We start from the raw sequence: 132,620 nt of genomic DNA on the forward strand, positions 1-132,620 counted from the left end.
TAATTCTAGTAATTACATTAGTTGGGAAAATCCTCTTAATCAAAGATATATGGTATGAGAAATAAGATAAAGTGGAATAAAAAGAACTCCAAAATCAGATTAAAAATACTTGATTACTAATTTATTGGTTCAATTGTAAATAATATTATACTTGTCACTCATATTTTATATAAATATAATGTGAAGCAATACCAATATCCCCTATAAAGAGGTCTAAAAATTAAAAGATGATATGTAATATCAAATTTTCACCAACCCCAGTTACCCTCTAAAATAAACCAAATCTTCACATATTTTGGATGCTCTATATTTATTGGGTTTAATTTATTACTTGATCATACATATACTTTATGAAAACAAAGAGTTGGAAGACTCTAAGAATAAGTATAATTACTAATTGGTCATCCTTTCATTCCTTTGGTAGATTCGAAATTTCTTTGTTATTCTTTTACATTTTAGATATCAAAATGAAAGTTTTTCTGTTAATCTTTTTTCATAAATAAAAGCCTTTTTTGTTTCAAACTTTAAATGAAACCCTTTCTTTGCCACAAAATATGCAACTGGACTACAACAATAGCATTCAATTAAGTAGGCTCAGGTCATTACAGTATTTAACATAATGGGCTGGACTAGCCCATTGAACACTGGCCCAATCATATGCCAAAAACTTTAAACAAGAAGACCAAATATCTTGACCAAAAAAAAAAGAAGACCAAATGTGACCGAGAAAAAAACCATAAGCGTGGCATTTTTTCAAACAGTTGGAATGCATAAGAAAATGCTCCTAATTAACAATTTAAATAAAAAAGAAAAAGCAACCGACGAGTGACTTCTTGGTGGCGAGGTTTTAGAAAATGATTCGGTTCTGTTCAACGTTGACGAGGCCTTCTTCACATTATGATCATTGTGTTAGGCTTCGCTCTTTGATTGAATCATGCAAATCAATGCAGCAAATTAAGCAGACTCATGCACAGTTACTAACCACTGGCCTAATCTCACACTTTGTTTCAGCTAATAAGTTTCTAAAGCTTCTTGCTTTTGCTTCCCTTTCATATGCCCACAAACTGTTTGATCAAATTCCTCAACCAGACTTGTTCATCTACAACACTATGATCAAGGCCCATTCTTTGTCCTCCGATTCCTGTCGTGATTCCCTCGTGGTTTTCCGGTATTTGATTCGGGATTCGGGTCTTTTTCCTAATAGATATAGCTTTGTGTTTGCTTTTGGTGCTTGTGGGAATGGGTTGGGTGTGCAGGAGGGGGAGCAGGTTCAAGTTCATGCTGTGAAAACTGGCCTGGAGAATAATGTGTTTGTTGCAAATGCTTTGATTAGTATGTATGGGAAGTGGAAACTTGTGGAGGAGAGCCGAAAGGTCTTCGAATGGGCCGCGGAGTATAGAGATTTGTATTCATGGAACAACATGATTGTTGCTTATGTTGGAGCAGGTAACATGAACAAAGCTAAGGAATTGTTTGATGGAATGCAAGAGCGTAATGTCGTGTCATGGAGTACGATAATTGCCGGCTATGTGCAGGTATTGCTCGTTTGGAACATCAACAAATTAATCGTACTAATTACTAACATTCTACATTAATGGACATCTTGTTTATTTATAGACATTGCAGAAGTTTGTATTGGAAACTATATCATTTTTTTTTCCAATACATATCTTGATTGATGTGCTATGTCTAAGTTACTTACTTCATACTTTACTATAGGTTGGCTGTTTTATGGAAGCTTTGGATTTCTTCCACATGATGCTACAAGTAGGTACAAAGCCAAATGAATATACACTTGTAAGTGTTCTTACAGCATGTTCAAATCTAGTAGCATTGGATCAAGGAAAGTGGATCCATGTTTACAGTGGCAGAAGTGAAATCAAGATGAATGAGAAGCTTCTTGCTAGCATCATTGACATGTATGCAAAGTGTGGTGACATTGAATCTGCATCAAGAGTTTTCAATGAACACAATTTGAAGCGAAAGGTTTGGCCTTGGAATGCCATGATTGGTGGGTTTGCAATGCATGGAAAACCCAACGAGGCTATAGGTGTTTTCGAACAAATGAAGGTTGAAAATGTTTCTCCCAATAAAGTCACGTTCATTGCGTTACTAAATGCTTGTAGCCATGGCCACATGGTCAAGGAGGGGAAGTCCTACTTCAGATTGATGGTTAGTGACTATGGAATTAACCCGGAAATAGAGCATTATGGATGCATGGTAGATCTACTCAGTCGTGCCGGTCTCCTAAAGGAGGCCGAAGAAATGATATCAGGTATGCCTATGGCTCCAGATGTAGCAATTTGGGGAGCACTACTAAATGCTTGTAGAATCTATAAAGATATGCAGAGGGGTTATAGAATAGGGAAAATTATTAAAGAAATGGATCCTGACCATATAGGGTGTCATGTTCTATTGGGTAATATATATTCCACGTCCAGAAGATGGAATGAAGCAAGGATGCTAAGAGAGAAGAATGAAAACAGTGACAGAAAAAAGGTTCCCGGTTGTAGTTCAATTGAATTGAATGGAACATTCCATCAATTCCTTGTTGGGGATCGATCCCATCCTCAAAGTAAAGAGCTTTACTCATTTTTGGATGAGATGACAACCAAGTTAAAGATTGCTGGGTATGTTCCAGAATTTGGGGAGCTTCTGCTCGATATTGATGACGAGGAAGACAAAGAGACTGCCCTGTCAATACACAGTGAGAAATTGGCTATTGCTTTTGGGTTGATGAACACAGCACCTGGAACCCCGATTCGCATTGTGAAGAATTTGAGAGTTTGTGTGGACTGTCATAAAGCAACAAAATTCATCTCCAAGGTTTATGAGCGAGTAATTATAGTTAGAGACAGGACGAGATATCACCATTTTAAAAATGGAGTTTGCTCTTGCAAAGAATATTGGTAAAGATTAAAGAATGTGCTAAACTTGTCAAATAAGTCTCAAGATGCAAGTATCCCTCTATCACAAAGATGACAAAGTCTTTGACATGTTGAGTTGGCAAGACAAAGGTATGCATTTGATGACATGTTGGTAGCTTGGGTAGGGTGAAAGATGATGTTGTGCATATCATTACGCACAAATGAGAATAAAAAGATCAAGCATGGAGAAGTTGAACTGTTCACTTTTCATTATATACATCATTCAGCAGTTCTGCACTGGAGCACGCAGGCGGAGTGATGGCATTAAAATATTGGAACATCTCAAAGAGACAGAGACTGAAGAGAATGTGGAAACTCAATTAGATCATGGAAGCTGAAAAATGAACAATCGAGTTTCTCAGACAATGTTATGATTCTTTCATTCTACCGTAACATGAAGCGGCACGTATTATCCATTTGTGCCTTTATTCGTTTCATACTTTACCAATAAGCAAGAAATGACCAACAAATTATGTAACGCAATTCTATTTGATTATCTGGCAAATGGGTTTAGGACTTTTGGGTACCTGAAATCTCCCTCCAACTTCAGAACAAAAATAACTAACGCGTTCAAGAGGTACCAATATTTGTCATATATTTACTCCTTAAGTTGGTCCACATGCTATACGTACATAAACGGTATAAGAGGAAACAAAAATGACTTAACTAAAGCTCCTATAAAGCAGGTTACATAATATTTTTTGAATTGTTTCAACAATTGGAATGAAATGCAGAAGCATATTACAAAACCATATGCATGTGTATATGAATATGTATATATGTATGGGTATAAAGGTAACAAGCAAAATCAGTCGAGATTTACTTGAGCACTGGAAGCTTCCATGAGTCCATTGCGTATCTGATCACCAATATCCCTAACATGGCCAGGGCCATGGGGTATGAAAACTGTGGTGTTCTTAGAGGAGTTGCCAAGGTCTTTGATGGTGTCAAAGTACTGAGTGATCATAATAAGATCCATGACCTCCTTGGGAGAGGCACCTTCCACCTTGTGGGAGAAATTCAAAATGTTCTCTCTCAAGCCATCTGTGATAGCTTGCCTCTGCCTGGCCACACCAACACCTCCCAAGTACTTGGATTCGGCCTCTGCCTCGGCTTTCTTAACCTGAAGCACCTTCTCAGCTTCTCCCTTGTACACACTAGCTAGTTGCATCCTTTGAGCTGCAAACAAGCAATATAAACACTCATTATACAATAAACAAGCGACAGTAGCAGCACTAACCTATTTGAATCTTAAATGAGCAGCTAACCGCATAGACAGCATAGTTTACCTGCATTGATCTCATTCATGGCCTTACGCACAGAAGGATCAGGTATAATATCAACCATGAGTATGTGCTCTATGCTATATCCATAGTCTCCCATCACCTGACAGACATGATACATGATAAGGCGCAATGCAGGGTCATAAGGTGAGTGAAACATTTTTGCTATTTATAATTATCTAACTCATAGTTACATGGATATTGAACACAATATGTTTCAGTAAGGGAACTAATACGCAGTATGCGGTACGTCATATATAAAGTATTTTGGATTAAAGATCCTCTAAAGTGAAACAGTTGATAAATTGATAAAGTGAGGAGTTAATCACTCTTAAATTAAAATAGTAGGACACACATTTCATAAAAGTTACAAAATCAATGGTGATTAATCCTTTACTTTACCATTTTACTAACTTTCTCACTTGAGAGATCGAAATTCAAGTATTTAATGTGGAAAATACACACTATGGTGAATTCATGTAACTATGATCTAACTACCTAAGTCCTAACTAACTGAATGAAATGAATACCAGAAGATGACCTTAGCAAGCTCTTCGAGAACAGCTTTGGCAACATGATCCTTCTGCTCAAAGAGTTCATCCAAGTTCATTCGGGGAACAATAGCGCGAGTGACATCAAAGACATAAGCCTGGATCTGTTCTTGAGGGTTCTGAAGCTCGTAAAAAGCATCATCAGCGTTCTCCTTCACAACACGGTACTGAATCGAGCACAGCAGCTGCACAAACACGTTGTCCTGCAGAACCGACACAAAATTGAAACCCTAAGAATGGATATATATATATATATATTGAAAGCGGTTAGAGAGAAAGAGTTGACCTTGGTCTTGGTCTCGACGCGGACGTCAAGGGAGCAGATCCTGGTGGAGAGGAGGCCGGCGAGGCACTCACCGGCGAGAGGGTTGAAGAAGTGGAAGCCAGGTTGGGCGAGGCGGCTGAAGCGGCCCCACTTCTCGACCACGCCGACGTTGGACTGCTGGATGCATCCGCAGAAGAAGCAGAAGGTGTTCCCCATTTTGCTATTCTTCTCTATTCTCTAATCTCTATCCCTCTCTCTTAGTGTTATACTGTTATCTCACTTCCCTCTCTTGTTGCTTTTGCGCTTTTTTTTTTTTTTTTTTAAGGTCGGTTTTGCTCTCAAATTTTAAAGGTAAACGTAATTTTCTCCAAAGTACACATTCAAATAAGGAATTCAGCCTTTGCGTGTTGCGGCTACGGAGTGGGAACGCGGCGGGTAAAAACGGGTTTTTGTTCTATCCGATTCCGTTCTGTCGTATTGCATTAAATTCGTCTTGTTTTTATCCGCAAAAAATAAAACGTTGAATCTTAATCCGTTTATGTGAGTATCTGTCTTATATTTATAATTATTAAAATCTAATAAATAAAATTAAATTTCAGAATTTATATAGCTGTCATCACATACATAACATAAATTAAAGTAAAAATTTAAATATAATACAATATTATTAATCATTTATTAATTATTTTACATATATATATATATATATATATATATATATATATATATTAGGGCGAGTAGAGAGCGGGTATTACTTAAACCCTACTCTGCCCCGCCCCTCCCAAGAATTCGTCCCACTAAAAATTTGTCCAAGTGCGAGACGGGTAATTATCCGCCCCAAGCGGATAGGAATGGATTGGGTACTCGCGGATTCGGGTGGTATTATCATCCCTAGTTGCGGTCGTCAGTAAAATTCTCTTTCTCTAATTGAAAAGAAAAACATAGAAAACACAGTAAAATATGTAAAAAGAATTGTGATGAATAAGATTTTTTCTTTACATAGAAACATAAAATAATTATTTAGTCAATTTTTTCTAAACTCATCGTTATCTTATATTCCATAATTGTTATACATCTAAGTTTTTTTTATTTAAATTTATCTAAATAGCTCTAACACCAACAAAAATCACTCTCGTGAAAAGAGCCTCATTACACGTGCTTTTTCTTCTTCTCCTTCCTCGCACTTCTTCTTCTTCTCTCATGCACTTCTTCTTCTTCTTTTTCTTTCAAATATACGCATACATCCTCTTTTTCCTCTTTCAAATTCACGCATACCTCCTCCCCCTTCTCCTCATTTTTTGTGCACACAGATTCTTCTTCTTCTTCTCCTCCTCCTCCTCCTTTTTCGTTATCATCATCACCAACAACACCAACATTTTGCTAATGACTTATTTTTTCAATCGAATTGAATGGAATACAATTGCTAAATTGAATTGAATTGAATGGACGCAGGTATTCTAAATCGAATTGAATTGATAATCTCTAAATTGTAGGCACAATACTATACAATTGTTTCACCTTAATAACGTATTCGGTTCATTATGCAGAAACTTGTTTTGAATTTGATTTTATTTTATATAATGGATAATGTTCCGTTCATTTAGTACTATACAATTGTTCACCTTAATAACATGTTCGGTTCCTAATGAATTAAATTGAATTGAATTGAATGGACGCATGTATTTTGAATTGAATTGAATTGATAATCTCTAAATTGTAGACACAGATGTTTTGAATTTGATTTTATATAATGGATAATGTTCCGTTCATTTAGTACTATACAATTGTTTCACCTTAATAACGTGTTCGAAAGTTGTTTTGAATTTGATTTTAATAATGGATAATGTTCCGTTCATTTAGTACTATACAATTATTTCACCTTAATAATATGTTCGATTTCTTAAGAATTGAATTGAATTGTTTTGAATTGAATTGAATTAATAATTTCTAAAAAAAAGAAAAAGAAAAAAAGAAAAAAAACTTGCGTGTATAAATTTAGAAGGAGGAGGAGCGCATGATTTAAAAAGTTATTACAATAACTTGGATAAACTTAAATAAAGATTTTGCTTAGATATAAAATTTTATTCATTATATTAGTGCACGACCATATTAACCTGGCGCATTCGGTTGACAATTTGTATATATTTTTTAACTATTTTTATTTTATAAAAATATTATGTAATCAATTAAACACAACTTAATATTTAATAATTATTTATATTAAAATTTATTAATGATTATAATATTTTATTTTATATTATTTTAGCAATTATTATTATGATTTTTTTATATTTCAGTGAATCAATCATTAATAATCAATAATTTTAATTTGATACCTAATTATATTTTAATATCAAACATTATTATATTATATATTATTTTATAATTGATTACATATTGTGACGTATTTTAATGTTAATTTATATAGCTTTCTCTGTGTAAAGTGCTGATAATTCTCCTTCTTAATGCTATCGGCTTCCTCTGAACTCGGAACTTAGCGATTGGCAGCTACTTTTTATTCTATTGAAGAATGTAGAACTAGGAAAAAAATAAGAACAGGGATGGATCCACGTCGAGCCATCCTTCTCAGTCTCGCAGTATCAATTGAATTGGCAGACACAAAGACGAAGACAGAGACGCTCGGTACTGTGTCAATTGGGTCTGAGGATTTTTCTATCCATTTGGTCTTCTTTGTACCGTACCTAGAATATTTTTTTAATATTTTTTTAAAAAATATTATATAATTAATTATACATAAATTAATATTTAATAACTATTTATGCTAAAATTTATCAATAATTTTAATATTTTATTTTATATATTTTTAATAATTATTATTATAATTTTTTATCATGTTTCAATGAGTGAATCATCAATATTAATATTATTATTATTATTATTATTATTATTATTATTATTAATGAGTGAAACTATTTTTTTGTGTGGTCGATAAATTAATGAGTTGATATGGTGAAAATTTAAAATCATGTGACACTAAATTTATTGGTATCGAAAAAAAAAGTAATGAAAAGAATGTAACAGTTTTTTTTTTTTTTTTTTTTGGTTTCCCACGGTATCCCCTGACCCGGCAGGTCAAGGACTAATCCGTCGCGGTACTGAGCTCCATTTAAGGGTTTGCCGCTGGCCAATGGGTTGCTGCATGCACAAGGCGGGATTCGAACCCCCGACACTTGCTTAAGCGGACTAGTGAGCTAACCACTAGACCAACCCAACTTGGTTAGAATGTAACAGTTGAATCAATGTGTGTGCTTGTTTAACATTACGACCGCCCAATAATTAAACATTTTCGGAATTACTTTACGCTAATTTGAGTTCGAACCCAAACATTGAGGCCTAATATTTTCACATGGACCTACTCCACGTCATCTTTTAGCCATGACCCTTGCGGCGCTTTTTCAAGAACTACACTATTTTTTTAGTTAGTCAATTATGACATACAAAAAAAATAAATAGCTCTTTAATTTTTTGTTTTACAGACATTTTTGTTTCTAACCATTAAAAAATATTTTTAAGTCTCTCACTTTTTTAAAAGTTGAACGGATTAGTTTTTCTGTGCAAATATCTCCGTCAAACTCAACGGAAAAATCTGACGTGACTCCGTTCTACTTACCTGGCATTATATTAGATTGCCCATGTGGTACATTAGTGAAAGGTCGATTTTGGAAAATGGACAAAAAAGTCTCTCTGTTTTAAAATAGCATATATTAATTAAGCAAGCTCTTGAGAATACTCCTCCTTCCACCATTTTCTCACATGCCTTCTTTTCTGCTTCTTCAAAACATCACCGTCCTCATCCATAGATTCCCACCATTCCAGTTTCCTCCTCCTCCTACTACTGCTATTACTCTTGTGCTTCTTCTTGTTGTTGTTCTCATCCTTTGCATTGGTAGAAGAAGTAGAAACAGAAGCAGTCAACTCAACTTTGGGTCTATGCATTCTAACGTCATTCCCAATCCAATCCATCACATAATCCTTCAACACAGCACCCGATGAACCTCTGTTCTCTTCATTTACCAAATTGCCCCCCACACCCTTCCTATTTTTCTTCACAACTGCATCAGGCGATGGAATTGGTCCTTCCGGAGATTGCTCCTCAAAAACAGAGACACAGTCACTCTCGTAGCTTAAAGTCTCAGCTTCCAACCTGTTCTCCGTCTTGAACCTCGCAAGTCCAAAGTCTCCTATCTTGGCCGCAAAGGACCGGTCCAAGAGAACATTACTGGGCTTGATATCGCTGTGAATCACCGGTGGGTCACAGGAGTGAAGAAACTGTAACCCTCTCGCGACGTCCAGTGCGACGGAGAATCTCGTCTGCCATCGCATGAGCTCAGGAGATTTTCGGCAGAGGAGTGCGTTGTGGAGGTTGTCGTTGTGCATTCTTGTAACCTGATTTTCCAATCAATGGCGCATACAACTTTTCAAAGTCCATCCATTTGCTGAAAAATCTGTCAATCCACAAGTACCATCCACCTCTCAAAACTCTATCCACATCAAATAGCAAGAACTCCATCATCGTCACCGAAATCCACTAGTTCACGGCACACCCGCACCGCACAAGGTTCACCACTCCGTCGAACACCGGTAGGTTGTGAACTTGGACGAATCGGAGGAAGGGTTGAAGCCTAGGTTAGGGTTTTGGCGGTGGAAGCAATCGAAGGATTTACAAGGATAATGGTCCCAAATGACAGAGAAATCGGGGAGTGAAGAAGGGAAAGGGCTTGAGGGAGAGGGGATGAGGGTTTGTGCGGCGCGGTTTGAGAGAAGCAACGGCGGCGGGAGAGGGGATGATTTTGGCGATTGGAGAGTTGAAGAGAGGTGATAGAGTGAGAGGATGTTGGTGGCCACCATTTCCATCAGAAGAACAAGGTTCAGTGTCATTGAAGAAGGTCTCAAATGAATTTTAGGATTAAGGTAGCACACAAAACGACGCCGTTTTGAGCGACAGAAACTTATGTGTCCATTTTTCAGAAGTTCTATCCCACTAATGTGCCACGTGGGAAGCTGTGATGCCAGATAAGCAGAGGAGGGAGCCACGTCAGCCTTTTCCGTTGGGTCTGATGATGGCTTATGGAGGAGGGACTCATCCATCCAAAATTTGTGAAGGTCGGAGATTTAAAAGTATTTTTAAATGCTCAGGGACGAAAATGTCTGCGGAGCAAAAGGCTAAGGACCTATTTGTCATTTTCTCTTATGACATTATACTTTAAAATTTTGGAGTTTTTATAGTTATTCACTTTTTTACTTAGGTTGTATTTAGTTGGTGTCTTTTAGACAGAAAAACATAAACATAAATATACAAATAGATATAAACACAAATATACACCCATTTTGTTATGAAATTTAGTGATGATACACAAGATACAATTATCTAAATTAAATATCTATTTTACCCTAAATATAGTTATCATTGGGTATGTCTAAAATCAGCCCAACTATTTTGTGCGCATTAGATGCGCTACTTTTTATAAACCGTTAGATTTTATTAAATGAAAATAAAAGTATATTATAAAAGAGGAGTACTGATAAATTTTATAAATATAGAATATATTAATATATACATACATAAATACATTTTAATACATAATATTTTAAAAATAATAAATATAATCTTTTACTTTAAAATAAATATAAAACATATAAATACATACAAAAATATTTTTTATTTATTAAAATTAATCATTATGCAATACTATTTTTAACTACATAATATAAAAAATTAAATTATTTATATTACCTAATAAATAATCAAATTATTATATAATATAATTTTAATATAAATTCAAAAAGAAATAGTTTTTTTAATGTAATATAAATTGAAATAGTTTAACATAGTTTTTTAACGTAACAGAAATATAAATATATTATTATATAATATAATTTTTTTTCAAAATATTTATAAAAATAAAATTTATTAAAAATATTATATATTATACATAAGAATATTAACTTTTTTTAAAATTTTTATTGTGATATATAATACATGAAAATATTATATGTTTAAAATTTTTAAAGTTAATTTTTTTAATTTTTTTAAATTATATATAATACATATAAATATTACACAATTTTTTAAATATTATATAATAATTAATTTTATTAAAATAATATTATATATACTATTTTAAATAAAATGTATGCTTATAAATATTTGATTAAAAAATTATTTCATATAATAATATATTTTTAATAAAATTAATTATTAATAAATATTTTTTAATGAATAATATAATTATTTTTAAATAATATAAAATAATTTAATTATTTTCAAGTAATATAAATAATTTAATTTTTTATATTATCTAATGAAAAATAGTACTGTATAATAATTAATCTTAATAAATAAATTTTTTTTTGTATATATTTATATATTTTATATTTATTTTAAAGTAAAAGATATACTTGTCATTTTTAACATATTTTGTATTAAAATGTGTTTATGTATGTATATACTAATATATTTTATATTTATAAAGTCTATCGGTACTCCTTTTTTTTAACATTTTTTTATTTTTATTTAATAAAATTTAATGGTTTATAAAAGATAACGCATCTAATACACACAAAATCGTTGGGCTGATTTTAGATATATTCACTATGGTAGTTTAATAAGTGATAATGATAGTTAAATTTTCATTATCGTTATCACTTATTTTAAATTGAAATAGTTATTTAAGGTAATTTTTTAACTTAATATAAATTAAAATAGTTAAATTTTCATTATCGTTATCACTTATTTCTAACATCAATGCTAATTTTTCAACTTCAATCCAAATCAATATCATCAAAAAAATTTAATTAATAGTTTAACAATTCAAATTAAAAATTGAAATAGAATGAAAAATTTCAATAATTAGATTTTAAAAATAAAAAATTGATCGACAATTAAAAGATAAACAAAAATAAAAATGAGAAAGATGTGATGAAGGTTGAGAAAAGTGACCGAAGCAAAGAAGAAGGTGATGAAAAACTGCAAATCTAGCAAAAAAAAAAGAAAAGAAAACAGAAAGAACTGGAATAGATCTGAAAAATGGTGGTGGTGAAATAATGAGACCCGTGGCAACGACGATCTGCAATGACGAGAATAAGGCAACGCGGTGACATCCATGGCTGCCAAAGAAAAGGCAAAAGTAGAAGCAGCAGCAAAAGAAGAAAGTAGCTGCACTGTTGATGAAGAAAAAAATGACTACAGTGAAAGATGAAAGTGTGTGAAAAAAAAGAAGAAGGAGGCTGAACCAGTGTGAAAGAAGAAGAGATAAAAAAGGTTAAATAAATGAGAATAAAATTAGAATTTTGAAAAAAATATTAAGGTTAAATTTGTCTAAAAATAAATTTTAAATTATGTCTCACCGTGTCTCATCATTTTAGAGAGATACAAAATATGTATATTTTGTGTATCTATGTGTGTAATCGTGTCTCTCTATTTTTATGTCTTATACAACAAATATTGGATGTGTGTAATCGTGTCCATGTCTTTGATAGACATAGACACTAAGACAACGTTTGGTTTGAAAGATATAGACACTGAGACATAGATATAATGGTACATGTTCATTATTTATTTGTTGAGACACAGATTTTTAGTAGATATGGATGGACATGCAAGTACAAAAATACACAAAATTTATGTACTGGACCAAGGGGTGAAACACAAATGTTTGGACATAGACACAATTTATTTTCATTCTTTTTTCAATTATGTCCCTTACATATCTTCTTTCTCCTTCTTCCATTTTTCACGCTTTACCTCTCTCTGTATCAGATCTTCTTTCTTTTCTCTCTCACGCCCAAACCGCCATCTTCACCTTTCTCCTCTATTTCTCCAACCAAACAACCGTTGCCTCTCTTTTTTTCCTCCTTCCTCTTTCTCTTTTTTTCTTTGTTCTTCGCTTCTATTTCATTACTGCCGCCGTCGTCTTTTGCCATGGTTGTCTCTAGATCTGTTTTTCACGTGATCTCCAAATTAACTGTTCTCTTTCTCTCTCTTTGCATCCGCCACTTCTGCTTCTCTCTTGCCATATTTCTCCTGCTCTTTCTTTTTGCCCACTCTTTTTTAGATTTATTTTAATTTTTTTTCTTAAAAAAATTGTTGAATTGATTATTAAATAGAGCTCTTGCTGTTATTGATGGTTGAATTTATTGTTGAAATTATTGAAATTTTTTGTTATTTATTTTTTTGGATTGATGAAAAGTCTGGTAATGATAGTGGTAGAGATAGATAATGAGAATATAAGATACTATAGACTTTTTAATAATTTATGTGTTTTATGTGTTTATGTTCCAAACATAAAATATGTATACATATATTTTTGTTTATGTCTTTTTTATTTATGTTTCAGTATCTATATCTTTTGGTATACACTAACCAAAAGTAGCCTAATAAACGAGTCCTAACAGACAACTAGTATCCAAACTAAATGTTTGTACTTAAATAATAATGTTACAATTCTAAGTTTTATTTATTAATCAAATCTAATTAAATTAGTCTAATATAATAAAATTAATTATGATTAATATTATTTTAAATTTTATTATTTAACTTGATTGGATGATCCAAAAAAAACTTTAATCAAATTTAATTTATAAAAAGATTTAAATATATAACCTTACTCGTACTTCACGCAGCATGTTTCACTCTTAAGTCTTAATCATAGACCGATTCTTTTTTTTTTTTTGTTGGTGTAATTATAGACCGAATTTAAGAATAAGAAGTATTATTCAACACGATTTAGTAAAGGCCCAAGTGTCAGTATAATTTGAATTCTTTTATTTTGTTGGTCTTTTACCTGTATTTTTTATATAATTTTGCACTTGGGCAACCCTAATTTTGAGCTGGGCTAATGTGTTACGAAAAAACAAAGACAATGAGTTAAGCCCCATATCTCTAATAGGCCACTGGGTGTTTGGGTTTGAAAGGCTCATGGCCCACTTTCATTCATTAAATTCTGAAATTATTGTACAAATAAGAAAAAAAAAAAACAAGAAAGAGGACTCGAGATTCTCTCTCATGTGACTTCTCTGTTAGCACTTAGCAGTGCCAACATCACATAAAACAAACTAAATTATCCAGATAAAAAAAAACTAAATTATCACATTTTGTTTTCAAATTTTAAGTACTTTGTAAAATTTCTTCGTTGTTTGATATCCTTAAAAGGAAAATAAAATCATTCTTATTTTTTTAGGTTTGCAATAGAATATCTATTTAGTCAAAAGTCAAATGACTAATTCTTCACATATTCACACAAAAGTAAGTGACTCTTCCAATTAAGTGAGTAAGCTCTATTTTCATTCTTCTAGAAGAATCGAATTTGAGGAGAAATTGTGAAGAAACTAAGAGCTTCAATAGGGATATATATATATATATATATATATATATATATATATATATATATATATATATATATGGTGTTTGCTATGGTGCCTAAAAAGTATTGTCTAATTACTAAAATAGGTAAAATAATTAATTTTAAATTTAAAAGTATAAAAGTTAAAAAATTTTAAATATTTTAAAGTTACTATAAAACGTAACTTAGGCAAAAGTTAGGCACCAAACAAAAGGCACCATAGAATTGGCCTATATATATATATATATATATATATATATATATATATATATATATATATATATATATATATATATATATATATATATATATATATAACCGGACCGGTCAATAAACCGATAAAGCGACTAATTCACTGGTTCAATGGTTCAATCAAAATTTAACCGGAATTCAATCGATTTAATTAAATATTAAATAAAATTATTACAAATTTAATATATAATTTTACATATTTAAATTCATTAATTTTTAAGTAAAAAAATTTTAATATGAAAATAATTTTAAAGTTATACAACATGAGACTGAGGTAGGCTAAAAGAGATCAGTAAACCAATGCTTCTCCCTCTCCAAACTCAAGCCATGATCCAGTTTCAGACAACAACCCTAAGGTAGGCTATTATTCCTATCGTCCTGTTTCAGGCTTTGCTCAAGAATAAATATTGGATAGATTTGGAGGAAACCTTAACTTCACTTTGTGAAGATTAGGACTTTACTAGCTATTGCTGCATCAAAGAAGTGATCTTGCAGGCAACATTGTCAAGTCAAGGCTAATTATTCTCTTATACAATTCAATTATCCCTTTTTGGGTTGCCAATATACAATTCCATTGAATAACACATTGATGAAATCTCTTATTGTGCAACAAGCCTCTTATAACTAACCAAACTCTAACTTGGTTCAACAAATTCAATGCTTTTCAACAAAAACTCAGAATACAGACAACTCAATCTCCAAATCCAAAAACAGAAAAACCAAGTGAAACCATCCAAATTAAATTCAGAATCACATTAAGCAACAACCCAACTCAAAACACAATCCCTATTCAGAATCTAGTACAAAAAATCAAACTCAGAAGCCAGAATCTTAGAAATCGAAACTAAAGAAGCAGCGGCTTATTGGAGACACGGCGAGGGAGGAACGACGGTGACAGTGAACTTAGAAGAAGATCCGTTTGCGACGGCGAGGAACCGAGCAGAGATTCTACGGCAAGGCTTCGGGGCAGAGATTCACGGAGGAGAGGACGCGCTTGAAGATGATTGAGCAACCGTTCTCGTGACGTAGAGGAGAAGAGGATCGAGGAGGATGACGACGACAACACCCTCTGTCACTATGCATGACGACGATCACAGAAGCGAGCTTCACGACCAGGACAGAGACGGTGAGGAGGAGAACAATGGCGGCGGCTGGGGGTGACGGTGGCTGGTGGGGCTTCGCGACGAGCACAGAGACGATGAGGAAGAGAAGAGTGACGGCGGTTGGGGGCTGACGGTAGCGGCGGCTGGGGGTTCTGATAGGGTTAGTTGGTTAAATTAGGGATTATGGTGAATGTGAGAGTGAGAGAGAAGAGAGAGGGGTAGGGACGTGGGGTGTGTGGTTTTATTTTATTTTTTCCTTTCTTTTTTTTTTAAAGATACAAAACGACGTCGTTTAGGGTTATATTTTTAAACCAAAAATCCGTCAAAAAACCAGACAGTTTTACCGGTTTATCAGTTAACTGCCGGTTCGATCGATTTTTTCACTGATCTTACTCGGACCGGCTAGGTGACCGGTTCTCGGTTAATCCGATTAAACTGACCGGTCCGATTCGGTTTTCATAACCATATATATATATATATATATATATATATATATATATATATATATATATATATATATATATATATATATATATAGTTGATAGAGAAAAATATATTAGGGTACAAATTATTTTTACTGCACGCAGATGGGAGTGCAACAAATCTATATAGAATAAGGTAGAGTGAGATGTGGGTAAGTAGTATGAAAATTGGACTTTCTCCGTTCTATTATTATCTTTAATTCTTGTCCAACGGTTCTAATTTGCATAATTTAAAACTTATTTATTATTGATGAGTAATGTAAATTTGAAATTATTTTGATGAGTTTGCTTCCTTTTAATAGAATAATTCTAAAAATTCATATTTGGAGATGCGCTTTAATTTTAGAGTTTAGTCATATGCTCTCTTAGAATTTGATGAAAAATTCTAATTTATATGATACATTCATCGAGTCCGATTCGACTCCAATAGCAGCAAATGCTGCACTTCCTGATCATGTGAACCTTAATGAAGAGGAGGAAGAGGAAAGAATAGTTCAATTTGAGGATGAGGATATACGGAAAGGAATGAAAAAGTGCACAAAAAATTAGTGGGAAGACTATTCTGAAATTGGCATTTTAGCTCTGGGTCACTAGAAGCCGCTCTATATGCAATATGGAGATAGCCGGAAAGATTCAAGGTTTTAGATCGAGGAGAAAACCTATTCCAATTATTTTTTGGCAATGAGATTGACCTAATTAGAATTGAGAAAGGGGGCCTTGGCTTTTCAAGAATTATATCTTGTGTAACACCCTACCACACAGAGCCTTTCGCTTAAGTCGTAAAGCAGAGGTGGCAAGGTATTACGACCTCTAAAAGAAAAGGATATGTACATAAATATAGTTGGATGAAATCATATCTACGAGCCTTGAAGAATAAGCTAAATAAAAACGATAAACAGAAAATCGTGTCACACTTGCATGGATATTCGTAAAACGGACAAGTAAAATCAAAAGAAAACTGAAAACACACACACACACACACACACACACACACACACACACACACACACACACACACACACACACACACACACACACACACACACACACACACACACACACACACACACACACACACACACACACACACACACACACACATATATATATCAGAGTTTTAAAACTTAGATAGCAAGCTCCAGACTCGACTTGCGAAGCTAAAGCCGACCAGAGTATATAATTATATATATATATATATATATATATATATATACAACCCAAAATAAAACTCAAACCACAAAATAAATACCTGTATCTCCAAGTTAACCTCTAGAAGGGACAAAACACAAATATATACATGCGGAGATTCTATAAACATATATACGTAGCATAAAACAAAATATGACAGTCCAAAAGATATTTCTTCGCTTGTAAGGAGGGTCTCCATACGCTCAACGAGGTGCCTCTCGACCTGCATCTGAAAACAACAACATAGTATGGGGTGAGAACCAGAGGTTCTCAGCATGGTAAATGTGTCCGCATAGTTAATATAAAAGGTCTCGAAGAGAGCCAGAGGCATTCCTAGAACTTCGACACTCAGATTTCAATTTAAGAATTCAATAAAACCAGAAATTAGGTAAGTTGTCTAAGGTATTCTAGTTCTGAATCTAACTTTAACCTAATAATTCACGTTCTGTCTCCTCTAATCCTCCGAATCACTGGTGGAACAACCCCCTCCACACCTCTGCCAAGAGGAGTTTCTCAGAAAATATACACATACAATTCAAGCAAGAAAAACACATATAGAGAAGCATTTACAGCAGGTAGAACAAGTAGCAGCTAAGTAGAATTAAACAGCTAAGCAAACTAAAACAAAGCAAACAAATGCATATGATGTATGCCTGTCCTATGGCTGATGAGTATCATCTGTCGGTTATACAGCCAACCCGACATGTCCTGGTAGTTAACCATTGGACAGTCCTTCTGTGCGCGCATCCCCAAGCTCAATAATATTCCATGGAGCACACTTCAAGCTCAATAATATAGTATTCCATGGAGTTAAACTCCAAACTCAAATATAATATTCAATATTCATATATATATACATGCCCATGGGAAAATCCGGAGAGTTAAAGTGCCCGATCACATCTTGCGACAGAGGGTCAACAAATAGTCTCAAATACGCAAGCCACATAATAATCTCTTTCCTTTTTTAAAATAACACTTCAAATCAAAACTCCGATTCTTATAGAAATTTTGGTAGTATCTCCTCTAAACTTCGAATTTCTGCCACTCTTCAAGGGTCCTAATTATCAAACCAAATACCTCTCAGTCATTCAAATCATTTTCAGTAACAAATTATTCCAAAATCAAACAAATACCAATATTAAATCTTTTTCCAAACCAACCAACTTCAACATCAAATTATTAACAGCAGCTAAACCCCACATTTTATTCCATATACACAATCCATCAATTATACGTTCAGTTCATTCCTAACTTAAGGTCTTCTAACCTAAGTTTTCACGTGACATTAAACATTAACTACGAGAAACCAAAACCATACCTTCGTACGGAATCAAAATATTCGAAGCTCTGGAGAAGCTTTCTGACTGAGCTATCGAAGAAAAAAATGTACAGAATCATTTATACCTCCAAAAACCCTAGTTGACCAAACTTAAGGGGTAGAGGAGTTACGTCACCGTCAATTTTCACCGATCAAAAATAGTGCCAACGTGTAGAGGAAGAAGATACGAATGCTTTTACTGAATTAGATTTTTTTATTAGAGTTACGGATTGTAAAAAATTGAAGCCGAAAATTTAGTAGGAGTTTACGTTCTCTCTCGATCACGCTCTTCTCTCTCACCGTTTTCTTTTCCTTTTTTCCTCTCGCATACACTAATTTTATATATATATATAATAATAATAATAATAACAATAATAATAATAATAATAATAATAATAATAATAATAAACGTAATAATAGTAATAATAATAGTAATGTAGTGAATATAATAATAAAAATGAATATATAATACTAGAAAGTAAAATTATATAAACTTATAATACATATAATACTCACGATAATTATACCCAATATTTATAATAATAATAATAATAATAATAATAATAATAATAATAATAATAATAATAATATATAAAGTTAATAATATATGAGTTACTACTTACTAATCTAAATGACATTAGTAACTTAAAGGTGAAAAATATCTGGTGAAGTATTAGTAAAGCTAAGCTCAGCAAAAAGTACTGATATTTATTCATATCGGCAGATATCAAACACGATAATAATATTATTAACTAAATTCTATTTTTAAATTAAAATATCAATTACTTAAATTAAAATATACATATAAGTTTCATTACTTATAAATTACTAGAATTATAATTTTAATTATGTAAAATATTTCATTATAATATATATATATATATATATATATATATATATATATATATATATATATATATATATATAAGAATATGAATTTGATTGAATTCAAATAGTTATAAAATTAGTTCAATTACTGATAATAAAATAATTTCTAAACATAGAAAATTTTAATTTATGAAATAAATTATAACTTATTTATATTTATATTTTTAAAAAACTGAGGGTCGCTATATCTTGAACCTGAAATGATAGAGTGAGGATATTCAAATAGTAGATGCAGAATTTACCCACGTCCAGTATGGATTCAACTCTAGGGATTACCAGAGCAATGCAAAACCAAGAGACTATGTAGGAGAGTCAAAGAGGCAATGAGAAGGGTCCAAGAGGCTGATTTGTTTAACGTCAAAGTGAAGGAAGAGAGGCTACTAAAAGTTAAAGTACTGTTGGACATAACAAAACCCCTACGCAGAACTCTAAAAATTGTAGGAAGAAATCAAAAGGTTATTGAGATTCAGTCAAAGTACGAAAGGATTGGTAATTTCTGCCATTACTGTGGCTTTTACGGACATGAAAAACAACGTATGCAAACAGTACCTAAAGGACTCTACGACTGGAAAGGCAACAGAGGAGAAATGGGGGTAGTGGTTACGGGTATAGTGGGTTTGGAGAAAAATCGAAGAGCAGAAGGAGAATATACACCCCAACAGATTTTCAGCAAAAGAGGAAAGGAAGACAGCAAGTAAGAATCCAACCCCAGTCAACTTAATCCGGGTCTTTGCAAGTTTATCGGTGAATGAGAGCAATACATAAAAGTCAAAATAAGAGAAAAAAATTCAAAGCAATTAGAAAGAAACTTTGGTAGAAGAGGAGGTGGAGGAAGAAGTAGCTGAAAGTAAGAGAGTCTTGGAGGCAAGGAGAAAGGAAAAAAACTTCCAGCAGATCTCAGATAATACAAATAATTTGGGAAGCCTCCCTAATTCTGATTTTATGAAGAGGCTAAAAGGAAGAGATGTGAGGAAGAAGATAAAACTAAAAAAACTAGCAAAGAAGGGAGGAGAACTTAGTGTTATCATTGGAGTTAAGAGAGGGCTTGAAGAGATAGAAGAAGCAGATAGGAGAAAGAGACAGTGTCAGAAAGAAACTACATCAACTGAGATGGGCAAGGGTGCCAACCCTACAATGGGCATCCCAGGAGAGATGAAGATGCTGACGTAGAACTGTCGGAGTTTGGAAAAACTCCTGACAATTCACAATATCAAAGGGATTGTTAAATTTCATTCTCCCGAGGCATTGTTTCTATGCGAAACAAAAAATAATGCCTCAAAAGTAGAAGGTGTTCTAAGGAGGATTTGGTTTCAATCATGGTTCTTGGTGGACCCAACTTGGGTAGCAGGAAGTTTGGCATTGGTATGAAAAGAAAGAGTTACCATCCAATTAGTGGACCATAGGAGTTTTTTTTGTACACTTTGAGGTGGAGGACCAACAAACGAATCACTCATGGAAGATAATAGGAGTTTATCTGTCCACAGATGATGCTGGGAGAAACGGGCAGTTTATGGAAATACTTTATAGAGTAGAAGGTGTTAGGATGAAGATGATATTGACAAGAGACTTTAATGCAATCCAAACTCATAATAAAAAGGAAGGTGGAAGAAACAAATAAGAATCATCCTTGAGGGATTTCAACTACTTCATTAATAAGGGGGGACTTATTGATTTGGGATTTGAAGGCGAGTTATTTACTTAGAAAAATAAACAATTTGGAAAAAATCTGATTAAAGAGAGGCTAGATAGGGTCCTTGCCACTATGAAATGAAAAGATGCTTGGCCGAATGCATATGTGGCTCATTTAGAAGATTAGGGATATGATTATAAACTATACTGCTAAACCTTGAGAGAAACAATAGGATATATAAAAGGAGGTTCCGATTTTAAGAGAGATAGTTTGACAAAGAAGAAGTGGTGTCTTTGATCAAAGAATCATAGAATGAGGAGATAGAAGGTTCACCTATGTTCAAACTTGCTGAAAAATTAAAAAAGTGCAGACATAACTTGGTGGAATGGCAAAAAAATACTCCAAAAAACTCTCAGATCGAATCCTGAGTTTTCAAGAAAGCTTCAAGGCCAAAACAGAAAAAGGAGATCATGCTGACCTGATTGCATTGAGAATTATGAATGCTGAAGTGGAAGAAGCTTTAGAATCAGAATAAAGATATTGAAGGGAGAAGTTAAGGGTGTAATGGCTGCACTTGTGAGATAGGAATAAAAAAATTTTTCATTCCAAGTTCAAAACAAGGAATAGAAAAAAATAAGATCTAGTTTTTACAGGATGATGAGGGTCATATAGTAGATAAAGTAGAAGGGATTGCAACTATTGCGCAATAATATTTCGAGAATCTATTTTCCTCAAACAATTTAAGAGACCCTGAAGAGGAGCTACAAGGGATCCCCAGAAAATCAATATAGCAACTAATAGAAATTTGACTCAACCAGTTATAGAAAAGGATATGAAAACGGCTGTCTTTTCAATAAACTCATTCTCAGTCCCAGAGGACGATGGTTTCACAGCAAATTTTTCCAATTCATTTGGGAGACAGTTAAAGGAGATATGATACAGGCAGTCAGAAGCTTCTTTCAGGGAGGTAAACTGTTAAAGGCTTTTAATCATATGAGTTCATGCACTCTCTGAAAAATAAGAGATTTGGAGAGTGTAATTTAGCTCTGAAGCTTGACATGAGTAAAGTATACGACAGAGTGGAATAGTCTTTCATTTGGAATGTCATGAAAAAGATGGGTTTTTGTAAAAAATGGTTAGATTGGATTCAGGAATGTGTGATGATGGTTTTTTATTCTGTTACTGTGAATAGTCAACCTCATGACTATTTTAAGCCATGTAGAGGGTTGTGACAAGGCGACCCTCTCGGAGACAAGAAAGCTCTCTTCCAGTGTTGTAGCTTTTGATTTACCTTGTCTTTTATGTAATTAAATGTTGCTCTTTTAGATCTCTGAACAACCGAAGGCAAGCCAAGGTATTTGTTCTTATTATCGACATGAGAAACTTGCAATATCTCTGCTAACGGATCCATTGTAATATCTATAACACAGCAGTTTCATTGTACACTTTGAATTGTTTCAAGCTACCAGACACTCTAATCAAAGATATACAATGATCCATGCTCAATTTTTGGTGGAGTCATAAAAGGGAAGAAAGAATAATACAGTAGATTGGGTGGAAAATTACTTGCAGACCGCGGGCTCAAGAAGGACTAAATTTCAAAGATTTAAAGGCCTTCAACCTTGCAATATTAGCAAAGCAAGGGGTGAAGGCTTTTAAAGCGGCCAAAATACCTGATATCAAAGGTGTATAAAAGTAAGTATTATAAATACACTGGTTTTCTAAGAGCAGAAGCAGGGAACAACCCATCATGGGCCTAGAAAAGTGTATTAGACGGAAGGAAATTGTAACACCCTCACTATCAGAAGTCACGCTTCCGGCTGCGCTAATCTAATAGCAAGAAGTATTTCGACTACTTTACATACTAAATACTAAAATAGGAGCTTGTCACTCAACACTGTATCGCTGATTTCTTTGAAAACTGGAAATAAACACTTTATCTTAAGAAAAATACAAACAACCATAGAATCATGTACGAGACTCCTTACATAATAACTCATAATATAATATACATATAAACCATACAATTCCTATCCCTCTTACAAACTTGTGATAACAAAGATGAGGGAAGAAAATAATCTAGTTAATACAAACAACTTATAAACCAATCGCAGTATAACTCTTCTTAATGCTTCTTCATCCGGTTCCTGAAAAGGTAAAGCTATAGGGGGTGAGAACCTAACCACACGGTCTCACCACGGAGTTTCAAAGTTGTCATAAGAAGATATTTAATAAGAAAACTGTTTTCAAGCTCAGTGATTATCATTGCCTTATGAATCTTTTAAAAACCAATAGGTAATCATTCAAAACCTTTTCAAAGAAATAATATTTAATCTTTTAAAAATTCGAAACCTTTCTTTTCATATAAGAAAGTCTCAATCAGAAACCAAGCATGCAATCAAACAACACAATCATTAATTCAACACCAAAATTTATTCTCAAATGTAGCATGCCAGGACAAACACAAACAAGACAGACAAGGAAAGCACAAGTAGGTAACAGTTATAGCAAATAGTTCAAATAGCAGTTAAGAACAGTTTAGCAATTAGGCAAACCAAAACAAGTTCAAACCTAAGCAAAGCATACAGATGCATATGATGTATGCCTGTCCTATGGCTGATGAGGCTCATCTGTCAGTTATCCAGCCAACCCGACAAGTTTGAATTGTACTTAGACTGTCCCTCGACGTGCATCCCCAAGAGTATATGCATAGCCTTTTTCTCAAATAATCAATATTACTCAATGGGGGTAACATTCCCGGGAATTTATATAGTGCTCGGTCACACACTTACATCGTAGGGTCAACAGAGTATCGAGTTTTTAACCTGGTACACGTGGTGGCAAGCAACGGCCCTTAATCCAGGAAACCTCGTATCTCAGATACTTCAAATTCATAAACCATGTGAATAATTCAAAGTTCACATCTCAACATTCTCAACATCAGAATCATTCATCAATCTAAATCTCATTTCCAAGTTCATTTCAAAGCCATATTTCAAATAAAATCCTCATCATCCTCTTTTTCATTCTATTCGTTAACAATCTCAATTCCAAAACAAAATTCTTTCTTTGATAGACAAATCAATCTTAAAACGTATAATGCTTAAAAACAAATCTTTTTAATTAATTACTTCAAATAAAACTTCTAATTTTATAAAATTTCGCCAGCATCTCCTCTAAAACTCGGACACTGCCACCCTTTTCGGGTCCCATCCAAACATTTCTCAAACCTTTTCTCAACCATTTCCAAATCTCAAATATTTTCCAGAACTGAACCAGTTCCAATGTCAAATTATTTTAAAATCAACCAATTCTAACAATAAAACTCTTTTTAAAATCGAATCAGCTCAAATATTAAATCATTCATAAAATTAAACCAACTCACAATCAAACCGCTCCCAGAATCAATTTAGTTTCATATCTCAAATTATTTCCAAAATCGTTTCATTTATATTACTAAGTAAACTGTAAAACCAAGAAAATCCACCTTTCTTAATAATCAAGTAAATGACATTGCAAACCGGTTTTTATCCACAACCACACACCACTCACGCAATCAAGTACTCAATGATTTAGTCCAACAAACCATCACATCTATAAGACAAATATAATTACAGAAGTAAATCTCTTTGCATCAATATCTATTTATCACAACTCTGTAATGTAAAATAGATTTTAAGAAAAACCCTACCTCGAATAGTCGTAACCCAAACCTAACGTGCCTGTTAAACTCCTTTCTCCCAGCCCAAAAACAACGGCATCAACTTAAACTAGATTTCGCAGCGGCAACAGCCACACAGGCACCAGCCAACAACAGTAACACCTCCCTAAAATATCATCATCGTGTAAAATTCAATAATCTATAATAGAACAACAACTGAAAGAGTTCGGAGCAAGGATGTGAAGGAACATTTTTACAAGGTAGGACAGAGTTAATTAATGAAACATTATAGCGACACAAGGTACAACTAAATTAGCCTTACCAGAGGAATAAAAGAATGGAACCATAGCAGCTCCGGTGACAACTCCCAACAATCCGCACAGTGGCAAAGAGCTCCGATGGCGACGCAGCAGCTAGGTGTTGCATGCGACAACCATAAAACTCAAGATGTAAGACCCGGAACTCGACCCTAAGTAACCTACATATCAAAATTTCATCAAATTCTTAATATAACATATATACACTAGATGTGAAGGTTTCGAAATAGAGGTGCTTACTGTAATTAAGGGAAATCGTGGGAAATAGAGGGACAGTAACATCCATAGCGGTTCTGATGATGACGGAAAAACCTCAATGACAACACCGGTGTTCCTCGACAACCATAGCTAGAACAGAACCAAAACCACCATAACCGGGGGAGGAGATTGCAGCGGTGACGGCGAGGTCAGCTTCTGCAATAACGGCGCACGGTGAGATAGCGTCCTCCTCATCCTCTGGTTCGTGCGACGGCAGCGGTGGGGTTTCGGGCGGCAGAGGCAGCGTAGAGCTCCGCGACCTGGACCTCGCGAGGGTGACGGCAGAACAAAGCGTGTCGATGACGATACAGCTGGCGGCGGTGGGGACCCAACGAAACTGGCGGCGACGGGTTTCTTCCACACCTGCGAGCACAACAGCGGCGATGAAGAGGATGGCCTGGACAGCAGTGACGGCGCGATTCCCCTCACGGCGCCTTCCTCCCTCGCGCTTCTCTGCTCCGGTGATATGCTAAACGGCGACGATAACGGGACGGTGGCGGCGCAGAAAGCTTCCCCTTCCACCGGCGCCCCTTTCCCTCTCAGATCTCCCTTTTTTTCTTTCTTTCTTTTCCTTTTTTATTTATTTCTTCTTTTCTCCCTCTGATTCTCTGAAGCAATGGGTTTAGGTTAGGTTTGGGGAAGGGAAGGCAATGGGGTAGAGGGTAAAGATTAGGGTAGTTTAGGTAATATCAATAAAAATTAGGGGTATAGAGTATTAATTAAAAATTTAATTTAATTCTTTAAATTTTTTTGAAAATGTTATTGGATTCTTAATTTATTAATTAACTTTTAATAAAATATTTTCATTTAAAATTAAGTTTAATATAATTAATTTTCTTTGTTTATAAAAGATTAAAGTATTAAATTCTAGAATCTCTATTATTTAATTAAATTGTATAAAATTCTTATTCTTTTACAAATGTTAAGCTGCCTAATTTAAATATAGAAAATTATTCAATAATTATAATATTAAGTAAAATTTTTAATCTAATTGTCAAAACAAGATTTAATTACTTTTAATAAAAGAATTTCTAAAAATAAAGTCTTTAATGAATAAATAAATTGAAATTAACTCATGATAATATTTTTTGAAAATTATGGGTCTTACATCCTATCCACCTTATAAAAATTTTCGTCCTCGAAAATTGATACAAAATAAAAGAGATTTCATATTACTTCACTCTTGAACTCATTTAAAGAAGAAATAAAAAGTCCTCATTATATATAGTTTCAAATACCAAAATTTTTATATAGCATAAAAATATAAAGGGTATAAGTATGATGTGAAACAAGGTTACAAGATAGGCTTGATGCACAAAATAATATGTTTCAAACATGCGATGGTAAAGCAAGGCGGCAAATGGTTATAAAACAAGCCGAAGTTAAAACGATGTGCTTAACGCCCGCATACTGATCTCATACCAACTTCAGAGATTCAACTATTCAAACTTCAATATAATTTATCTCCACCATTTCCAACCGTACTTTATTAGGCAACCCATCTGAAGATTCTCAACTTCGTTTAACACTTTACAAACCTTACTACTGGTCATAAGTCCCACATCAACAGAACTCTTTCACGTAAAATAAGATTTCACAACTCTCTGTGACATCGTACACTTACGAGTTTTACCTTTTACATTCTCCAAACATGTCTTAAAGAATTAATGTGTCATTTACTAAGTCCAACAGTCACACAAGATACCAAAACTAATCTCGAGTATACTCAAAAGGATAACAGACCTTAGAAAAGAAAGAAAGGCGACAAGGACCGTATTTGCGAGAATTTGACAGAATTGTTGAAATCACAAGTAGACAAGGATAAACAAGTAATGAAGAATGTTGGAAAGAGAATCAACTGATAACTTTAAGGGTAACTCTTGAGTCAAAGAAATTCGATAGGACTAATAAGATGAAAAATAACACAGTATTTTGAAACGAATTCAAGCTAAATCAAGAAATATGAGGTTTACAGAAGAAGAATATCCAAACCAAAGACAATTTATAGAACTCAAGAGTATAGTTTAAAAATATTCTCGAATGCATTGTTCGTAAAGAATGGAAAACGTAAGGAGAAATCATTTCATGTTCTGAAAGAGAAAATAGGTAACAAACATCCTTCAAAAGATTAATAAAAGCGTAAATATGGCATTATTTCAATATAAATTAAAGTGGAAATAGATTACACAAACTTTGTAAATGGAAAGATTAATTTAGCTAAGAGCAAAATTGTATTTTCTCTTCTTTTTCAAGCATGTATGAAAACTACAATCTTGTTGGAAGAAAACCTGAGATAAAGTTTTACTCATAAAAGGAAAAGATGATACACTATAATCGAACGATTTAAATCACATACAGAAGTTTTCAGAGTATAAAGTAAAGGAGTGTAGACTGAATTGAAAGCGATTTTATTAAAACTTCAATAGACGGTTATATCGTCGCAAAACAAGTTCAAATCACATCAAAGAGAGGTACTGCTCAAGTAAAGCAATTCAAAGTCAGGGACAACTTTGCATAAGAATAAATCAAAACTTGTTTAAAAAGGTTTAAAACAAAACTCCAATAATATACTTGAAATCACAACTTTATAAAGATGTTGAATAATATTAAGATGCGAAAAAAAAACTAACTCATTTTAAGAAAAGAACTTAAATCAAAGGATTTCGATTAGGATTCATAAAGCATGTCACTCATAGAAATGAAAAACTTAAGAAGGAACTCAACAACTTAAAAAGTTGATTCAAAACTTAAAATCTTTAAAAGAACTCAAAACTTCGTCAAAATGGTCAAGAACAAAATTTTGAGAGTATACTTGGAATAACCACCTCGCAAAATCATTTAAGAAAATTATGGTGCGCTTAAAAAGAAATCAGTCCATGGAAGAAAGAATCTTTAAATCAAGGGAATTCGACAAGAACTCACTAGGCATGGATTATTAAATGAGTTTTTAATTGGTCTAAAGGAAAACAAAACGCGTCAGGAAAGGTAACTTAATCAATAGAAAATTCTCAAGAAAGAATCTTTGACTAAAGAAAGACAAATAAAAGGACAAATGGTGCATTAGATGGAAACGAATTCAAGTTGACTCGGATGAGCATGAGATTCACAAGAAATGGAAAACTAAGACTAATGATGATGTTCAAAAAAAAGTAAGAGAGTAATTAAAAATAGAATCAAATATGACATTCTCAGAAATGAAAAACTTAAGAAAGAAATTGGTCTATTCACAAGAAGAAAGACATGAGTCCAACATTTTTTTTCTAAAAGAACAACAATTGTATAAACAATATAATATGCTAAATCAAATTCAAATTAAAAATAAATTAGGTGAAGTTTACCAAACAAAAACCAACAGAAAGAGATAAAAACCTTTTTTTTTTTAAATATCTAAATATATAATCAAATAAAGATATTCGTAAAAACTGTAACTTGTTAGAAAATCAAATTGTATTTAAAGTATATATACATTTCCATAAATCAGTAAAAAAAACAGGCGAGGTATTGGAAATAATTAATTTTAAACTGTATAAAAAACTTTCAATGTTTATATAAAGAAGTATATGTCAAATTAAAAGAGGTTGTATATTTCAAATCAAAAGCGGTTTTGTTAAAATTTAAAGAATGGCTGTAATTATCGTCAAATAAGAGGAAAAGTAAATTTACAGTTTGTTTACAAAGGACTCGAAATATAAACTTAAAAAGGTACACTGCATCAAAACAGATTCAAATGTATATCAAAGAGTACATGATTCAAGAAGAAGTGCCTAAATAAAAAAAAGGTAAATACACCAAGGGTTTTAAGCAGGCATATACAGTTAGGATCAAACAAGAGCGTACGTGAACAAGAGAGTAGGATTGAAAGATAATTTGATCACTTTCCAAGAAAAGTATCGCAGACAGGAACCTTAGAGCATTCCAAGCAGGAATGTGACACGTGATATTCGCAGAGTTCAAGACACTTAACCGCGTAACTTCGAGAAATAATTTCTAACGTTCCCAAAACCCGCGACTCACGTTATCAATGACTCGCATATCGTCTATGATAACCCATTGGTGCTTCCATATACATAATTCACTAGTGTTAAGCCGGCCAAACTTAATACTAGGAATTATGCAATGCAAGACTAATGGCATTAATCAATAGACCGTCATGTACTTAAAGCTCTATTCTCGTTATTCAAACAAGATCTACTACATGACAGACTCTTAGAATATGCAATTGAAGCATAACCGGTCCATTCCTCAGGCTCTACAGGAAAGACCGCTCTGATACCATAATGTAACACCCTCACTATCAGAAGTCACGCTTCCGGCTGCGCTACTCTAATAGCAAGAAGTATTACGACTACTTTACATACTAAATACTAAAATAGGAGCCTGTAACTCGACACTGTATCGCTGATTTCTTTGAAAACTGGAAATAAACACTTTATCTTAAGAAAAATACAAACAATCATAGAATCATGTACGAGACTCCTTACATAATAACTCATAATATAATATACATATAAACCATACAATTCCTATCCCTCTTACAAACTTGTAATAACAAAGATGAGGGAAGAAAATAATCTAGTTAATACAAACAACTTATAAACCAATCGCAGAATAACTCTTCTTAATGCTTCTTCATCCGGTTCCTGAAAAGGTAAAGCTGTAGGGGGTGAGAACCTAACTACACGGTCTCACCACGGAGTTTCAAAGTTGTCATAAGAAGATATTTAATAAGAAAACCGTTTTCAAGCTCAGTGATTATCATTGCCTTATGAATCTTTTAAAAACCAATAGGTAATCGTTCAAAACCGTTTCAAAGAAATAATATTTAATCTTTTAAAAATCCGAAACCTTTCTTTTCATATAAGAAAGTCTCAATCAGAAACCAAGCACGCAATCAAACAACACAATCATTAATTCAACACTAAAATTCATTCAAATGTAGCATGCCAGGACAAACACAGACAAGAAAGATAAGGAAACCACAAGTAGGTAGCAGTTACAGCAAATAGTTCAAATAGCAGTTAAGAACAGTTTAGCAATTAGGCAAACCAAAACAAGTTCAAACCTAAGCAAAGCATACAGATGCATATGATGCATGCCTGTCCTATGGCTGATGAGGCTTATCTGTCGGTTATCCAGCCAACCTGACAAGTCTGAATTGTACTTAGACTGTCCCCTGACGTGCATCCTCAAAAGTCTATGCATAGCTTTTTCTCAAATAATCAATATTATTCAATGGGGGTAACATTCCTGAGAATTTATATAGTGCCCGGTCACACACTTACGTCGTAGGGTTAACAGAGTATCGAGTTTTCAACCTGGTACACGTGGTGGCAAGCCACGACACTTAATCCAGGGAACCTCGTATCTCAGATACTTCAAATTTATAAACCATGTGAATAATTCAAAGTTCACATCTCAACATTCTCAACATCACAATCATTCATCAATCCAAATCTCATTTCCAAGTTCATTTCAAAACCATATTTCAAATAAAATTCCCATCATCCTCTTTTTCATTCTGTTCGTTAACAATCTCAATTCCAAAACAAAATTCTTTCTTTGATAGACAAATCAATCTTAAAACATATAATGCTTAAAAACAAATCTTTTTAATTAATTACTTCAAATAAAACTTCCAATTTTATAAAATTTCGGCAGCATCTCCTCTAAAACTCAGACACTGCCACCCTTTTCGGGTCCCATCTAAATATTTCTCAAACCTTTTCTCAACCATTTCTAAATCTCAAATATTTTCCAGAACTGAACCAGTTCCAATGTCAAATTATTTTGAAATCAACCAATTCTAACAATAAAACTCTTTTTAAAATCGAATCAGCTCAAATATTAAATCATTCATAAAATCAAACCAACTCACAATCAAACCACTCCCAGAATCAATTTATTTTCATATCTCAAATTATTTCCAAAATCGTTTCATTTATATTACTAAGTAAACTGTAAAACCAAGAAAATCTACCTTTCTTAATAATCAAGTAAATGACATTCCAAACCGGTTTTTATCCACAACCACACATCACTCACGCAATCAAGCACTCAATGATTCAGTCCAACAAACCATCACATCTAGGGGTGTTCGCGGTGCGGTTTGGTTCGGTTAATTAGGAAAAATTCATCCGATCCGATCGTTTATTAAGATAGCGGTTTGGTTTGGTTCGATTTTTTTATCGAGATCATCCGAACCAAACCAAACCAATTAAAATCGGTTTGGTTCGGTTTGGTTTGTTCGGTTTTTTAATTATTTAAAAAAGATTTAAATAAAACAAAAAATAAAAAAATAATTTACATTTAACAGAGACCAAACCCTAAATTGTCCCAATTTCACAAACCCTAACCTCAATTTCAGAGCAAGAATATAACTCAATCCAAATTTATCAATTACAGAATTCAAACCCTAAACCGAATCCTAATTTCACATTAACAGAATTCAAAGCATAGCAATTTCATCAATAAAAAATCAAAACATATATTAAAATCTGTGACAACTGCGGAACAGAGGCAGGCAAGAGGCAGAGACAGTGGCGATTGGTGAAGCTGTGAACAAACTGCATAAACAAATACCACAAATATATCACGTCCGTTCTTGATGATTCCTTGACGATCGAATACATGTTTATCATGGCGAAAAATAAGTATAGTGCCAAACATTGAAGGGAGTAATAACAAGGTAGTGTGATCTTAGTATAAAAAGAAAACCAAAATTTCATGTTATGATGAAGATACAAATGTTTTCTTCATTGCTTATAATAATAGAAGATCCCTGTTTATCAAAGAGAAAATTAGTAAAGTAATTGAACCAATACTAACAAAAACAAAAACTACTAAACACCACTCTCAAGAACTGGTTGAGTTCTTGTGACAGCTGCAGAAGGCATTTTACTGTTGCCAACCCTTTACTTTCAAGAACCAAATCTTCATTGGCTTGTCTTTCCATGTCCTGAATTCTTTTAGCCTTCACAAGTCTAAAACAAAGAACCCCTACATAAACCACTGCAATCAACCCGAAAAACCCAACCACAAAGCCAATCAGCCACAGAATTAATAAAGACATTTATTCAATTCAGGATTACCTCATCAATAATCAATAATAGCAGCAGTGAACCCTAAACTCAAAATAAAAAAACAAATTAAAATGAAGAACAAATTAAAAATTTAATAATGGCAGTGAACCAAAAACAACAATCAATAATCAAGAACAAATTTATAACAAGAAAGCCATGAATTTGAATCGAATGGAAAGCTACAAGAAATGGTATTGAAAAGTCCAAGTAAAAGCAGATGCTCAACAAAATCAGACAGCAGAATAGAAATAAAAGTGAAACATATTCAAGGAAGGAAGAAGAAAATCAACAATCAGAAGCAATTTCAGTAAATCAACAACAAATAAATTAAACCATGAACAAAAACCAGCAACAAATATATACTGAAACGGAAATTGAACAACAATATACAAAAATCAACAACAAATTAAACCAAGAACAAAAATCAGCAACAAATATACACTGAAACAGAAATTGAACAACAATGAATCAATGATTATTGAACAGAAATTGAATACCTGAATTGGAGGCTCTATATCTGACTTGACTCGGTGGCTGGGTGGCGGGTGCTGTCCGCGTCTCCGCGAGGCCAGAAACGATGCTGTGGGTGGCTGGGTGGTGCTGTCTCCGCGAGGCCAGAAATGATGCTGTGGGTGGCGGGGGTGGTGCTGGCTCCGCGACGATGGTGTTGGCTGGTGCTATCCGCGAGGAGGTGCTGGGACGAAGGGTTCGGCGGCGCTGTGCGAAAGCTGGAAGGGTTCGGCGGCGCTGGGAGGTGGGAAGAGGAAGGGGTTCGTCGGCGCAGGGAGATGGTGGGAGGAAGGGGTTCACGCAGGTTGGGAGTGGGAGGTGTTGGCTGTTGCGAGAGTGGGAGTCGGTTTTGAGAGTGGAGAGTGCAGAGTGAATGTGAGGGTTGGCGGCTAGGTTAGGTTAGGTTGTGGGGGGTGGGTGTGGCCGTGTGGGGGGAGGGTTGGTTTTGTTTTAGTTTTTTTTAACCGGTTCGGTTCGGTTCGGTTCGGTTAGGGTTTTCATTGTTAGAACCGAAAACCGAACCGAACCGCAATAAAAACAGCAAAAAACAATTTTTTCGGTTTTTTCGGTTTTCGGTTTTTTCGGTTTTCGATTTTTTTGGTTCGGTCGATCGGTTTTATTCGGCCCGGATCGGTTTTGAACACCCCTAATCACATCCATAAGACAAATATAATTACAGAAGTAAATCTCTTTGTATCAATATCTATTTATCACAACTCTGTAATGTAAAATAGATTTTAAGAAAAATCCCTACTTCGAATAGTCGTAACCCAAACCTAACGTGCCAGTTAAACTCCTTTCTCTCAGCCCAAAAACAACAGCGTCAACTCAAACTAGATTTTGCAGCGGCAATAGCCACACAGGCACCAGCCAACAACAGTAAGACCTCCCTAAAATATCATCATCGCGTAAAATTTAATAATCTATAATAGAACAGCAACTGAAAGAGTTCGGAGCAAGGATGTGAAGGAACATTTTTACAAGGTAGGACAGAGTTAATTAATGAAACATTATAGCGGCACAAGGTACAACTAAATTAGACTTACCAGAGGAATAAAAGAAGAGAAAAGCTTAGTATACAAGCGATTAGGGCTTGTAACTATTACAAGTTCATTAACGCCTAATCCACTAAAACGCGCTGCAACTTCTACGTCACTTACACGCGCTATACAAAGATCCCGCGTTTGTATAACTACCAAATTTAAAAGATTTGTTTCCTTCTTTGTTTTCTTTCTTTTCAAATTTCATCGTTCTTCTTCTCGCGCGTCTTCCCCTGGTTTTTCGATCGTTCTTTTCCTCTCCTTTCTCATTGGTTTGTTCTTCGTCATTGACGTTAGTTTTTCTCTCTATAACTCCAGCTTCGTTTTGACATGGTGTATTTATAGTTTTTGACATGGTGTATTCTGCAACCTCTCTGTTGTTGATGACCAGTTTGTTCCGAAGGTTGGAATGACATTTACCACCCTTGAAGATGCTGGAAAATTTTACAGGAACTATACCAAGGTTGCAGATTTTTCTACGAGAGTTCGGAGCACAAATAGAAAGGAAAATGAGATTAAGAATCAATTGATTACATGTAGCAGAGAGGGAAACTGAAACTCTCATAGCAAAGACTCATTTGATAGGAATTGGAATGATTTTCTGCTAAACTTTGGTCTTGTGGACAACAAGTGGCTTTCATGTAGTGTTGGGTTAAAATCTGCAGCAGAGGTGTAAATTTAATTTTTTATCAGGTGTATTTATAGTCTGTGTTTGGGTGTATTATGCAGATCTCTATGCAGACCGTCATATATGGGTTTCAATCTATCTGATCACCATTTCATATTATAGTACCTGTAAATCAGAAATTTTGAATACACCAGAGAGAGTTTAATTAATTTTGGTCTTGTGGACAACAAGTGGCTTTCAGGTAGTGTTGGGTTAAAATCTGCAGCAGGGGTGTAAATTTAATTTTTTATCGGGTGTATTTATAGTTTGTGTTTGGGTGTATTATGCAGATCTCTATGCAGACCGTCATATATGGGTTCCAATCTATCTGGATCACCACTTCATATTATAGTACCTGTAAATCAGACATTTTGAATACACTAGAGAGAGTTTAATTAATTTTGGTCTTGTGGACAACAAGTGGCTTTCAGGTAGTGTTGGGTTAAAATCTGCAGCAGAGGTGTAAATTTAATTTTTTATCGGGTGTATTTATAGTCTGTGTTTGGGTGTGTTATGCATATCTCTATGCAGACCGTCATATATGGGTTCCAATCTATCTGGATCACCACTTCATATTATAGTACCTGTAAATCAGACATTTTGAATACACCAGAGAGAGTTTAATTAATTTTGGTCTTGTGGACAACAAGTGGCTTTCAGGTAGTGTTGGGTTAAAATCTGCAGCAGAGGTGTAAATTTAATTTTTTATCGGGTGTATTTATAGTCTGTGTTTGGGTGTATTATGCAGATCTCTATGCAGACCGTCATATATGGGTTCCAATCTATCTGGATCACCACTTCATATTATAGTACCTGTAAATCAGACATTTTGAATACACCAGAGAGAGTTTAATTAATTTTGGTCTTGTGGACAACAAGTGGCTTTCAGGTAGTGTTGGGTTAAATTCTGCAGCAGAGGTGTAAATTTAATTTTTTATCGGGTGTATTTATAGTCTGTGTTTGGGTGTATTATGCAGATCTCTATGCAGACCGTCATATATGGGTTCCAATCTATCTGGATCACCACTTCATATTATAGTACCTATAAATCAGACATTTTGAATACACCAGAGAGAGTTTAATTAATTTTGGTCTTGTGGACAACAAGTGGCTTTCAGGTAGTGTTGGGTTAAAATCTGCAGCAGAGGTGTAAATTTAATTTTTTATCGGGTGTATTTATAGTCTGTGTTTGGGTGTATTATGCAGATCTCTATGCAGACCGTCATATATGGGTTCCAATCTATCTGGATCACCACTTCATATTATAGTACCTGTAAATCAGACATTTTGAATACACCAGAGAGAGTTTAATTAATTTTGGTCTTGTGGACAACAAGTGGCTTTCAGGTAGTGTTGGGTTAAAATCTGCAGCAGAGGTGTAAATTTAATTTTTTATCGGGTGTATTTATAGTCTGTGTTTGGGTGTATTATGCAGATCTCTATGCAGACCGTCATATATGGGTTCCAATCTATCTGGATCACCACTTCATATTATAGTACCTGTAAATCAGACATTTTGAATACACCAGAGAGAGTTTAATTAATTTTGGTCTTGTGGACAACAAGTGGCTTTCAGGTAGTGTTGGGTTAAAATCTGCAGCAGAGGTGTAAATTTAATTTTTTATCGGGTGTATTTATAGTCTGTGTTTGGGTGTATTATGCAGATCTCTATGCAGACCGTCATATATGGGTTTCAATCTATCTGGATCACCACTTCATATTATAGTACCTGTAAATCAGACATTTTGAATACACCAGAGAGAGTTTAATTAATTTTGGTCTTGTGGACAACAAGTGGCTTTCAGGTAGTGTTGGGTTAAAATCTGCAGCAGAGGTGTAAATTTAATTTTTTATCGGGTGTATTTATAGTCTGTGTTTGGGTGTATTATGCAGATCTCTATGCAGACCGTCATATATGGGTTCCAATCTATCTGGATCATCACTTCATATTATAGTACCTGTAAATCAGAAATTTTGAATACACCAGAGAGAGTTTAATTATGGAAAAAAATTACTTATAATTGGATCAAATATATTTACACCATGTGTTCAATTTCTTGGAACTAGAAGATCAATAAAACCTAGAAGAACATAGAAAAACAGTAAAACATAATTCTTCGATTTCGAAATCAGAAACAGAAATGTGGAAAATGTACAAGATGAGTAAAACAATAACGTACCTTGAGTAATATTTTGTTGATGGTTTCTGCTATTATTCGCGACGAGTTCAAATGTCTCTTCAGTTTGGAATGTTGCTCGAAACTTGAGGATTTGTGTTATCTTTGAAGGAGAAGAGGAAGAGTGAGCCATAACGAGCGGTTTTTTCGAAGCGTAATCGTTCAAGTGACGCGCGTGAAATTGACGCTCCATTTAAAGGGAGGGAGTGCGCGTGGATTAAACTTGAGTTGGGCCAACTTGTAAGGATTGTATGCGTTATTTGCTTGTATGTGTAGCGGAGCCCATAAAAGAATGGAACCATAGCAGCTCCGGTGACAACTCCCAACAATCCGCACAGTGGCAAAGAGCTCTGATGATGACGCAGCAGCTAGGTGTTGCATGCGACAACCATAAAACTCAAGATGTAAGACCCAGAACTCGACCCTAAGTAACCTACATATCAAAATTTCATCAAATTCTTAATATAACACATATACACTAGATGTGAAGGTTTCGAAATAGAGATGCTTACTGTAATTAAGGAAAATCGTGGGAAATAGAGGGACAGTAACATCCATAGCGGTTCTGATGATGACAGAAAAACCTCAACGACAACAGCGGTGTTCCTCGACAACCATAGCTAGAACAGAACCAAAACGACCACAACCGGGGGAGGAGATTGCAGCGGTGACGGCGAGGTCGGCTTCTGCAACGACGGCGCACGGTGAGACAACGTCCTTCTCCTCCTCTGGTTCGTGCGACGACGGCGGTGGGGTTTCGGGCGGCAGAGGCAGCGTAGAGCTCTGCGACCTGGACCTCGCGAGGGTGACGGTGGAACAAAGCGCGCCGACGACGATACAGCTGGCGGCGGTGGGGACTCGACGAAGCTAGCGGCGACGGGTTTCTTCCACACCTGCGAGCACAACAGCGGCGACGAAGAGGACGGCCCGGACAGCAGTGACGGCGCGATGCCCCTCACGACGCCTTCCTCCCTCGCGCTTCTCTGCTCCGGCAATATGCTAAACGGCGACGATAACAGGACGGTGGCGGCGCAGAAAGCTTCCCCTTCCACTGGCGCCCCTCTCCCTCTCAGATCTCCTTTTTTTTTTCTTTCTTTCTTTTCCTTTTTTATTTATTTCTTCTTTTCTCCCTCTGATTCTCTGAAGCAATGGGTTTAGGTTAGGTTTGGGGAAGGGAAGGCGGTGGGGTAGAGGGTAAAGATTAGGGTAGTTTAGGTAATATTAATAAAAATTAGGGGTATAGAGTATTAATTAAAAATCTAATTTAATTCTTTAAATTTATTTGAAAATGTTATTGGATTCTTAATTTATTAATTAACTTTTAATCAAATTTTTTAATTTAAAATTAAGTTTAATATAATTAATTTTTTTTGTTTATAAAATTAAAGTATTAAATTCTAGAATCTCTATTATTTAATTAAATTATACAAAATCCTTATTCTTTTACAAATGTTAAGCTGCCTAATTTAAATATAGAAAATTATTCAATAATTATAATATTAAGTAAAATTTCTAATTTAATTGTCAAAACTTAATTTAATTACTTTTAGTAAAATAATTTCTAAAAATAAAGTCTTTAATGAATAAATGAATTGAAATTAACTCGTGATAATATTTTTTGAAAATTATGGGTCTTACAGAAATTGTTAGAAAAAGGCCTACTGTAAAAAAATTAGAAGAAGTATCTCAGTAAGGATCAAAGAAGATTATTAGGTCAAAGAATTCACTACATTACTCCTAATCCTAATGCAAGATTAGGACTGATACGAATTTGGGTTTCAGACCTCATATTACCAAACAGACAATGGGAATCAGAGTAAGACCAAAGAATTGTTCATTCCTAAAAGTTTATCGAGCAATCATATAGACCAATATATATATAATGGAGAAGACATTGTTACCTAGATGAAGGAAAGGAATGGCTGCTATTCTATGTCTTCAAGTTACCATATAGCCTTTCAATTTAATCATTTTTCAATTGATTTCCTACTTGAATAGTGTAAAACCAAGAAGTTATTATGGTCAGGAATCTAAAATTTGAAGAATCAACCAAAGACAAAAAAATTTTATGTGAAAAGCCTTTCATGAAGGAATACCTATGAAAGTGAAGTTCCACTCAAAAATCCCTTTAATCAGCCCAATTTGTCCTGAGTGCAACGAGCAAAAAGAAATGGTAGCACACTGCTTATGGATGTGCCCAAATTCGAAGGAAGTATGGAGATTAGCTGGACTTCCATCACCGACTTGCGAAGTAGAAACCTAGGAATGGTAGCTTGATTTTCAGAACAACATTGCAGGAGGCAGCAACACGGTGGAGAAATAGGAATTGACAGTAAATCTTACCTGACATAACTGAAAGGCTAGAATGAGTTAATATTTGAACAATGTAGAAAGACCTCATGGAGGAGTTTTGAAGAAGCTCAACGAACAGCAAGTAAGAGACCAAGAAGATGTTAGATCCCTAAAATTATGCAACCTATCCTAGAATGTTTTTATCTTTTGGTAGAATTTTTTTCTTGTGTGTGTAGTCTAATTAGACCTTTTTTATTCTTAATGAAAATTTAACTACCATTGAAAAAAAAAATAGAATGATTCTCATTATGAGTTGTGAGTGAAACATGAATAATCATAATAATTGGATGAATATTATCTATGTTATAAGTTGCTAATTCTTGTATCAAAGATGTTATTTGTCTTTTAAAATTTAATTTTTGGTCACTTTTTTTTTAAAATTTATTATTATTTAATTAATTTGAATATCTATTTTCACGTATTAGTTGTTTAAAAAACTTAAAAAATTATTTATTTTTATTTTCTCTCTCTTCTAAATACTGAATAAAAAATAATATTTACAAGATGACTAATTAGACTGAATGATGAATGATGAGAGATTTTGATCGATGAAAACTCAAGTTTAATTTCTCATACTAGCTCAAAATTAGTAAATGCCATAAGTTTTTTCTAATTATTTATGTCAAAATTAGATCTCAATCCTATAATTAATGTTGTAAAAAGTTATTATCCTTAATTAGAATAATAAATTTAAAAAGAAAGAAAAATTTAAAATTAAATATCAGATTCCTAATTAATTATTTAATTTCAAATTTTAAAATTTAAAAATTTAGGATTAGCATTTAAATACACGATTACTTTCAATTTCACCATAATCTCTCAATCTCCATTCCATCTCCAAAACTAGCTGCTGTCCCTAGGTCCCGGAGACCATGCCGATACGCTCATGACCATGATCTCTGAAAAGTTTTTGAGATATTCGTGTGGGAGAAGGAGAACACGAAGGCTTCATCGTGATCGTCATCGTCAGATATCACTCCGAAGGATTTGCAACGGATGCTGCAGTGATTTGGTCTTGAAAGTTCATATCATAATTGCATCGCTATGATTGCTGTCTTCGACATTGATCCTAATTATTTATTTTTTCGTCTTACACCATCACTGAATGTTCAATTCACTAGTATATATAGATGGTTATTTTAATTCTTAATTGGATGGTTATTTTATTCGATTCAGTTTAAGTATATATAATTAACAAATGCTAGATGATCATTTTACTAGATAGTCAGATGATTATTTTATAACTACATGAATAATTATTTGATAGTCGGTGAAAGAACTTCTAATGTCAGAGAGACTAAATAATTAATGAGGATAGGATAGAAGAAAAAAGATATTTAAATAAATTCTATTAATAAATTAAGATTAAGATGATTAATTTTTTAAAATAACTGTTTAAATTTTTTTCGTGTATTAAACTAAATTTAAAATTCATTATACACCTTATTAAGATTTCTATTGTCTCCTTAGTAGGTTCATTCACAAATCAATAGAGGTTTTGTTTTATGGCAAATTCTCTAGTATGGATGCCCAAAATAATCCATACGTCTGGATTATGCGTGTCAATCTTCGGATTCTGACGCGTGTATGAATTGAAAGCACCGCATTCTGAGCGTCCTGATGCAAGACAGTGACAGGAGCAGGAAAGAGCAGTGCTTCTCAGTAGTAGTCACCTTTTGGTTGCAGTGATTTTGTTGCTAATGACAATTTATAATTGCTAATCTTTTTTGACAAGTGGGCCAAAGGATGAGCTGGGGTTTTTGTGGACCATAATGTGGGCCGCTAGTGCTTGGTTTTTAAAATAGTAATGAAATTCTCAAAATGATGCATCGTTTTTTATGTTTAATTTGGTTGTTATTTTGGAGGTGTTCTTCTATATGTCCAAAAAAACCTCATAGCAATGACCCAAAAAAAAAAGAAAAGGAAACAATAGTATTCTCGATCAATTTTTAGCTCTAAAAATATTAGAAAAAATAAATAAGACTTGTAATCCAAAAATTTTAAAACTCTAAATTCCTAAATTCAATAATCCTAAATTTCTTAATATTGCTTTAGCTGTTAGAGAATCATTAGAATCAATTTAGATCAATTAGCATTGTCTATATTTATATAGCATATCTGTACATTAATTGTAGGATTCTATGTCTTTATTACTTTGATTCATTTAGCACCTATAAATACCCCTTGTATATTGTACCTGACACACAACTCAATAATACACTTTTCACATCATTTTCTCAGTCTCTTGTTTCTATCATGGTATCAAGAGCTTAGGTCTTTTTTTTTTCAATGAATATTAGTTCATAGCCCCTTTGTTTTTTCCTTGTCGGCAGTGTTCTTTGGCCTCCTATTTCGTTCTCTTTTTGACGCTTTGGTTCGTCACCCCCATAACCCTCTTGTTCGTCTTGTCGCCGTGATTCCAACGCAACCATAACCATAGCCATCAGCCGCCGGACGCGCCGCCACGCGCCGCCGAAAGACGCTGCTACGACCAGCTTGATCTTCCTTCCAGATTCCACCCGTGCCTCTTTGCTCGAAATTTTTGAGCTGTTTCTGACGCTTTGGTTCGTCACCTCCGGTATCATCGTGTTCTTCTCTCCGTCAGCTTTCCAACGCCGCCAAAATCGCCGCCAACGACCACCGCACGCGCCTCCACGCGCCGTCAGAACATTGCTGTCCACCACCATTCTTTCTCATCCAGAGGCTTCAGTAGCCGTTGAATCTTCGTGCAGATCGGACGTCCCTGGAGCGTCCACGTGTCACAAGGTAAGCTGGTTGGCAACCCTGACCCGCGACGACCCGACCCGACCCGCCCTTTGACCCGCGTGCCACCTGTGCGCCAACGTGCCTCCTTCCGCCTATCCGGTGCTGCCACGTGTCTTCACTCGCTGACGTGGCACTGACGCATCGTTGACGTGGCGCTGACGTGGCTGCCAAGTGGACCCTCCCTAAGGTTTTTTGGTGAGCTCTTTCCGATTCCGCGCTCTGTTTTCTCGTTTTCTGCCCCGAATTTGCAGTTTTCTTCTTCCTTTGCTATTTCTTCTATTACTATGGAAAAACCGGATGTCTTTCAGCCTATCCCTGTTATTCTTAATGGCTCCAACTATGCACATTGGGTTGAAGCCATGCGAGGATTTCTTAAAGAGAGAAAATTATGGCGATATGTAACTGGTGATATTGCTTGTCCTATTAAGCCAACTGTATCCAAAGATGGTGCCTCCAAATCCAAGGAGGATGCTGAGAAGGAGAAGGACTATGCAGAGAAATTGGAAGATTGGGATAGTAAAAATCATCAGATTATCACTTGGTTCCGCAACACTTCTACTCCGAGCATTCACTTACAGTTTGGGCGTTTTGAAACTGCTAAAGAGGTATGGGATCATTTGGCGAAACGTTACACTATCTCTGATCTCTCTCATCAGTACCAACTGCTTAAGGAACTTCATAGCCTTAAGCAAGAACGTGGCCAAGCAGTTTTTGATTTTCTTCCTCAGATGGAGATTATTTGGGATCAGTTGACCTCCTGTGAGCCTGTTCTTAAAGATCCCGCTGATGCTAAGGCATATGAGGATTATCGGAACCGGACACGTCTCATCCAATTTCTGATGGCACTTACTGATGACTATGAGCCGGTCAGGGCTTCTCTTCTTCATCAGAATCCCTTGCCTAGTCTTGAAGATGCTCTTCCTCGTCTTAAGTCTGAAGAAACGCGCTTGGGATTGCTTCGTTCTAAAAGTGAAACTGTCTTTGCTGCCACCGACAGAAAGGGAAAAATCTGTCGCAATTGTAATTGGCCTGGGCATTCCTTCTCCGACTGTCCTTCTATTGAATGTCGTAAGTGCAAACAAAAAGGCCACATTGGCTCCAACTGCCCGAAACTGTTCTGCCATTATTGTAAGCTCTCGGGTCACTTGATTGCTACCTGTCCTACTCGACCACCTCGCTCAGATCAGAACAAGTATCAACCTCGTCCCAACAACTCTTCGCATGTGCCTGTCTCTTCTGCTGCTGCTGCTACTGAGTCCACCTCTTCCACTTCTCTCAACACACCTTCTGTCTCTATATCAGATATTGAAACCCTTCTTCGACAACTTCTCTCTTTTTCTGGTAATACCCCTGCTACTCTTTCCACCCCTCCAGGTAATTCTAAATGGTATTTTGATTCTGGTTGTTTCAATCATATGTCTCCTTTGCGTCATCTTTTTTCGTCGTTGTCTCCCGCTACAAATGCACCTTCTGTTAACACTGCTAATGGTTCCCTCTTGCATGCAACACATCATGGGGTTATTTCACAGTCCAATATTCATCTTTCTGATGCTTATTTTATTCCAAAATTGAATTTTAATCTTATCTCTGTCGGTCAGCTTGTTGAACTTGGTTTTGATGTCATTTTTTCAAATTCTGGATGTCGTGTGCAGGATCGTCGGACGGGAAAGATCATCGGGACTGGATGTAAGGTTGGACGCTTATTTGAGCTCGAGAACCTTCATGTTCCCTCTACCAATCTCTGTGCTGCTTCCTCTCCATCTACTCTTCACTTGTGGCACCGACGTCTTGCCCATAGCTCCTTAGGCAAATTACGTCCTCTTATATCTACGGGTGTTTTAGGTCAAGTTCAAAATGAGTCTTTAGATTGCATTTCTTGTCGCACTGCAAAATAACCTGCCCTATCCTTTAATAATAATTCCTCTATTGCATGCTCTCCTTTTGATCTTATTCATTCTGATGTTTGGGGACCCGCTCCCACCGCTTCTATGGGAGGGGCTCGATATTTTGTCCTCTTTATTGATGATTATTCCCGTTTTACTTGGGTCTATTTGATGACTAATCGTTGTGAGTTGCCTCAGATTTATATTAACTTTGCCACTATGGTTCGAACTCAGTTTTCAAAGGTCATTAAAATTTTCAGACGTGATAATGCTATGGAATATCGTGACTCCAAACTTTTAAATTTTCTCGCTGAACAAGGTACTTTGTCCGAATTTTCTTGTCCTAGTACCTCTCAACAAAATGGCAGAGCTGAGCGTAAATACCGTCATATTCTTGACTCTGTCCGTGCGATGCTTATTTCCTCTTCCTGTCCTGAGCGTGCTTGGGGTGAAGCTGTCCTCACTGCTGTTCATGCTATCAATAGACTCCCTTCTTCTGTTCTTGGTAACACTACTCCCTTTGAGCGTCTTTATCGTACTTCTCCTGATTACAGTTCTCTACGTGTTTTTGGTTGTGTCTGTTTTGTCCTTCTTCAGCCTCATGAACATAATAAGCTTGAACCTCGGGCTCGGATGTGTTGTTTTCTTGGGTATGCTTCTGAACATAAGGGTTATCGTTGTTGGGATCATATCTCTCGCCGTATTCGTATATCTCGTCATGTTGTCTTCTGGGAACATCACATGTTCTCTAGTTTTTCCTCCTTTGAGTCCATTCCTTCTACTCTATCACCGTTTTTTACTAACCCAAATGTTGATCTCTTTCCTAGTGATGATACTACAGGGTCTACCCCAAGTCCACCACTCGAGGCTCCTGATCCTTCACCTTCTCCATCTCCCGATGATTCCAGTCCGGACGGCGATCCCACTCCTAGCGTCATGCCTCCTCCTCCCACTCGTTCTTCTAGGGTAAGGAATCCCCCTCCTCATCTTCTTGATTATCATTGCTTTTCTACTATTCTTCATCAACATGAACCTAAGTCATTCAGAGAAGCCTCCACAAATCCAAATTGGCAACAAGCAATGCAGGAAGAAATACAGGCACTTGAAAAAGCACACACTTGGGATTTGGTTGATCCTCCTTCTGATCAGGAAGTTGTGGGCAATAGATGGGTATACAAGATCAATACTCGCTCTGATGGCTCTATTGACCGTTATAAGGCACGATTGGTTGCTCAAGGTTGTACGCAAGAGTATGGTATTGATTATGAAGAGACTTTTTCTCCTGTTGCTCGCCTTACGTCTGTTAGAGCTCTCCTTGCCATTGCTGCGGTTAAAAGATGGTCTCTCAGTCAGATGGATGTGAAGAATGCATTTCTTAATGGGGATTTGAAACGGAGAGTCTATATGAAACCACCTCCAGGATATCCTTGTCCTTCCAGTAAGGTTTGTCTCCTTCGCAAGGCACTTTATGGACTTAAGCAAGCTCCTCGTGAATGGTTTGACAAGTTCAGCACTACCATATGCAGTCTTGGCTTTATTTCTAGTCCTCATGAGAATGCGCTTTTCATTCGTAAAAGCGACCGTGGAGTTGTTCTTCTACTTTTGTATGTTGATGACATGATCATTACTGGAGATGATGTTGATGGTATCTCTGATCTCAAGACCTCACTTCAGCGTACCTTTGAAATGAAGGATCTTGGTTCTCTCAGCTATTTTCTTGGTCTCGAGGTCAGCTCCACAGATGATGGCATTTATCTCTCTCAGGCTAAGTATGCTTCAGATCTCCTTGCTCGTGCTGGGATTACAGATAGTCGCACCGAATCTACTCCTCTTGAGCCTAATGTTCGATTTACCCCTATGGATGGCACTGTTTTGGATAATCCGACACTTTATCGCCAGTTAGTTGGCGGTCTCGTCTACTTGACTGTCACCCGAACAGACATTGCCTATCCAGTTCATGTTCTCAGCCAGTTCTTGTCTGCTCCCCGTACTACTCACTATGCGGCAGTTCTTCGCATTCTTCGGTATGTCAAAGGCACTCTTTTTCATGGCCTTTATTTTTCTGCCCATTCCTCTTTGACCCTTCAGGCATACTCTGATGCTGATTGGGCTGGTGATCCCACTGATCGTCGTTCTACTACTGGTTATTGTTTGTTTCTTGGCGACGCTCTCATCTCTTGGCGTGCTAAGAAGCAAACGTTCACTGCTCGCTCAAGCACAGAAGCTGAGTACTGTGCCCTTGCTGACACCACTGCGGAGGTTATCTCGGTTCGTTGGCTTCTCGAAGATCTGGGTGCTCCTCAGTCGTCCCCCACTGATGTCTTTTGTGATAACCGCAGTGCTATTCAGATTGCCCATAATGATGTGTTTCATGAACGCACCAAACACATTGAGATTGATTGTCATTTTGTTCGGCAACGAATCCTTATTGATGCTGTTCGTCTCATTGCTGTTGGGACACTGGATCAGACTGCTGATATCTTCACGAAAGCTCATCACCCGACTCGCTTTCGGATTTTGTTATCCAAACTCAAGTTGGTATCCTTAGCTCCCACTTGAGTTTGAGGGGGGATGTTAGAGAATCATTAGAATCAATTTAGATCAATTAGCATCGTCTATATTTATATAGCATATCTGTACATTAATTGTAGGATTCTATGTCTTTATTACTTTGATTCATTTAGCACCTATAAATACCCCTTGTATATTGTACCTGACACACAACTCAATAATACACTTTTTCACATCATTTTCTCAGTATCTTGTTTCTATCATTAGCAATATGGTAATATCTTGAGTATTACTCGTCTAACACCATTGATAATATCAATACACATACATTTTTTTTAAGGAGACATATTTCAATTATTTTTATTGTAATTTAGCCATTAGTAGTTGAAAATAAAAAATTGAAGGAATTTAATTGAGAAATAAAAAGAGAGATCACTAGTCGTCAAATTGAACTTATGCTATAATGGCTTAGTTTGGAGAGTCTAGTAAGTAATAATAGTGTTTCTTTTACTAATTTATTTTATCTCAGTGCTTGGTGGTATTGCCATTAATTGCACTAAAGCTATGGTTATTATTTGTATTATTTATGGAAATCGTTTCTCATATGTAATGTCTTTTTTATGAAAAATAGAAAATAAAAATTAAACTGGTACCAGAAACTAAAAAGATGAATGAACTCATGCGAAAAAGAGTAAAATGAGTCACTCTTTTCTTTATTAAAAATAACCCAGAAAAATATATGCTCACAGAGTCACAGCTCACCCAAAGGTCACCAAATTCTCTTATTCTATTTCTTTTTACGCTCATCCAAAAAAATGAAAAATAGAATTTGTCAACGAAGTAATATTATGACTTCTCTTTTTTTTTTTTGGGGGTCATTGCTATGAATTCCTTTTGGACATATAGAAGAACTCCTCCAAAATAACAACCAAATTAAACACAAAAAACAATGCAGCATTTCAAGAATTTCATTGTTATTTTAAAACCCAAGCATTAAGGCCCACATTATCGTCCAAAAACTCCATCCAGCTCATCCTTTGGCCCACTTGCCAAAAAAGATTAACAACTATAAATTATCATTAGCAGCATAATCACTCCAACCAAAAAGCGATCACTTCTGAGAAGCACTGCTCTTTTTTGCTCCTGTCACTGTCTTGCATCAGGACTCTCAAAATACAGTACTTTCAATGCATTCAATTCATACACGCGTCAGAATCCAAAAATTAACACGTATGATCCAGACGTATGGATTATTTTGGGCATCCATACCAGAGAATTTGCCTTGTTTTATATGTCAAGCGTTAAAAGCGTGCATTATTATCTATCATATAATAATATGCAATAAAAGAACTAAGAAGTGTCGTACATGTATTATTCCCTTTTCCCCTTTCCTTTGTCCCACAATTATAAATCTCAGAGAGATGCATGCATGCATGCCTAGTTTAATTTTCTCGTTAGTGTTACTGTTAATATATCCAACAATCATAATTCATATTATTTCATAACCAGATCTCTTCATTTAATTTTTTTTACTATTATTTTAAATAATTGAAATGCATTATAGAGTTAGAAATTAAATTAAATAATAAGACGTACATATATACACATACAGACATACTATATATCAACCGTTGAATAAATAAATAAATAAGTTAAGAGACCAGCGTCTTTTATTATCAATATTAGTTAATATTTAGACTAATCTTTTATTTTTATATTTTTAGAATTTAGAGTTTAAAATTTAATAAAGCGTTATTAATAATAATAAATTTTATTGATGATGTATAATATTATTCTATAGAAAAAAGTCTTACTATATATATCTTATTTTATATATTATTTTGTGTCATGTTAATTAACACATAATTCATCTAAATTATTCCATAATTGAACTTGAAAATTAATAAATGTATATGAAATATAAGAAATTAATTTTTAAGTAGTCAATATTAACCAAATTTTTTTTTTGTAAAATTATTTTATAACTTTTATTTTTTGAAATTTTAAGCTTTAAAAAGTTAGCATTTAAAATATAAAATTTAAGATTTAAAATTTAAAATAAAAAACTGATATTAGCTGAAAAAATTGACATATATATCCCAAATTGAACTCAATGTAAATATATAAATTTCACTTTAAGTTAAACTAATTGGTTGCATTCTATTTAATAATAGATAAAAATATGAATTAATATAGTGTCATATACTATAAATATATACACATAAAACACATACATAAAAAAAATTATCCTGAAAAACTCAATTGACATATACAACATTATTGCTTCTTTTTGATTGATAGACATTGATTTAATGTTTATATCTATCTCATATATATTCCAAGACAACAAGATAGTGGTACAGTAAAATGTGTATGTGCCACACCTTAGGTTATAAATGAGGTATGAAGATCCATACAATAGTGTCCCCCTCCATTTATGCATCCAAAAACTCCTCAAAACCAGAAAAATCTAGAGAAACCTACCCCATTTATATATATATAAATTTAATTTTGATGTTCTGATAGCATGAAATAGTTTTACACGTATATCTAATTACGTAATGTCACATCAATAAAAATAATTATTTTTTATATTAATTGCGTGAATAATCATTTAAATAATTACCTTTTATATTAACCACATGAATAGTTATCCAAAACAACGAATTAAATATAATTACTCGACTTATAAAATGCTTTACTGCCTTTAAACTGTTAGTGCATCTATATATATAATTCATTGTACATGTATGATGAAATCGGTTCCAACATCATCTATTTATTAAAGGAGTCACTTAGATAAAGACGTTTAAAACGTCTTTTTTAAATATATTTTTAAATAATTAAAATTCAATACATATAATTCATTAAATTATGTTATTTTTATTAAAATTAGATCAGATAAATTGATTTAGCCAAAAAAATTGATAAATTACATCTTAAATCGGTCTAAATTAATATTTTTTTATAAAAAATAATTACAATACTCTATAATAAAAAATGACTAAAATATTTTTATCATATAAAAAATATATATAATAAGAATATTTTAATCATTTTTTATAATAAAATTATTATAGTCATTTTCTATAAAAAAAAAATATTAATTTAGATCGGTAGGTTTAAGGTATGGTTTACCGACTTTTCGGTTAAATTAATTTTTTTGATCTAATTTTAAAAAAAATAATATAATTTAATCGATTATATGTATTAAATTTTAATTAATAAAAAAATATCTTTAAAAAAATACGTTTTAAACATCTTTGTCAAGTGGCCTCCATCTATTAAGGAAATCATATATATATATATATATATATATATAACGTACCCTCTAATCAGAACGCACGTTCTCACATTCAATTTAATTTTCCATAAGTTAGATTCTTTTGATCCAATAGGATCCATCAAGGAAAAAGGGCAAATTGATTTTTCTAACTAAATAAAAGATAATAATAATTCAAATAAATTTTTATATGGTCCACCAATTTTTTTTGTTCCATCCTCCCTAGCAGAATCAGACAAATAAAAATTGTTGTTTAGTTTATATAATGCAAAAAAGAAAAAGACCGTTTTAGACAGAACCATTTGTTATCAATGTTCTTGGTAGGGGCAGCAAGGATTGATTGATCTAGATCTATGCTTGCTATTCCAAGAACATAAGGAATCAAACAGTGATTTAATTTTCCTCTTAGTGTAACATTGCCAGCGAATTTCTTTTCCTAACAATCATGCAAATATGGCAACCTTTGAATTAATAATATTTGTGTTTGGTGTTGGCATGTCTCAAGGGTCTACCAATTAATTAATAATAATTATTATTATCAATGTGTATAATGCCTTAGATCTTGGCCCAAAAGTTGGTTTAGAATTTGAACGTTTAACTATATATATAAAGTGTGTACTAAAAAATGTATCAATATTAATTCCACTACATATTATTAGTACAATAAATTATATGTTTTCAATCAAATAGATATTTTAAATAAAAAAGAAAATTTGTCCAATCATATATGCATACAAATTTACTTTCTCTATTGTTTTTCTCTTTTTAAAGAAAACAAGCAAGCAAGCAAAGTTGTTAGAATTTAATCAGGAAACTAATTATTTGTCAACTCAACTTTTTTTTTTTTTTGAAATCATCTTTTATCCTAAATTAATTACAAATTTTAAATATTTAATTCTAAATCTTAAATACTAAATTTTAAACTGTAAATTATAATTCCAAATTCTAAACTCTCCAAAAAGTAAAAGTTAAGATAATATTTTACAAATAACAAATTAACTAATATTAAAATAAGGAGATCATGATATAATATTAAGTTATTAAATATAAAGCTTTGCTTGATTATTATTATTATTTGGGTGTCTTTGCTTAATTAAATTATGTACCAATGGCTATTTCGTTACTCAATTGACACGAGCAAAGACTTGAGCCCCATGCATCTTGCCAAATTAGGGAAAAAAAACAATGACATTGACATAGTCATTCATATTTCATGCCTTTTTCATAAAACTTCTAAAAAGGAACTATTTAACAACATTCCTCTTATTAACAACTCTTCCATGAGCTTATTATTCTAGTTATTTTATTAAACAAGGGTACAGCTGAGAAAAAAAAAAAACAATATTACTTAAACTTTTAAATAATAATTTTATTTAATAACAACGAAGGGCATATGTTTTCACTTTTCACACGTAGCTCAAAGTATATTATTAATATTACTATTATAGTTATCAGAAATCAGAATATAGAGCTATATATTAATTTACGTTATTATCCGTACAGCAAAAACATATTGTATATGTTTATGGCTTAAGAGTTCATTTATGTGCGCCATGGTCGTGCCACTGTCTCATCCAACATGGTTACTGTCTAATTTGTCTTCCTATAATAATAATTATATGTTATCACCAAATTAATTAATCATAGATATAGGTTATTTATTTTCTTTGACAAGTCAATTTAATTTATTAATTATACAATACACCATAATATTACTCGGAGATTGTGTTACAATGGTGCCTGTGCTTCCGTTCATTGGACATCGCAGCTAATACACAAGAATATTTAATGTTAGGAATAGCAAAATTTAAAAGTAGGGTATACTTTTTATTCTTGAAATTTGGTAAAAATTTTAAAAATATTCTTAAGTTTTATTTTATTTTAATTTTATTTTAAAAGTTTTTTATTTGTATTAAATATATTTTCGACAGTTAAATTTTTAAAAATTTAAGACTAATTTAACAATAATATATGAAAATTATGTTTAATTTGTTTGTATTGATAGTTGTTCTTATAAAATTGTTGTTGAATCAGTCTTAAATTTTTTGAAAAATTAGTTGTAAGAGGTATATTTGATGCAAATTAAAAATTTTTGGAACAAAATTAAAATAAAATAAAATTTATAGATATTTTTAAATTTTTTGTCAAACTTCAGAGACAAAAAATAAACTTTATCCAAAATTTAATTACATAAGGTGTAGAATTATATAGGATGAAAATTTATATGTAGTTATTTTTATATAAAGTTGATAGTTAAAAATCGTTAATAGATAATAATTTAGTCAAACCTATAAAATCATTTAATAACTTTTAGTTATCAATTTCACATGATAAATGAATTTTTACTATTATATATGAAAACTGAAAAAAAAATTAAACACATTATATTATATTAATATTAAAAATATTATTTTATACTAGAATTCATTAACATATATTTATATATAAATATATATTATTTAATTCAATTTTAATGTATATTTTGTATTATAATTTTAAGTGAATTTTATTCAATCTTTTTTAAAATAATATGTAATTTATTCTTTATGATGTGTGTTAATTTCTAACTAGGTGTTATTTTAATCGGATAACTAACTATACATGTAACTTGAGTTACTTTAATTAATTAAAGTTAATATCTCAACCATAGTAGAACTATTTTATAATAAAATTTTGAGATAAATACTAAATCAGTATCCGAAAAATTTTGGCGCTGACAAAATAGTACCTGACTTTTGTTATTGACAGAATAGTCCCTAAAAGATTTTAAAATTTGACAAGTGTGTCACCGAGCTCGCCGAAGTAAATTTCCGACAAGCATAATGCTGACATGGCCACCGTATTCTAGTGACCTGGAAAATCATCCCTTAAACCCTAATCACTTCCTCCCAACGCAGACTCCTCCTCCATCTCCCTCCCGATCGCAGCCCTCCCGCTACCCAATGCAGCCCCCTCCCTCTTCCTCCTCATCACAGTCTCCCTTTCTTCTCCCTGCCCATCACAGCCCCTCCCCCCTCTCCAATGCACATTTTCCCCTCCTTCTCCCTCTCCATCACAGCCCCCTCCCCAAAGCATACTCCTCCCTCAACACCACTACTCGCAGCAACAATTACCTCAACATCAACAGCAAGCAACAACAACAACAACACATACTTTGCTCTCTCTCCCCATTGCAGTAACAATTTCAACAGCAATAGCAATCTCAATTGCAAGGGCACCATCAAGGACCACCACCACTACCATCGAAGCCTCCACAAGATCTGGAATAGCTACATCCCTCAGCTCCTCAGCCTTTTTCTCTTTCTCTTTTTATATTCATATATGCATGTTACGTGTTTGTGTAAATGTGTGTGTATGTGTGTGAATGAATATTGTTATTATTATTGTTATGGTCCTCCGAGAAGAGAAGAAAAAAATAGAAAAAAGAGAGAAGGAGAAACAAGCAATGTTATGTTCTGAATGTGTAGGTTCTTCTGTTGATTTTGTTTAAAATTTTGATGGTGTTATTTCTACTGTTATTGTTGCTTTTGCTGCTGCAATTAGGGAGGCAAAGAAAAAAGAAAGTGTGTGTTGGGGAGAGGAGCTGTGATGGAGAGGGAGTGTGCTTAGGTAGGAGGAGAGAGAGAGAGAGAGAGAGAGAGAGAGAGAGAGAGAGAGAGAGAGAGAGAGAGAGAGAGAGAGAGAGAGAGAGAGAGAGAGAGAGAGAGAGAGAGAGAGGGGGGGGGAGAGGGGGCTGTGATGAGGAGGAAGATAGAGGGAAAGTCTGCGTTGAGAGAAAGGAATTAGGGTTTGGAGGATAATTTTTCAGGTCACCAGAATGCGTGGCCATTTCAGCATTGTGCTTGCAGGAGATTTGCTCTAGCGAACTCGGAACACACTTGTCAAATTTTAAAATCTTTTAGGAACTATTTTGCCAATAACAAAAGTCAGGTACTATTTGATATTTATCTCTAAAATATTTATTTAAAATAAATAATTATATAATTTCTTAAAATATCAATAATTAAAGCCTATTGTTTTTAAATCATTCTTTTTCAAATACAGAAAAAAAATGAAAAACTTTATTTCCCAAATCAAATACTTTAACTCTCTCTCTCTCTCACTATAATGGTTTTCACTCATTCCCATTTTTTTTATCACCCTTGCGTCTCCCAAACATCAGCATTTCATTAGGTGTCCCATTCTCTCTGTTTATCGTGCTGTCGCTGTTTTTCAAAGCATTATTGTTGTTGTTGACGTAAGTAGCGCCGCTCTTTTTACAATCTCCTTCTCTTTCATTCTGTTTCTGTCTTTTTTCAGTCTCTAACGAACATTTTATTTCATGTCCATCGTTCTTATGATTATAGTCGATGCTACAATTTAATTATATATAATGACTCGTGAATATTTATCATTCAATAATCATAGAATATCATTATAAAATATTAAAATAATAAATCTGAAGTGTATGTTTTTGCTAAAACTAATATAAATTTTTTTTATTCTAATGCAGAAAATTGAAATTCTTTAAGATCAAAATAATGATACACAATTTTAAAGAAATAAAATTAGAACAATAATATCAATATTGTCTTCTAGTGTAAGAAGCTGGATTGCTCAGTATTTTCTGCATATCTATATGTGCATTAGTGATGGAATCCGAAGACACCTAATAATGTTGAGTGTTCTTTGATTGCACAGTACATGAAGAAAATAGTTTTGATTATTAATATTTTAAACAATTAAATAATTATCTATTTTAAATAATAAATTAATAATTTAATTATAAAATAGTTTTATTATAGTTAAAATATTAACACTAATTAAATTAAGAGTTATTCTTCATATTCAAGCGATTAAAGTTTGTAAACCTTACATGTTCAATTAAAACTAACTCAAAACGTACTTCGAACCATTCTTCTTCCTCTTCGTCTTCTCCTTCTTCTTTTCTTTCGTTTTTTGCCTTCTCTTTCTCCTTCTTCTTCTTTTTCTTGCTGCACGTTCTTCTTCCTCTTACTCTTATTCTTTTTCTTTTCTTTTGTTTCTGCACGTTCTTCTTCCTCGTCTTCCTCTTCTTCTTCTTCTTCATTTACGTTCTTTTCTCTCTGTTTTCTCGTTTTTTTTCAATTTTTCATGGTGAAATCGTTTTTGAAGAAGAAGAAGCAGCAGAAGATGAGGAGGAGAAAGAGAAAGAGTTTTGAATTATGCATAAGATGTACTTCAACGAATTTTGGGTGTATTTCTTAAATCCTTTGGGTGTAGTTTTGTAATCTTTTGGGTGTATTTCTGTAATCCTTTGGGTGTATTCTAATCGTTTTGAGTGAATTCCTGTAACCGTTTGTGTGTATTTCTGTAATCATTTGGGTGTATTTCTGTAATCGTTTGGGTGTATTTCTGAAATCCATTATCTTCAAAAGGATTATAGATATACACCCAAACGATTACGAAAATACACCCAAAAGATTTAAGAAATACACCCAAAATTCGTTGCATAATTCAGAACTCTTTCTCTTTCTCCTCATCTTCTGCTGCTTCTTCTTCTTCAAAACGATTTCAAAGCTTAATTTCAGAAACCATGAAAATCGAAAAAAAAAAATGAAGAAGAAGAAGAAGAAGAGGAAGAGGAAGAGGAAGAAGAAGAAGAACCGTTCTGAGTGTAGCACTTTGAAAACAGGAAAATCGAAAAAAAAACGAAGAAGAGGAAGAGGAAGAGGGAGAGGAAGAGGAAGAAGAAGAAGAACCGTTCTGAGTGTAGCACTTTGAAAACAGGAAACGATTGAATAACGCATTAAAAGGCCCGTATGTGTAACAACTTGTAAGACTTGTAAGTCAAAAAAACTTGTATGTATAACACTCCTCTTAAATTAAAGTAATTCAAATTATAAATATAATTAGTTATCAGATTAAAATATTATTTAATTAAAAGTTAATATATTATAAAAAAGAAATTATATATTATTTTAAAAGGAATTAAGTAAAATTTACTCTAATTTTAAATTTTTAATGTAGACCTAACATAATTGCTAAATAATACGTGGTTTTAATTAAGCGGTTGATAAGTCACCAAAAAAAAATTAAGCGGTTGTTTTGTTAGTGAATCGAAGCTCACCTACGATAAATTTGGTTCAAGACGGCGAATTTTGGAGCCAAATTACTAATCAAATTATATATTGGTGTTACCCATCTTCTAAGATTACATAAATTAAATAAATAATAAACAATTTGAAAAACACGGCATAAGTAACTCTTGAAGATTCTTTTGGCAAAGTTCTTATCAAAAGATGTTAGTGAAGGGGTCGCAACTAGCAAGTAATTATCAAGCCATCAATATTGATATCTCAATGTTTGAAAGTAGATATTACATTTCAGTCACTGATATATCCAATAAAATTTATTAAGAAGAATTTAAACATTTGAGTGTGGTCATCACACTAAAAATTAAAGATGATAATGTAAATGTTAACATGAAATATAATAATTCAAACATTTAGAAGAAGAAATATTTTGTAAAAATAAAAAAAAAATTAACACAACTTTATTAAAAAACGAACTATTCTTCTCAAGATATATAGTGTTTTTTTCACGAGATTCGTTAATTCAGTCAATTGCTAATTTGTTACAAATTTAAATTTTATTTAAAGATTTATCAATAGTTAATAGGTTATTGTATATATAATATAGAATTTAAATTTTCGACAATTACTTAAACAAATGAATATACTAACCATTTCATCAACTTGAGTTGATAACAAAACATAAAATGAGCTTGACTTAATTCCAAAAAGATCTCCCTTTTTTCTTTTATGTTTATTGTGCTTATTCTGAACCATAAACGAAACTACATCTTTTTTACAAATTACTAGTAGGATTAGCTGAGCTCAATTTTGTTTTGTTTAGTTTGGTTTAATTTTGATAATGTGCATAAGCCTAACCTGTGATTAAAGCTAGATGATGATTATATTATCCTTAATGCATATATTTGCGCTATATCAACATCCAGGAAGCTCACGAAAGTTCCATCTGGTCAACATAAAGATTGATGAAATCCATTAATATATAAACTTACTTTGTCTTTTTCCGTGACGTTTTTTCCGTGCAAAAAGAATCCACAATTAAACAAAAGTAAGTAGAAATTTTGTTCAAATTAAACTTATAATAAAATCAACATCAGCAATAATCATGGAAAATCCCTTTTCTATTTTTCTTTTTAATTTATTTTACGAATTAAATAATGAAACATTTTTCTAATACAGCTCCCCTCAGCTTAGCTTGTTGTAGATACTGTATGATACATAGAACTTAAATAGCTTAATGTGTTTATTTGATGGGACACAGAAATTAATATATAGATACGGTGATATACGTTTATTATTTATTTGTTGAGACATTGATTTTTGAAGAATACAGTAACACACAAATATATATAAAATATATGTATTTGGTATTTTTAAAAAAAAATGAAATACTGAGACACATTAAATAAAACACAAATATTTACTCATTTATCTTTAATAATTTATTTTTATCTTTATTCTATTGATGATAATATAAGACTAAAATTGATATTTAGTTTATATTAACGTGTCTTATTTATTATTATTAAATACAATAAAATATTTGTATATCTTTATATATATGCTTTTTTGTGTATTTATGTCCGTGTCTATATATTTAAAAGACAATAAACAAACACAACCTAAAAAAAATAGCTTTTGTTATACACACGTATATATCAGGAATATACTTGTGTAACCATTATTTTCTTTTTTTTTAAGTTTAATTTCATATATATATATATATATATATATATATATATATATATATTATATAATATATATAATATAATATAATATAATGGTTCGGTTAAGTTGAGTTTACATAATAATTTTAAAATGATTTTAGAATTTAATTTTAATATATTAATGGTATAAAATATTTTATTAAATTATTTAATTATATTTATTTTTTAGATGATTATTTATATAATTTATATAAAAATAATTATTTTTGTTGATGTAAGATTATATAATAATTGATTAGTAGTATATTAAAATTAAATTTATGATTTTATGAAAATTTGAGCTTAATATATACTTAAGTTGCATTTTAGAGCTAATGAGTTATAACTCAAATGATAACCTTTTTATATTTATTTAAGAAGTCGCGAATTTGAATTTCTCTACTGGTAAAAAAAATAAAAAATAAAAAAGCTTCTGTTTAGACGTTACTTTCACTAAACTATAGTTGATTTTGTATTTATGTGTTATATGAAAATATATTTATTTATATATCTATAAAAAATAAAAAATAAAACACGTCTTGATAGACATGATATCCAACAAGACAGTAGCATTATATAGAATACAATATTTAATTAATTTTCTATGTCCTAAGCTAGTTGGAAGAGCACATGACCCACACTGGTCCAGCTAGGTCCCTTGTAATGTGATCCTATATATACACTCCTAATAACCAAAAACCAATTCACTCAAACATTTCCATCATCTCAAAGCATTATCAAGTGAACAATTTTATTCTCTTCCACCCAAAAATACAAACCATGGCTTGTTGGTCTGCAGAAAATGCCACTAAGGCCTATCTCAACACTTTGAAAATGGTTAGTATTTTTTTTTTTAAAATATAACATCATTTGTACATATAAAAACAAACATATTTAATTGTCTAAATTCGATTATTAAATATGTTTTAATTTTAATGTACAACTAATATTATCGTTTTTAATAAGACTTTTTATTTTTCAGGGACAAAAAGCGAAAGAACCGGCTGTGGCGGAGTTTATATCGGCCTTGGCCGCCGGGAACAATGCGCAGCTAATGGTGGTGGCTTGTGCCGGGGCGGCCGACTCAGCCACCTTACTAGCCCTAGTAGAGGCGGCAAATCAAACCGGGGGACACGTGATTTGCATTGTTCCAACTCATGAAGACTTAAATGGGTCAAAGTATGTTGTTGGAAGAACAGCATCAAATGAAGTCGAATTCATGGTTGGAGAGGCTGAGATCCTTCTCCTTAACCAGTACGCCGCCGCCGACTTCGTCCTCATCGATTGCAAGCTCAAGAACCATGAAGAGATTCTGAAGGCAGTTCAAGTTGGTGGAAGGAAGCAAAATGGGACATTGGTGGTTGGTTACAATGCATTTGTGTGTAAAGGGTCTAGGTGGTCCTCTTCATCATCTTGTGGTTCAAGAACTCAGTTACTTCCAATTGGAGAAGGATTATTTGTAACTAGGTTTGGATCAAGCACAGTTCATACTCCAAAACATGGAATCAACAAGATCAAGAGTCGTTGGATTGTTAAGGTTGATAAATGCACTGGGGAAGAACATGTTTTCAGGGTTAGGTTTCCACAAGGAAAAGTTATTCAAGCTTAAATTAAAATTAAAACATATATATAAATATTTAGGATTCAGAAAAAAAAAATTAAGGGGGTGTTAATTAAGTTTTGCTTCTCTTAAGAAGAAGCTCATAGTAGATAGTACTATTCTAAATGTATATATAAATATATATTATTAGATGAATTGGTTTTGAAATTTTTGGGTGATTCCTTTTAGTTATGTTCTAATAACAAAGTGATAATTGATTAAGCATTACAACTATCAATTACACCATATTAGTAAAAATAATTAATTTTAAAAAAAGTAATTATATTTTTAAATTTAATTGAATCATCGTGTATAAATTTTTTTATCTTATAAATATATTAAAATTAAACTCATATTAATTAATATATTATAAAATGAATTAATATCGTATCATTAATGTATATCTTTGTTCAAAACTTTAAAACAATAAGTTTATGATTTTCTTATTAAAAATGTATATTATTGGCTAATTAAAATTTAATTTATGTCAACTTTATAAATCACACTTGAAATTTAATTGTGTACACGAGAGATATGGACATTATTCTTCCTAATAGTTCCCGAAACGCATGTAATTATATTGATTTAGTATGTCATATATATAATTAAAATTTATCTATTCATTATTTCTAAGTTGGCTTTTTAGCCTAAGTTTCTTAATTACCCACCAAAACCAAACTTTGAATAATTAACTTATGGTAAGCTTTTTGATGAGTTGATATCATGATTGAACATCTTTCCCACCTCTTATTACTTTAATTCTCCCCTGGCCTAATGATAGATTTAATTTGGATACTCATTATTGATCCATTGATGAGTCCCACTTGATTATTAATTAAAGCCAAACAGAGCCTAATTAAGTCCCTAACCTCAAAGTACAGACACCAGGCTGTACATAATAATAATAATAATAATAATAATAATAATAATAATAATAATAATAATAATAATAATAATAATAATAATAATAATGTTAGCATATGTCCTAAGAGTACTATATAAATATACTATATAATAATTAGAAAATTTACATAGAAAATGTAAGTCAAATAAAAAGAAATTAAATTTTTATGCAATAAATTCTTGGGAAAAATCAAACTTTTCATTTTTCATTCTCTTAACCAATGTCTTTAATAGATTTTTTTTCTTGCTAAATTGTAATAATAATGAAACTAAAAGTGTAATTAATTTAAAAACCAAGTTATGATGATGAAGCTTCTACCTGCTATGCTCTAACATGAGGCTTGTGATTCTGTCTCTCCACATTACAGCAAAAACCTTATGGTAATGCTGGATACATGGATATAGGTGTATAGTATAATATACAGTATCATCCAAGATTGTAAACAATTATTAATATTAATATTATTATTTATTTATTTAACATTGATCAGAAAACATTTTATTAATTAGCAGTCAACAACAGCTAATTGGTGCTTGCATGCTTAGGGAATAATCACTACTGCTCCAGTGTCCTTATTGCAAGGGCAACAATTGAATTCCACAATAATGTATCATTATTGTGCTGTTAAACTTAATTTATAAATAAATTATTAATACTTAATACTATAACATTCATAAGATGGGATAAATTAGAGAATGTCATTAGATTGAAACGTCTAGTAATTAAATCATTGCAAGTTAAAATAACAAAGATATGCCAAACTAGATTATTAAGTCTAAATTATGTTTCCTCAAATGTCTTGTATTTGACATTTTCAGTTGCTTGTTATTAGTTAAATAATTTTTTTTTCAAAGTTAGAAATGAGACTCGTACTGCAATCTCTAAATGAGTATGGAGAGACTATGTTATTTGAGTTATAACTCGTTGGCTATTAGTTAAATACTTTACTTATTATTACTTATGCATGTTTAATATTTATTAATTATAACAATAATTAATGAATACTAAATAAAATAAATTTTAACTATTTTTAGTTAATTTTTTTTAACTAAACATTTTTGTTTTTTTATTTGAATTTAGAATTTTGTTGTTTTTTTGTTTGGGCCAGAATATAACTGGGCTGGGAACTGGAAAGTGGGGAGTGGGGTCAATGTTAAGTTGTTAACTAACAATTGGGTGAAATAGAGAAAATGTAATAGGCCTGTTGGATGGTTGGGTACATAACATGCAGAATGGACCCAAATGGTTTATAACTGTACAGCATCTTTCAAGCTCACCAAAAAAAATCTCACCCAAAAAGGTCATTATTGTCTTTGTATGTCCAACAACTTTTTCTCAACATGTGACTATGTGAGGACCACACCAAACCCTAAGTGAAATTCTTAAATCCTGCATGTCACATACATCATACGCCACTGAAGCGTTTTGAAATACGAAAAAGATTTTAACAAACGCACCAAGCATGCTTGTTAAAATCTTATTATCTAAACATTTAATGATAGCATCAATCGAGACCCACATTGTTATCACAATTCACAACTTCCATGTATTATACCTTATATAATATGGTCCATAATAGTTCTTGACATAAAACCAAACAAGAAAAGAAAAGAAAAAAAAGAAAGAAAGGGTGGATTTAACAATTCAAAAACTGAATTTTTTGTAGATATCCATGTGACATAAAAATGGTAGGGCAGCCTGGTGCACAAGCATTTCGCATTAACGTAAGGTTCAACAAAATATCGCACCCAAAAAATGTAAGTATGACTTATGTCAGAAGATGACCACTAGACCAAGACCTTATGTGCACATTATCATTTAAAGTTACACTACTATACTCCTTCGGTGCATTTTTTTGTGTTGTCATTATCTGAATTTTTTGGCATATTTCTTTAACTGTATATTCAGATACATTGATCTAAAATCATAACAGAAAAAAAAAATACAGGTATATATTAACAGTCATTTGTTACTATCAGCATATTTTTCTAGTTTTATTATATTGTTCTTATTGCCATGCCACAGAAGTAGAAAGCAAAAGAAAAGGCTCAAATAACCTGATTTAGCCACAACTTAAAAAGGAGGGGACTACCAAAAAACGTGCAGATAGGTTCATTCAATTAGCATTTATTCCTATTGGAAATTTGAAAAGGGAATGTGATTCCTGAATCATCATGATGTTATGTGCACACTACCACCATTGATGGAGATATATCTGATTTTTCTTTTTGTTTATGCTTGTCTCTGTAAAAAGGACATTTCAAAATAGAGCCATTCATCATTTCACCATAAACATAAACACACAAAATAAACAAAGCAAAAACAATTGGACAAAATAGCATATGATTAGAGAAAAGAAATTCAAGAAATTCTTAATAACAGGCTACAAACTACAATCTACTGTCCTAGACATTCACAGAACAAGGTAGTCCTTAGTTAAGGACACAGAATCAATGTCACTACCATGAGTAGCTATATCTTGATGGTATGATAATCAAAACGGCTTGGTTACTGTGATCAGAGACAGCTACTACAGTTGCTGAGTTCTTGAACAATGGCTTCCATTGTTGGCCTCTCGAAGGGAGACTCTTGGGAGCAAAGCAAAGCCATCTTTGCGAGTTTAGCAGCCTCGTATTCAAAGAATCTGCCATGCAAATTCGGGTCGATGAATTCTTCGAACTTGAAGGATTCCACGGCAAGGCGTAACGAGCAAGTTATCTTCTGCTTCCCTGTGAGGATCTGGAAAAGAAGCACCCCGAAAGCATACACATCGCTTTTCTCTGTAAATTTGCCTGTAGTTGTGTACTCAGGAGCCAAATAACCCTTGGCAGCACTGGCCTTTAATGCAGAGAAAACGATGTCATTAGTGAGAAGCTTGTACAGGCCGGAATCTGAAAGCAGCGGGTTGTATCGCTGATCGACAAGTACTTTCTCCGCAGAGATGTTTTGGTGAACAAGAGCCGGTTTGTTTGCCTTGTATGCATGTAGATATGCTATACCTGAAAAAAGAAACAAGGTTCAGTATAAACGAGAAACTTGTAAAGATTAATAGTGTATCATATGGTTCATGTTTACTTAAATTCAATAAATAAAATAAAACACTTCATCAAAATGAAAAAAATTCATGTAGATGCAAATCAACTAAAGCACAAATTAAACTTTAAGCCTTCACTCCTTTTATATGTCACTTCGAAAATTCATTCCATCCTTTTTATTAAGATCCAAATCAGTGTATCGGAATACAATCTGTATCCAGAAACCTCGATCCAAGGATGTGCCAAATTTTCGCAACGACAAATAAAAGAATACGGACAGATTACAACTTTAGGATGGTTAGTTGGTTACCATATTGGAATGCTGAACTACTTGAATGTAAGGGCAAAGAATAGAAGACTAACCTTTGGCAATGCCTTTCACAATAGAAACTCTAGTTGACCATTCCAGGATTTCTCCGTTACCCTCCTTCACATCTAGGTAGCGCGTCAGATTTCCATTAGGCACAAAATCATAGACAAGGAAGCATTCACCTCGTCCCCTTGAACAGCAAAATCCTCTCAACCTCACTAAATTCTCATTCCTCAGTGAGGTCAAAGTGTTCAGGCCCTTCAAAAATTCAGCTTCATCTGATTTGCAGCTAGTTTTACTGATGCTCTTAACAGCAACAACAGACCCGTCTCTCAAAACTCCTTTATATGTTGCACTGAAGTTGCTCTTACCTAACAAATTCATATCTGAGAAATACTGAGTTGCCGACTCTACTTCTTCCAAGTTGAACCTGAAACTCTGGAACATATCTTGGCTATCTCCATTGAAATTCCTGCTATCAGCTAAAGGGTCCCATCCATTGGCATACTCAAGGCTCACTAGAGGAGAACCGTTTTTCCTATATATACCCTTGGTTTGATCAGTACTTAGGCGGCTCTCGGAGATATCAAAAGCATTTCCAAGCTTTTGTTTCCGTCGACGGTACAATGTAAAGGTCAGAAGTCCAATTGCTGATACTGCAATCATAACCAGAACTATGCCAACCGTAACAGATGTGTGCTTGGATTTTGATGAACTTTGGCACCGAGTTCCATTGCAAGGCAACTTTACATTTGCAGTTTCTGGGATATCTCTAGATAGACCATTAACTCCTGCCCCATAGGGTTCAGGTCTATTGGGGTTGACATGATCCGAATCATTGCAAGCTCTCAAGGATGAAAACCCAACTCCACATAACCCCGCATTTGATTCATACACAAATCCATATTCCAGTCTCTTAAGAGCTTCATTAAAGCAAAGAAAGAAAATAAGCATACTTTAGAGTTTAGATTCATAATTTCGGATAAATAAAAACAATTTAACAAGGAAATTAACAGCACCAACAAATTAAGGTAACCATCAGCAAATCATTGTTACCAGGAGGTACATTCCCAGAGAGCGTATTGTTGTGAACATCCAGAACTTGCAGTGAAGTAACATCAGCTAGTCTAGAGGGAATGGAACCAAAGAGCTTATTAGAGCTCAAATCTAGTCTCATCAACATTCCCAAATCACCTAGACTAGCAGGGATTGCACCTGTTAACTCGTTCGATTGCAAAGCAAGAACACTAAGCTTTTTCAAATCACCAAGCTGTGTAGGTATGCTTCCTGTCAACTGATTGTAACAAAGCTGCAAAACTACAAAGCAGAAAAAACATATGCAAGATAAGCACACTCCCAAGTTTGAATCACCAACAGATAGCTATTCACATCTAAAGAAAACAGCAGGAAACATCAACTTTTTTATTGCAAGAAAAAGCTTGTAAGACTCAACAACAGAGTTGAAGGGGATTGTTTCCCATATCAATATCACAATATGTTTAATTTTTTGTGTACATTAGCAAAATGCAGGAAAAAATTTTTTGGGTGTCTGAGAAAACAATGAAACACGCTAAAGAGCTAAGCTATCCCTCAGAACTACATCCTGGATATCAGTCCCAGGAGTTTTAATTGAAAAGAATCTCCATTTACTCAAGGAAAAAGGTAAAACGTTTGAGGAAAAGAATTAAATAGAGTTCAGAAACAGATACATGAGATTAATAACGTTGTTGCCCCCTTCATATCCTAGTTCATACCTAGGTCTTGCAATTAAAACAGAGGAGTTCAGGTGGTTGGAAATTGTATTTATAGCTGTTTAAAATGTCTTCTACAAAGATGATTTCTCGAAAGAGAAAGAAAAAATAAAAAGCGTTGAGCTACAAAAGTACAAATTCACTTCCCTTCTCATGAATCAACTACTTTGAAACACTGCAGTGCAAGAGAACCACCATTTGAGGGAAAAGTACCAGAAGGTCCATAACAGGACATGATAGCTAATGGTACAGGAACTAAACACAACAAAGCTCAAATCTTTCAGTGAAACCCGGAAACTAAACATCATTCAAATGCACAAAAATATAAAAAGATAGAAGCTTTCAACAAGTAACCATTTGAAGCAAAACCACAAAAAGTTCCAACGTTTTCAAGAGGGAAAAAAATAAAACATAACATCTAACCTTGGAGGTTCTCCATCTTGCCGATCTCAGAAGGGATTTCCCCAGAAAGATGATTAACATTCAGATACAAATCACTGAGCTGAGTCAAGTTTGCAATCTCCTTAGGTATGTCGCCAGATAATGAGTTATAATGCAAGTAGAGTCCTGTAAGGTGCTTAAGTCCAGCAATGGAAGATGAAAGCTTCCCAGAGAGACCTTTCCCTTGCAGAGAAATATTTGCAACTTGACCTTGATCATTGCAAGCAATACCTTCAAAGGAACCACCACCACAAGGGTTGCCATTCATGGTCCAAGATGAGAGATAGGTGTTGTCCGGATCCAAAGCAGCCTTCAAGTCCAACAGTGATTTAAGCTCATCATCTTCGACATTTCCACAAACACATGGTGGGTTGAAAACCAAAAACATTACGAGAGAGAAGAGATGAAGAAGTAATGAAGGAACTGAACACCCCATTTTCAGTTGAAGGATGAAAATGAGGTTGAGGATTGAAGTCCTTTTCTTTTTGGTCTCCCTTTAAACTCAAATTCTTGTTGTGTTTAAACCAAAGGCTGTTTTTTACTTTACTTGTTTCTGAAACACTTGAATGGGTAGTGTCTGTTTTCTCCACAAGGCAAAGGAGAGAGGGTGGTAATGGAGGAAGTGACAAAAGTTGCAGAAGAAAATGGACAGGTCAGGAACCAAAGGGTGTGGAGAGAGAGAGAGATATGATAATAAAGGAAGTGAGTGAAAAGTGGTGTTCATGGTGTGCATGCAAGTTCTGAACTGTGATTGAATGTTGACCGTTGGATTTGGTTGGAACATAGTGAGGGTTCTTATGTTGTTTGTCTGTTACTTGCACTTTGGTTTCATGCTCCAAAACAAAAGCTCCAAGTATTGGGATGCTACTTCCTTAGACTACTTAATGTCGTTATGCCAAAATAATATTTTAAAATCTTATATGATTCCAGATATTTAACTACCAAACAAATGATAAAACATTATTAGAATTTATTATTTTTAATTATTAATTAATTATCAATAGTTAAAATATATTATTAAATTATTAAATTAAAAAAATTAAATTTATAACTAAAAATGACGGTAAAAAATACACTCTAATATTTTTTTAACTAATTTATTTGATATAATATGTATTTATATCTTAAATATTTTTATATAAAAAACATTTTTAAAGAACACTAACTTTATTTGAATTATGTTATGTCTACATATTATATGTAAGATGTTATATTAATTTGTCTTTTATTATTAATAAATAGTAAAATTAATGTGTCTTAATCTTTAACAAAAAAATCTTTAGTTTAGGCTCAAAATTGAAAGAAAAAATTGTAGAAGAAAAACTCTTTATAATAAATCCAAATAAAAATACAAAAATTCAATCTAAAGAAATTTTAGAACACATATATATAATAATAAATAGAATGTAAGTGAAAGAATGAAAAGATAAATCTTCAGCTTATTATATACTTAGGCAAAACAGTTTTCAAAGTGGTACTTTCAGCTTCATTCTTTTGGAGTGTGCTGCAAAAGTTAGATTTTATTATGATGAGTGCTGCAAAAGTAAGATATTGTGTGTACCAAAGATTATACAGCAGTATTAGGAAACAGCTACTTAAATTGAGGGCTAATGTTTTTTTTATATGAAAAAAAAATATTGGTGTTTTTGTCAAAAATAAAATTATTTAGTGTAATTATATATGGGTGAATTTTATAAAAAAAAAGTTAACATATAAGATGTCTGTTATATGTAAGATGTGTGTTAGATACGTGTAATTATTCCGACAATATGCATAATGCATGTTGGACACGTGTCATTATTTTAGTAACATATAAAATATGTGTTACACGTTTTTTTATACTTCTATAAGTAACACACTTTAAATATTAATATTTAACTAAAACATCATTTTTATTTCTATATTAAAAATAATTTTTATAAATTGAGATTCACCTTTTAACATATATATATGTTGGTTTTAAATATGTAGGATAAATATTAATGTTATTATTAACTTTTTTTTAATCTTATTTGCGTCTCAATCATTTGTTTTCCTTTTCAGTAATGCAAAATAGATGTTATGAGCTCTACATATTATTGTAGTTGAAGAGTAGAATGCAGGGGATGTGAATAACCCTATTTAAGTGATATGGTATTTTTGTTATAATATCTAAATTGTTTAACTTTTTTTTCAAAATAAAAAACAAAATATTTAAAATAAAAAATAAATTATATAAATTTTATTAAATATTATTTATTTATCTTTTTTAATAACTTAGGTACAATATAACAAATACCATAGCATTCAGCTAATATTTATTATCAGACAATAGTACTATCACTATCTAATATAATGGCAAATAATTATGTCAATGTTATAATTAGACAGAGTTGTCATTATTTGTTGAGTAAAATGTTATTACCTGAACCAAGGTATTATAATTTGAGCAACATTCCCATCTCATTATAATTTGGTGTCTCTTACAAGAAACAAAGTAAAAATGATAATGTCATAAGGGACCAATTGATCTAAAAATTAACGTTAAAATTTTTTGTATAATGTTAATAATCATTTTAGAAAAATAAAATGTTGTAAAAAATTAATAAAATAAAATTTTAATTACCTTAAAATTTATATTTTTTATTTTTAGTCTCGGTAACTTAATTTATGGCTAACTAAAATATTACTTAATCATTTTAGTAGTTTTTTTCCAGGTTTGATTCAACAATTTTGACAATAAAAAGAGGTTTAAAAAATTTAATAATAAACGAGGAAATAAATGTAGGAGATAAATATGTCGGGTTCTGTAGGTCCCACTTCTGACTAGCAAGCTAAGGTTTGATTAGGTTTTTATAGTTTTTATTTAGGTGTCTATATTTTTAAAATTTAGAATTAAATATTTATATTAAAATATATATATATTAAACATATATTGTTAAAACACACCAAAATATTTATCTAAGGGACCTATAAAAGAAATTTTATGACTTGTAAGTTGTAAAAAAATTTTTAGTTGTCATCGTATCTTTTAACTTAATAGGTTAAGGATTAATTCGTTAAATCTGAATTTCATTTAAAAGTCTATCACTGTCAATAAATTACTCGATATACAAGATAAAATTTAAATTTCAACACTTATTTAAACAGACGAATAAACTAATTATCTGACTAATCCAACTATCCAAGTTGATTTAAGTTGTAACACTTTAATAATGGTCATGATAACTGAAAAAGCATGTTTCTGCAAAAAGTTTTTTTTTTTTTATCTTTTGGGCCCTGAACAATAGGGTCTTCCATTGATTTGTTTTATTACAAAATATGGTAATACCACTATAAACCATAATTAGTCGTGCTTATTTCTTAATTAACTTATAATTTCGGGTTAGTCAGCACCATCATGTGCTCCAAAATATTGGATTATTTGGAAGATTCTTTGATTTAAATCATTTATGCTGTTTCCACACCTTCCAAAAGCTAGTACACTATATATAAATTAACTTATATTATATCTATAAACTCTTATTTAATTCTTTTTTCTTTGGCAAATCACATGCACGATCTCAAAATAGTTGAACAGAACCGGTATAGTAATTTTTTTAAAAATTTGAATAATTTGATACATGCAAAACCAAATAAAATAGGACAAAAACGTGAAATATTTGGTTTTTTGCATAAAGTTATTTTCAATCCGTTGAAATAATAAATTTGACGGATAGCAGATAAAAAATAAAATTCCCACAGAATATTGGACCACCATAGCAAACATTGCCATAACCTTTTATTCTTTTCATCGGACAAGGGTTAATTAATAATTATTAATAAGTAACATAACTTTTTATATTTCTAATATTGTGAAGGAATCACAATAATCCAGTTGGTAAGACAAAAGAGAAAAGAAAAGGACCATAATGTTCTAACATTTGGTTAAGACTTAGAAGAATATTGGAAGATTTCACTAATAAAAAAGAACTAAGAAGGCAGATAATAAATTAGTAATAGATTGCATGGGTAATACCAAATGGTCCTGCCATTTTCTACTTTGTCTTTGTTCAGGAGGAGAATAGATTCCCCCTACCAAGATAATTTAGATAATTAGATTGGTTTATTTTTTGGAGATTGGAGCACAATGTGAATGTGAATGTCTAGTTAGTTGAACACCATTGTCATGTATAATGGTTCCATGACTTAGGTTAACTCAAAGACTAATCGCAATAATATCTTATGTATATATTTGTTTTGTTTTATATGCTAAACCGACACATATTGTTTAATTATTACATAAAATGTGAATTCATTTACTTTTTAATGGAGTTATTTTACCTTCTATTCATGAATCCAAATATTAATTCATTTCAGATAAAATATGATCTAATATTAAAAAAATATATTATTAGAAATAATAAATAAAGTAATCGGCTATGACTTATGAGTTTTAATTTTTTGTAAGAAATTCATTTTAAATTTTTCTAAAAAAGCATATAATTGACCTAGTTAGTGGATTACTCTTTTAAATCTTATCTATTCGTATAAAATATAACAAAATAGAGACTTAATATTTGTTTAATTAATAAAAGTACAATACTCTTTATTTAATAAAAAAAATATTTAACAATATAATAAGGCGGCATCAATTTGATGTACAAATATAAAAAACACTACTTCCTTATTACACTTGTACATAAATATGATATAATGCAATATCTGGTCATAGATAATTAATTGCACTTTTTGTTTTTGATATTAAAGTGGTAATAGTATTTTTTTTGAAATGTAGATTCTTAAAATATTATTTTTAAATATAAAATTATTTAATTAGAGAAATAAAAATTAGATTGTTTGATTTGTTAGAGATACGAAAATTGAACTATTCGATTTATGAGAGGTATAAAAATTAAATTATTCAATTTTTGTTAAAAATAAATAAAAAAATTTAAGATACAGAAATCAAATTATTAAATTTGTGTACTTTTTATAATTTAAAAAATATTAAAAATTACAATATTAGAATATATCACTATTTTTACTTTAATTCATATAAAAAAAAAGCCAATTAATTGAGTCCAACTGTCCAAGGATGTTAAAGTGTTAAACACTTAATACAATAGTAAATTAGTAATCTACGAGACTACCCTACCCCAAAAGAAGGTTTTGAGTTTTGACATATAATATTGCAAAGTGATGCTTTTAAGGCATTGGACCTTGTTATAGCTTTGGGGTCCTATATACATGCCCTATCAACACCACACCATTAGTAATAGTAGGAGACACAGCAGAGAGGGTGGTGTTTGTTTAATTTGCCAAAGGCAAGAATGAAAATAAAGAGAAAAAGGCATACATTATGAACAACTTTTTTTTATATATATATTGAATTATAAGTGATGAATTTTTTGAAGATGGCCTAAACTATGTGTTATACATTATTATGGACTTTTATAAAACATCAATAACATTTTGTCTTTTGATAATAATTTTTTTTTTTTACAAAACGTGTTACCATCATAATGGTATAAAACATTAAAATAATTAAATATTTTCGTGTTTCACACTGGAATTATCTATATATAAAAAATTTAGCAATTTAAGAAGTCTAATTTGAGAAAGTATGTATGTTTATATTTTGTCTAAAAATTCTTTAGGATAGATATAAAATACTCACAATATTGTTTCTATTTATTTACAAAATTCAATTTAAAAATTTTGTTTAAAAAAAATAACTATAGAATCATTTGGCTGGCCGACCAAATAAACATTGGCAAATAATATAAAAATTTATACAAAAACAATATAGTATTTAAATTGAATAATCTCTTAAATCAACTTATTATAATAAATGATTGATATATTTAAATACTTTAATATATAATAATTTCATACTGTAATGTGGCTGTGCTATTTCTTTTCATGTGCTTGTGGATTTATTACATATATGCTCAGACATTTATGAGATGTGATATATAATTTTTCACATGTGTGTATTGTTGTTCTATAAGTAAATAAATGGCCTTTTCTAATTTCTACTTTAAATATTTCTAAAAATTAAGCTCATGATTTCCATTTAATTTTGCATTTTAGGGTTTTAGAATATTTTATTATTCTCTAAGCTCCTCTTGGGCACTTCTTTAGATGCTCTGCAGAGACATGAGGCATCTCTTTATGCCAACAAAATGCTACGCTTCACTTTTATCACTCACTTTCCATGGCAAGAAAGTAGAGGTGTTAACCCATTATTATGTCTTTTTAAGAGAAGGAAAAAGTTAGCTAGGGTTCTAACCCTTCTCTTTTCTCTCCATATAATTTAGAAAAGAAAAAAAATAAATAGATCCATAATTTTATAATTTTAAGATATATAAATTTTTTATTAATTAAAAATATAAAAATGTTATTCATTTTTAAAAATTGAGATATTTAAGTTTTTCGTCTAAAATATATATAGAAGACAAACAAATCCTTTAGAAGAATTTAATGTTTCGCATTTTAAAATGTGAGAAACGTTTTTTTATTTTCAATTAATCGAAAATTTATTTATTTTTAAGATATAAAAAGTTAAAAATATATTTATCATTTTCTCTTAAAAAAACTATTATTTTGGTAGGAACAAAAAGACCATTCTCAATTTTTCATTAATAATATATATGGTTTGGTAGTGAAAGAAAAAATGGATTTAGATTATTATTATTATTATTATTATTATTATTATTATTATTATTATTATTATTATTATAAAAATTTTATGTATATAATAAATATTAATTATTAAATCAATCAATATATATATGTTATAAATATATATTATTTAATTATTTTTAATATATATTTTATACTAATAATTAATTTTCAGTATATATATAATATAATTATTTTTTTATTTCGAACGAATTTAGGTGGGTACATGATGATGGAGATTAGTCATAATAAACATAGATCTGAATTGGAGGTGATGATGTGGCATAAAATTATTAGCCATCATTTTCTGATTTCTGTTGGGTAGGATTGGAGCAACTACCTCCATAGAAGGAAAGGAATATGAACAAGTCAATGAATTACTATTTGATTGTACCATAGTCCAATATTGTAATAATAATAGTAATAGTACCATATGGTGATGACAACATGCAATTTTCATTTGTGTATCTTTGCATGTGATTTTCCATTATATTCAAAGGAAAACCTTAGACTTATATGATTCAAATTCAAATTTCTCGTGGGTACGTTCTACTCTTTTCATGAAGCATGACAAATTGTATTACCTAGAATTTGTCTTCATTATTGGAGACAGCTTCTTGGAAGTTTTCCTTTCTGTATGAAGGGTTTTTAATTTGCATGGTATGGATATTGTGCATGCTATTTTTTTTTTTTGTTCAAAAGAAGAATTAAGTGGTGGTTCTTTTAGACCAACGATTGATTTAAACATATAATTTCTTAACCATTAAAATAATTTTATTTTTTCTCACTTCTCTTATTTACTTTTTTTTATTACTATGAAAAAATTTTGATTGATATATTTATAATACGAATCAAATTCTTCTAGCTAGTAAGAAGATCAGATTAATAAAAGAATAAAATAATATTTTAATTATTTTTAAATTAAGATAATAGATTCATAAATAATAATAATTATAAATTTAAATGTGATTAAAATATATTATTTTATCACTTTACAAATTTCTTTAAGAGGTTTTTTTTTATAAAATACAGTTTCGTCAGTGCGATCACAAAACACATCAATATTATTTTTTATTGAGTAATATTTGTTTATTATATTATTAATAGATGTATTCAGTTTGTATGATATTTAATTTCAAATCGATTTAGAGTAGTTATACCACTATTGAAATATAGTTATTAATTGGATGTAATTTCACTTTAAATAAGGGCACACTACATTTAATAATAAAATTATGAATTAACCTAGATTTAATTAAGCAGAGTGAATTGCTTGAACATATTCTCATTTGCTTGGGTCAACATCTCATTTTGATAAAGAATATGCAGAAAGTTTAGACAGCCATTCATGCATGTAATACTCCCAAAGAAGAGTATGAAAAAGAAAGGATTAAAAATCACATATACAAAAGGGAAAAAAAAAGAAACAACCAAGATTCCGAGCATAAAGCTGTAAATGATAACGGTGGCCCAAAGTATCCAATCAATGGGGGGGAAAAAGAATAGTGCTAGATTTATCACATTACATGCATGTAAGGATTAGTTAGCAATGGTAACACTTTCCGAATTTATGGGTATTTATTCTGTTTTTATTTGTTTGAGGTGGATAATTATTTGTTGGGTATTTATTCTGTTTTTATTCGTTCGAAGTGAATAATTATTCGTTTTGTACAGTGATGGGTTTTTACTAGAACAGATTTTTGGGTCGAGTGGATTTAAATAATACCTGTCCCAATATATATATATAATATATATAATTTTAATATGTAATATATATAATATATGTAAAATAATTAATAATATTATATTATATTTAAATTTTTATTTTAATTTATGTTATGTATGTAATGATAATTATATAAATTTTAAAATTTAATTTTATTCGTTGAATTTCAATAATTATAGGGGCGGGTACGATACCCGTAAAGACGGATTAGGTTTTAACTTTTTACTATCTATAAATTTTATGCGAATTATTATAGGACGAGACGAAATTTGGTAGAACAAAAACTTGCCTCTACCGACTCCATTATCACCTCTAAATTTAACCAAATTGACATATGTTTTATATAAAAAATATCATTTATTTTATTACGGCTTAAGAGTTATCCAATTTGATATTTACTCTAAATTTAACTATTAAAAAAGTGACTATTTCATTCACTTTTACTTATTTTTAGGATATTCGTATACCGAAAATGCTATGTATATATTTAACTTAATTATTAAAATTAGTATTTATGTTATATATATATAATTTAATTTATTTTTAATATATATTTTATATTTTAATATATATTTTATACTAATAATTAATTTTAATATAAATCTAATATTATTATTTACATACACTTCGATCGCATGCACACACTATATTAAAGGCACATTTATATATCCACAAACTAGCTAGGTAACTAGCTAGGTAACTTTAGATTTGACCATGTTTATTGGAATGATATTCACTTTAGATTTTTTATTTATATTTTTTTATTTATTTTCTCTTCATTCCAACAATATACAAATAATTTAACTTTTTTTTTATTTTCTCTTCTTTCATTTATCTTTTTTTTTTGGATAATATTCAAGTTGGGCAGTCCAATCCGAACCAAGGAAAACTCCAAAACTCAATCTCTCCAAGAGCCAAGAACAGCACACCAACCCTTTCTCACTCTTCATCTTCGTCGTTAAGAAAACTCCAAGCTATTATCCAACAAGAAAGACTACTGCACGGCCTTCATTCCTTCATTCTTCGTTCCTTGCAATCATACTCTCTCATCCTTTCTTCGAAGCACGAGAAAATATCTCGCTTTCATTATTTCCACAAAAAATACAGCTAACTTAACCTTCAACATGCCACGATTCCGCCATGCCTTCTCTTGCTCTTTCAAACGGCGCCATTCCCCCCTAGGGACAACAAAAAACCCAAATTCAAAAAGGAAAGGAAAGAAAACAACAAGCATTCTATTCCACTATCTTCCCATAATGGAGGTGCCGAAGTCCACATTCGAATTATCCTCGAACTTTCTACCTGCAAGTGAAGTAAATTTCTTTCTGATTTAATTGATTCACAGCTAGTCCAAAACAAATTTTCAGAGTCATTAACTGTTTGCCATTTGCAGTGCTATGTAGTTCTCTTTTTTCAGAATGTTCGTAACGGTTTGTGGCTTACATATAAACCAATTTTGTTGAAGAGAACCGTTAACTGTAAGCTTGGCTACTTCATGCGCTAAAGCATTCCCTTCTCTAGGCACCCAGGTGAATCCACAATTTGAGATATTTTTTGCTAAATCCAAAATGTCATCCAAAATAACTTGAATTTCTGCAATTGATGCCTTTGATTTTAGAGCTTGGATGAGGATCAGATTGTCAGATTCAATGATAATTTTTTCCAATTGAAGGTTTTTTGCAATTATTAGTGCTTCCCTAACCGTTAATGCTTCCGTAGCTAAAGGCGAGGTGGCCGCTATTTTGGAGTTTGAGGCTGTGAGGAGGTTTTCAGTGTGGTCTCTGAATACTGCTACTGTTGCTCCTCCAGAAAACCCTTCAATAAATACTGCATCAACATTGCACTTAACCCATCCTGGCAGTGGCAGTCTCCACTTAACCCTTTTAACTGTCCTTCTTTCATTAACAGAAATTTTTGTCGTTTCTTCTGCCATTTCTGTAAATTCTGTTTCGATTTGTTTAGCCTTGTAGATTACTATTAAAGGACTAGTTTTGGACCTCTGATACACTGCTTGATTTCTTGCTTTCCACACTTTCCATGTCAAAAAATCAACTTTGCTGCTACACTGTTCATCATTAGTTCCTGTATATAACTTCATATTATTGAAAAGATCCATTATCCATTTTTCAAAAGATGAGACTGTATGGGCAGCACTGAATTTGGGCTCCAAACCACGCAGTCTTTGTCTAAGGGCAGAGCAGCAACGTATGTTCAGTGGTCTCTGATTCCTGTGAACAAATAGCACATATAGAAGTGTTAGAAATTTTTTTATTATAAAGATTTTGAAAAACTGATAATATGTTATGAGAGCCCCGCCATAAAAAGGTTCTGATCTTTTAAGGCACTTTTAATTTCCAAATGTCCCTCCATAAGTCCTTGAAGTCATCACTAGTTGATGGGTTATTTTTATTATCGATGCTCTGCTCTTTTCTGGCAACATGATATTCCATCTTAATAGTGTACTTTTCATCTGTTTTAAGAGGCCAACTAAATTTATCTTCTCTTCCAATAATACTCACTGGGGGAAATGATCTTTTCTATAGTATCTCCATCAAAATGTTTTCTTAACTCATTTATATTCCACCCCTGTCCTTCACTAATCAATTCCTTTACAAAAGTGACCATTATTCGTAACCTTAGGACTCTTATGCATGTTCAAAATCCAGTTATCTTCCAGGATTCTCACTTTTTTTCCATTTCCAATCAGCCATCTTCCATTTCTCAAAAGAAAATCCTTAGCATGCATAATACTTTTCCAAATTCAAGATGCTCCCTTTTCTGCCTTAGTTTCTTTAAAGTCCTTATTTGAAAAATACACAGCCTTAAGTACCTGAACCCACACTGCATTAGGGCATTCCAAAATTTTTCATGCTTGTTTTGCCAAGTGTGCTATATTTTGACTATAAAAATCCTTAAAACCAATTTCTCCATCCCTTTTGCTAGAACAAATTTTATCCCAACTTCTCCAATAGATACCACTATCCTTACTAGTAGAAGCCCACCAAAATTTAGCCACCTTCTAACTAAGACGTTGACAAAAATCTTTAGGAAAGAGGACAACATTCATAGCATAGGCAGGTATCGCTTGAATAACCGATTTGATGAGAACCTCCCTCCCAGATTGACTAAGGAGTTTTTTTCCAACCTCGAAGCTTATCAGACACTCGCTCCTCAATCCACCTTAGAGCTTTATTCTTTGTTCTTTTCCACTGAGCCGGAAGACCAAGATACTTACCTGGTCTATCCTAAGCTGGCAACCCTAAAATATCTTCTATTTCTACTCTATTTCTGATCGGAATCTAGTTGTCGAATGTAATCCCAGACTTGTCAACATTAATTCTCTGTCTCGAGGCTTCCGTATACATATTTAAAATAGTTATGAGCTGATAAATTTCTTTCTTACTATCCATCGAGAAAATAATGCAATCATTTGTAAAGAGAAGATGTGAAATGGCTGGAGCAATAGGAGCAATTTTGACTCCAGAAATTCTACCCTCTTCTCTAGCCTTATCCATAAGGATAGTAAAAACTTCTGCTGCTATGATAAACAGGTATGGCGATAAAGGATCTCTCTGTCTTGGTCCCCTCTGTGGCACAAAACTCCTTGACAAAATACCATTGATCTTAATTTTATAAGTGACTTGTGAGACACACATTATAATCATCTTAACCCAGTACGGGTTAAACTTAAAAGTTTTTAGAGTTGCTTCTAGGAATGACCATTCTGATCTGTCATAGGCTTTGTTTATATCAATCTTAACGGCTAAGTTCTTGGAAGCATCTTACCCTTTTTTTTATTTAAAATATAAAATATTTCTTATACTATTATCATATTATTTTAAATGAGGCATTTCTCCATAAAAGTACTCTAAATAGGTGATATAATCCTATCTATTAGATTTCAATTTTATTTTATTTTATTTCAATTTTCATAATTAAATAACTTTCATTTATTCCTAATTGTTATAATACCTATATTATTATTATTATTGTTGTTGCTCTTGTTGTTCCATTTTCTTAAAAATATCTATCTTGTCATCTTGTGATATTATACATTTTTTATACCCAAGAATTATAATATCTATTTGTTTTTCTCCGACACATGACAAATATAATCTTACAATAACCCAAATCCAAAAAGGAAAAAAGCCAGCTCATGAAAAAATCTATCATTAACACACTAATCATACTCCCTAATCTTATATTTGAATGTTTAAAAGTAAAATATTATTTATTATTTTACATTTTCGAGTTTTTTTTCATTATTAGCCTAATTATTTGTACTAAATATCTATAATATTTTCTGTCTAGCACAATTAAAATAAAATTCCATATTACTAACATAATTAATTAATCCAAATTTTAAAGTAGTTTCATATAACTCTGTTATACTTAGAATTTATAATAGCATGCATCAATTCACAATTTTAGTTAACTTGAGGAATATATTTCAGTAATTTACTTTGTATTGCATTGCAGATTAAACCAACTCATACTAAGGATCGAACTTTAGACTTTTCAGACATAGAGTTTTGATATTATATCAAGAAACTATTCATCCTAAAAGTTTAAACTGATAGGAGAAGGCAATATGAATGATTATATCTTTAATAAATTTCAAAGTTAGAAAAACCATTTCCTATAATAAACTTTTGATGAGGCATGGAAGGGAAGTTGAAGAATTAAGAGGCCACACTACTAATAAGGCTCTATAAATCAAAAGTGAGTTTGCTTCCAAAGGAAGAAAAGCAAAATGCCTTCATAATAATGCCTTCATATTGTACATGTTTTCTTAATTAACATTTGATGATAAGAACATGGAATTGGTTGATTCAAAGAGTTGGAACTCTCTCAGCAGAACCAGCAATGACAGTGAGCAAGTTGTTGCCAAAGGGGTCACTGAGATGCTTTGCAAGGTTCTCGACGGGGCCTTCTCCGGTGACATAAGCTTGGAAGTAGAAACCAAGCATGGCAAACATGGCAAGCCTTCCATTCTTGATCTCCTTCACCTTCAACAATGCAGCTTGGTCCGGATCCTTTGCAAGTCCCAACGGGTCGAATGGACCACCTGGATGAAGCTTATCTTCCAAATCCTACCATCAATACATACCTCACAAATTAGTATCTAAACCAGTCATTGTTTAGTTGCAAATTCCATGTTTCTGTTTACCAAATAAGAACTTGGTATTGAGACATAAATAAGAGGATTCATTACTCTGCTACTTACAAATATAAGAAAGGTTTTTGACATAATTGTATTAATAAAGGTTGAAAATCAATTATTCAAATTGAGAACTTTCACATACCAGGCCATTGATAATTCTGTAGTACTCTGCACCACCCAAAAGTACAATCTCAGCGACGACAGCAACAATGAGGTTGATGGGGATCGGCTTCCCAAAGTAGTTAAGCGTTCCACCATCGAGAAGAAGAGCTCCGGTCTGCATCAATTACATATAAAAAATTGAATTGGCTTTATGTTTATATCAAAGTTTATAGTGATCTCAACTCTCAAGTCACTAGAAGAGCCTATTTACAACAAATAATTTTGCACTTTGTTAAAAAAAAAAAGTGTAGCTATAATTCGACTATTCTAGAAGACTAAATTCACTTTTCTCATAGCAGATCAAAAGGTAAATCATTGCTTAGTACATGTAATTAGTTCTGTAGAATTTCATTTGTTGAATTGAGTCATGAAGCTGCTATATGATATATCAATGAACTTAAACAAAGTGAAAGGTCTTATAAAGGTTACAAACCTTGAACCAAACAGCCTCAGGACCGCAGTTAGCTCCGAATTTGTTGAAGGCCTCAGGAATGATGAATCCAGCAGCACCAAGCATTGCCCATCTTGCGTGAATCAACTCGTATGCCTGATATCTGCATCGAACAACGAATCCACCCTCAACATTACCAATCCATTAAAATTACCTTAAAGCATAGCTCACACATAAATATATATCAAGTTTGAAACAAAGTGTTAAGACATACTTGGCAAAGTCCTCTGGCTTCTTGCTGAGACCAAAAGGATCATAACCATAGCTGCATCAACAAATATCAAAGAAAAATTAAGCAAAACAAGTCAAAGTTTCACAATGTTTGTGATTCAAAGGGGACTAGCTAGAGAAGTATCCACATACTCTCCGGGCACTTCTCCAGTCAAGTATGGTGGGATCTCGGATCGGTCCAAGAGACCCTCTGGCAAGAAGATCCTTCTGTCAGGACCTGTGACCAAATGGAAGCAATGGTCAGAAACTAGTTTCCTACCTTGAATTGTACAACTAGAGTATATAAAAAAAACTGTTAGTTCATTACAAGAACTTAATTAGGACTAATTAGGAGATTATAGGCTATAGCAATAAGTTACCCTCCTCTTACTGCTAAGTCAAACTTTGTTAGTTCCTTCTCTTCCTTTCTCTGTTACTATATTTCAACAAATTACATTGTCAAAAGAATACAACCATGTCTATACTCTATGGACTTGTTAACTACTTTGGTTCTCTCAGTCTATTAGCAAATTCTATACCGAATTTCCGCTAAAAGAATACTTGTAATTTAATAAAAAGTAGTTCATGTAGAAGTTTTTCTAGTAACTAGATTAGATATGGTAAAGAACAAAAGAAAGAAAGGATATGAAGATAGGAGCAACCACTTACCATACCACTTGGCGAGTTCATCATTGGCAGGAGTGACAGCAGCAGCAGCTTTCTTTGAAGGAGGAGGTGGTGCTGCCTTCTTCTTACCAAAGAGAGCCACAGTCTTGAAGGTGGCAGGGCTAGAAGCTGATGGTGCTGACCTTGCTGCACCACTCAACTTGATGGGGTTTCCAAGCATCTCAGACACCCCAATTGAAGCCATGTTTGTGGAAGCTTCTAACAGACTCAGGTGAAGGAATGAAGGTTATGTTTGTGTACAAGTTTTGAAGAATGGAAGTAGTAAGGGTGTGGAATGAGGAGATACTATATGCATGGTTCTGGTGGATGTGGACTTGCCAAGTCAGATTCATGATCATGTGATTTGATTGGTCCATATTGGGAAATGGTAATCCAATGCAGCGTTTTGATTGGGCGATATGTGATTTGTGCTGGATGATGGTGCTGATGTGGGTGGATTCTAAGCTTGTGGGATTGCTTCACTTTGGATAACATGTTTTATCCAACCCCATACTTGCTTTTCTACCATACATGCCCTTCACCTTCTATGCAACATGGATTCATTTCAGGAATCTGATTTTGTATTTTTCTGCAGACTCATCAGAAGAAATAGCTACCACATAATTTTAGTTTTTATTTTTGCAGTTTTAAGTTGTTTTGGGCCACAATTTCATGTACAGAATTTCACATTATTGTGAAGTAAATTATTTCATCAATTCAAATTGGTGGACCCCTTAAAATGAAATCCACATAATTACATGTTGAATACCCAAAAAAAAGGGGTCAAACAAGCATTTCTCTTTTTGTTTGCAAACATTGAGGTTACTTTATAAAGCTCACTGGTTAGTTAAGAAAATTCAAGAATTCAGACAATGGTGGAACTCAATTTTTAACCAAGTTTAAATAATAATCTAAATGGATATTAATACGAAATTTCAGCATGTCGTGTACGGCAACAAGTCTATAACATGCTGATTGAGTTTGCCATGATTTTAGTGAATAAGACAGATCTTGGTTTATACAAATATACATAAAAGAATTCGTAAGACTCTTCCATCATCTTCTCCACTTGTCAATTTCTTTGGTTGTTGCCCTGATAAGCTTCTTAGTATTAATCACAAGGTCATCCACAAGGGCAGTAATCTCATCCCTGTTAACAATAGCACACAAAAAATGTCACATATTACGTTCATACAAAGATGAATTTTGAACAAATAAAAAGATAAAGGTATACTAAAAAATTAAGCATAATTAAGCAATGTACTTACTCAGAAATAATATTTCCAGAACCACGGAAAGGATTTCCAACATTAGAATACCTCTTCTTCTCATCTTGGGCAATGCCCTTCCCTACACCATAGCCGAATCCTATACCAACCCCACATCCAGCACCGAATCCAAAACCTACTTGGAATCCTGGAATTCCAGGGCCGAAACCCACACCTGGAATCATTAGAGTGCAATGCATAAGATTTTATGAACTCCGAACAGCGTAGAAAATGCGTTCTAATTTAGAAACATTGACTACATCTCTCTGCTACTATAAATCAAAGGATGATCTCATTACCAGCAGTGTTACTAAAAAAGGTCATGTGCCGAAAGCCAAAAGGCATGAGAAAGAGAAATCAAATGGCACGGTAGAAACAAGAATCTATGGAGTATGAAAACACATCTCATTTCAAAGCTATTTTAGACTTAAGATGTATTTCAAACCAGTGCACATATGAAAAAACCTTGAGTTGGAAAAGTTAAAATATTAGTAGGAAAATCTAAAGCAGAGTAAGAATCTCAAATTCTCATCTGACTAAATATAAGTCATGAAATTCATTGTCATGTTTGTAAAAAGATATGATTTAAATCCTAAATGTAATCACTACAACCCCTAATTCCCCAAAACAACTCCAAAATTTGTTTAAACCCTGCAAAACTCTCAGGAAATCTCACAAAAAAACTGCAGTAGGGGGATGAGTTGCACCGTCTTTAGCCCAAGAGGACCAAAATTGGATGAATGAAAAGCAAATGGGACTACAAAATAAAGTGACTTACTCACGTAAAGAAATCTTCATGTGAGAATGATAGCTAAGAAACATTAAATAATTTGACATGTTTCACTAAACTGCTTAACATGTTTACATCTTAGCTATCATCTTCACATCTTCATTCAAGTGAGTAGCCACCACAAAATAATCAAGTTGAGCAACTGAGATATAAGTGCAAGGTCCCATTTCAGGTGTTGATAAGATCCCTAAAAAACAAACAAAAACTATGATTTCCATATGTTATTTAATTTCTTCCTTTGTTTGTTCTCTCGGTTCATCAGTATTTTGACTAAACAACAACAAAATATCAACAAAGATGCAAGCTTGAACCACCAATAATTCCCTTTTCCTGTGGAGAGCACATTACATTAGAGTTATTAAGTTCAATTCATCAATCATCAACCTTCAAGGTTCTTCCACTATAAAATACTCCATATATCCATCATAACAAACTTGGTTATCACGGAATACAAATACAAGGATCCTAACTTAGAATATATAACATGAACATGCATAGTGAGAATCAAGGAATATGAAATTAAGAATATGGGAATAAATCGAAGGGCAGAAAAATTTAAAAAGAGAACTTTGTAAGACCTAAATGTCAGAATTCGATACCTTATAGATTAACACACACACACACAGAGATAGAGAGAGAGAGAGAGGTACCTCCGAGAAGGCCAAGGCCGAAACCGAGGCCGCAGCCGGCGCCGAGGCCGAAGGCGGGACCAATCTTACCGAAATCGTTGGATTTGAGTTCTGGAAGCTTCCAGATTAAGCCCTTGTTATCTTCGTCTCCGTTGTTCATGATCGTGATTTTGCAGTTACAATTCTTGTGTGTGGAAAGTGAGAATGGAGAATGGAGAGTGCTAGTGTTTTACAAGTCTCTCTCTCTCTCTCTCTCTCTCTCTCTCTCTCTCTATACCAAATTCTAATTTGTCAGTCAACTCTCTCTAGTTCTCTGAAAATAAATAATAATAATATCATCATGAATAATATAAATAATTTAGCAGCCATCATCTCTATTTAAATATGTTGGAGTATTTTTCAACAATGTTGTAAAAACCTAGTACTAAATAATTTTATATGTAAAATATAAAATATAAATTAAAAATAAAATTTAATTTAATATATTATCAATGTAAAATAATATTGTATATATATATTTAATTACATAATATTATACCAATACAAATATTATTAATAATATAATTAGTCATTTAAAATATTTTATGTTTTCATCTAGTAAAATTAAAAATAATACTATATATTTAAATATTTTTATTAACTAAATTTAATTAAATTAGTCTAATATCAACACAAATTAATTGTAAATAATATTACTCTAAATTATTATTATTTAATTTAACTTTAATTTATAAAAAAATTTGAATGCATATCATCACTCTAAAACTAAATTCTATAGTTTCTTTGTCTGGTATCTAGTATGCATACTTTGACTTTTTCTTTTTATTTTGATATTAAAGTTGATACCGACACTTATGTTGAATCGAGAGAGTAATAATTATGCAATTTTTTAGGATCTGTTGTCAAAATATCAAATAATTTTTATAAGAGCATTTTAATGTTAGTTATAATTTTAATATTATTTTGAGTTTTTTAAAAGTTTAATTATTCCGTATGTCTTATAATTTTATCAAATTTTTAATTGACTTTTTAGATGTTAATTTTTTTTTTCAATTTAGTCTCTAATAATAACAAAATCGTTTGAGATAATAGAATATTTATAATAATATATAATGGGAAAACTCATTTTGGTGTCCAATTTTTTTTTTCATTTTTATCCTTCTTAATAACTTACTTTTCGTTACAGAATTTTCACTACTTCATTTTCATTTACGTTCATGTCAATATAACTTTTCCTGTTAATTTCTCTCACATCACGTTACAAAATTCCCACTACTTAATTTTCATCTTCATCTATAATAACTAATAAGATACTAATCTCTCCTCTTAATCTCTCTCACTTCACTGGTTACTCTATAATAGAAATTTTTTTTTCATTTCTCCTCAATCTTCTCCAACATTTTTCTCCCTTCGCCTAAATATAATGTAAAACCTACTGTAATTTACTTTTCCTCGTTAAATAAAAGTGTAAAACTATTTTTATACGTTTCTTTGATTAATTACAGCTGATAACATACTAATGGAAGATTCACGTGCAAGTGGTCGAGAAACTTGGCAAGACTATGCCAAGTAACAAAGATATAATATGAGTGAAGAATAGACTCAATAGAGGCAGCAACTTGTCAGCGTGCCAGTTATCAAGAGAGTATTAGACGAGGAAAACAAATCCATACATCAAGTAATAAGTAATTTTTGGTAAATTTTATTATATTTGTGATATTCATTTAAATTATATTTTATTTAGTTTTATCTTAGTTTTAGTTTGTACCATTTTATTCTAAGTACAATGTACTCTGTAGCTTCACTCTAATTATTATTTTATTAGAGTTTTTGTTGTAACTTCTTAAAAAAATTTATTATTTTTGTATTTTTTTATGGTTTTTTTTCTCATTTCTTTAACATTCTCAATTGAATTGCCTTCGTCCTTCTCCTTTGTCTTCCTCCACTACGGTTATAATTTTTTTTCAATTTATTTACTCAATCTATATTTTTAATCTATTTTTTATTTTTTTAATTTGTTACCAATTTTTCACATAGACAAATAGTATTATGCCTTTTTCTCTCATTAATTTGATTTGACAAAAAACAATTTCTTTACATTTTATATGTACATTTTATTTATTTTTTGACATGTCTATATTTAACTATCTATCAATGATGAGATGAAAAAATTTTATAAATATTTTTTTAACATTTTTCTTTTTAAATTGTTTTTAATGGGATATTTTTTTAAATTTTTATTTAGAATATTGTATTTAAAATTTGAGTATATAAATATTTTTAAATTAAACTAAAATAAATAAATTATATTACAAAAAAGTTTATTAATTTTATCTTTTACAATATTATTTATTTGGCATACTGAGTTAGTTATTTAATTGGTATATAATACATGCAAGAAAATCACAAAGTTTTTCTTAAAATATTCGTATACTAATTTTCTAAATAATTAATTAGTTAGAGTACTGGATTTGATATTTAATTATGTAAACTATTGTATTTGTTATACAGAGGACACAAAAAATATACATATATCAATGATAAAGTGAACAAACTCCATATAACATTAAAATGGGATAAGATAAGAATTTTGTTAATTAATTTTGATTTTTTAAATAATTTGATAATTCAATAAATATCTGAATATATATTTTTTATTAGTTTAATCTTTATTATTATTTTCTTTTTTTATCTCATGGGTCATGTAAGCTTTAATTTATTAGTTTTTTATATATCTTTTATTTTTTGGATTATTTTATTTTATTGTATTTTTTTTACTTTAAAAATTTTAGAGTCTAAAGAACTTCTTTTCAAACGATTCAAACCATATGATTAAAAAATGGTTTAAGAGAATAGATTTAAATTTGAGTAATTTAACATTTATTAATGAATAACTACTAGAAAAAAAATTATTGCATAAATAACAGAAATAAGTTGATAATATATAGGCTAATTTAGAAAATAAAAAAAGTAAAAAAATAACAAAAATTAACTTTAATTTTGAAGATAAATAAAAAGATGTGACATTTTATGTATTAGATAATTTAAATGATATTTATTATATAGAAAGTTAAAAATATTTTTACCTAAAAAAATTTAATAACAAAATTGAGTTTGGAGAAAGAGAGATATGAAATTTTCTAACTAATTACAAAGTTTGCCTATTTCTCTTTATATATTGTTTCACTTTAAGTAACTATTTTTTAGCGATAATATTAAAATGATAAATTAATCTCACCTTTATAATACGATGACATTATTTAAAAACATGCAAAATGAAATAATAAAGTACATTTTAATTAATTTGCATATAATAAAATAAACATAAAACTTATATAGTAGTAGTCAAATACGACAACAATGATTACTTTTTGTCCAAGGTACTATATTAAAATGCGACTTCAATTTATAATTATTAATTAAAAAACTTACAATAATGTATTTTTATTTTTTTATTATTTAGTTAAAAATAATATATTTTCATATTGTTTCTTAGAATTATCGACATCAAATTTTGCTAATATAGCAAAAATTTTGAATGTTTTTTCTTAAATTTCTTCTTAATCAAACAAAATAAGACAACTAACACGCACATCAAGAAAAAAAGTTATAATTTTTATATATTTAGATATTCAAAAGACAAAAAAATAATTCATTTAATAAACTTCAACAATTCAAAAAAGTTAACAGAATAGTTTGTTACAAAGTAAAGTGATAGACAAAATTAAAAATCGTGATAATGATACTTGGTGATAATTAATAACTATAGAGTGAAGAGAAAATAGAAGAAAAAAAAGACAAAAAAGAAGAACCATATAATGTACAGTGGCGTTGAGACAATCATAAAAATATAAATTAACAATTTTAAAAAAATAATAAAATTAAAGATAATTTTAAAAATTGAATAATAAATTAAAAAAATATTTTTTATTAATTAGAATTATGCATAAAAATAAAAAATACTTTAAATATAATTTTTTTATCTCTAATTCAAATTAAATACTATTAAAAATAAATAAATAAACCTAATAACATTTATAAATAATCCATTTGTAAATAATATTTTTTAATATTTATTTTGATTTTTTTACACATAATAATAATATAATAAAATCTTTTAATTTTTTATTTAATTTAAATTTATAAATTTTATATATTCTAAAAGTTAAATAATTTAAAAAAACATTTTTCTTTTTAAATTTTTATTTTTAATATTTAAATAATTTTATTAGATTTAAAATTTTAAAAATAAAAATATAAAATTAATTCCTCAAGAATAATAGAAAAGCGGCTGTTGAGCCGCTGGTTTTTATAATTGGGTTAAAATATTAAACTGAACCTACCTCCAATTTTTCAAAATTCTAAAACTACTTTTGATATTTTGTAGAACCCTAGCCAGCGTTTGTTCTCTGGAGTCAGCAGCGTTTCTCTTCTGTTCGTTGGTGTCGTCGTTCATTTGTGTCGTCGTTGTCCTTAGCGGCGTGAGTGTCCATCGTCCTTGGCGGCATGAGCTTCTGTCGTCCTTGGTCTGTGCTGCACTATTCTGTGCTGTTAGTGGCAACTCCATAACATAGACGGTCATTATCAAAGTCTTTGTTGCCTCCACAACTTTGGAAGAAGCTCTTCAATTTCTCTTAAACTGAATTCATTGAGTTGAAAAATTCAAAAAAGAAAGAAGAACGAAATCCAAAATGGGTAATCAGAAGCAGAAAAAAATGTAAGTTAGTTTACTTGTAAGAGTTTCTCATTGTACTTCTAAGACGTTTCTGTGAATTTTTTTCATCAATTATAAACTTGAAGGATTATAAGATATGTAAAAAAAAATTTCTTTTATTAAAAGTTTGTTATAAAATAGCATAACATATCATGAGGCATAGTGTTAATCCAAGAATGTGTAGAAAAAATTCTAGAGTGTTGTCTTATATGTCTTTTCTTTCAATCCAGACCAATTACATGCACAGTGCAATAGAGGTGTATATAGAGGTGACCGGAGAATCTCCAAAGAGATGAATAGACCTCACAAACATGATCTTACTATAACTTTTTTCAAAAGTAGGCTACCGTGCTTTGCTTGAAGCTTTTGGTGAAAAGGGCTATCTTGTTGGGACATCTAATGAACTCAACTCTAATCTTTTTCGACTCGAAAACCAGTCGTTACCAATATTATTGTTGATCCCTATGCTGGTTCAGAGAGTGGGAGACTGCAACATAAAATAATTGATTTTCTGATTATCTATATTATACTAAAACTACGTTTTCTATAATTTTCGCTTTTATATTTCAAATTTCAATAACACAAATTACATAGCCTTGTGGTTTTCTATGGTGTACCTTGATATGATAAAGACACAAACCACAAATATAAAATGTTATATGATCATAATGAATACTTAAATGATGAAAATTAAATTATATATATGCTTATTACTACTATTTCTGTTTTATTTTATCAATGTTATAGGAATATCTTTTATTGAATATTTATGGTTTCATTAAATTTTCAATTAGGTCCCTATATTTTTTTCTTTTCAATTGAGTTCTTATATATTATTTTTCTTTCTAGGGACATACAAGTAATTTCATAATTCACTAACATTTTTTTGACATTTAACGTTAACAAGGACTAAATTGAAAAAAAAAATCATGTACGAGGACCTAATTGAAAAGAAAAAAAGTATAAAGACTTAATTGAAAATTTGGTGAAACTATAGAGACCTGCAAAATAATTAAACATTTTTTAGAAGATAAATACTATAGTGCCTATCAAATTGTGCCTAACTTACTAAAAAAAATAAAAAATATTTAATAAATTTTAAATATTTTATTTTTACTTTAAATATTTTATTATTTACTTTTAAAAATAAGTTAAACAACTTAAATACTACAATAAAAGATACTATAAAATTTATCTTTTTAAAATAATATATACATATTTGTGAAATTATAGGTTATAAATAGTAATTTAAAATTAAAAATAAAATTTGCCTTTTTAATGTCTAGTGTTAATTCATATAGAATTTTATATTATTTTTAATTATTCTATCAATATAATTATACAAGTGATAAAATTTTATTAATTTTTTTATTAAGATAATATTATATTTCTCTAATAAACTATCATTCAAATAACATAATCTTCTTGTCTAATTTAAAAATTTTGAATTCGAATCTTATTTTTAATTTTTTAAAAAAAAGATGATTCTATATTTTTAAAATGATATTGATTCAATTTCAATGTAAATTTTAATTATAAATAAATTCTAAAAATATTCTTTAAAAATGTTCTAATTTAATATTCTCATTTTGTATATGCACTAATTTATTAGTTAGGAGCACTTCACATCCAATTAGTCTTTAATCGAACATAGAAACCCAAAAAAATATTTTGCTCATAAAAAATTGTTATAAAATCACTGCTAACTACTAAGAACTTAAGAGCTGCCATGGAATCTCAACTTCCACAACAGAAACGGTTGTCATAAACCGAAGCTGAGGCGATAAAATATCTTGTCACCTATTGAATGCAACTCTACCAAGTATCATCAACCCCTGTAATGTAATGCTTTCTTTCTATCTCAATACACTCTTCTCTTTTCTGTTACCATTTTCATGCTCTGAGGTGGTGAGTTGCGGGTGCCTCCTATTGACATAAACATGGGGATTCCATTAGTTTCTTCTGCACTATGCCACTCCTCTTCTAACGGTGAGTTAATTTCCCTTTTTACTTTTCATTTTAATTACTCAACTTCCTTGAATACCATCTATTTATCTAACCAATACAACGCCTACCCAAGAATAATTTCCAATTTTTCCCAATGTTTTTTCCTGTGAAAACCATTCTTTCCTGTCCTCAGACTTTGAAGCAATTTCAGAAGTTTTGATTTTGTAAAGTGGGTGGATTTCCTTTCCCCAATATGATGCAAATTTCTTGCTGCCCACCACGTGTTCGATAAAATGTGCACATGACCGAAAAAGTTACAATATTTTCCTATGCACTCCTGACTCCTCCTTAAAGTCAGAGATTAGTCAAATAATATGGAATTCTTAAACTCTAAGCTAACAATATTAAGCATAACCTCAGGATGCAGAGTCTTGCTCTGTGTTCATTACTTTCTAATCATTTGGTCCATGGCCATGTTGCTTGTTCTGATGTGGTTTGTTACTTGCAGGTGTTTTCACTAGCATGGAGTTTATCAGGACTGAGCTTTCAGCTTCAAATTCGTATTCTCTTGGTCTCAAGGTGTTATATGCTTATAGTTTTTAACTGAGATATTTATGACATCTAGATTTCATTGCACTGCCTGGTTTAATTGAAATTTGGTGTATGTGCTAAGGGAATGTAATGGCTAACAAAATTAAATTGCCATGTAAGGTTGTTGACCTATAGACAACTATAATAGTGGCTATCAATTTTGACATGACTTAATTTTCTGATATGTGTGACTGAGAGAGGACCTCAAAGAAGTCTTTCATAGTAGCCTCATCACAATATCATGATTGCATCTTCACTTCAGTTGCTTATACAGAGATAGCACCTAGTACATTTTTGGTGAATTAATTGGGGCCGTGACAGTGCCTTATAGTAGTATTAATTGTTCACTTATGAAACCTGGAAACAAGTCATGTTAAACACACTTAGAGAAAGATTGATGTATCTCAATTTTATGGTTTTGGTCCTGGATAGAGTTTACTGTGGCCGCTTGCCCACAAATTAACCACAGAAATTGCTGGAAGAATTTGTTAGGCTTTTCCCCTTAAATATGATATGTTCCTTTAGTTTATCTTCTGTAACAGCCTTGTTAGAACTTACACTTTAGCTTCTTCTTTATTGCAGTTTAAGTATCAACAATTTCACACGGGTGAATCAACAATGTGTAGGACACTATGTTGTGCCAGTAGAAAGCCCAGAGGCGAAGAACGTGTGTGGCGACGAAAAACAACACCCCAGAATGTGGATTTCCCACCAAGACTTCCTAAGAAAAAGAAAAAACCATTCCCTATTCCCTTTAAGGAGATCAGGCAGGCTGCTAAGGAGGACAAAAAACTTGCATTGATGGGAATTGAGAAGCCTCTTGAGCCTCCAAAGAATGGATTGCTTGTTCCAGATCTAGTTCCTGTTGCCTACGAAGTATTTGATGCTTGGAAGCTTTTGATCAAAGGCCTTGCACAGCTATTGCATGTCATTCCTGTACATGGCTGTAGGTAGATTATATTGTTCTCCTTGTTTTTTTTTTTATGGAATGTCCTCATTGATTTCTTTTCGTTTTTATTTGTTGTAATATGCTTTTCGATTCATGCAGCGAATGCTCAGAAGTTCATGTAGGTCAGACTGGTCACCTCATTCAGGATTGTCAAGGTCCTACGAGTTCAAAGCGGCGCGGCTCCCATGCTTGGGTCAAGGGATCTGTCAATGATATACTTGTCCCAATTGAGTCCTATCATCTATTCGACCCCTTTGGTAGGCGCATTAAGCATCACACACGGTTTGATTACGACCGGATCCCTGCTGTTGTTGAGTTATGCATTCAAGCTGGTGTTGATATCCCAGAGTATCCTTCACGGCGACGGACCAACCCTGTACGGATGTTAGGGAAGAAAATACTCGACAGAGGTGGATATTTAGAGGAACCTAGACCATGGAGCTCTGCAGAGTCCTCTTCTCTACTTGAATTTGATACTTACAGAGCTTCTGAGCGATTTCCATGCCCCCCGTTGTCAGACATACCTGAAATTGCACAAGAAACAATAGATGCATATCAAACAGTTAGAAAGGGTATCAGGAAGTTGATGAGGAAATACACTGTGAAAGCGTGTGGTTATTGTTCAGAGGTTCATGTCGGACCGTGGGGTCACAATGCCAAGCTTTGTGGATCATTTAAGCACCAATGGAGGGATGGAAAGCATGGTTGGCAGGATGCAACTGTGGATGAAGTCTTTCCTCCCAATTATGTGTGGCATGCCAGAGACCCTGGTGGACCTCCCATGAGGAATCAACTGAAGAGATTTTATGGCAAGGCTCCGGCCGTGGTCGAAGTTTGCATGCAAGCCGGAGCTCACTCCCCGGACGAGTACAAGCCCATGATGAGACTTGACATTGTAATCCCAGACAATGAGGAAGCAAACCTGATTGTATGATTAGATTTGAGTAAATGCAGGGCTCTTATACATGCACAATCATGATTCATCAGAAATCAGAAAATGCTTGATCCATTCAGTAGAAGCTAGCTGCATCTGTGCATCCAATTTTAGTATGTATATATAATATATAATATATAAAGTAGGTTAAATAAGAATAAACTAAATTTTGGGGATTGGAGCTTTTGATTGTATTCTTTGTAGTAATCTATTTATTTCTGGAATCACAGTAGATGTTCAAGTTTCATCCTTCAGAATCTATTTAAGGTACGATGTGAACAAACTACATTAAAAAAAAACTCATAATTATAATTAAATTATAGATTTTATATTTTTATTTACATTAAGATCAAGGGAATATATGTTTAAATCAAATTCATTAATTTAATATTCAAAAGAATAATTTCATTTCGTTTAGATAATGTGTGTTAAAAAAATGTATAACAAAAAACATGATTGTAGTTGTTTGGTTTTTGCGTATGAATTTGGATCAGTTGATCGGTTTTCATCAACCTGACCAATCCGATCGAGAATGACTTCACACTTTAATAATTATATTAATATTAAGAACTTAATTTTCATACAATAACGAGTTTTGTATAGTCTAGTATTAATATGTTTAAATTTAAAATAAATTAAAGCAATTCTAAGTTCTACTTATAACCCTGGAATTTTGGTACATTTATGATGCTGTGGGTCCTTCTACTTATTTACAAATTCATAAAGTGCAATGATATACTTATTGACTACGTAAGATTCTTTGTCCTTTTTATCTAACCACTGCAACAAATCAATTAAATATAAAATGCAAAATATTATTCCTCTCAAAATCCTTGCGTGGACGCATTCAATGTGTCTGTTTTAGACTTTTCGAAGAAACCCAGAAGCAGAAAGAAAAAAAGACAGCAATTTAAGAATATAGCTATGACTACCTCAAAGGGAAGTTGGTCATTAAAAGTTGTTGTTCCTTCAATTATTGTTCCTCTGCTTTTGTCTCTCTTGTTTCTGAAGCTTATGCCAAAGGAGACTGCCATGAAATCCTATGAGATATTTGGGGTTAAGATCGAGAAGAATCCACCTCAGTCCAAACTCACTGAGCTTGGTGTCACAACTTGGAAGACGTAACTATCTTTCTACCCTCTCTTTACAAATTACGATCATCTTCTTGATTTGTTTTTCTTGCTTATAATGATCTGTGTAATGAAAAGTTTCAAGCTTTGTTATGTAACACATTTTGGGTCTTGATCATTTTTCTGTTTCACTCTACTGTTCTAAAAGTAGCTGCGGAGTAGTAATAACATAATTTTGCCTTATTTTTGCTTATGGTCATGTTTCTGCTGAAAAGTTTCAAGCTTTTTGTATAACAAATTTTGAGTATTGATCAAATTTTGTGCTTCAGTTTCCTGTTTCAGAAGTTGATTTGAAGTGGTAGTAACATTTTCTGATTTTCAGCATGTGTTCAAAGCAATCATTGTGGTTTTCCTGTGTTTCTTAGGAACAGAAGAAACACCTTTATTGGGTAAATTGTTATGACTTCCTTTCTTGTTAGGTGATATTACACAGATTCTATAAAATAAGAGTATTGTGTGCATCTAAGTTAAACCTTAGGGGAGCTTACAGTATACTTTACAAATGGATGAGTATCATATCATTTAATTTCAGAGGAAGTGTATGCATTTTACCCCCTTTTTGTTTTGGCGTGCTAATGCACTTCGGAGAAAGTACTCAAGGAGCTCTCCCTGAAAATTAACTTGCTATTAAAGGTGTAAAACACCCTAAATCCTAAACCATAACTCATAAGCTAAATTCTAAATTATAAATTCTAATTCTGAACTGCTGATATAAAATGTAATAAATGAAGAGTTAAGATTTGTTTAATTAACAATATATATAGCACTCGTTACTAAGTAAGGAGTGTTTGAGGTTGAGACTTTTATTTCATCAGTGGTATGATTAATACCATCAGCAGGCAGAAGTTGAGATTGAAGTTTAGGAATATGTCATTTAAAATTGCCTAATACTGCTAAATTTTTTGCAGAATTCCATGTCAAGATGAAACTTCCCTTGCTCTTGATTTATGATAAATATTTGTTCCATGTTGTTTTTTTTCAATCCAAATATTCAACAGATGGGAAGGTGGTCCAATGAAAATTCCATGGTCATTTGAAACTGAAGAGACCATGTACCTGCTGAAGGGAAAAGTGAAGGTTATTGTTGAAGGTTCTGGTGGTTCTTTTGAAATTGGAGGTGGTGATTTAGTTGTCTTCCCAAAAGGAATGAACATTACATGGGAAGTGATTGAAGCTGTTAGGAAGCACTACAGCTTGAAAAATTAATGCTCTTAACTTCATGTAATCCTGCTTCAGTTTTATGACCTAATTAGTAATTAGTATGAACTTTGATGCAGTAATAATGTTCACCTGAGACTGCAGTTCTGTTAGATTTTACCTTTTGACAAGGAACTTATTACTTATCTCTAATTTTTATGTTAGGTTTTACATATTCTTAGTTGGTTTCTTGGAATTATAGGTAAATCACATCTTCTATAAAAACTACTTAATATCATGCCTTCAAGGGTGTTTATATCAAATTCCATCAAAATGAAAAATATAAGAATATGTAAAGTAGAGACCATGCTTGTTTGATGCAATAAATGATGTCAATTGGATAAGATGAGTATCATGTAAAAGTTAACAGATTGTATTTTGGTACAATTTATAGTACAATTGGATAACTCATGGACTATACAAACATCTTGCATCCCATTTTTGGTTATCATCAAAATCCATTCAAATAGACTTGTCACAAGACATCAAGTTAGCATGAGAATAAAACATTAGCTGAATTATTTTTGAAACTTGTTCCCATATACATAAAAAATAAGGGAATGGCTTCAACAACAAAAGGGAAAAAAAGGAAAAATGATATGACATAAAGAACCAGAATCAATAGAGCCTTTCAGTCATCCTTTGATCTCTGTTGACACCAGCAAGAGAGAAAATGTCTTCAATCACAACATTCACACTCCCTCATAAACCAATTGATACTTTGTATAATGTGCTGCCTAAATTAGCAATGCTACACTACACCTTTCTTTTCCCTTTTTTTTTTCCTTCCTATCAAGTGAACTTAAACCAGTAGCTATGCTGTTATACAAGGGGATAATTACAGCAAATTTTCAAATGTGATCTTTACAAAATAACAATGGTAAATTATACACTATATATTTATGGTTAACTATAATATTACAAGCTCATGGCCCTTGATGAAAGCTCTGAATCTCCATCTTGTGAGTCTGATTCAGCTAAGTTAACATTTTCCTGAAAAACATCAGACAAATTGGATTAAAGCTTCCTACTATAATATAATTGTGTCCGAAAATAACTGTAGAATATTCAACATTATATGCATCTGAGAAAATAGAATGGTGATTTTGAAGTATCTTTGCTTCTTAAGATAAGTTCATACCTGTGAATCCTTCATCTTAGCGAGGTATTTCTCCAAAGCATTGTCTCCACGAAGAATTTTTCCTCCACATCCAGGGGCGTTTATTGATCCTACTGACTCTTCATCAACAACTACTGCATCGATTCGTTCATCTCCGGTCTTAAGTTCTGGAACCTGTTCCATGCAAGTATTGAATGAATTAGTTGAAAAACCATAGAGGTGGTGATAGGTTTATATACTTGAAGATACTTAGATATCCAAACACAAACAGACTGATTCGTACCTCAAACATTGTGTCGGTTAAAATACTTTCGAGTAGAGCTCTTAAACCTCTGGCACCGGTATTTTTGGCCATTGCTTTCTGTGCAATCAGTCTGAGAGCTTTATCTGTGAAGTGTAGCTTTACCTGAAGTGTAGGAGTGAAGTTAGAAACAAACTGACCTCTCTTAGTGTGCATATCTTAACTACTCACTTCCATTCATAATTGAATGCATGAATAGAGAATAGACACAGACAAAACAGGTCCATTTGTTAGAGAGATGCTTACATCATTCATGCTGAATAATTTCTTGTACTGCTTTCCAAGAGCATTCTTTGGTTCTGATAGGACCTGTAAATGCAAAATAACTTATATATATAAGTAAAGGTATAATTCTTTCCTCAAGTAGGCTTGCGAATTTTCAGTTACAATTAAGCATTCCACATGACAGGAAGTCTAAACTCAACTAATTAAGCTTATGCATCATGCTTTAAACAGCATATAGAATTTTGTTATAAAGAATAAATTTCATGATAGTACTCTCGAAATGAAGGCTTATTATTGGCTTCAGGAGGCTGAAAATGCCAAAAGGGTTCTAACTTGGAGCACTAAAGTGAGTGAAATCAGAAAAGACTATGATCAAAGACAACATAAACAATGAATGAATACCAGCATAAGTTGCTCTTCAGTTAAAGCTGTCAAGCTCACTAAGATGGGAAATCGTCCAATAAACTCTGGTATGAGACCATATGCAATAAGATCGGAACTCTCCACCTGAAAATTATTAAAATCAACTTATAGAATAATTTTGAAAGTTGTTGGCTATGAAAATTTCATTATTGATTGCTCAAGTGTCTTATCTATTGACATGCTCTTCTGGAAAATAATGTGTGTAGTTTACATTCAGTAATAAGACTCGATTCTCACCGACTCAAGTAAAGATGATGTTAGTACAGCATCAATTATTCCACCAGCTCTCATGTTGGCACGAACTGGGGCTCCAAAACCAATAGAAGAATCTTGCCGTCTGGTTTATTCGTTAAATAATGAAGTTAATTAATAATCTGGAAGAAATCAATATGTATGCAAAGCATCTCCGATCTGTGAGCAGATATTTTTGTAATACAATGGTACAAAGGATTTTACCTCTCTGAAATTGTCTTTTCAAGATCAATAAATGCTCCGCCACAAATGAAAAGAATATTCTTTGTGTCCATCTGCATATTCACCAAAGAATGAATGAAAGTTAATTTAAATGGGAAGGAATGATAAGGTGTTATTCTTTCCAAAACAACATACCTGTATGTTATCACCCCGCGGATGCTTCCTAGCCCCTTTCTCAGGAACATTTACTATCTAGACAATAAGAAATCATTCCAAGTTTAGGATTAAGGTCAAGATATAAGGCTTGCTAATAACAGCAGGACCGTGCATAGTGAACAACGAGTACATTTAGCGAAACTCAGTAGAAAGCCAAAAAAACTCATTTACTTACAGTTCCTTCAAGCATTTTTAATAATGCCTGCTGAACACCCTCGCCAGAAACATCCCGGCTGATATTTAAGCTCTCAGCCTGTAACATATATCAGAACATTTAACATCTATAGGATCAGAAATAACAAACACGGGAAACTAATTTGCCAATAACCTTCTTAGTTATCTTGTCAACTTCATCAATGTAAATTATCCCTTGTTGAGCTGCTGCAACATTGAAGTCTGCTGCCTACATGGAAAATGTAACCACTTCAACGATGAGGAGACGTGTACAACTAGAAACATTATGTCTGAAAATATCTAAAACAAAGAAAGAAGATGGCACAATGCAACGAGCTTCCACTATTGTAGGGGTGTGAAATGTATGAAACAATTACTATGATTGGAACCCCACATCTTATATGTCAAGGAAAATTAAAATCTCTTTAGTGATACTGCCAGAAAGAATGCAAACCCCTAAGAGGATCGATATGTATGATCCAGAGTAGAGAATCTATATATACACATATTGAATCCTCATTTCAAACTTCAAATCAATGAACATCTTTTATGTGGACAAGAAACTTTTCCGCAGAGCAATGCACATACCGCAAGTAGTTTGTACAGTATTGATTCGACATCTTCTCCAACATAACCAGCCTGCAATTAGAATTTTTCCTATTGTTAGGTCAAAAACAATGAGGTTCTGTCTTAGTGAAAATTGATTGCATCAAGCCCAGCATACCAAATACGTCTATATCATTCCCACAAGTGAAAGGCACATTTGAATGCTTAGTTTGCCAAATTCTAACATGACCTAATCAATGAGTGCATACTTGCCTGTGTTAAGGTTGTTGCATCAGCAATGACAAACGGAACATTCACAAATCTAGCTAGTGTTTTCGCGAGTAGCGTCTTCCCTAATTGATGAAAGTTCGTTAGCATAGCATGGTAGATATGTTCTAATTTCATATATCAAAATGAAAAAAAGGCAGCAATGTAGATGACAATAATTATCATTTTACAATTAAATGGGGGAGGGGGGGAAGTGGTTTACCTGATCCTGTTGGACCCATGAGAAGAACATTACTCTTTTCTAGCTCAACATTATCGTCATCATCTAACCCCTCTGAAACTCCAGGATCTGCCCCTGACCTAGTGTTGAAATTCACCAATTCATTCAACCATGGCAAAGAGATAACGAAAAAGACTATACTATGAGATTTTCGGTTTGGAAATTCCAAATATGTTTATGATTCTTTCCTTTCCAAATTCAAAATATGAAAATGAAAAAGGACATTGCAAGAACTAACCCTTTCTGCAAAGTGGAGTGGTATATTCTTTTATAGTGGTTATAAACAGCTACAGAAAGCACCTTCATCAGAAACATAAACCATTAATGAGGCCACAGTCAAAAGCCAAAAGTTAAAATAGTACATTTACATCAACTAACACACTAGGCCCTTCTTTTCATGGGATCAAAACTAAGAAAATGATGAAGACATTACTGACATATTTATATGCAAAAAAGTTTTCTTTCTATTCATTCTGCTTAGCCAATGATTCAAAAAGGGAGCAAATACACACCATTGCTAATTACTATGCCAAAAATCAAATATATCTCTGAAAACAAAACCGGATTAAAATCAGAAACTAATGTTAATTGAGGATACCTTCTTAGCTCTCTCTTGTCCAATTACAAACTTGTCAAGTCCCTTACAAATCTCCTTTGGGGATGGCAAATCCTTACCCAAATTAGACCCTCCCCAAGAAGTCTTTTCTTCATTTCCGCCACCTCCACCTCTACCGCCAGAGCCACCTTCCCGGGACCCCGGAGCACGGATATTCATCCCATGCATGAAAGGCGGCCCTGGAGGATTATGAACAGCCAAACCATTCACATTGTTACCACCTGGTGGTGGAGGCCATACCTCAGGTGGCTCCCCACTATTACCACCACCACCACCATTGTAGGACCTTAAAGTGTCCCACAATGAAGCCTCAAGCCAGCTACCACCACCACCATTCTTAGAACCATAATCTTCACCATCACCACCACCATGACCACTACTATTTCCACCACCCTCTTTACCACCACCAACATTCTTCCCATGTGTGATCCTCCTAGAAGATTGAGATTTGCCACTGCCATTGCCATTGCCATTGCCATTGCTGCCACTATTAGTTACCCTCCCAATCTCCACAAAGGTACCTTGCAATGGTGAAGTGCTGAAAGGTTTAAAGTAATAAGCGGTTTTGCAAGTTGGACACAGATTCACCGCTTGGTAACCAGCACTACCACCTTCTCCACCACCATTCACAGGAACATGTAGCGCCAAACTCGAACCAGAACCTGAATCAGAATCAGAAGCTGATGTGGTCGGAAAATGGCGATTGGAGAATACGAGGTTCATGTCCTTGCTGCAACGCGGGCAGTTTGCCTCTGCCCGAATCTTCCGGATCGGGTTGTCATCGGATCCACCCCGGTCCCATTTGTACCGCTCCTGAACTCCGACGAGTGCCTCCCGCCGGCGATGATGTCCGACCCCGCCAGTGATGTGGATATGGTGATTCAGATGGGTCGAGATTGGGCGCACACGGTTGAATCGGTAATTCAAACCGGTTCGGTTCCGAATTCGGGTCATGTTAACCGGAGAATCGACCAAATGGGTGTCGGAGAGTGACGCCACTTCCTTCACCTTCTTCCATCTCGAGAAGATTCGTGACATGGATGTTGAATTTTGATTGATTGAAACACCAAAAAAATTTAAAAAAAAAATAAAAATAGTAACTTTGGGATTATACTAACAAAACAATCACAGAATTGAAGTTCGTAGAGTAATGTTTTCGATGGAATTGCATTTGTTTCAAGGACCCAATTGAGAAAAGATTGCAGCTTTGGATCTATGCATCTGAATTATATAGTGGGTATGAATTTGAGTTGTTGAAGAGAGAGAGAGAGGATGAAGGGAGAGGATTGAGCAATAAGATAGAGTTGAGGAGTGTTTCTCGGTGAAGCGAAAGAAATGGTGTGTGAAAAATGAAAGAGAGAGAGAGATAGATACAACGATAGATATAACGCGCACACACATAACATACACTTGTCTTTTTCTCAGTTGTTGAGGGTAAGTGGGTGATGCTTATTTTTTATGTGATCTGAATTCTGAAGCAGTTAAAAAGAAAAAAGAAAAAACTGAAACCGGTTACTTGCTTCTCATCTGTGAATCTGTGTGTGGTATGTTACTTTTTTTTTTTTTTGCTAATTTTTTGACAACTTTGACCATATCCTATTTTTGTTCCTTCTAAGTCACACATTGCTTCCTTTTCTGTGCTTCTTTCTTTTACTATCATAGATAGATTAGAGGAACTTGCCATTTTGCAGCCATAACCGCTTTCTTTTTTTGCTTTTTATGGTGGTCATACCATAATCCAATACACAATCAGATTTAAAGTGATGTCATCTAGATCAACACCCGTCCGATTTTAATAGAAATCAAACACCACGATATGGATTTAATTCTATTATTTAAATAAGTAATTAATCTTTTCAATATTTTTTATTAATTTAAAAAAAGATTTTAACAATTTTTTTTAATAAAAAAAACACTACTCATTATAAAAGATAGAACAAACTCTACAAAATAGTGATTTACTTTACATTTATATTTATAAATATTTGATATTTTTAAGTATTTTTTAAACTCAATCTACGAAAAATTTATCTAAAATTCATACTAATTTAAGTATTCAAATTTTTTGGAGATATCTCCACGAAACATATAGTATTAGTGTATTAATAAGAATTAATATGAATATTAATTTATTTTTTATTTATTAAATATAATAAAATATTATGAATTTATATATAACAAAAAGTATTTTAAAAAATAAAATTGTATATCAATTTTTTTATTTTCCCATTTCATATGACATATGTCGTTCAATTATATATAGTTTTGTAATTAATAAAATATATATTTATTATTTATGAATTTTTTTTAGTTAAAATACAAAAATATCAAAATAATTTACACGCAATATTAACTCATTTAAGAAAATTTTGGATACCAACTCATAAGGTAGTTTGGACAATAGCATTTATTTATCATCGTATAACATTGCGTGTCAATTTTCTCATGTACGTTCGTATTCAATGACCTTTTATAGTTGTGATTTTGCGTAGGATGACAATCAATCATAGATAGTTGGATACTATTGTAAAATGATTTAATTGGCAGTCTGATTTTGAGATATCACTTCTAGTTCTGTCACGAATAATTGTCTGCTTGATCCAAGAAAAACAAAATTTTCCGGAAAAAAAAAAGTCATATTAAAAAAAAAAAAAGATTTTTGAATTGGGTAAATGCCTTTTCATAATCTATTTAAGAACAGTTAATTTTATCTGGCAGTTTTATAGAAAATAAAAATTTATATGCAGTCAACTAAAGTTGATAGTTAAAAGGCATGAAAATAATAAAATAATTTAATTGATTTGATAAAAATTTTATTCTGCACATAAATTTTTACTTTTTGATATAAAATGTCATTAATGTACTTCTTTGGTCAATAATCATGACACAACTTTATTATTTTCATTTACTATTTGGTGTGTGTTTGGATTACAGTTTGTAAACGGGAGTTTGAATAAAATTGATTTTGCAAATTTGATTTTGATGAAAAGTAAGTTTGTGTTAAGTGATTTATGTTTGGCAATATTTATATCAAAATGGATTATAGTAAAATAAATGTTGTTTGGATTACACTATTTAATAATCATTTTTGTATATTATTTTAATTTAGATATTTGAATAGATCTTATTAATTAATTCTATAATAAAATTAATATTTATACACAAATAAAAATAATATATAAAAATTGGCAAAATATACTTTTAATTAAAACTAACAAAATATAAATTTTAGAGAATACTAAGAATAATAAAAAAATTAAATATTTATCTTGGTAGTAATTGAAATAAATTAAAAAAATTTTATGATATTTTTTATATAGTATATTTTTAGTACTCTTAGTACTCTTTTTTAGCATGTTATAATTTTTTGTTATTATTATTTACAAATAATTTTTTTGTTTAATTTACTTTCTTAATAGGATCAATATATTATATTATAAAAAAATAAAAATAATACAAAAAAAATTATAATTATAAAAGTGTATAATATCAAATAAATAATTAATAAAAAATAGTAAATAATAGAAAAAGATAATTCATATAAACAAAAATAATATAAATAATACAATAGTATGCATAAAGGATAAAATTGGTAAAAGATAAATAAAGATTAAGTATTGATGGCTAAAGTTCGTTAGTGAAACGCAGAAGCTTAAAATTGTTGCTTCTTGAAAACGTGGTTTTGAATGTAAAATCACTTCTGCGTTCATGAATAAAAAATTTGCCAAACCAAAAATTGCAGCTTTCAAGATATCTAAGCGTACTTCTTCTCTTTGAACGTGGTTGCCAAACACACCCCAATCTTCGCTGTATTTTAAATAGATAAGTTAAAAAATGGTTAATGATCAAATTAATTTTTAAAAAGATAAAATATTTTTTAAATTTATCTTTAAAAGATTTTTTTAATTAAATTGATCCTTAAAAAATTACAAATTAATCATATATGTCTTTTAGTTACTTCACTCATAATTTTCGTCAATAATTGACGATATAAAATATTAATTGATAGCATACATGACACATAACATGTTCAATTAGACGTTAACTAAATATGTTTACAAAAATCTATCAATTTAGTCACTAAGTCATATTAGGAATAGAATTTTTGTAATTGAAAAAAATGACTAAATTAATAAATTTTCATAAAAATATTTAATCAATATCCAATTAGACATATCAGGTATTATATATGTTATCAATTAATGTTTTATAACATCAATCTTTAAAAATAAATTGTTAATGAAGTAACTGGAAGACAAATATAATTAATTCACAATTTTTAAATAACTAATTTAATTGAAAAAATCTTTTAAAATCAAATTTAAAAAATATTTTATCTTTTCAAAACTAATTTAATTATTAATCCATTAAAAAAACACCAAAATTTATCATTTTTACACTTCTAATATTGTTCAAAATATCAAATTAGGAATATAAGCATGTATCCAATAGAAACATATATATATACAAACTTATAAACAAATTAAAAATATAACACTGAAAATCACAAAAATGATACAACAACTTTGGTCTACCGGGTCAAATTGTCCTATCCTAACAGAACTCACCAAATAAACGAGATAGATTTAATAGACTTTTTTTTTTCCAAAAACTTAATAAGTTAAAAATTAATTCGTTCTAAATTTGAGTTTTATTTAAAAATTTGTCATTAATTAATAATTATTAATCAATATATTACTGTATGTATAAAATAAAATTTAAATTTTTAATATTTATTTAAATAAATTAATAAACTAACTATACTAAATTAATTTAAATTAGTTAATTTATTCTGCTAATGTTTTTTGTGACGGATTAAGTGAATTGATCCAATAAAACTAGTCTTTTTTGCTACTTTTAACTTATGATTCATATTAACGAGTTATAATTTAAATGATATAATTTTTTTATAGTCATATAAAAATTGTGGATTCAAGTTTCATTTCTAACTTTAATTAAAAAAAAAAAAACTCAGGGTGGTCCACCAGAAAATATTAATTAATATCTAGATTTATAATGTAACATGTAATATGTAATAATATATGTAATAAACTAATAATTGATAGAAGTGTAGCACAATGACAATATTAATTGCCTCACAAATGCTACATTAAAAGGGGTGCAAGTTCAACACATTTATCGGCATAAGTTCGGGTAGTCCCATTCCCTTATTCCTCATTTCCTTGGATGTGTGAGTGGGCAAATAAATAAATAAATAATAAACTATTGAAAATATATTCGAAAGATTAAAATTTTAATTAAAAAATTTTAAAAAATAAGAACAATAAAAATTTTTCAAAATATATGTTATTAGTTTGTTAAATAATACATAAAATCTAATTTTTATAAGTAACAAATAATTTATGCATTTAATTATTTTTTTATAGATATTTAAATAATTATTTAAAAAATATATGTATATGTTCAATGCAATATTTAATTCAATTTCTATAATATTTTTACTAAAATTTTGGTCATTTTGTGTAGAAATAAATTGTCAATATCAATTAATCTGGCATAAGATTTCTAACTTTAAAGATATAAAATATTAAATTTTTCTAAACGTAAGTGCAAAAATTGTCGAAATTACTATATATATATATTCTAAGAATTATCTCCTATGGTCTTCTATTATTCAATTAATATTATCTTTCATAGTTTGGTTGTTTTCAGTTTTTCTAATAAATTTTGTCAATTTTTAACACATTTTTTATAATTTATTCGATAAAAAATGGTGGTGGACCTAAGGAACTCCAAAGACTAAATTCCCATTTTGGTCCTGAGATTCATGCGATTACTCATTTTGGTCCCCGAAATTCAAAATTACCTATACTGGTCCTCCAGATTCAAGTTTTGGCACCAATATGGTCCTTCGACTCTTTCTGGTGATGATTAGGCAAATGGAGTGCTGAGATGACACCCTTCCTGTCACGTTGGACGCTGTAACGGCTAGTTAATGTAGCGAGGGTTGTATTTGTATCCAATTTAGTTCCTGTTATTAAAACTTTGTCATTATAACTCAGATAAATAATAAGATAATTAGAGTTTCATGGACTAAATTGGATACAAATACAACCCTCGCCACATTAATTAGCCGTTACAGCGTCCAACGTGACAGGAAGGGTGTCATCTCAGCACTCCATTTGCCTAATCATCACCGAAAAGAGTCGAGGGACCATATTGGTGCCAAAACTTGAATCTAGAGGACCAGTATAGGTAATTTTGAATTTCGGGGACCAAAATGAGTAATCGCGTGAATCTCAGAGGCCAAAATGGGGATTTAGTCGAACTCCAAAAGAGAATTTCTCCGACTATGAACTTGGGCGGTGAGGATGTATGGTTGTAAAAGGAAGATAGATATTAAGGATGGAATAATTTGGTATTGAGAAAATAATATATATTATGGAGGTAGAGTGATAATTCTTTCATGTTTACCATATTGAAGGGAGAAAATATGTAATTAAAAACAATAATGAATTATTGTTAAGTGAAAACAAAATTCATGCTTCATAAATGTTGATAAAATCTCTCTAAAATGGGTGGTTTGAATCATTAGAAGTACCCTACTGAAATTGCTACCACAATCAAAGTTCTGTTCGTTCCACAATCAAAATATTTATACAATGTGCACAATGAAGATTTATGAAGTATTAGAGATATAATCATTAATGTTACTTTTTTCATCAGTTGAAGCTTTTGGAATGAGTGGTATCATGACATAATATTAAAATGTTAGATCCAAAATATTTATACAATGTGTACAATGAAGATTTATGAAGTATTAGAGATATAATCATTAATGTTACTTTTTTTCATCAGTTGAAGCTTTTGAAATGAGTGGTATCATGACATAATATTAAACCGTTAGATCCAAAAAGTCAAGAGTTCGATCCTTGGTGAATTCTAAAATTAGTTTAATTTTTCGGGAAGAAATAACCCATTATTAGCGAGATCCTTTACTATTATATTTAAATCCTTTGGTAATCAATGTTGAATTTGTTACATGTCTCACTTTTATGTAATTATTACATATTAGTAATTGACTGAGCTAATTTAAATCCAAAAAAGTCAAATTAAATGAGTTAAAATTAATATAAAATATATTTGTTTTTATTATTCTTGATTCAAAAGTATTTCGTAAAAATCTAAAATAGAAGAATAACTATAATTTTAATTTAACTCTTAAAATTTTTTAATATTATAATTTTAAATGAATTAACCAATTCTAAAAAAATACTGAATAAGACGATTTTATGACGTAAATTGATTTCATATTTTATATTTTTAATTTATTCTTTTGATTTTATATAAAAAATTTTATTTTTGGACCTAAATAAATAGGACTGACTTATAATTAATTTGGATTGATTGATTAGTTAATTTATTGATCTACTTAAACAAGTGTCAAATTGAATTTTATTTTGTGTATGTAATAAATTATTGACCAACAAATTAATCCTTAAATAGAATTTAGAACAATAATAAATTAGTCTTTGACCAGTTAAATTGAAGAATATAGTCATAAATTAAAAAAAAATTGGCCAATTTATTTTAATACTTTTATTGAGCATTAGCAAAATCCAAAATAATGTTAAGGTTAAAAAGAAAGAATTTAATTTTAATGCATTGTCAGTATCAAGTAATTTTACACGTGCATTCAACTATACAACGTTATATCAATAAAAATAACTACTTTTTATATTAACGACGTGAATAATCATAAAAAAACGGATATAATTGTACAACTGTATAAAATGTTTTACATTATCAGTGTATTAAAATTAAATAATAACTCAATAAAAGTCGAGGTGACAATGAGTAAAATAGAATAGGATTTAAACTCAACTTTAATTTTATTTGATAGTTAATTTTTTAACTAAAAACTCAATTACACCTTTTCTCGCGAATTTATAACATGCCAACCCTAATCACATCTACTTTCAACTTGTGAGTATATCTTACATGTGAGTCATAAATAAAATGTAATATTCAATAATTTGATGAGATATTAAAATTATAATTTAGTATCTATATAAATAAAGCGTTAAATTTTCAATTAAAAATATTAAATTAATGGTTAAAGACTTTTTATATAAATAAATTTCTTTTTATTTAATCCTCACTCCTAGCAATATATATATAGGATGTGGATTAGTCAAATAGGATTGAATCTCAATCCGTATTTTATTTAAGTCACAAATTAATCATTCTATACTCAATTTTATTTAAAATAAATCGGATTGATAACTTTATGGAGAAGACAAAATTGTTTCAAGTACCGACAGAATTAGAGGCGCCTCTTGTTTCAAAGAAGGAGAGCGGGTTATTCACATTTTATTTGATGGTCAAAGGCGAATTGGAAGCTAAACAGTGGTAATTCTAAGGATTGGATTCTCCGAAGAAAAATAGAGATATCTCCTACGTTACCCGAACTATGCGTAAGTAGCGACGTAATTTCATAGAGTCATTCGGTTTGAATACTACATGAAGAACATAAGCCAGATGAAGGATGTCCTTATAGATCTGACATTAATCCTCTTATACCTGGGTCGAATTGGATATCCAAAGATAGGCTACTATTAGGGTGTACATGGATTGTGTAAAGTCGGGCTTGCTTTGATCTAGACCCGATTCTAAATCATGATCGGGTCTATTTTTGAAATCCTTACCCAGCCTTAGACCCGGTAAAATTTTACTACTTTCGAATCACACTAAAATCGGGTCCAAACCGGTAAAGTCCGAATCTTGATAAACTTTATGTCAAAAAATTATGATATACTTATTTATAAAGAAGAAAAAACATATTTGTTATCGAAAAATTGATATCCATATTTGAACTTAAATTTATTTATAAATTATAATTTTATGTTTTTTTTTATCTATTTTCTAATTAAACAAGTGTGATTAAAAATAAAATAATAAACTTATAATTAATATAATATAATATTAAAATTAATTTAAAATATATATACTTTTTTAATTTTCTTAGGGTGTACATGGGTCGAGTGAAGTCGGATTCATCTTAATACGGATTCGATTTTAAATAATGACTAGATCTATTTTTGAGATACTTACCCAACCCTAAATCCAATAAAATTATACCAAATTAGCTCTTAAAATACTCGAATTCAAACCGAATCTTCGGATCGAACCAGACCTTATACACTCCTGGTTACCACTAAGGACTTGTTTGGACATCATTCTAAAAATTTTTTTTGAAATAATATTTTTTAAAAAGATTTTTTACAAAAATAAAAGTAATTTTATGTTTAGATATCTTATATAAAAAAATATTTTTATCTATCAATTATATTTAAATAAAATAAAATAAAAATATTTGTTTATTATTATAAAAAATAACTTTTTTTAAAAAAAACTTTTAAAAAAATATAAAATATATTTTTTTAAAATTAATTTAATAAAGCCCAAACAACCACTAATGAATTAAAATGAAAGGTTCCACTTGCAAAGAAGCATAAACAACAAAAGCACAAGGTGGAGAAAAGAAACAAAAAAACTCAAAAAGAGAACCAAATGAACCTTCGACAACGAAAAGTGACACATAGCAGAAGAACACCCCTCTAACCCAAATTCAGACTCTCTGGAGATCAATTTAATTTCTCTCAAGTTTCTTCCAAACGATCTGCGTTTCTATCTGTATGTCTGTAACCGTAAGTAACCACCAACCATCTTCTCAGTTTTTTTCTTTATATGAATGATGTTCTGTTTTTCGCTTTAACCCTTGTAGCATCATTCAATCCTAGAGCTGCATCGTCTCTTTATTTCAATGTTTGCAATCCAAATTTTTAAACTTTTGCTCATTCTAGGGCTACCCTTTTCTTATTTTTCTCAAATTTGTTGTAGTTAATATTTAGGGTTTCAACTTCTTCGCTGGTTGAGATTGCGGTGAAAGATTGGGTATCCACCAGTTTCAAGTGCCTGAGCACTGGGTAATTTCTCATTCTGCTGTTTTACTGCTTAGTTTAGCTTAGAAAATTTTGTTCTCTATTTCCTCAGTTATAAGCTTTGTGAATTGTGATTGTGATTATGATTGTGTTCATGGGCAAGGAATAAGGTTGTGTGCTTTGTGATTACAGAAAAATAAGTTGATTATTTTTGTCTGTTTAGTTTTCATTCAGTTGCAATTACTGTTGTTATATACATACATTCCGATATGTGTCGATTCGGATTACACGTGCTAGATGCAAAGAACATGGTGGATATGAATGTAAAGCCATTCCGCTACCGTGCCGATGCTGCAAAAGCAGTAGTTCTTAAATTTTCAATCCGTTCTATTTCAATCATTTCCATAAAAAACTGGGTTATAGCCAATTAAAATATGAGAAATGCTCAAGCGCCACCAGAATTTATTGTTTTTAGCCATACTTAGAGCGCATTATTGCGCGTCCAAACATTTTTGGATACTTTGTAGAGGTCCCACACTTCAACCCTTTTTGAGCACACGTGTATAGTACCTTCTGGCCAATGAATATGTGATATTTCATGCACTCGAGCGTACCGTGAAATTACCCGAATACTATCGCTATTGTATTTTGGATTTGTCAATTCCTTAATTTACTTTGCTGTACAAGTTATTATTTCTTAATTATAATATGATTTCTTCATGTAGGGTTTGTATCCATCTTGCAATGGCGTTTCGAAGCAGAACAGGAGCTCAAACTATGTAGAATTGCTCAAGATGCCAAAATATTTTTGAATTGAGAAATGTCGGTGTTGTATTACAACAGAACACTAAGGAAGTAGACGAGAAAGTGAAGAGGGCAGGCCACAGAAATGGAGTGCAATAAGGACGAGGCAAACAGAGCTAAAGAAATTGCAGAGAGGAAGTTTAATGCAAAGGATACTTTGGGTGCAAAGAAATTTGCTTTGAAAGCTCAAAATTTGTTTCCAGATCTTGAGGGCATTCCTCAGATGTTAGCAACACTTGATGTCTATATTTCTGCCGAGCGTAAAATAAATGGAGAAGCAGATTGGTATGGTGTACTCGGTGTTGACCCATTTGCCGATGATGATACAGTTAGGAAACAGTACAGGAAGCTAGCTCTTATGCTTCACCCTGATAAGAACAAGTCTGTTGGTGCAGATGGGGCCTTTAAACTTATTTCAGAGGCGTGGAGTTTACTATCAGATAAGTCTAGAAGGGCAGCATATGATGAGAAGAGAAAAACAAAAGCCGGGAAAGTTTCATCGAAGTTTGGAGGTTCATCAGCAGCAACAGGGGCTAATGGCAGTTACAATTTTGCTAAGACTGCCCCTTCAAGTGCAAGGACTCAGAAGAATACTACGAAAGAACACTCCTCATCTTCTACCCATAAGCCAAAAGGAAATACATTTTGGACGGTTTGCCACAGATGCAAAATGCAGTATGAGTATCTACGAGTCTATCTTAACCTTAAACTCTTGTGTCCCAATTGCCATGAGGCATTTTTGGCTGTAGAAACTGCTCCTCCACCTTCAAGCGGTATTAGACCTGCAGCTTCATGGGACTTTTCACATCAGAAGAATCGTCAAGGACCTAATAAAAGCAAATCTCATACTGGAAAGAACATGGCAGCTCCAAACGTCGGGGCGGGGAAAAACCATAGCAATGCTGATTTCCAGTGGGCTCCATTCTCAAAAACATCTGGTGTTTCTAATGTTGCTCAAGCTGCAAGTGTTGTTCAGCAGGCCTATGATAAGGTGAAGCGAGAACGTGAGGAGGCACAAGCAGCTACCAAAAGGGAAGAGGCCTTAAGAAGGAAGCAGCATGGTTCTAAAAAGGGTTACTTCAATTCTGGTAAGAGAAAAAGGGGGGGCATGGAGGATGTCAATGGTAAGGAACCTGTAAATCGAATGGGAGTGGGAAATGGAGCAGTAGGAGCATATGCAAGAGATTTTTCCCCAGCAGAACTGCAGGATATTCTTATGGATAAAGCTAGAAAAGAAATTAGCGATAAACTCAGGGAAATTCGGTCAAATACTTTTGATAGTTTAGCTAAAGGGTGTGAGGATGGCTTCAAGAAAGCAAATGAGCAAGGTGAAAATTTTTTAGGTAACCCTGATTTGTGTACTGAAAGCAACATTGCGAAGTCAGAAGACAGAGAGAGTGGAGCCCAAGTCCTCGAGTCATTTGCAGGTACTACTACTAGTACTACCATTGCTAAAATTTTGGAAACAATGCCAATAGATGTCCCAGATCCTGATTTTCTTGATTTTGACAAGGATCGAACGGAAGGATCTTTTGGTGAAAATCAAGTATGGGCTTTGTATGACAATGATGATGGGATGCCGCGGTATTATGCGAAGATCCACAGTGTGGTTTCGCTAAATCCATTCGCGTTGCGAATCTCTTGGCTTAACTCAAACACCAATGGTGAACTGCCCCCCCTGAATTGGGTTGCTTCAGGCATTTCAAAAACTTGTGGGGATTTCAGAAGAGGCAGACATGAAATCTGTAACAACATCAATTTCTTTTCTCACAAGGTTAGGTGGAGAAAAGGTATTCATGGTGCCATCTGTATATACCCCAGGAAAGGGGATGTTTGGGCCCTTTATAGGAGTTGGTCTCCTGAATGGAATGAGCTGACATCCGACGAGGTTATACGCAAGTTTGACATGGTTGAAGTACTCGAGGATTTTAATGAAGAGTGCGGTGTAGTTGTTATTCCTCTGCTCAAAGTGGCTGGGTTCAGGGCGGTATTTCGTCACCACTCAGATCCAAAGGAAATCAGGATAATCCAGCGGGAAGAGATGTATCAGTTCTCGCATCAGGTCCCTTCGTATTTTCTAACTGGTCAAGAAGCTCCAAATGCCCCAAAGGGTTGCAGGGTGCTGGACCCAGCTGCTATTCCATCAGAATTTCTCCAGGTAATACAAACTGTGAAGGAGGAAGATGTGGTGGATAATGAGGATTGTATAATGACAGAAGCCGCAAGCAACAATGCGAAAGAAGATAATCGCGAGAAAATGATCACCGATGCGAGTAAACCCGGGGGAAATGATGAAGATATTCCGGAAATGAAAACTTTGAAAGTGGACAATGAGGGGAACAGTATAGAGGTAACAGCAAGTGAAAACATGAAAGAAGATAACTGTGAGGAAATGATCACTGATATGAGCAAAGTTGGGGAAGAAAGGGACGGAAATTATGAAGATACAGAAGAAATGGAAACTTTGAAGGAAGACAAATAGGTATAAATATTTATGTGGAAGCATGATAACAGCACGGGCTAGTAGCATGGAAACTCAAATTGATAGCCACAATTAATTTGACAAAATTAAATCAAGAATTATTTGGCACTGTGATTGGCTTAAGCAACAAACCATTCAACAATTACTGTTGAATATTGGTAAATTTTGTCAAATTATTTCTAGCTATGTACTTTTCAAATAATTGTGGTGGCATCTCAACAACATTGGTATTAATTTTTCCATTAAAAGTATTTAAATGGTTCAGCCCCAGGTCATAGCAATCAAATTATTGCAGTGATGAATCTGGTGTCCTTACAAAGTTCGTCTGAGGTCAATATTTTGTGCATAAGTCTTTGGCTTCAATTTCTAGGAATTTATTTAATTTTTGTCTTGTAAATCAGATGGTGACATGTTCATCAATATCTGTACTCATGTAATCGTTTTTAGATCCGTTAGTGATTAATTACAGTACATTACCAACTGGCTAGATATTCTTAATATTGGATCATTCAGATTAATATTATTTTTATTCTAGAATATATTACACTCATTGCATAGATTTATTAATTTTACGCAATATATACTTACTTAAATAGAAAAATGACTTGCGTAATATTGGGCATTTTCCTTGCGTAGTTTGAGTCTTTAGATTGAGAACTCATCCAGAAAACACACTCAATTTTTATACATAGAAAATTTAGAGATGAAAATAATTGCAATTTTTTTTAATATTGTTATAAAATATATTTTTGTTATTTTATCTAAACAAAATAAGATAAAGTAAAAAAAATATTAATACACAAGGGACAAATATATGAATAAAAAAAAAATGAAAGTATAAACTCTATGATTAATTTGTCCAAGATCATTCACTCATATAGACACTTCAACAATAACACAATATAACTTTATTTTATTATTTCCATAATAACATAATAATATACTAAAAAGAAGAGTAACACTACAATAATAAAGACATATCTTTACTTTATTAATTTTTCTAATAGAGAGAAAGTAAAAATTTTCAATCTAAATTTATATTAACTTATCAACTTTACTTAGAGAAGAATAATATACATACCACCTTTTTATATAGGCATGAATTCTCATAAACTATTAATTCTTAACAACTATGAGTGAATTGTAATGGAGGTGAAGAAACATGTAAAAGTCTAACCTGTTTTACTACTTAACAACGAATATGTCAACTTGTCTTACTCCTTGATAAGCATGCTTACATAATTATGATAAACTCTAGCTATAAATTTTGACTTCAAACATTGAGTCATACTTAATGAGTTTCATATAATGTTTAATTATCTTTAACTATCAACTTACTAGCAGATACTACTTGTTTTTTCCTTAAAATTTGTATGCTTTACCAATATTTATCAACTTGAATAAATAAATTTATAATTCATAAAACTTTTAGCAATCTCTAAGAATATTAATTCAACTTGATTATAGGTTAGGCTTAGTTTAATTTTCAAAAAAAATTATAAGTAAATTGACAATTAGGTTGTTTAGAATTTTGATATTGAATTAATTAGTCTCTAAAAAAAATTATTAATTACATCTTCTACGATAACAAACAATAAATATCTTATGTTTTTTTATTAATTTATTATGTAAAATTTAATGATAATACTTATGTGTACCATTAACTATAGTTATATATCTGTTTATCAAAAATCTTTACAAATACAACAATTTTTTGAAATCAAACTTCACATGTTTTATTAAAATCCGTTATAAATAGATAACTGATAGTTATATAGATACTTAGAAGATAACAAATACTTTACTTTCCAAAATAAAATCATTTTCATTCTCTTGTAAGAATAACGACATACATCCTCGTCATTATAGATAACAAAAGTACAAAACACATAAATAACTTTGTTTTATTTTACGCTATCCATAAAGGAAAGAACATAAAGAGTTTACGTATATTGTCATAAAAAATCTAATTAATGTTGTAAAACAACTAAATAAATAAGAAAGATATAATATAAAATAAAGAAGTATTGATAGAACACTCTAACATTAATATAATTAGCTCAATAAGGATTTATATATATATATAATAATATTATATGTTGTAATGTATATATATATATATATATATATATATATATATATATATATATATATATATATATATATATATATATATATATATATATAGTATCTGATAACATTTATAAAGAAATTATTTTTAACTGGATTTTTATTACAAGTCTTCTTGATAAACCTCAAATATTTTATAGTTACAACTTTGAAGTAGCAGTGAGAACTGTTAATACGTTGGTCAGCCCAGATTGTAATCCCGGTTGTAAGTCCTAGTAAGGCAGTGAATCCGTTGATTAACGAGGGTGGTCCCGTAACTCACAAAGTTCTAACCATAAAATGACTAGTTTATTGAGAACGATGAGTAGTTTAAATCTAGGGAAAAATAATTCTTTAGTGATAAAAACAGATAATGATGAAGCTTCCACTTCTGGAACTAAAAATGAATTGGAAATAGCTAAATTAGAAGAAAGTTTTCATAATTGGAATATACCTATAATAGATAAAGATAAAGTATATAAAAAGAGAAACTTCTGGGAAGGAAAAAATTATGAAATTCATATGTTAGAATATTGTAAACCAGGAACAAGTAATAATAAGATTATCACCGTCTTAGAAGAAGATAAATTGAAAGAACATAGTAGTAAAGGATATAACTTCATCCATATAGGATTAATACAAGTAGCTGTAAAACCCAATTTTAGAATAGGAATTAACCTGCCTATATTATTAACTTTAAGAGATACTAGATTCCAAAATTTTAGTGACTCATTAATAGGAATATTGGAAAGTAATTGTCATGATGGACCAGTTTTCTTTAATTGTTACCCAAATTATGCTATGAATTTAAAAAATGAATACACCTGGCAAGCATTAAAATTACAAGTAAGATCTGATGAGACAATTATAAATGAGAAATATGATCCATTCGAAATAATCTATAGAATATATTATAAGATTACTAAGGTTAATTATGACTTTAAAGCTTTAAGACAATCCTCAAAAGAAGAAACGATAATCATGCATGCAAATCTAAAAAGATCTAATATACAAACACCTAGAAGATTAAGACATGAAGAATTAAAAAGTAAAATGCCTGAAGAATGGGTAATACCTGATGGTATTGAAGAACCACAAATACAAAATACTAGGATAAGAGAAATAATAAGAGAAGGTCCTGATATTAGAATCAGGATGAATAGATCCCACTCATTAAGAATTCCTGATAATGTTGAAACTATTAGCCATAGAAATTCTATAGATAATTCATCAATAGGAAATATCGATGATATTGTAGGAATTGACAACAGAAGGCCACATATAGCCACTGCTGTATATAAATCACCTTCAGAATTTGATCCAAGAGAATCACAAGTTATGACAGTGATTATAAAGGAAGAACCATTTGAGATTGATAAAGAGTGGATAAGACAAGATTTTAATGCTGATTATAATAAACCCCTAAGAGATTGGTATTTCACCAACCATTCAGAAAATGAGGTCATTAGACTAAGAGAACTATTCTATGATTTTATGAAAGAAAATAGGATTAGTTTGTTCTTCTTTGATTGGTACGTAAATTATTACTCCAAACCCGACAAGAAATTATGTCCTTTAACAAAACCAACTATTGTTTGGAAAACAAGCTCAGGATCAGTAATAGAATCTGAATATCCTCCTAAAGAAACTATTAAAATACCAATAGGAAAAGACTTAGAAGTTGAAGCAACACCCTATAAAGATAGTAATGCAGATGGAAACGTAGAGAAAAGAGATATTAAGAAATTACATCAACAATTAAACTTTACTAATACCATGTTAGATATAATGAAAAATCAGTTAGGAAGAATGGAAAATATGAAAAAAGTTATTAAGGTAGAAAAACCCATAGAAAAACCTATATATAAATTACAAAGTTTAGATAATATTACCTTAAAATCTAAAGTAGAAACAGAAGTTGAAGAATTAAAAGAGAAACTTAGGAGTATTAGCCTAGAAAAATTAACAATTAATACATTACAAAAGGAAGAAGAATTAGAACTAAATAAAATATCCTATAAAAGAGATTATCCTAAAACCAGAAATTATTATCCTAGACCATCCCCAGTAGATGTAGGTCTAGAAGAGAGAACACAATTAGTACAAAATAGTTTTTCAGGATCAGACTTAGTAGAATGGAATATAGATGGATTAAGTGAACAAGCCATTTTAGATCAAATGTGTAATATGACTATGGCTGCAACTGCCTATAAGATGAGAAAGGCTTCTGATAGAGAAGCAGCAATCATGATAACCCAAGGATTTACAGGACAATTAAAAGGTTGGTGGGATAATTTTCTCAGCGTCCAAGAAAAAGAATTAATTATTAATAGTATTAAACAAGAAGATCAATCACCAGACGCTACATCCACATTAATATACACTATTATTAAAAATTTTGTAGGAGATCCCAGTATTTTTAAAGATAGGATACATACTCAATTAATGAATTTAAGATGTCCAACCATGTCTGATTACAGATGGTATAAAGATGTTTTTATGTCAAAAGTTATGATAAGAGATGATGCACATGCGCCTTTCTGGAAAGAAAGATTCGTAGCAGCCTTACCAAAATTATTCTCTGAAAAAGTATTACAAAAACTACAAACACAGTTTGGGACCCAGATTCCCTATAATTCATTAACTTTTGGACAATTGCATAATATAATAGTACAAACAGGTATAGAAGTATGCACAGATACCAAGATACAACAAAAAATAAAACAAGAAAGTATCACGGGTAAAAGAGAGCTTGGCACTTTTTGTTATCAATATGGAATAACTCCTGAAAAGGCACCTAGTGGACAGCATAAAGTTAAAAAGAAAAAATTTTATAAAAAACCTAAATATAATATAGACAAACCCCTTTATTATGAACAGAAATATCATAAAAAATTCCATAAGACTCCTAAAGGAAAACCTAAATTTCCTAATAAGAAAAAACAAGTAACATGTTGGAAATGTAAAAAACAAGGACATTATGCTAATAAATATACGACAGAACAAAAAATAAATAAAATAGAGAATAAAGAAATTAAACATGCTTTAACAGCCATACTAATCGATTCAGAATCAGAAGCAGAATCAAGTTATGAGGACTCTTCTGAAACTGAAGATTATTTTATACAACAATTAGACTTTATGTCAGAAGAAGAGAGCTCAGGAGAAAATAGTGGAAAAGAGGAAAAGGATAATAATAACTGTTTAGGAATAGGATTATGTAACTATAGAAACTGTGAAAAAACTGTAAATGTTTTAACTAAAGAACAAACTTCTACACTAGTCAAAATAATTGACAAGTTAGAAGATACACCATTAAGGGATGAGTTTATAAGACAATTAGCTGAATTAGTTAAAAAAGAAGAGGAAAGTAAGCAAGAAATAAGACCAATAGAAATAAAAGAAATTTATAATCGTTTTAAAAATCCACAAGAAGAAGTTTCTCTTAATTCTCTTAAAGAAGAGATAAAAAAGTTAAAAAGAGAAGTTTCAGAATTAAAACAACAAAACATTAATATGGACTACAGATTACTAAAAATAGAAGGAGAAAACATAATAAAAATCCAAAAACAATGTTTGCAAAATAACGAAGGGACTAGTAATATAACAATCCCTGAGAATTATATTAACCTAGGAACAGAAAATTATATAAATATATTAACATTATTAGTAAGTCAAAAATGGTTCACTACGATAACTTTAATAGTAGGAGAAGAAAAATTTGATTTAATAGCTATGGTAGATTCAGGAGCTGATGTTAATTGTATACAAGAAGGATTAATACCCACAAAATATTATGAAAAAACTACAGAAAGAGTCTTAATGGCAGAAAATGACCAAATGACTATAGACTATAAGTTATCTAAAGCAAAAATTTGTAAAAATAGAGTATGCTTCGCCACTACATTCTTTTTAGCAAGAAATATATCTCATCAAGTTATATTAGGAAATCCTTTCACTTTATTATTATATCCCTTTAATGTCGACATAGATGGAATAACTTGTACCAGAATTCCTAATCATCCTGTCCATTTTGAATTTCTCACAAGACCAAAACAGCATGAACTCAATCTGTTACAACACCTATCTACACAAGTTAGAGTAATGGAAACAGAAGTAAAACAAATTAATTGTTTGAGCCTAGAGAAAACTTTAAAACAATTACCGCGTCAAGTTAATATTATAGAAAGAAAAACAAGACAAATTAATTACTTAAACCAAGAAATTACACATAAAAGAATAGAAGAACAATTACAAACCCCAGAAATACAAGGTAAAATAAAAGCAATTGAAGAGAAAATTAAAAAAGAATTATGTAGCTTAAATCCCACAGCTTTTCAACATAGAAAATTACATGAAATATCTTTACCATATGAAGATGGGTTTAATGAAAAAGATATACCAACAAAGGCAAAACCGATACATATGAACAAAGAATATCTAGAATATTGTAAAAAAGAAATACAAGAATATCTAGATAAGGGACTAATAAGGCCTTCAAAATCACCCTGGAGCTGTACAGGCTTCTATGTGATGAAAGCATCTGAAATAGAAAGAGGTGCTCCAAGATTAGTTATCAATTATAAACCTCTAAACAAGGTATTAAAATGGATTAGGTATCCTTTACCAAATAAAAGTGATTTAATTAAAAGATTAAATAAAGCAAATATCTTTTCAAAATTTGATTTAAAATCAGGATATTATCAAATTGCAGTAAAAGAGGAAGATAGATATAAAACAGCCTTTATAGTACCTTTTGGACATTATGAATGGAATGTAATGCCTCAAGGATTAAAAAATGCTCCAAGCGAGTTTCAAGAAATAATGAATAATATATTTTACCCACATATAGAATTTACTATAGTATATCTTGATGACGTATTAGTTTACTCAAAAGGAATAAAGCAGCACATATATCATCTAGAAAAATTTATGGATATCATAAAAGAGCAGGGATTAGTTTTATCAGAAAAAAAATGAAAATTTTTACAACTAAAGTAAGGTTCCTAGGATATGAAATTTATCAAGGAACCATAGTACCTATTAAAAGAGCTATTGAATTTGCAGATAAGTTTCCAAATGAAATAACTGACAAAAAACAATTACAAAGATTTTTGGGATGCTTAAATTATGTAGCAGAATTCTTACCTGGTATAAGAGTTACTTGCGAACCTCTTTATAAGAGGTTAAGAAAAAACCCACCTCCATGGACAAAAGAAATGACTTCTGTAATAATAAAAATAAAAAATGCAGTAAAAGAAATACCTTGCATAAGTATACTAGACCCATCGGCTAAATTAATTGTAGAAACAGATGCATCAGAATTAGGATATGGAGGAATTCTTAAACAAATACCTCCTAACAGCTCAAAAGAACAAATAGTAAAATATCATTCAGGAATTTGGAATCAAGCTCAAAAGAATTATCCAACAGTTAAAAAAGAAATTCTTGCCATAGTATTATGTGTTTCTAAATTTCAAGAAGATTTATTTAATAAAACCTTTTTAATAAGAACTGATTGTAAAGCAGCACCAAATGTTTTAGAAAATGATGTCAAAAATTTGGTTTCAAAACAAATATTTGCAAGATGGCAAGCTATTTTATCATGCTTCGATTTTACTATTGAACATATAAAAGGAGAATTAAATTCACTCCCTGACTTTCTTACTAGAGAATTTTTGCAGGGAAAGGATGGAGCAAAAACCAGCCTCTAGTGAAGATTATGGTCAACCTTTTGACCAAGTAAAAGAAACAAAATTACCTATTATCCCAGTACCAGCAAAACCATTATCATTAAGACCTATGACAATGTCACAGGTTGTAAGAGCATCATCATCATCATCACCTTCTAAAAGCCCTTCAATTACTACTAATAATAAATTCACATTATTACAACCATCAGATCTCTACAACACTCAACCTTTGAAAGAACAGTTTCCTTATTATGAAAAGCCCAATCCTATTAAAATATTAACCATTGAAAAAGAATGGTTCAAAAAAGACAGAAAAACCCTATACAAGACTATTTTCCCAAACACTTTCCATTACATTCCTATTAACCCACAAAAAACCCAGAAATTCTATGAATTCATATTAGTAGACACTGGGTCTATTGAATTAACCCATTATAGAGACTCCAATACCAAACAACCTATTTACTCAAAAATAAAAATCATGAAAATATTATCTCTACAAGAATGGGAATTACCCCCATATCATTCTAAAAACTTCTCTTTGAAGTTTGAACCTCAAAGCTATACCTATTATGATTACCAAGAAGCATGGAACCATATTTTATTCCTGTCACCAAGTCCCCATTCTTGGTTCATATGGTTCAGGAAGGGGATATCATTACAATTTCCCAAATGGTTCCAATCATGGTTCCAGAATTTCGGACCAATAGAAGCCTTCTTCCCGAAAGAAGCCAGCATGGCGTATGAATACTTCAAAAGCAAGTCATCATTTCTACAAGAGTACAAATTCATTTCCTTTATAGCAGCTATGGGAATAAGCTGGATTATGACTTGGGAATATGATTCAGCAGCATATGAGGAATGTGCAAGCATACAATATTTAGTAAGAATAATAAAAATTAAGTGGTGGAACAAATATGATATAAATCTGCTAAGTAAAAGAGCTATTGATCAATGGTTAACAACATCACAAAAGCGTCCGGCTATAACAGCCTCAAGCACCAACAATGAACAAATAGCATATAAGAAAGAAACTCAATTCTTAGCACAAAAGAGACAAATTATGGCAGCATTAGCCGCAGCAACTTCAGAAGAAGATATTCAAAACTCTTTACAAGCAATACAGACCGTGCCTCTTGGAGAAGATGAAGAGCTTGTAATCCAGCCCAGCTTGTAAAGAGGCACGGTTATGATTGGATTGGACCTCTTCATCTTCTCCAAGAGGCACGGTCTGTATTGCTTGTAAAGAGTTTTGAATATCTTATTCTGAAGTTGCTGCGGCTAATGCTGCCATAATTTGTCTCTTTTGTGCTAAGAATTGAGTTTCTTTCTTATATGCTATTTGTTCATTGTTGGTGCTTGAGGCTGTTATAGCCGGACGCTTTTGTGATGTTGTTAACCATTGATCAATAGCTCTTTTACTTAGCAGATTTATATCATATTTGTTCCACCACTTAATTTTTATTATTCTTACTAAATATTGTATGCTTGCACATTCCTCATATGCTGCTGAATCATATTCCCAAGTCATAATCCAGCTTATTCCCATAGCTGCTATAAAGGAAATGAATTTGTACTCTTGTAGAAATGATGACTTGCTTTTGAAGTATTCATACGCCATGCTGGCTTCTTTCGGGAAGAAGGCTTCTATTGGTCCGAAATTCTGGAACCATGATTGGAACCATTTGGGAAATTGTAATGATATCCCCTTCCTGAACCATATGAACCAAGAATGGGGACTTGGTGACAGGAATAAAATATGGTTCCATGCTTCTTGGTAATCATAATAGGTATAGCTTTGAGGTTCAAACTTCAAAGAGAAGTTTTTAGAATGATATGGGGGTAATTCCCATTCTTGTAGAGATAATATTTTCATGATTTTTATTTTTGAGTAAATAGGTTGTTTGGTATTGGAGTCTCTATAATGGGTTAATTCAATAGACCCAGTGTCTACTAATATGAATTCATAGAATTTCTGGGTTTTTTGTGGGTTAATAGGAATGTAATGGAAAGTGTTTGGGAAAATAGTCTTGTATAGGGTTTTTCTGTCTTTTTTGAACCATTCTTTTTCAATGGTTAATATTTTAATAGGATTGGGCTTTCATAATAAGGAAACTGTTCTTTCAAAGGTTGAGTGTTGTAGAGATCTGATGGTTGTAATAATGTGAATTTATTATTAGTAGTAATTGAAGGGCTTTTAGAAGGTGATGATGATGATGATGCTTTTACAACCTGTGACATTGTCATAGGTCTTAATGATAATGGTTTTGCTGGTACTGGGATAATAGGTAATTTTGTTTCTTTTACTTGGTCAAAAGGTTGACCATAATCTTCACTAGAGGCTGGTTTTTGCTCCATCCTTTCCCTGCAAAAATTCTCTAGTAAGAAAGTCAGGGAGTGAATTTAATTCTCCTTTTATATGTTCAATAGTAAAATCGAAGCATGATAAAATAGCTTGCCATCTTGCAAATATTTGTTTTGAAACCAAATTTTTGACATCATTTTCTAAAACATTTGGTGCTGCTTTACAATCAGTTCTTATTAAGAAGGTTTTATTAAATAAATCTTCTTGAAATTTAGAAACACATAATACTATGGCAAGAATTTCTTTTTTAACTGTTGGATAATTCTTTTGAGCTTGATTCCAAATTCCTGAATGATATTTTACTATTTGTTCTTTTGAGCTGTTAGGAGGTATTTGTTTAAGAATTCCTCCATATCCTAATTCTGATGCATCTGTTTCTACAATTAATTTAGCCGATGGGTCTAGTATACTTATGCAAGGTATTTCTTTTACTGCATTTTTTATTTTTATTATTACAGAAGTCATTTCTTTTGTCCATGGAGGTGGGTTTTTTCTTAACCTCTTATAAAGAGGTTCGCAAGTAACTCTTATACCAGGTAAGAATTCTGCTACATAATTTAAGCATCCCAAAAATCTTTGTAATTGTTTTTTGTCAGTTATTTCATTTGGAAACTTATCTGCAAATTCAATAGCTCTTTTAATAGGTACTATGGTTCCTTGATAAATTTCATATCCTAGGAACCTTACTTTAGTTGTAAAAATTTTCATTTTCTTTTCTGATAAAACTAATCCCTGCTCTTTTATGATATCCATAAATTTTTCTAGATGATATATGTGCTGCTTTATTCCTTTTGAGTAAACTAATACGTCATCAAGATATACTATAGTAAATTCTATATGTGGGTAAAATATATTATTCATTATTTCTTGAAACTCGCTTGGAGCATTTTTTAATCCTTGAGGCATTACATTCCATTCATAATGTCCAAAAGGTACTATAAAGGCTGTTTTATATCTATCTTCCTCTTTTACTGCAATTTGATAATATCCTGATTTTAAATCAAATTTTGAAAAGATATTTGCTTTATTTAATCTTTTAATTAAATCACTTTTATTTGGTAAAGGATACCTAATCCATTTTAATACCTTGTTTAGAGGTTTATAATTGATAACTAATCTTGGAGCACCTCTTTCTATTTCAGATGCTTTCATCACATAGAAGCCTGTACAGCTCCAGGGTGATTTTGAAGGCCTTATTAGTCCCTTATCTAGATATTCTTGTATTTCTTTTTTACAATATTCTAGATATTCTTTGTTCATATGTATCGGTTTTGCCTTTGTTGGTATATCTTTTTCATTAAACCCATCTTCATATGGTAAAGATATTTCATGTAATTTTCTATGTTGAAAAGCTGTGGGATTTAAGCTACATAATTCTTTTTTAATTTTCTCTTCAATTGCTTTTATTTTACCTTGTATTTCTGGGGTTTGTAATTGTTCTTCTATTCTTTTATGTGTAATTTCTTGGTTTAAGTAATTAATTTGTCTTGTTTTTCTTTCTATAATATTAACTTGACGCGGTAATTGTTTTAAAGTTTTCTCTAGGCTCAAACAATTAATTTGTTTTACTTCTGTTTCCATTACTCTAACTTGTGTAGATAGGTGTTGTAACAGATTGAGTTCATGCTGTTTTGGTCTTGTGAGAAATTCAAAATGGACAGGATGATTAGGAATTCTGGTACAAGTTATTCCATCTATGTCGACATTAAAGGGATATAATAATAAAGTGAAAGGATTTCCTAATATAACTTGATGAGATATATTTCTTGCTAAAAAGAATGTAGTGGCGAAGCATACTCTATTTTTACAAATTTTTGCTTTAGATAACTTATAGTCTATAGTCATTTGGTCATTTTCTGCCATTAAGACTCTTTCTGTAGTTTTTTCATAATATTTTGTGGGTATTAATCCTTCTTGTATACAATTAACATCAGCTCCTGAATCTACCATAGCTATTAAATCAAATTTTTCTTCTCCTACTATTAAAGTTATCGTAGTGAACCATTTTTGACTTACTAATAATGTTAATATATTTATATAATTTTCTGTTCCTAGGTTAATATAATTCTCAGGGATTGTTATATTACTAGTCCCTTCGTTATTTTGCAAACATTGTTCTTGGATTTTTATTATGTTTTCTCCTTCTATTTTTAGTAATCTGTAGTCCATATTAATGTTTTGTTGTTTTAATTCTGAAACTTCTCTTTTTAACTTTTTTATCTCTTCTTTAAGAGAATTAAGGGAAACTTCTTCTTGTGGATTTTTAAAACGATTATAAATTTCTTTTATTTCTATTGGTCTTATTTCTTGCTTACTTTCCTCTTCTTTTTTAACTAAATCAGCTAATTGTCTTATAAACTCATCCCTTAATGGTGTATCTTCTAACTTGTCAATTATTTTGACTAGTGTAGAAGTTTCTTCTTTAGTTAAAACATTTACAGTTTTTTCACAGTTTCTACAGTTACATAATCCTATTCCTAAACAGTTATTATTATCCTTTTCCTCTTTTCCACTATTTTCTCCTGAGCTCTCTTCTTCTGACATAAAGTCTAATTGTTGTATAAAATAATCTTCAGTTTCAGAAGAGTCCTCATAACTTGATTCTGCTTCTGATTCTGAATCGATTAGTATGGCTGTTAAAGCATGTTTAATTTCTTTATTCTCTATTTTATTTATTTTTTGTTCTGTCGTACATTTATTAGCATAATGTCCTTGTTTTTTACATTTCCAACATGTTACTTGTTTTTTCTTATTAGGAAATTTAGGTTTTCCTTTAGGAGTCTTATGGAATTTTTTATGATATTTCTGTTCATAATAAAGGGGTTTGTCTATATTATATTTATGTTTTTTATAAAATTTTTTCTTTTTAACTTTATGCTGTCCACTAGGTGCTTTTTCAGGAGTTATTCCATATTGATAACAAAAAGTGCCAAGCTCTCTTTTACCCGTGATACTTTCTTGTTTTATTTTTTGTTGTATCTTGGTATCTGTGCATACTTCTATACCTGTTTGTACTATTATATTATGCAATTGTCCAAAAGTTAATGAATTATAGGGAATCTGGGTCCCAAACTGTGTTTGTAGTTTTTGTAATACTTTTTCAGAGAATAATTTTGGTAAGGCTGCTACGAATCTTTCTTTCCAGAAAGGCGCATGTGCATCATCTCTTATCATAACTTTTGACATAAAAACATCTTTATACCATCTGTAATCAGACATGGTTGGACATCTTAAATTCATTAATTGAGTATGTATCCTATCTTTAAAAATACTGGGATCTCCTACAAAATTTTTAATAATAGTGTATATTAATGTGGATGTAGCGTCTGGTGATTGATCTTCTTGTTTAATACTATTAATAATTAATTCTTTTTCTTGGACGCTGAGAAAATTATCCCACCAACCTTTTAATTGTCCTGTAAATCCTTGGGTTATCATGATTGCTGCTTCTCTATCAGAAGCCTTTCTCATCTTATAGGCAGTTGCAGCCATAGTCATATTACACATTTGATCTAAAATGGCTTGTTCACTTAATCCATCTATATTCCATTCTACTAAGTCTGATCCTGAAAAACTATTTTGTACTAATTGTGTTCTCTCTTCTAGACCTACATCTACTGGGGATGGTCTAGGATAATAATTTCTGGTTTTAGGATAATCTCTTTTATAGGATATTTTATTTAGTTCTAATTCTTCTTCCTTTTGTAATGTATTAATTGTTAATTTTTCTAGGCTAATACTCCTAAGTTTCTCTTTTAATTCTTCAACTTCTGTTTCTACTTTAGATTTTAAGGTAATATTATCTAAACTTTGTAATTTATATATAGGTTTTTCTATGGGTTTTTCTACCTTAATAACTTTTTCCATATTTTCCATTCTTCCTAACTGATTTTTCATTATATCTAACATGGTATTAGTAAAGTTTAATTGTTGATGTAATTTCTTAATATCTCTTTTCTCTACGTTTCCATCTGCATTACTATCTTTATAGGGTGTTGCTTCAACTTCTAAGTCTTTTCCTATTGGTATTTTAATAGTTTCTTTAGGAGGATATTCAGATTCTATTACTGATCCTGAGCTTGTTTTCCAAACAATAGTTGGTTTTGTTAAAGGACATAATTTCTTGTCGGGTTTGGAGTAATAATTTACGTACCAATCAAAGAAGAACAAACTAATCCTATTTTCTTTCATAAAATCATAGAATAGTTCTCTTAGTCTAATGACCTCATTTTCTGAATGGTTGGTGAAATACCAATCTCTTAGGGGTTTATTATAATCAGCATTAAAATCTTGTCTTATCCACTCTTTATCAATCTCAAATGGTTCTTCCTTTATAATCACTGTCATAACTTGTGATTCTCTTGGATCAAATTCTGAAGGTGATTTATATACAGCAGTGGCTATATGTGGCCTTCTGTTGTCAATTCCTACAATATCATCGATATTTCCTATTGATGAATTATCTATAGAATTTCTATGGCTAATAGTTTCAACATTATCAGGAATTCTTAATGAGTGGGATCTATTCATCCTGATTCTAATATCAGGACCTTCTCTTATTATTTCTCTTATCCTAGTATTTTGTATTTGTGGTTCTTCAATACCATCAGGTATTACCCATTCTTCAGGCATTTTACTTTTTAATTCTTCATGTCTTAATCTTCTAGGTGTTTGTATATTAGATCTTTTTAGATTTGCATGCATGATTATCGTTTCTTCTTTTGAGGATTGTCTTAAAGCTTTAAAGTCATAATTAACCTTAGTAATCTTATAATATATTCTATAGATTATTTCGAATGGATCATATTTCTCATTTATAATTGTCTCATCAGATCTTACTTGTAATTTTAATGCTTGCCAGGTGTATTCATTTTTTAAATTCATAGCATAATTTGGGTAACAATTAAAGAAAACTGGTCCATCATGACAATTACTTTCCAATATTCCTATTAATGAGTCACTAAAATTTTGGAATCTAGTATCTCTTAAAGTTAATAATATAGGCAGGTTAATTCCTATTCTAAAATTGGGTTTTACAGCTACTTGTATTAATCCTATATGGATGAAGTTATATCCTTTACTACTATGTTCTTTCAATTTATCTTCTTCTAAGACGGTGATAATCTTATTATTACTTGTTCCTGGTTTACAATATTCTAACATATGAATTTCATAATTTTTTCCTTCCCAGAAGTTTCTCTTTTTATATACTTTATCTTTATCTATTATAGGTATATTCCAATTATGAAAACTTTCTTCTAATTTAGCTATTTCCAATTCATTTTTAGTTCCAGAAGTGGAAGCTTCATCATTATCTGTTTTTATCACTAAAGAATTATTTTTCCCTAGATTTAAACTACTCATCGTTCTCAATAAACTAGCCATTTTATGGTTAGAACTTTGTGAGTTACGGGACCACCCTCGTTAATCAACGGATTCACTGCCTTACTAGGACTTACAACCGGGATTACAATCTGGGCTGACCAACGTATTAACAGTTCTCACTGCTACTTCAAAGTTGTAACTATAAAATATTTGAGGTTTATCAAGAAGACTTGTAATAAAAATCCAGTTAAAAATAATTTCTTTATAAATGTTATCAGATAATATATATATATATATAAATAGAAAGAAGTATTAAAAGTAAGAATAAATACCCTTTCCGCCCCTGTCCATTTTGAAAATTGACTACCCGCCCCCTATCCTTTATAAATTATCAAATCGGCCCTTATCCATTTACTCCGTGATACCAATTAGCCCTTGAGTTGGTTTCTCTGTTCAAAGTCGACGGAAAACGCTGAGGTGTAACGTGCTATCCGTGACGTGGCTTTGGATCATCAAACGTGGATTGCTCTGTAAGCATGTAGACAAATAAGCCCCTGCAGACTCAGCAAAGCGACGTCGTTTTAAAAAGAAGTCCTTTTGCTCATTTAGGGCGAAATCTCAGTCTCCCCATTCCTGAACCCTAACACTAGTGACTGAAGCATGAGCGATCCTGAGCAATCTTCAACCTGTAACACACGCCGTGTCTGGAGGAAGAATTTGGTGGGTTCGAGTAGCAATGCAAGTGAGGGCAAGAAGGCCAAGTTCCAGCACCCTAAATGCAAGTGTGGCACCTATGCAGTCATGCAACAGTCTGGGACAGCGAAGAACCCAGACAGAATTTTCCTGGGTTGTTCCAACTATGGCGTAAGTGTGCACCCATCTTCAGTTTATGTAATCAACTTCCCACGTTGTTTAACAAGTTGTATTCACTATAATGGCAATTGCAGATGGAGCAATGTCACTGCAACTTTTTTGTTTGGCTGGACGAGGTGATTGCTAAACGTTCTGGCAATGAAGATGACAATGACATTCAAGGAAGACTGATGTTGATGGAGAAAAGGTTGGAGCAATTGGAATTCAAGATTGAAGATGAATATGAAGAAAAATAAAAAAAATGTAGTAATAGCCATAGTGTGTTTGTTATGCTGGCAATGTTAATTGTGTTAACAGCAGTTGTGTTTGTAGTGTTTTAGGGTATATTGTGTTGCTTTAAGTGATGCATGGATATCTGTTGAGATTTGTGTTAATTTGCTCTGTAATTGTAGATTCTAAATGAAATGAATGTGAATTTTTCTTTGTTATAATGTAAAGACTGAACTCAAGATAACTCTGCACAATGCTGTATAAGGTAAAAGCATAATGTTTATATTCATACTGCTAAGCACAAAGGCATTTACATAGTGAGCCAAAATCATCAGCAAAGGTCTGACTTCACAAAACAGAGAACATGTTCCATATTGTTTAGTGTATTACTTCCAATAACTTGACAACCAAAAAACTTTACACCAAAATATTCATAACTATAACTAGGATTATGTCATTTCTGAATCCTTGGTGGCCTAAACCCATATGTTGGCTTGAATTTGTGGGGGTGCATTTAGGCCTGGTGTGGGGATAAACATGAAGGGAGTTGTGGCAGTCCCTGAGTCAGTTGCTCCTTCAGGTGGAAGTTGTTGCTGAGTTGATGGTTGTGAGTTTTGGGGTTGTTGCTTGCTGTAGAGGTGGCTGAACTGTTGGGGCTGTGGCCTGCTGTTGAGAGTGGTGCACTGTAAGTGCTGGAGGTCTAGTTATAGCTTGCTTAGGCCTGAAATTTGGCCCCTGGGGGAGTGCAGTTGGGGTAGCAGGGTTTGAGGGCTCAGTATTGGAGTCCACACCCTAAACCACATGAAAACAACTCAGTTTATTGTAAATGTTGTTGAGCCAATTAATTTTATAGTTAAAGAGCATGAATATATAAAATAACATTACCTCTACTGGTGGTTGGGCAGGGTGTGAAGATTGAGTGTCAACCCTTGTCTCTTGTTGGACTGAGTGAGTGTTAGAGGTCTTATGGGCTTTTTTCTTTTGCCTTTTTGCTTTACCCTGTGAAAGACATATGAGAAGCAAAGTAAGCACAGCCATGATAGAACAAAAAAAATACTTAAGCTAAGGGGAACATTAAGTTCAGACAAAAAACTACCACTGGATCAATAGATGGGGCAGTAACATTTTGGGGAACATTGCTTCCAACTCCTTCCTGCTGATCTGGAGGTGGCTGTGATGATTGGTTTCTAGTTTGTTGTTGCTTTGCCTTCTTTCGTTTTGGCTGCCAATTCGGATTTGCAGGAGCTCCTTTGCAAGTCATGTGGTAGTGTCCCTTTTGCCCACATTTACTGCACGTGACTTGGAAAGACTTCCTCACCTTGTGACCTTGCTGCTGCATTTGTGACTCAGCCACCACATCAACAGCCCTTTTTTTGGTTGGTCTCCCTGGGGGTCTCCTAATGATTGGTGCCTCTGGACGTAGCCTGTTTGTTTCTTCCCAAAACTCCTCAGAATTCACTGGTTTAATGGAGTCCCCATAAGTAGCCCGAACAGCTTCCATTGTAAGCCATTTATGTGCAAAATCCTCTGGTTTCAGCCCTTGTTTCCTTAACCTTGAGATAGCAACTACTGCATGCTTGCAAGGCAACCCTGGTAGGATAGATACAGAAATGACCTTTACTCACTCAAACTTTACTTAAATAATTGCCAAGAAATGAGTTGATGATTATACCTGTTAGTTGCCAAACGTTGCAAGCACATGTATGTCTTTGTAAATTGACAGCCACTCTGGTCTGGTACCTCTGAACTTCAAACAATACCCTTGCCTCTTCCCCAGCCCACTCTGCTGTCCACTTATTGCTCTCAGGAATGATGTACTCATCCAGCCTTAGTTGTTGAACTGGAGCCAATTTACCCTTGCATTTGCTTATTTTGTGCTTGTGCCCTGCCATCTTTCGCATTATGTAACTTCGAAGCTCCTCGCACATAGTTAAAATCGGTTTCTCTCTATACTCCACGATCTTGGCATTCCAAACTTCGCACATGTTATTGGTGATGTTGTCACACTTCGGGCCATGGCTAAAGTAAGCCTTCGTCCATGAACCAGGATCAAACTTCCGTAGATACTCCCAAGTAGCTGTGTTCACCTTCTTCACAAGTTCCATTGAGTCTTTGAATTCCCTCATTGTTGTGCTCTTAGCAGCCTTCCAAACCAGCCCTTTTGTGTGCTTGTCCTTAAAGTGCCTGATGAAATTTTTCCATATATGTAAGACACAATTCCTATGATGGGCTTGTGGCATTACCTCATGCAATGCCTTAGCCAAACCCTGCAATAACAGTTCATAAGAACAGTTGAATTAATTTATAAACACAGAACACAAACCATATAACAAAAAGGAAATACAAAGAAAGAAGGAATGTAACCTTCTGCTGGTCAGACATGAAGTTCCACCCATTGGCAGCCACAGAACCAACATCATCATGCAGGATTGAAAGAAACCATTTCCAGGAATCAGTGTTCTCAGCTTCAACTATAGCAAAAGCTATAACAAAGAAACTATTATTGGCATCCTGCCCCACAGCTGACAACAGATGACCTCCGAAGTACCCTTTTAAGAAGCATCCATCCAATCCAATCAGAGGGCGACAGCCCACCTTGAATCCTTTCTTGCAAGCATCCAGTGAAATGTACAACCTATTGAAGAGTGGACGACCCTCCGGTTGAGGAATGACATCAACCATACCAGTGGATCCAGGATTGCTTTTGTGAATTTCATTTAAGTAGTCATGCAGCTTTCTATATTGTTCTCGCTCCTTTCCAATTACTTGCTCTCTAGCAGCTTTCAAGGATCTGTATATCATCCTATAATTTATATGGACATTATATTCCTGCTTCATGTGCTCTAGTGCCTCTTTCGGAGTCATCAGAGGTTGAGTTACCAACCTTTTTACCAGCTTACTTGTCACCCAAGATCTATCAGCCATGTTGCTGCTCAAATTCCTACCACAGTTATGCTCTCCAATGAATGTCTTGATTTGAAAACTGAGACTCTGACTATTATGAGAGCAAAACACCAGCCATGGACAACCCTCCTCAGCACACCTTGCTCTAATCCTCTTTGGCTCATTCTTCAAATACATAAGCTCTTTTCCCTCATATACAAAGTAATCCTTAAGTGCTTGCTTGAACATTGCCATGGTCTCAAAGTGTTGTCCAACCTGAAACTGAACTTCACCATACTCTGCATCCTCATTAAAATCAGGATATCTTGCCTTATGCTCCTCATCTGAATCAGAAATTGGGGAGTTAAATGCCTCAGACTCATATTCATATGGATTTTCCAGGTCTGAGTCCAACTCCTCAGCCACTGGATCTGAATTGGGCTTATCCCTTGCCTCATCATTTGGGTCAACATCACCTGACCCATTACCTTGATCTCCATTAGGCCTACTATTTGGCTCATTGTCTGTTTCTTGTTGGGATAGAACATGTTTTCTTTTTCTTCCAACATACCTCTTAGCCTTCTTATTCTTAGTCCTAGGAGACATGTCCTTATCACCAAAAATACCAGGTGTCACATTCTTCTTCTTCTTAGGTGTCTGTTGTCTAACACAACTCTTCTTCCTAGCACCCTTTTGTCCAGC

At 32.0% G+C, this 132,620-nt stretch overlaps 10 protein-coding genes and 1 long non-coding RNA gene across 12 annotated transcripts; 6 read left to right on the forward strand and 5 right to left on the reverse strand.

Moving 5' to 3' along the window:
• Positions 1 to 827: 827 nt before the first annotated feature.
• LOC112801726 (pentatricopeptide repeat-containing protein At5g66520-like) lies at positions 828 to 4,123 on the forward strand. Its single transcript, XM_025844634.3, has 2 exons — positions 828 to 1,535; positions 1,720 to 4,123. Exons 1-2 carry the CDS (start codon positions 855 to 857, stop codon positions 2,911 to 2,913), a joined length of 1,875 nt encoding a protein of 624 aa, XP_025700419.1. The 5' UTR covers positions 828 to 854; the 3' UTR covers positions 2,914 to 4,123.
• Positions 3,504 to 5,486, reverse strand: LOC112801727 (hypersensitive-induced response protein 4). Its single transcript, XM_025844635.3, has 4 exons — positions 5,048 to 5,486; positions 4,752 to 4,964; positions 4,217 to 4,313; positions 3,504 to 4,106 (listed from the first exon to the last, which is right to left on the reverse strand). The coding sequence occupies exons 1-4, from the start codon at positions 5,240 to 5,242 to the stop codon at positions 3,736 to 3,738; spliced, it is 876 nt and encodes a 291-aa protein (XP_025700420.1). The 5' UTR covers positions 5,243 to 5,486; the 3' UTR covers positions 3,504 to 3,735.
• A 52,729-nt stretch (positions 5,487 to 58,215) lies between these two features.
• Positions 58,216 to 59,281, forward strand: LOC112801728 (uncharacterized). Its single transcript, XM_025844636.3, has 2 exons — positions 58,216 to 58,349; positions 58,495 to 59,281. The coding sequence occupies exons 1-2, from the start codon at positions 58,293 to 58,295 to the stop codon at positions 59,119 to 59,121; spliced, it is 684 nt and encodes a 227-aa protein (XP_025700421.1). The 5' UTR covers positions 58,216 to 58,292; the 3' UTR covers positions 59,122 to 59,281.
• A 3,061-nt stretch (positions 59,282 to 62,342) lies between these two features.
• Positions 62,343 to 66,404, reverse strand: LOC112801729 (probable serine/threonine-protein kinase At1g01540). Its single transcript, XM_025844638.3, has 4 exons — positions 65,536 to 66,404; positions 64,418 to 64,678; positions 63,415 to 64,284; positions 62,343 to 63,015 (listed from the first exon to the last, which is right to left on the reverse strand). The coding sequence occupies exons 1-4, from the start codon at positions 65,987 to 65,989 to the stop codon at positions 62,534 to 62,536; spliced, it is 2,067 nt and encodes a 688-aa protein (XP_025700423.1). The 5' UTR covers positions 65,990 to 66,404; the 3' UTR covers positions 62,343 to 62,533.
• An 8,366-nt stretch (positions 66,405 to 74,770) lies between these two features.
• Positions 74,771 to 76,056, forward strand: LOC140184536 (uncharacterized). The gene is made up of 3 exons (XR_011881566.1): positions 74,771 to 75,237; positions 75,318 to 75,453; positions 75,543 to 76,056. It is a non-coding gene; the product is annotated as an uncharacterized lncRNA (long non-coding RNA).
• Positions 76,057 to 78,651: 2,595 nt separating this feature from the next.
• LOC112801730 (chlorophyll a-b binding protein CP26, chloroplastic) lies at positions 78,652 to 81,309 on the reverse strand. Its single transcript, XM_025844639.3, has 6 exons — positions 80,581 to 81,309; positions 80,065 to 80,149; positions 79,916 to 79,966; positions 79,684 to 79,804; positions 79,231 to 79,365; positions 78,652 to 79,017 (listed from the first exon to the last, which is right to left on the reverse strand). The coding sequence occupies exons 1-6, from the start codon at positions 80,780 to 80,782 to the stop codon at positions 78,757 to 78,759; spliced, it is 855 nt and encodes a 284-aa protein (XP_025700424.1). The 5' UTR covers positions 80,783 to 81,309; the 3' UTR covers positions 78,652 to 78,756.
• A 144-nt stretch (positions 81,310 to 81,453) lies between these two features.
• On the reverse strand, positions 81,454 to 83,618 carry LOC112801731 (uncharacterized). The gene is made up of 3 exons (XM_025844640.2): positions 83,286 to 83,618; positions 81,846 to 82,020; positions 81,454 to 81,727 (listed from the first exon to the last, which is right to left on the reverse strand). Exons 1-3 carry the CDS (start codon positions 83,422 to 83,424, stop codon positions 81,634 to 81,636), a joined length of 408 nt encoding a protein of 135 aa, XP_025700425.1. The 5' UTR covers positions 83,425 to 83,618; the 3' UTR covers positions 81,454 to 81,633.
• Positions 83,619 to 89,596: 5,978 nt separating this feature from the next.
• LOC112801732 (APO protein 1, chloroplastic) lies at positions 89,597 to 92,646 on the forward strand. Its single transcript, XM_025844641.3, has 4 exons — positions 89,597 to 89,967; positions 90,434 to 90,504; positions 91,099 to 91,466; positions 91,565 to 92,646. Exons 1-4 carry the CDS (start codon positions 89,919 to 89,921, stop codon positions 92,397 to 92,399), a joined length of 1,323 nt encoding a protein of 440 aa, XP_025700426.1. The 5' UTR covers positions 89,597 to 89,918; the 3' UTR covers positions 92,400 to 92,646.
• Positions 92,647 to 93,323: 677 nt separating this feature from the next.
• Positions 93,324 to 94,735, forward strand: LOC112801734 (uncharacterized). Its single transcript, XM_025844643.3, has 2 exons — positions 93,324 to 93,520; positions 94,528 to 94,735. The coding sequence occupies exons 1-2, from the start codon at positions 93,324 to 93,326 to the stop codon at positions 94,733 to 94,735; spliced, it is 405 nt and encodes a 134-aa protein (XP_025700428.1).
• A 304-nt stretch (positions 94,736 to 95,039) lies between these two features.
• On the reverse strand, positions 95,040 to 100,962 carry LOC112801733 (CLP protease regulatory subunit CLPX3, mitochondrial). Its single transcript, XM_025844642.3, has 15 exons — positions 99,252 to 100,962; positions 98,892 to 98,953; positions 98,636 to 98,733; positions 98,419 to 98,498; positions 98,188 to 98,238; positions 97,754 to 97,828; positions 97,601 to 97,678; positions 97,405 to 97,461; positions 97,252 to 97,322; positions 97,033 to 97,132; positions 96,775 to 96,879; positions 96,394 to 96,456; positions 96,130 to 96,252; positions 95,868 to 96,020; positions 95,040 to 95,719 (listed from the first exon to the last, which is right to left on the reverse strand). The coding sequence occupies exons 1-15, from the start codon at positions 100,305 to 100,307 to the stop codon at positions 95,645 to 95,647; spliced, it is 2,247 nt and encodes a 748-aa protein (XP_025700427.1). The 5' UTR covers positions 100,308 to 100,962; the 3' UTR covers positions 95,040 to 95,644.
• A 7,747-nt stretch (positions 100,963 to 108,709) lies between these two features.
• Positions 108,710 to 112,999, forward strand: LOC112801735 (uncharacterized). 2 transcript variants are annotated; one of them, XM_025844644.3, is made up of 3 exons: positions 108,716 to 108,940; positions 109,134 to 109,219; positions 109,900 to 112,999. In XM_025844644.3, the coding sequence occupies exon 3, from the start codon at positions 110,064 to 110,066 to the stop codon at positions 112,458 to 112,460; it is 2,397 nt and encodes a 798-aa protein (XP_025700429.1). In that variant the 5' UTR covers positions 108,716 to 108,940; positions 109,134 to 109,219; positions 109,900 to 110,063; the 3' UTR covers positions 112,461 to 112,999. The 2 variants fall into 2 exon arrangements, with proteins under 2 accessions (XP_025700430.1, XP_025700429.1); XM_025844645.3 differs by lacking the exon at positions 109,134 to 109,219 and having other exon boundaries at positions 108,710 to 108,940.
• Positions 113,000 to 132,620: the final 19,621 nt, after the last annotated feature.

The sequence above is a fragment of the Arachis hypogaea genome, chromosome 5, assembly GCF_003086295.3.
Source record: "Arachis hypogaea cultivar Tifrunner chromosome 5, arahy.Tifrunner.gnm2.J5K5, whole genome shotgun sequence".
Lineage (NCBI taxonomy): Eukaryota > Viridiplantae > Streptophyta > Magnoliopsida > Fabales > Fabaceae > Arachis > Arachis hypogaea.

What these genes read in the sequence shown, in the direction of transcription:
- LOC112801726 (XM_025844634.3), top strand. Translation starts at nt 855, where the DNA reads ATGATTCGGTTCTGTTCAACGTTGACGAGGCCTTCTTCACATTATGAT. An exon ending in TAATTGCCGGCTATGTGCAG is followed by an intron (nt 1,536 to 1,719) that starts GTATTGCTCGTT and finishes ACTTTACTATAG; the next exon opens with GTTGGCTGTTTTATGGAAGC.
- LOC112801727 (XM_025844635.3), bottom strand. Translation starts at nt 5,242, where the DNA reads ATGGGGAACACCTTCTGCTTCTTCTGCGGATGCATCCAGCAGTCCAAC. An exon ending in TTCTCGAAGAGCTTGCTAAG is followed by an intron (nt 4,314 to 4,751) that starts GTCATCTTCTGG and finishes CATGTCTGTCAG; the next exon opens with GTGATGGGAGACTATGGATA. An exon ending in CATGAATGAGATCAATGCAG is followed by an intron (nt 4,107 to 4,216) that starts GTAAACTATGCT and finishes GCTTGTTTGCAG; the next exon opens with CTCAAAGGATGCAACTAGCT.
- LOC112801728 (XM_025844636.3), top strand. Translation starts at nt 58,293, where the DNA reads ATGGCTTGTTGGTCTGCAGAAAATGCCACTAAGGCCTATCTCAACACT. An exon ending in ATCTCAACACTTTGAAAATG is followed by an intron (nt 58,350 to 58,494) that starts GTTAGTATTTTT and finishes TTTATTTTTCAG; the next exon opens with GGACAAAAAGCGAAAGAACC.
- LOC112801729 (XM_025844638.3), bottom strand. Translation starts at nt 65,989, where the DNA reads ATGGGGTGTTCAGTTCCTTCATTACTTCTTCATCTCTTCTCTCTCGTA. An exon ending in CAAGATGGAGAACCTCCAAG is followed by an intron (nt 64,679 to 65,535) that starts GTTAGATGTTAT and finishes TCTGCTTTGTAG; the next exon opens with TTTTGCAGCTTTGTTACAAT. An exon ending in CTCTGGGAATGTACCTCCTG is followed by an intron (nt 64,285 to 64,417) that starts GTAACAATGATT and finishes GCTTTAATGAAG; the next exon opens with CTCTTAAGAGACTGGAATAT.
- LOC112801730 (XM_025844639.3), bottom strand. Translation starts at nt 80,782, where the DNA reads ATGGCTTCAATTGGGGTGTCTGAGATGCTTGGAAACCCCATCAAGTTG. An exon ending in ACTGGAGAAGTGCCCGGAGA is followed by an intron (nt 79,967 to 80,064) that starts GTATGTGGATAC and finishes TTGTTGATGCAG; the next exon opens with CTATGGTTATGATCCTTTTG. An exon ending in AAGCCAGAGGACTTTGCCAA is followed by an intron (nt 79,805 to 79,915) that starts GTATGTCTTAAC and finishes TGTTCGATGCAG; the next exon opens with ATATCAGGCATACGAGTTGA.
- LOC112801731 (XM_025844640.2), bottom strand. Translation starts at nt 83,424, where the DNA reads ATGAACAACGGAGACGAAGATAACAAGGGCTTAATCTGGAAGCTTCCA. An exon ending in CGGCCTTGGCCTTCTCGGAG is followed by an intron (nt 82,021 to 83,285) that starts GTACCTCTCTCT and finishes TAATGATTCCAG; the next exon opens with GTGTGGGTTTCGGCCCTGGA. An exon ending in TCTGGAAATATTATTTCTGA is followed by an intron (nt 81,728 to 81,845) that starts GTAAGTACATTG and finishes TATTGTTAACAG; the next exon opens with GGATGAGATTACTGCCCTTG.
- LOC112801732 (XM_025844641.3), top strand. Translation starts at nt 89,919, where the DNA reads ATGGGGATTCCATTAGTTTCTTCTGCACTATGCCACTCCTCTTCTAAC. An exon ending in CGTATTCTCTTGGTCTCAAG is followed by an intron (nt 90,505 to 91,098) that starts GTGTTATATGCT and finishes TCTTTATTGCAG; the next exon opens with TTTAAGTATCAACAATTTCA. An exon ending in ATTCCTGTACATGGCTGTAG is followed by an intron (nt 91,467 to 91,564) that starts GTAGATTATATT and finishes CGATTCATGCAG; the next exon opens with CGAATGCTCAGAAGTTCATG.
- LOC112801734 (XM_025844643.3), top strand. Translation starts at nt 93,324, where the DNA reads ATGACTACCTCAAAGGGAAGTTGGTCATTAAAAGTTGTTGTTCCTTCA. An exon ending in GGTGTCACAACTTGGAAGAC is followed by an intron (nt 93,521 to 94,527) that starts GTAACTATCTTT and finishes AATATTCAACAG; the next exon opens with ATGGGAAGGTGGTCCAATGA.
- LOC112801733 (XM_025844642.3), bottom strand. Translation starts at nt 100,307, where the DNA reads ATGTCACGAATCTTCTCGAGATGGAAGAAGGTGAAGGAAGTGGCGTCA. An exon ending in TACTGTACAAACTACTTGCG is followed by an intron (nt 97,829 to 98,187) that starts GTATGTGCATTG and finishes TTTTCCATGTAG; the next exon opens with GCAGCAGACTTCAATGTTGC. An exon ending in CGCGGGGTGATAACATACAG is followed by an intron (nt 97,323 to 97,404) that starts GTATGTTGTTTT and finishes GTGAATATGCAG; the next exon opens with ATGGACACAAAGAATATTCT.
- LOC112801735 (XM_025844645.3), top strand. Translation starts at nt 110,064, where the DNA reads ATGGAGTGCAATAAGGACGAGGCAAACAGAGCTAAAGAAATTGCAGAG.